Below are 144,179 nucleotides of genomic sequence, written 5' to 3' on the forward strand. Positions count from 1 at the left end.
ACTTCACATGACTCATAAAACACACGCATGCCTAATCCTACTAATCTCTAACTAATATAAATTTAGATATTTACATAAAATTCCATTTTGTAGTAACATTAACATGGGGGAAAGTTAGATTTTTTTCAAACAGTCAAAATAGTAGGATTAGGCATGCGTGTGTTTTATGAGTCATGTGGAGTTTCTTTGAAGTGAAGAAAAGTTATAAAAGGAAGTGATGTATTTTAGTGGATTGTCTGATGAAGTTTAAAATTATTTAAATGAAAGCGCTTACATATACATTTGGTTATTTTTGTTTTTAAAGTTTGTGTGTTCGAAGTACGTTTAGTTGTAATAAATTTTCCACTTGATTCGAGTTGGTGGCTTTTTGCTTTTATTGCTTTACCAGTTTGTTTGTTTTGGAAAAGAAATGTCGTCAGTTTGTAGTATTCCAGAGATTTCTCCTTTCTCCACAAACAGTGATATCTGGATTGTTATATATAAGCAATGGAGGTGTAGGGAGTGCAACCCGGCTGGACTCCTTTATAAACATCTTTCTTTAGAGATTTTTTAAATCTCAGATGCAGTTTGCATTTGAGGGCATCACACTTTTGTGACCTCATTTATCTGAGTCAGAAAATAGTCAAACCCTGGGATTCAGAAACATCTTGAATGACCGAAGATTGCTCTAAGAAATTCTGATCAAAGTACAATGGTGCTCAATGGTCATTATCAATTAAGAAGGCGAAAACTCATACCTTTGATTATAGCTAACTAGTATATCTACTTGTGCTAAGACCAGCACCTGTAATGAAAATGGACAATCCCCAGCTGCATCTAGGATTCAAGCAAGAAAAATGGATGAGCACAGATGAGGCACTTGTCAGGCACTAGTCCATGTGCAAAGATGCAAGAAGAACTGAAAAGTGACATTCTTCTTTAAAAAGGCCAATGCAATGATTACATTTGATTTTTACTGTAAAGCATTATGAAAATGTGAGCATAGTGCCTCAGGAAAAACGAGAGCAAGCACAGGATAATTTACTAGGGAAACATGGAATGTAAGAATGGGTGTGGGGATAAGGATGGAGTATACAACATTTTTCGACAAGTGATGATGTTCTTTTTTATAGGAACAAAAACTGGAAGTGGATTAAAGGGGAGGTGGAGATTTTATGATGAAAGTGGGAGGGTTAGTAGCAGGGGCAAATGTACAAACATATGACAAAGACTGAAAGGGAGTGTAGTAACATACTAAGCTTTGAGGGCAGTGGAATCAAAGACATGCAAGCCAAGAGATGACACTGGCAATGGGGAGGACTGGACAATGAGCAGAGGAGGGCACTGAGGGCAAGCAAAGGGTACAGTCTTCCATATCTCACTGCCTGTGTGATACCCGGGTAAAGTAAAAAAACACCCTGCCTACCTTCTCCACTCGACACTCCCTGAGGTTTGGTGGGCAGGGGCAGGCAGTGATGTGATAATACCAGATACAAAATGAGCATTCCAGTGTGGCCAATGAGTTCCTCTAGACACTGGACTAGCTTCTTCGCACCACTTCCACCATTCCTGCATATCACAGAATCAGTACCTCTAGCAGTGTCACCAGAGGGATAGGTGGTGCTCCGAGGCATAAATCACCATAAGGGGAAGGAAGAGTAGCCATCTGATATCACTTACTGAGGCACCCACAAAGGCAGCCCTGAATAAAAGTTGGGGAGACTCATTGGGGGGACTGTAGATCTAAGCCATACCTCTGGCACTGCCATAGCTGCTGCTGTACAAAACTACAAAATAAATGAATTGAAATAAAATAATATAAGAAACATAAAATCATTTTAAAAGAAAGGATACTGTCAATGGTGGAGGGTAGAAAAATAAATTTGCATATCATCATCACAAATAATCTATGAAGCATATAATGGATGACATCATATACATATATTACTATTGGTGTATAAAGCCAAAGTCTTACTATCTGCAAATGGTTACAATATAAAATGCTGCTATCGTACAGTATTCTATCTTAACAGGGTAGGCACAACTGGCCATGATGAACAGGGTGGACACAGCTGGTGACTGATTAGTGCAGTTGTGCCTTAGAGTCTGGTGGGTTGCAGTACTCATCTACCTATAAAGTGCTAGGAAATAATGCTAAATCTGAGGCCACCTGTCTTTCTATACCTATCCAATTGTGTAACAATTGTAGAAATGTCAGAATGTAGGAATCAAATGGCAAAGGCTACCCAGACAATCATAATCACTATATTCTTCCTACTCTGAATAGCATCCAAACTGCACTTCAAATACTTGTGCATCTAAGCATATCTACACTTACCAATGCAGAATGATAGACATGCATGCATGCTGATGACCGATACTTAATGCAGTAAAACAAATTCTTAACATAATTTTAATTATAGAAAGAAAATACATAATACATACCCCTACTTTTAAAAAACCTTTACATCCTCTATCAGAAGATGATTCTACTGTATGACCTCCAGAGCTGTAAAATAAAATATACCATTCTGTAGCATGCTTGCAACTCATACTGTTCAATTCAGGACAGCTATAGATGTCTCTCTAGACTGGACAGATTCTTGCAATATAGCCAAGCTACACTCTTTGAGCTCTGTTTCTCACCAGCTAAGAAGCTTCAGATGGCACTGCTGCCTGCACAGCTAGACAGAGTCTGGTATGCCAGTGGTATCGGACACTTTAAGTCTGTACCAGGCATCTACTTTATGCTGGGACGCCTCGTAATAAACCCAAGCAGGTGCTCCTTGTGATTATAATGCAGCATGTAGAGTACACAGACACACACACACACACACACACACACACACACACACACACACACACACACACACACACACACATAGAGCAATGTAAGAGTGTCTACAATGTAGCAAAGAAATGTTGGCATATTACACTGGCATAAAGTTATCACAAATGGTAATAAATGTGCATACTATGAATATAATGCCTAAGTATGAGATAGGATTTCCTTTTTAAAACCTCTATCAACTGCAGAAGTAATGAATATTGAAAGACATGGTTACTTGGTCATTAACCTGACCAGTCATGCACATTGTGCTCCACAGGTTCTCATGTAAGTGTACAAGAATGACACAGCATCTGAGAACAAATAGCCCCTTGACCATAACATAAAGAAAAGGCAGTTCAATAACATTCATGAGATAATGCCTCATTAGCATAACTACCATGATCAGAGGCTCAAATCTATGTCATGTAAGCCCTAGCTGGATGAAACCCTTCTCATCCTCTTGAAGATTAAAAAAGGTCAACTGAACGTGTTGAATTCCAAACTGCATTAACTGCATTTATCTAACAAACTGCATTTCTTCTTTGTGAGATAAGTTTGAACTTTCTGTCCTTGCTGTTAGCTGCTCTGTTTCTAGCAGGTACTGATGTGTAAAACTGCTTAGCTAATGTCATTTGGGAAAGTGTATGGTAACATCTGTAAACTACATCTGTACTCAAGTGCATTCATATGTGTGTCATTTAAAAGGGGGTCACCTTGGGTCAAATCGCTGGAAGCGAGTGAACAATTTAGCATTAAAGTTCCACATCACAGAGTTTGTGACTAAGTTGTGATCTCAAGGCTTACCTATAGGTTGTCAGTGTCTTTTTGAATGAATGGCTTTAACTTGAAAGTGTATGTTCACAGTAAGTTTCACCCCAATTTATTGAGAAAGACAATCCCCGGGATTCATGAAGCTCGGCGCAAGGCCGGCATAAGGCTTGCGCCATCTGTGCAGCGTATATATGGAGTAGTCCCGCCATATGCATATTAATGAAGGCACGCAGCCGCCACAGCCACGTGCATAGGAAACGTACACGAGTGCATGGGGCATAACGAAGTTGGGCATGGAGGCGTGTCAATGTTGGCTGTCGATGAGCAACCTAAACTGCTGAATATTATATTCCGCCTGCAATAGTAATCACACCTATCAGTGTCCGTGGATACTGAAACGTATGCAAAGCATGCAAGATAGTCCCTACGAACAGAAAATGAAGAATCAAACACAAATGCACGGTAGGGAATAACGGGTCCCTACCCTGAACAAATGACATGAAAACCGTGTGCCCATAGTCCAACGTAGTGTTGATAGCTTTACCATGTGGAAGTGAAACGTATCATATGTTAGCGCGCCGCCAGTAGGTATGTCCAGCCAAATGGAGAGGGTCACCAGCTGACCCATAATGTGATGGAAGGAACATAGCTGTGCAGATGTGTCCATAACAAAATACACGAAGAGAAATGTAGATATATGTAGTGACCGTATGTCCGAATCATATCCCACAAGGCATGTAATAATCACATACAAAAGGTATGTCCGTATTTCACATACCAAATGTGACAGGAAATATCATATGCATGTAAACGAAACAGAAGGAGCATATAAACAGCTATAACAATACGGACACATGTAGGCCGAAAGGAACAGTATGATCCGTACTGTCGACTAAGATTACCACCTGTCCCACTTTGCGAGCGACATTCCCTCTGTGGGCAGATGTGTCCTGACACAAACATGTAAAAATGGCAAATGTCCAGAGAATATAGGACATAATTATTCCATAGACTATCTGCCAAACTGACCGTGGGTATGTGTCAGCCTGTAAAATATGTTGTGTTCACCGCAAATGTCACATTGTGGCCAATTGAAAAGGTGGAAACATAACCGTCGACTGTGAGGAGGCATTGTCCACAACAGTCGGACATGTGTAAGGAATAGCTTGGACATAGAAAAAGGTGCCATCCTACCAATGAGTACAACAGGCTGACAAAATCCAAAAGTCAGCTGTATAATCTGAATGTGTATGTGACACAGTCGAATGGGTAGCACCCGGATATACCAACCAAGTAGTGAAAGTGAAGTATGGGTGTGTACCTATGTGCGTGAGGTATAGCATGTGGAAAGCAAACATGGCAGGATAGTCCACACAACCATAAAGGTACCCGACACATGTAGGGTAGTCAATGTGTAACTCTGGCCGTGTCATGGGCCAACAAACAAAGTAGTGCTCTATGGGGTGTGATGAATTCGCGTGTGAGGGGTGGGTGGTTAATGGTAAAATCCTCAAAGGCGATACTGTGTCATATGCAGAAAAGGTGAACCAGAGGTATATGAGGGGGCAGTGGGTGAAGTGGAAAGAAACACAACCACATGTAGAAACAGCTGCAAGACAAGCAGACAGGCCATAGTGTAGAACACAATCCCACAAACATATGAATATGGAAATGTGCGAGACAAATGTATAGATATGTCACCATCACATACCCACAGATGGGTCCTGATGGAACTGGTCATAACAAATGCAACACACCTGGATGCATAATGGCCTACCCAGCATACCCTCCACACCACACAACCTGCCTCCATACCAGAATGTCCACTAAATCCAGCCGTACTTGGTCCACTGGTATGTTGCAGACACAGCTACACACAGTGACCCCTACGCATATGTAGTAGGTATTGTCACACTAGGCAGTGTCAGGATTGCAAACCATGTATCCCCTGCATGTAAAACTCCCTGCACGTTTTTGTAAAGCCACAAATATCTTCATTATCTGACTTGTTTTGGTCTTGTCCAATTTTTGGGATATCCCTCATGGGATAACCAACCTGTGTAAATAGTAGAATGGGTATGACGACATGATGTCCAATCCTGTAGATATCTGGACACAAGACAGAATGTGCAGTGGAGGTCCATGACACTGTCCAGCCCTAAGTGGGCATGCATAACCTACTACCCAGGATAAAACACTTTCGCGTGACGCACGTGTCCAGACACGAATAGGAGGGAAAATATAATGCACACATTTGCATAGTGGCAAATGGCATGAGGGTGAGGAAGACACTGACGTAAACAGGTCAACCCTGATCAAGTGTGAGGGACACTGACTGTGTGCAGGCATGACCGACCATACCTGTCAACCTGTGTGAGCAAGATATCTGGACAGAGCCGTGAATACAAGTGAGACAAAGGTCCAAAAACAGGGACAATCTGTAAAGATAGCTCTTAGAAACATAGACATATGATAGAATAACAGTTTGCACATTGGCATTAATGTCCGGAGTATGATGTCTGAAACCCAACTGTCTGTCAGCACGTTCCGACTGCAATCTTTAATGCTGAGCTACTGCTGTGCCAGAACACAACAGCGTAGTACAGTGGTCTGTACCATAGCACTCAGCTGTCCAGATATTCGCAGAATGACTAGGGTTACCACCAGTCCCACTTTGCGAGTAACAGTCCCTCTGTAGGCAGTTGTGTCCAGTGAAAAAAATCAAGACATAGCAAATGTCCTGAGATTTTAGGACAAAGTTATTTCCTAAGTTTCTTTAATAGTTGCATAAAACAGTTATTTTATATATGAAACTTCTATATGTTATGTGAAGTAGCATAAGCAATTCAAATGTTACTAGAATAAGCTATTATTTGTGCAAAAAAGGTTAAGTTCTGTACTATGCATGGCTGTAGGTATGTTTTGTCCTGGAAAATCTGACATTTCTACAGAACATGTCCCACTTTGGGCATTTGAAAAGGTGGCAACCCTAAGAATGACCAGAGGTTTGCCTCATATTGTTGTTGTGTGCCTCCAACAATCTGCACCAGTGTAGTAAATAGCTGAGGATTAACGTCATTAAATAATGAGAAATATCCTGAGTTTAAGACTCCACATCCTTCAGAAAAGTCATGCTAATGCAAAACCTAGTATTCTATCAACATTCTAAGCTTGTAAGAGCAATCGTTAAAATGTGTCCCTAATTGTCCCCCCATCATGTAGATTTGGTGCAGTTTTGGTGCTCTAAGAGGTTGAGAGGTATGGTCCGTACATATTTACAGTAACAACCCTTCACATTTGGGTAATGTACAACTGCATACCTGTAGTCACTTCATGTCCAAAATAATAATCCCCGTATGACTGTATACAGGTAATAGTTAAATGTGAAGGGGAACACCGCTCACCGTGGAGTATGGACTGTAACAACCCCACCCATAATATGTATTACCAACAGAATAAGCTGCTGACAGGTGCCCAAACACCTGTGTCTATAAACACAGGTAAAACTTCATAATATGGAGAAACTCTCTGTCCATATGCTTCATCTGACATTTGAACTCGGCCAGGGAAGTTCCATTCACCAGGTGAACAAGCCTAAACCCAAATCACTACATGAACACCCTAACAATCAAAGACCTGTATGTGCCTGGACTATATGCCTTGGTGTTCTGCATACCCTTGGAGTGATTAACAATGCAGCTGGGGTCCACAGCAGTAGGCAAGAGGGAATGTGTAATATGTAGTACCGCGTTTTTCGCAGCAGGAGAATGGATGCCTGTGTTGTAGGTGAAGCGGTGAGGCATATGTTGATGTAGCTATGTACTATGGGTATGCATATCAATGAGGGAGAACACCAATAGAATAGTGGTTCCGGCATTCGGCCAATGTGAATGCAGTCCCGGTTGACCTACGACCACTGCACATATAACTTGAAAGTGTAATGAATGCGTTCATGCTGTGCACACATTTAAATTTGTAAAGGTGAACATGTGTTTCGCAGCAGTCCGTAAACCGGAATACAGATATGTAACTTTTACGGTCAGAATTATGAAAGTTCACGTAAGCACAAATATCTATGAAGCATATGTAACCCACAATAAGGATATGCAAGTGCGCCTGCGCGTGTGTAATCCGCTCACAGCATAGCAAATGAATGCTGTTTTCTCCACGTTCTATGTACATGGCTCAAACCTGTTAACCCCGTAAAGTACAAAACCGGACAAAGCCATGAAAACAACTGGTACAAATATGGACAATCCCTAGATATTGCCCTAACAAACATAGAAAGTGAATAGAATAACAGGTGTGTCACTAGCATGGATTCTCTGAAGGGTATGAAGTCGTAACCTGAAATGTTTGTCATTATTTACCAACATCAGTCTTTAATGATATGCCACTAAATTTCCAGATAGACACAAGGTTATGAAAAACAGACAAAAGATAAGAGGCAAACAGCTGTACATGCTGCAAAAATTTGTACAGTTGAAAGGTATGATATGAATATATATATATATGCACATATATCCACAGACATAAACCAAAGCAAATTATGAAATGAGGAATGTACAGACATATGTATATATGTATATATATATATATATATATATATATATATATATATATATATATATATATATATATACACACACACACACACACACACACACACACACACACACACACACGATACATGAATAGATATATACACAACAAACATATATCCCTGTACATATAACACATGTACATAAATAGGTCACAATATAGCTATTATGGATAGACAGACAGACATGCATGAAAGGAGAATACACCGCTGCTTTTCAAACCATTGCCCGGAAAGTACCAGTGTGACAGGGCCTGCAAGTTCTACACGTTAAACATGAATATAGGTGTCCTATGCAGGACCCCAAAAATTGATACCGTAAGAAGTGCGAACCGTCATTGATGCAAAAGATGTCACAACTGCAACTACGATATAGCTGTACATGCAACAATAGCAGGTGCAAGGGTAATAACACATGGGTCGATAGAATGTATGACGTACGACCTGATATCCGGAGAGTGGGGAGTGCTCAGAAGTGTCCTCACACTTTATTATCGCTCACATTAAACATGTCTAATGGGTACTGTGGAGGGGTGTCAGGTATGGGAATTATGGGTATGCAGAAATGGGCCTAGGTGTTGGATGGCACAGATATATTAGGTACGCCCCATGGGAGTGATCAATATACCTCTGTGGGAATAGCACACGCCTATATTCTCCAAACAGGTGCAACCCATCTACTGGATATTGTGTAAACCATTGGAGGAAGACATAGGGACCTATATCAGTGTCATGTAGGTGATTATCATGGATGGACATGCGTACGACCAAGATGGTAACCATACCTGCCAAACTGTCAGAATAAGACAGCTGGACTAAGGCATAGTACATGAAATACAAATAGGGACTATATTAAATATACCCCAGACAAAGTCAGAACATTGATAGAATAATGGTGTAGTCAGGAATATAAATGCTATGAGAGTTAGTAATCATGAAATAGAAATGTCAGTCATTATTACCTAACCGCACAGTCCGTCATGCCTTGCCAGCAATCTACCAGAAAGGCACATTATTATGACAAATGTAACAGAATCATAGGTCAAACCTCGGGACGTTTACCCATAATGTGTACAGGTGAAAGGTATGAAGATAACCCATCCTAAATAAATGTACAGAACTACTGATACTAGGTGGACAGGTGAGAAGAAAGACGTCAGGACAAATGACAAAACATGTACAAGTCAAAAGCATGTGTTTCCACAAATGTGAATGACAACGTATGCCCTGTGAAAGTCAATGTGGAAGGTTAATAGACTCAAAAGACATATGTCCCTCAGGGTGTCATGCAGTGTCACCGATACAGTGTCCAGTCCCCCATACTCGTACGTGAGTTCTGCCACTGACGGAAAGCGCAAATACACATAAGGTACATAATAGAATAATTAGTGTGGATAAGCACCTGTTGGCCTGTGTGAGGAATATAACCCTCTGGGTGGGTGTGTCCTGCAATAGGAATGTAATGCATCTGGCCTGTGATGGCACTATATATTGTGTGTATTGGTGTAAGAAAATTGATATCCTGTATCAGAAACATACCTCGCAATTGTACAGAGTCTCGCAGAATGTGCAGATGTATGCCTCATATGTTTGGTGTGTTCTTCTTACAACCTGTACCTGTCTGGTAAATACCTGAGAACTGACGTCAATAAATAATGACAAACATTTGAGTTTAAGACCCCTAATCCCTCAGAAAAGTCATACTAATGCAAAACCTATTATACTGTCAACTATCTACGTTTGTAAGAGCAATATTTAAAATCTTCCCCTATTTGTCCCCCCATCATGTTAGGCTTTATACAGGCTTTATACAGATGTTTTGCTCTAGGAGGTAGAGAGGTATGATCAGAAACAGATACATGTCTGAGGAAACAGCATTACCGACCGCAAGATAACTCAGAAGGTACGAAAAGCACTGCAGTAGGAAGTTCAGTATTGGCCGCAGGTATGTGCTGACATGTCAAATGACACAGCAGTCTACATGAAGTACCTATAGGGCTGTCACCTTTACCAATGATGACAGTGGGACATACCAATAGCCATGCATACACCACAAATAGACATAGCACAAAGCAAAGCCTAGGCCATGATACATGAAGCCTCCGGCGTGTATGGATTGAGTGAGAGTACAGCAAGGAAAGATGACTGCCAGGCTATTCAGCAAACACCCATAAGGGTGTGCAAGACCACCCGTAACACGGACATTGCACGGACAATGTTAGGATTTGCAACATACCCCATTTGTATGTGAAAGCTATGCAAATGATGTAAATATGCGATACATGAAACAGTAAGCTGTCCGTGCAAGAGCAGAGTTATGTGCAGAAATGTACCTGGATGTTAGGCGACTAACGTTCTGCACATTGCTAAACGGAGCAATGACAGCTGCAAATACAGTATGAATACAGTTGAAGAAGCATGCCAATGTCTAAGTCCAAGGCCAGTGACAGCTTTGTCCATTGGATATCAATAAAACAGCAGTTGTCCTCCCCCGATCTCTGGTGTGGAAGCGTAGCGCAGCACCACGAGAATGCGCTGAGCTTCAAAACAAGTCAAATATGTATAGTATACATACAAAATGTAGGTTTAGTTAGATGTTAGTACACCATGCAGATGAATGGCAAGCTGGAGACAACATGGCTACTGCGTACTGGTTATTATGTGTGGAAGCGCTCTGTCAGAGATGTAACGAAGCATTTGTAGGCAATGTGATGCAAGTGAGGTAGAGGATAGTGAATCACAACATGTCATGCCATATGGGCCAAGCCACTGCAGTGTAGTGTAGGTTAAGAGGACTATTAGAGTAGAAGATAGGTGACAACGTGAGTGTGTATGTATAAAACACTGTAACCTCACCGGAGCAGTGTCACATGTTTGCTGTCAGTACTCAGTGGAAGAGGCGTGTTATGAGCTATCCTAGGGGACATCAGGAGACTGATGGTGTACACCATAGATACCACCGATGTGACCTGCAAACCTGCCCACAGTGTGTCTGCGCCCGTGTGCACCAGTAAGCCCGAGTAGGCATGTGTGCATGCGTGTTAGCCCGTGTGCACGTGTGGAGTGTGGAAGAACGAGTAAGCTAGTGTACGAATGGTGAAGCCCATGTAATGTCGTTTATGCATTTGTAAGCATGTATACATGTGCACTACACACATCACACATGTACTGCACACTCAGGCACACATGCTGCCAATACTACATACATCAGTGAAATGGCACATGGATGGAGAATACATCATCAGAATTAAAAGTGCTGTAAACTATGCTACAGTGATGATCATAGCTGCAAAGCATCATGCCTGCTGATATACACCTGGAAGTAACACACTGTGTGTTAACAGCACGCTAACATCAATACAGTGGAATAAAGCCACCGTGTGCATCAGCACCAGGTTATTCTGATCCTGCATCAATGTTACACATCACAGGTGGTGGCACAGGTGACATCATATGCACAGGGTGTGGTGTTACATTTCCAGAGCTGTCATTGAGCCATCCAAGGTATACGTAGGTGTGTGTGTGTGTGAGGGACAATGGTTATTGCATGGCCCAATGGTGATGCAATGGGTTTGTGTATGTGATAGCCGTAGCTGTTTGTGGTAAGTGTGTGTGTCTGCATATATACAGGTACAGCATGTGTCAGCCATATACAGGAGGTTGTGGGACAGTCACAGACCATACCTGCCAGGCTGTAGAGATCACCATTACTGGCCATGGACACCCCTCCATGCATCCAACACAACCCAGTCCTGCACCTGTCAATGTATACACATACAGTCCTGGGATCTGTACCACAACCTGTGGATAAACGTGAGTCTGTAATGTTAACCTGAGTTGCATAGAATTGTCAGTTACTACATATGGATATGAGCCATACTCACACTCCAATGTAATAACCACTGTTGACTGTTGCCGAGATGTGCATACAACCATTCAAAGGTGCTGTACTAACATTGTTTCCAATGCCCGTGTAATACCCAGCAACACAATAACCGGTCACAAGTATAACCCATGATCACTACAGCACACAGTATGTATACTATCACAGAGCCATAGCAGATGTACATACATCCAAGGTACTCAGGTACAGATAATGCAGCACATTCAAGAGTGATAATCCCAACATACATATCTATATACAATATATATATATATATATATATATATATATATATATATATATATATATATATGTAGATAGATACATACACACACACACACACACACACACACACACACACACACACACACACACACACACACACAACACACGTGGCAGGGTTGGGAGCAGAACACAAATGTAACCACTTTACCACATGACAGCATTACGCAGTTACAGAATGTGCTACCGTGACTAGTTGGTCACAGGATTCACACAGGCATGCATCTAGCCTGCAGACAGCAGCATCAAAGGCAAAGACGCCGCACGGATGTTATGGAGAGTGAATACTGTAAAAGCAATGTACTGTTGTCATGCAGCTGGAAACACACACACACACACACACACACACACACACACACACACACTTGGCAGGACTGGGAGTTGAACATACACCTAACTACCCTATCCCACTACAGCATGATGCATTTACAGAATGCGCTACCGAGATTACTAAACACAGCAGTCCCAGAGGCAGACATCTAAGTGCGTGTCATCATCCGCAAAGGCAAAGACGTCGGTAGGAAATTTCTGTGGTGTGAGGCATCTAAAAGCAAGACTGTGTCCCCAGGCGGACGGGAACATGCACGCAAACACACACACACACACACACACACACACACACACACACACACACACACACACACGCACTCGGCAGGGCTGGGAGTCGAACATACACCTAACTACCCTATCACACTACAGCATGATGCATTTACAGAATGCGCTACCAAGATTACTAAACACAGTAGTCCTAGAGGCAGACACCTAGGTGCATGTCATCATCTGCAAAGGCAAAGACGTCGGTAGGAAACTTCTGTGGTGTGAGGCGTCTAAAAGCAAGACTGAGTCCTCAGGCGGACGGGACCATGCGCGCTAACACACACACACACACACACACACACACACACACACACACACACACACACACACACACACACACACACACATACACACACACACACTTGGCAGGGCTGGGAGTCGAACATACACCAAACTACTCTATCACACTACAGCATGACGCATTTACAGAATGCGCTACTGAGATTACTAAACACAGCAGTCCCAGAGGCAGACATCTAGCTGAGTGTCATCATCCGCAAGGGCAAAGACATCGGTAGGAAATTTCTGTGGTGTGAGGTGTCTAAAAGCAAGACTGAGTCCCCAGGCGGATGGGAGCATGCGCGCAAACACACACACACACACACACACACACACACACACACACACACACACACACACACACACTTGGCAGGGCTGGGAGTCGAACATCACCTAACTATCCTGTCACACTACAGCATGACGCATTTACAGAACACGCTACCAAGATTATAAACACAGCAGTCCCAGAGGCAGACATCTAGGTGCATGTCATCTGCAAAGGTAAAGACGTCAGTAGGAAATTTCTGTAGTGTGAGGCATCTAAAAGCAAGACCGAGTCCCCAGGAGGAGGGGAGCATGCACGCAAACACACACACACACACTTGGCAGGGCTGTGAGTCGAACATACACCTAACTACCCTATCACACTACAGCATGACGCATTTACAGAACGCGCTACCAAGATTACTAAACACAGCCGTCCCAGAGGCATACTTCTAGGCGCGTGTCATCATCTGCATTGACAAGGACGCTAACAGGGATTGTATAGAGAGTGATCAGTCTGAAAGCATACAGACATATTACTGTCCCACGGTAGACATAGACAAACATATGGCAGTGGTGTGATCGGGGCAATGTAATATTTATGGAGCACCAAAACAACAAGACATAGATACGGGATGCACCACAGACAGTACACCCTTCAAGATAGTCGACCAGTGTGTACTCGGTAGGCATCCATTGTGACATAGAAAATGGACATCTGTTGCCTGGATGACCACCATGGCTATTGAGGATGTCAATGGCCATGCCCATGCACAGAGGGACATCACCGACACAAGGTGTCACTGGGCATGGCCACACACTTAGTAATACAGATCCGTACGGACTGTACTGTGTGTCGATCTACACAATGGCGTACTGGGCATGCTCACACACTTAGCAGTTGCAAAGGGCCGTCTTGCATGCAGATGGAGTCTCAACATGCAAGGGCTCAGTTTGGGCTGCCATGTGTGTCCATCTACACAACAGCGTACTGGGCATGCTCACACACTTAGCAGTTGCAAAGGGCCATCTTGCATGCAGACGGAGTCTCAACACGCAAGGGCTCAGTTTGGACTGTCATGTGTGTCCATCTACACAACAGTGTACTGGGCATGCTCACACACTTAGCAGTTACAAAGGGCCGTCTTGCATGCAGACGGAGTCTCAACATGCAAGGGCTCAGTTTGGACTGTCATGTGTGTCCATCTACACAACAGCGTACTGGGCATGCTCACACACTAAGCAGGTACAAAGGGACATCTTGCATGCAGATGGAGTCTAAACATGGAAGGGCACAGTAAGGTATAACTGTCCCCATGCACAGGGTGGGCCGTCCTGCATGCAGACGGAGTCTAAACACGGAAGGGCACAGTAAGGTATAACTGTCCCCACGCACAGGGCGGGCCATCCTGCACGCAGACAGAGTCTAAACACGGAAGGGCACAGTAAGGTATAACTGTCCCCCACGCACAGGGCGGGCCGTCCTGCATGCAGATGGAGTCTAAACACGGAAGGGCACAGTAAGGTATGACTGTCCCCACACACAGAGCGGTCACACACATGCAGTGACCAGTACACACTCAGCTGCCATCACAGCTGTCACAGGTGCAGATCACAAATGTACACACTGCAGTCTACACTGTAGCCCTTGAGACATCACCATGTCATTGCTGCAGCAATACACAGCCATACATTACCACAACACCGTGTGACACATGACCAGTGGACTGTACAGAGGTCTACAGCAACTATGCAGAGTACACATGTACTGACAGGGTTCCATCAGGTGTTATGCATTGCAATTATACCACTATACATGACCAGGTCAGCTCAAGACATACCAGGGGCCCTGGGTCTTAAAGAGCTGTGACAGATGAGTGTTGCCGTACACCAACGAACACACATGTTTGGATATTTCAAACATGTGATTGTAGTGGGTGTGTGCATGGACCACACACACAACACATATGTACATAGCTAAGCCTTTGCTGTCCCCCATGCAGAACAGTGGCCTAAGCAATCTTACGCATGCAAATGGAAGGTGGGTCCATGTCTGTTGAATGCTCACAGTACAGGAGGTAGCAATGTTGACGGAGGACACATTCCCCTGTAGTAGTCGCCCATGACACCCGTGATATCATACCACAGTCCATGTGTTATGTATGTTAACACACATGTCCACCAATAGCAATGCATACAAACATGGCTACAGGAGACACATGGAGGACCAACGCACAAGTACAATCTGTACTGTGCATGCAGCAACCATGCATGTACAGTGGCCGATGTCCGTAATAGAGCTGTGCCTAACTACAACATGCAGTCACAATGCAGCTCCATCATTGACACCTGTATATGGTGACATGCAGACAGTACGGTTGGTTGTACATCACGTATGGAGGGGATGTGTGTACATAAAGTGGTGATCCACCTGTGTAGATGTATGTGTGCCGGGGATGGTTCACAGGTGTGTCACACGCCATCCTACCATGCCATGTGCAAACAGTACGCTATGTCACTGTTACTTGACGGTGATGACATAACGCATACACAACGGTCAGGTGTTACCAACTGTATGTCACATGACACCTGTATCACTGACATCCTCCTATGTGCATATAGCCACACAATTGCCAGACATAGCATTGGTACACATACTGCGGACATTACCACCTCAAGTCTATCAAACGGCTCATCATATGGCAGGTGTATCATTCCCAGCACTGCCATGTGTGTCCGCTTGTGTGACCACACATGCCACATATGGTGGGGACTACGTCCCAGTTGTAACACATCCCTGTACACCGTTGTAGAGATCTGTACATACTGCAGTGTGGAAAGCATGACGTCGGCAGGTGTGGTGCATCACACACATCGGCTATCCGTACACACATATCTGGTCACCACAGTGTGTGTGTGTATGTATGTATGGCTGTCTGGTGCTTGGTGTGAGGGTGTATGCTGTCATACTGTGGAAACAGGATCACTAACCCCTAATGGTGATGCAGTCTACTACCCTGTTGATGCCATCAGTCCCAGCCATACTGGATACCTGTGCATGTCCCTTCTCTGTGCCACGTCATGTAGGTGCAAAGTACTGCAAGGGTGATGACCACATAGGCTAGGGTCCACCCCTCAACACTATGGGGTGTGCGTTATAGTGCTGTAGACCCCGTGAATGTGGCCATGTTCTTGTACTGTGACAGGGTATTACTGCTACACAGTGTGGCCTCATGCTATCAGGTGGCTTCTAACGTCATCATTGGCCAGACCGCTGTGTACAACCCCTGCACCATTTCAACATACCTGTAATGTTTCTCGGTATGTATGTCACATCTCTGTTTGCTGTAGCCTGTTCAACTGAGCACATGCTTCAGGTGTAGTATATGTGCGGACATCTGTGTCATGTTTGGACATCTGTGTCATGTTTGACTTTCCAACAGTCAGGTTGAGGGAACGTTTAGCATGCTGATATTGCCATACGTGCCTGTGAGTACTCCACAGTTACACATGGGGGACTGCAAACACTGCTACCTGTAGGCACATGCCAGTACACCATAGGAGGGGACCAGGGCATCATTACTAACATGCTGTTACTGTTGTAACTGAGACACATACTGTGAACATATCACAATGCATGCTGCACCTGGACTACATGGTATGACTGGTGCATGTCGACAGTACACCACTGATGTCACATACACATCTCTCAGTATTCACACATGTCCAATGCAACATACACATCCCTCAATATGCATACACAAGTAATGTTAGATACACCTCTCACATCTTTTAGTATTCACACATGACCAATACAACATATACATCCCTCAATATGCATACACAAGTAATGTTAGATACACCTCTCACTATTCTGTTCACCCTGTGCATCAGACCATTTGAGCATATCCCTGCCCTCAGTATTCACACACAACCAATGCAACATACACATCCCTCAATATGCATACACAAGTAATGTTAGATACACCTCTCACTATTCTGTTCACCCTGTGCATCAGACCATTTGAGCATATCCCTGCACCAATGGTGTGGATGACAGGGATGCAGAACATGCTTCATCATATTCACAGGGTGATACTGTTTGCCAGGGGTATAGGCTGCACCAATGGATGGCATCATGTGTGCGGGTGAGGGCCGGTGATTTGAATGGACATGTCTGTTCCATAGGCATGTGGGTGTTGTGGAGCCCTACAGTTGTGTTTGCTGTGTGCGTGTATGTGTGCACACAGTTCTGTCATTTGTGAGGCCTACACAAGGGTATTATGGACAGCTCCAGATTGTACAGACCAGGTTGTACAGCTCACTGTGACCGTACAAGGCCATGTGTCCTGTGCCTGCCAGGGGTTGCACGGGCACTACCAGGCAGAGGTACAGAATGGCTACTGTCCGACAACCGTGTCCCCACCGGGAATGTTCAGGGCCAAGTCCACGTGGCCTGCTGTGACCTGGTGTGGACAGCGCGGCACCAGCTGCACTGCTACTGCTACCGGCACTATGGGAGCGGCCATGTGAGGTGGCACACTCACGTTGACCTGCACTAGGTGGTGTAGCTGGCCTACGTCCATGTGTCCTATGCCTCACCCCTACCCGATGTTCCAGCACAGACAGCTCACACTCGCGGATTGCCATGCCAAGGTCGAGGATTCTGACCATGTCACCCAATCGCCTGTCCTGAATATCAGCAAGCTGCTGTTGAGCACCTGCCAATGCCTGGATGTTGTTGTTTAGGGTACTGGTAGCAGCCCTCTGCAGCCTCTGCCCTTCTCTGTTCTGCAGTTCGGCACGTGCCTGTGCCGCCATTACAGTCTGGAACATGCGTCTGGTGATCGCAGCTGCTGCACTATGTCCTGCAGGTGCATGTCTGCCAGAGGTCCTCCTACAAGCAGCACCAGCCACATGCCTGTGTGGCACATCTGCAGTCAGTATACTGCCACCATGGTATGGAGACACATCTTCTGTAGCCACCACATGTTCCTGTTCAATGCTAACAAACACTGACTGTCCTTCCTCTATGGCCACTGTAGATGCGGTATGTGTTGGCAGTTGAAATGTGCATAGGGAAGAGGGGGACATAGCTGGGATGGCAACCGCTGGCACAGATTCCACCTGTGACATCCCTGCCTGTACCTCGTGCATATGTTCATCACTGCTAGCATCTGTGGAGACACTATCAGATGGACCGCAGGAGGGTAACGCATCTACATCAAATGTGAATGCAAAGAAAGACTCTAAATTACAATAGACACACACACACACACACACACACACACACACACTGACACACACACACACACACACACACACACACACACACACACACACACACACACACACACACACACACACACACACACACACACACACACACACTGACACACACACACACACACACACTGACATGACAGTACACATGGCTGACGTGACCTTGACATGTAATCTGCTGACGTGTGCATTAACATGCATGCATGCCTGACACAATGGTGTCCTGATACATGTACAGCGTCGTACTGGGTATCACATTGCGGTGTTGTCCGTATGCCCTACAGATAGAATGCATGTTGAGCAAATGTGCATGGGCATGGTAGGGGGCTGTGAGCCATCTACATTGCTGTACAGTGTGATGTACAGACACTGTGCCATTGCATGGCATCATGAGGTGTTTATATTGCTAAACAGTGCATGTTATGTACGCATTGCATATCCAGAACTGCATGCATACCCATGACATACCTGTGGATTGTGACCTACGATGCTGAGGTGTATACACACCCAACCATGCTGTGTCATGTGACAGGTCACTGGAGGACATACAGATGACACCCCTGCATGATGACTACAGAGTGTTAGCTGCCTGGCAACCATGTCCATGCATAGCGGACCTGTCACGTCACCATTTCACACATGACATTGATGTACCACGCACACAAGGTGCACAGCTAACAGTGATGTCCTACGGTGGGAGGGGAAAAGTACAGTATCTGTGGCCTGGTGTCACTGTCAGTGGAATCTGTGAAGGTGACTACCGTCATGCTATGACACAAACATCATGTTCAACACATATTATAAGGTACACGTCACTGACACCTCCACTAGCTGTGCACAGGCATTTAGGATGTGCAGCGTACCACATCACCTGTACAATCAGTCCAGTACGGCTGTAATTGGACCATGTGTGGACAAAGTGGGACAGGGTGTATCCACATTCCATCTTCTGTGTGGCTACTTGTCTCTGGCCATCCCCCATGGCCATGTGTGCACATATGTTGGTCATGTATGTGATGGCCATCTATCACACATGTCTGTTTTGTCCCATATGACATGCACCCATAGATGTTGGATATCTCACCATCCACAGGGCTATGCAGACAACAGGTGTATGTGTGGTATGTGGGGTATGGGTTATGGGAAATTGTGACAACATTGCAACCAAAATGCTACGTGTCTCAGACATGTTGGATGGAACATCACAATGTGTGAGACCATTGCAGGGGCATATAACACAATGGTGACGCCTGTGGTCTGCCCATATCACTGCTCACTGTGCGGTACTGGTTTGTGTACCACATGTTTTGTTCCACTGTATAGTACATATGCCTCCATTGTAGAACACCTCCACCATTGTATGCACAGCTGGACACACATGTAGCAATGACAAATACTGTAGTTTCATGTCTGTGTATCATTTCAGTTGTATATATTGCACATGGGTGGCCTGTGTGGATGATGGGTGATGCGACCTGTATATCCATGTATTAACTGGCCACATGGCGAATAGATCTATGCTTTGACATGCCTGATACCGATGACAGTCTCACCTGCAACGGACTCTTGTCTGTGCGGCACGCCAGAGGTACCTGTATAGGGTGACACAGCAGTATGAACATTATTCATGACTGTATGACAGCCATAGGGTGCACAGTGCAAGTTAACACATTCACCTGTACAATAGCATATAGTCAGCACATGTGTGCATACCATACCTCTCAACCTCTTACAACAATAAATGTGGACAAAGCCTACTATGATGGGGGACATATAGGGACAACTGTGACATATTGCTCTTACTAACTTAGAAATTTGCTAGACTAATAGGTTTGCATGCACATGGGTTTTACACAGAATGTGCAGTCGTAAACACAAATGTATGTCATCATTTAATGACTCCATTCCTCAGCTATTTGCCAGAAAGGGACAGATATTAAGGGGAACACACCGGCAATATGAGGCAGATATCTAGACATCCTGCAAATACCTGTACAGTTTAGAGGTATGGTGCATACACAAGGTAGCATAAAGCATGTGTGTCCACATACCTTGCATATGTTGTTACATTACATGATGTACACTGACACATGCACGTATGTGGGATATACTGGCCATATGTTCAGTACTGACTTACCAGGCAACTCCAGGCTCATTGGTTGGGAGACACCCACCTCCATGATGGCAGCTAGTGTTTGTGGGGGCTGTTCTGAGGGTGTTCCCAGACTGGCCAGTAGCTCCTTTGTGTGTGTGAGTAGAGGCTGGGTTGGTGGCCCACCACCTGTTCCACCTTTTTCCCTGGCAATTACAGTGGCATGCTGTTTTGCATGACGTATCAGGCCCGTGCAGTGTCTGCGCACCTGCTGGTAAGTGCGGTTGTGGCCGCCCACTTCGTTGACCCTCCTGCAAAGATCCTGCCACAGGTCATCCCGCTGCTGTGTATGCTGTGGCACATGGCTAAATAACACCTCATAGTTCTCATGGAGGTACGGGATTACGACATCATCCTCCTGTTAGCTGTACGCTGTTAGGCATGTACGCGGCATTATCTGTAAGACATGATGAAGGTGACAGGTCACATTTACAGACATGTACAGTGATATTGCTGCACATACATTTCTAGTACATCTGCACAGTTATATTTGCAAATCAACATGACACTAACATGACTGGCATGTATGTGTCCAACACATGTAATACCCAGTATGCACTGGATATCATCCCCATATATGTGTGTCACCTCATTAGTGTTCCTACTGCATGTGACGTCTGTCTCCATGTGGGCATGTCTGTTTGCCTGCACTGGTGTTCTTACCTATCTACTCATGCCTGATGTAGCCACGGTAATGCTGTTGACCTTGATGCTGTGGATATGTCACATATCAACACAGACACAGCCTTACTGGACTTGGGCAGTGACAATGCACCAAGTATGCATGGAAACCTGTACATGCATCTGTTTTGCCATAGACATCTACAATGCACAGCTGTTCAACATTCTGCCATGGATCGACTGTGTTGCACATGTGATAGACATGGGACAATGGCTAGTCGGACGTCATTCGCAGGTAAGGTTATCGGCTACAGCATGTACGGGCTGGATTTCCTAGCTGTATCTGACACCCATTATGCCACCGTGAGGGGCATCAGTGACACATTACTGATCCAGACAGATGATACTACATCTACCATATGGCCATCACACCATGTATGACAGGGATGATATGTGCAGCTATGTAGACAGGGCTGCATGGTATGGCGGGAGTACGTCACAGGTATGGCACATGGATGTGTCCAGTATGTGGCCATCCTAGTCGTAGGACGGTGGTTGTCCATGATGTATGTCTTTCAGATAAGGCTATGGACATGTAGCATGTCTAACAGCATAGTGTGGCATATGTCTGTATGCAAGGTGGATAGCATGCTGCATACTGGAGGTGAGTATTGTGGAGGCTGGTATCCATGCATGGGCCCTACCCCTGGAGGGTGATGTGTATTACAATATTGGTCACACAGGTGCTGTGTATGCCTGTCCAATGATCTCTGTGCTCATGGATACCACCCTGTCATGTCATGGGTACCTTGGATGACTACCTAAAGGGCCAGGGAGACGTCTCCAGCTCAGGGAGGTATGCTACACTACACCATCCAAAACACAGTGTCCATACTGTTGACCGCAGCCTAGGTGTTTCTTAATGGGTACAGGGGTATTCCCCTAGTGGTGTCACTGCTGATATCATCCACCAGAATGTGCACATATGTCACACACATCACACACACACAGCCCATTCTGTATGTTGTTTGCAACACTGTGACAACTATTGCCCATAGGTCATGGCCATTCACATCCTCACATACACAGATGGCTGACATTTGTCTGTGTGGTATGGGCTACAATGCAGGTGGGGTACAACACATTAACCCTGGTTTACTGTAGCTGACACCGTGTGATATGCACATGTCACTGTAGCACCTTTAGTAGTTGTGAGTCTGTCAACAGGCCACTAGTAGAACACTCCTGTGACATACAAAGGCATCTGTAGCCAAACATCCGTACTGTCTTGTACATCTGTACTGCTAACATCTACATTAATAATGGTTCATGGACTTGCAGACCATACCTGGCAGTGTTCTGATGTGGTGACACCAGTCATGACTGTTGTCAACACTTGTGGGTTGATATTATCCAACACCCTATCTGTAATGTATTGGCATGCTCGGCACTTGTTCAGAGCTTTTTGGCACGTTATGAGCTACTGCTTAGTTTAGCACCCATTTCACACCAGTCCTCACAGGTACACTGTCTGTCCATACATTTCCAGCTTGATAACTGTACAACAGCTGTCGTACACACATCACTCACATACCTCGTGAGACATGGTGGTTTATACAGCGTGTCCACCTGGCATGTACCACTTATATACAGGCATGTCCAACTGGCACGTACCAGTGCTATTGCCTGTCACTATGATGATTATGTTATACATGTGGCAATAGAGCTACTCCCATGTACACAGTCAATGCACACCTCCCAACATACAACAGTACAGCCTGTGGGGGATGCACATATGCAGCCCTGCTGGGGGTTATACTGTCACCAACCCTGACTGCACCTGATAGTCATGTGGGGATGTGCAACATTGGCAACGCACCCCACACATCACATAGTCCCACATGATCCCCACCACAGGCCACACATACGGAGACACCTTGTACAGTACCCCTCCATACCCTGTGTGGGCACCAACGACAGCCCACATCGCCAAACACAACCACACCAACCTATAGCCCACAGACACGTGTGCCCATCACATACAGCCAATAGGGTGTCATAACATACACAACACACCTGTCTTAGGTGACTGTCGGCAGTCACACTGCTGTTCCACTCAGCAGGCTACACAAGGCGATAGTCACTTACATTCTGCTGTCAAGTAACTGGTTCTGCAACATAACCTATGCACACATGACATAAGTCAGCAGGTACGATGTGACTCATCTTCCATGTTTGTGTGACTGAAGTTGTATCTCAGGGCACAGACTACATGTGCAGGTACATGCAATAGCCCACCAGTGTTGTAGCCCTGATGGTGTGGTCCAAGCCCTGGGAAGCATTTTGCGGTCATCCGGACCTGTTACCACTGTACTACGAATGACTGTGTCACTCCCAACAGTTGTCCATGCTTCTGCTGTCATTCCACAGGCATCTAGTATATGTCCACTTTGACAGACCCGGTCAAACAACATGATGCTGTGGCACAGTTGACCTGCACCTGTCAGCCCTGGGAGTACGGATCACATGTTGGACTCTTGCTGCTTTTATACTGCCTGTCTTGCACAGTGTCCAATAGCAGTCACCACCAGAACGGGAACTGGCTAGTGAAGCAGGTGGTCATGTCACACAATGCTTGACATCATCCTCTGTGATGCACGCAGGCAAGGCACACCTGATACTGCACCACTTCAATATCTCTGCAGTGACTAGGACCTGCCTCTTCGCTCTGCAGAGCACACCTTCAATGACTGGTTATAGACAGACCGTACCTCTCAGGCATGTACCTGGACTGGCACACACACGGCTGAGGTGTTCCCATATTCCATTATGTTGTACACACATCCTGGCTGGTTATTTAGCACAATGCATCACAGGTGCTCCACGTGCATATAACTGTATCCGGAATTACTGCTGCTACTAATGTGAGACTGATAGTAACCCACACTTAACTGTGATAGCCGCACATGTACTGACACATTAGGTTACACTGCGCATGAGTCATAACCTCTGCTCGGCTGGTTCAACCCATACACCACCTCCAAGACCAACAGTATCCTTGACATGGACACTGCCAACATGTGACTGCTGTTCCACACCTGGGGTTATCCTCTCATTAGTGGAATCTGGACATCTGCTACCCATCCTTCTTAGCCACATACTGGCACCACAAACTTCACGGCATACACAGTAGATGAGTACTACAACACCAACTACAGATGTCGTATGACAGCGGTAGTTATTGTTGTGACACACGTGCAGGTGGACAATGCACATTCAAATGCTGAGACATACCCCAGTGCACTTCATTAGCACGTACACGACAATATGGTTCATGCTATTCCACACAGCGCCATAATGGTACACACCAGATTACAGACGACACTCTGGGGGTGCGGTCCCACGGACATACTTTACAACAACAGGTGGGGGCTGTAACACAGTGGTGTACATTCCCATGGGTGGGGTGACTCACTGGTCAGCCTCAGTAGGGCCACAGGATCCCTCATCACATACTCCATAACTAGCTACATAGACATTACTGTGACACATTCCGAGATGTACCACAAGGCATTATGGTGGTATGTCAGTAGTCATATGCAATACTCACATCTGCTCACACATACAACTGTCACTCTGGAACATGACAGTAACAGGTGATGTTGGCAACATGCTGTCTGATGGCTTCAATGCTAACATTACACCCTCTCACTCCCTGCAGGGCCACATTCCTTGCAGGAACATTGCGGTGTACCTGCAGTCACGCCTACACAGTACTGACCTGCACTCTATATGTCCTAGGACACAGACCCCTTGTCACCCTATAATATCCCAGGCTGTGATGTCCACAGACCTCTGAACAGCATGTCTCCCCACTGGGACACCATATTCAGTAATAGCCTTGTACCAGACATTGTGGCCCCTGACTGGCACACAGAAACAGTAACACTCCACACAGGCGGTGCCACAATGCATGACTGGGACTATTGCCCTAGACACCTCACTGGATTGTTATGCATGGCTATAGGGCACATCATCATGGATATCATTCGCTGAGTCTTTGTTGTGCTCCAGTCCTTTGATGCCAGCTGGGTTGGTCTTGCTGGGGCCACAGCATGCCTCCTTCACCTGTTGAACACCTTTCATACAGTCGCCAGAGTAGTTGATGACGACACGGGGATCCACACGGCCTGCATTGTCCTCTCGCTGCCATTCAGCACCGTTCTCCATTCTGGTATTCACAACATACACATCCATCTGCACATCACAACATATGTCTCCGGATGTTACGCAAAGTGGCTAATGGACAGGACACACACACTGAGGGTGGCATACCATATCACATACTGCATTCCAGTTACACTTGGCATACCACAGTCCTCAGTCATGGGGCCCTCATGTTCGGTATATGCTTCCCTGAGGTACAGGCTACCACTGAGGGGACTTCCCTGCCTAGCTTTACAGACCACTGCATACCCAGCGCCATTGTTGCTCCACCAGCTGATACAGACCCCATCCATACGGGTGTCACTGTGACGGATACCGATATGAACATCATGGCCTCTACCTGCATGAGACTTGGTATGAACATTACCTTTGCAGTACACCATCCACCCACTGGTTATCACATAGGTGTTAGTCCCCTACATACATGTCGCATTGTACATGTTTGTAAGACACATGTATGTCGCACACACTCCTGTGATTACCGCATTGCCACTGTGGCGTGGATATCCTTCTATGTGTCCACACATGTCTGTACTGGGTGTATAGCTGGTACATAGGCACCAATTGTACCTCTGAACACCGGACTTATACACACATCCATGGGTACAACACCCCGCTTAGGGTGTACCTTACACAACAGCTTTACATAACTCAACATTAAAACGCCATGACGTTTATTGAGCTACGACTGTTAAAGTTTGTGGCTTATGTACATTCACCACGTCTGTACACATTTGCGGACTACATACTCAGGGGTGACCTCTGCTGCAAAGACAGGGCCCATGTCTGCAAATATGTTTATGGATATACTCCGCATACACGACATACACAGTAGCCACTATGAGCACGATGCTCATGGATATGTGCACACACGTGACAGTGTGTGGCATGTGCTTGGGGGTTGCATTCCCAGACAGGACACTCACCATGCTTTGGGACATGATTCCTATGTACATCACGCATGGACAGTCAGTAGCAGTGTTCATGTGATACCTCGCTTGGTGGATGGTGGACACATGTACGCCAGGGATCACTGCAGTAGCTGTACTGTGCAGAGATGCAGGTTACACATGGCTCTTCTGTTCACAGGACACTACTCTAGAGAGATGCCACTGGTGTGCACACTGTAGTTATTGTTACACATAGACTTGCCAGACTGCATGGTACCCCACTATGAACCTGTGGAGCTATTACTTGTCCTTTGTGCATGGTTACTGGTATAGCCCTTCCAGTTAGATTGGCTGTCATGCTATTACAATTTCCCGTGACTACAGGCCATATGTATACTGTTATTGTACACGCCAATCATGTTCATGTTTGTCTGTCACATCTCTTCTGCTATTCTAGTATGGGAGTAATGTTTGCGTCCTTTGCAAATGCACAGAGTGGATTACATATTATTCATTTCATCATAACTGTTTATACATATATTAATTACATACTACTCACATCACTATATGATACCTTTGCTATGCACCATATGCCTGTTCTCCTGTGTACCATATCTGACATATCAATCTACTGTACTATACATTACACATGTTTTACATGGTATCCCATAATTCAAAGCATACTTGCACAGAGGGTCCACCTTAGACGTGATTGATGTTATATGCCCATACACATGCGTACTGTTACAGTATATCTACATATACTATCCCTTGCTATGGCACGTACTTATTGGACATACCCTGCCACTGATGGTGGGTCGTATGACATTGTTCTGTTTAAAGCCATCATGTTGCATCCCTTGTGGTGTCTGTGCTGTTTACCGTGTGGCCCACTGCTGGATGCACATCTTCTACAAGCATTAGTACGATCAGCAAGACATCACTACATAAATACCATTCCCCACTTTATGCATGGTGGACACTTTTAATTACTGCAAACCAGGCTATGCATACACTGACATAACGTAATACAGAACATACTATACATATAGTTAGTGTTGTACATACCTTGATATTGTTCTGGTGTTTCATCTCTATCTCGCTCTTCTGTATCACTCTTTCAACTGTTTTATGGTATGAGCATACAGTTTGCATATCTGGCAAGTCATCCTTATATACGTCTATACCTGCAACATGTGGTTTACTGCCACCAATTGGTGGTCTGGTGTGACTAATTACGTGCATTTCAGTTGTGCAGCTACTCCATTCACCAATTACATGGCAACAGCGGGGTATAACTGAATTCTCCACTTGGGCGTTGGCCAGTTGCCCTGCCTTCGGGGAGACGGCCTGTATTGTGTTTTGTTGTGTGTAATTGCAACTGCTATGTGTAGAGCCAAGTCTATTTTGGAGTCATGTCCCCCGTGGATTGTGTGTGATGACTTGAGTGTGTGGTTCTACCTGTGACTGTACCTATCATCCCACCCGTCTGATAAAGGACTATTGCAAACAATTGTAACATTGCCATTTGTTCCGTTATACGACGGATAAAATTTTGCATGGCGCCTTTAAATGTGTCTCTCACAAGGTATGTAAACGGTTCAGCAGATGTAATTGACTAGATATTTGGGCTGTGGTTATGGTCTGTATTGCTATTGTTTCCAGTGTGGGGGATGTAGGCGGGTGTACGTAGCATATACGGTTCTGTGGGGCTTGCATTTCTACGTAGTCCATATATATGTGTGTGTGGGCCCCTTCCCTAATTACAGTGCTATCACTTAATAGACTTCTGTTACGGGAATTTACTTTGGGCTGTTGTTAATTGGTTTCTATATGGTATGTAGAAGAAGTTGATACTTCCATACCTCCAGATGCACGGCGATATGTGCAGGGATATTTGTAAATGACCGCTATCCCGTGTATGTCTGTCCCAGACATTTGCAGTCATTGCAGTGGTGTTGGTGTCAGACACTCTGTCACATGGCTTGCCACTTTTTCATATGGCCATAGTTGGACACTTGCGGGTCACACAGTGGTGTTTACAGGCTGACATATGGCCATGATCAGTACACAGGATAGCACATACTTTTATCCTCATTACATACCAATTGTTCTTGGTCCTTCACTACTTATCGGTTTGCATGTAACATTTCCGTTTCTTACATAAAGGCATGAGTATTTCCTGCAACTATTGCATATTATTTGGGACATACTAATGTCCTAAACTCTCGGACAGTTGCCCTTTGTAATGTTCATGTCAGGACACACCTGCCCAGGGGGGGCTGTCCCTCCCAATGTGGGACAGGTGTTTACCGCATGCCTACGGCTAGCTATACCCGCACCTACCGTAATCATCTACCTCCGAGTTGCCACCTACAGACACACGATGTGGACACACACACACACACCTTAGTCACACAGGAACACACATGGCACCCTCAACACACACATACACAGGCTACATCACTCACAACCACAGTTGTACACGGTACCTATGTGGACCGCACCGCCTCCAGCGGTGACTACACGTCCTTACTATCATCATATTGCTTGCAGTTCTACTGTTCCAGTACTGTGTTCTTTCTGTCTTTCAGCCTCCTGGTTACGCGTGTTGGTGTGTGACACGTTCCATAGTTGGCGGTATCCTGTTTATTTGTACCTCAAAGGTGTTTTGAATGTCGTCGACCTATCTATATATTTGCAGATGTCAGTGACCCCTTGTATATCGACATATAACACACTATAGCCCTTTCTATCTGTATTATATATGTGTATATATATATATATATATATATATATATATATATATATATATATATATATATATATGCATATCTCGGACAGGGGTGGTGACAGACATGCTACGCCTTTCATTGTGTGTTTGTCAGTGTATACTCTGTTTCCTGGACTCTGCACGTTTGTGTCTGTACCTGTCACATTACACACCTGCCATAGGTTAAGATTACCTCCCATCCCACTTTGCGTGGGACAGTTCCTCTTTGTGCAGTTGTGTCCTGTGAAATATTTGTGAACATAGCAAATGTCCTGCAACTTTGGGACAAACATATTCCCTATAGTTTATGTCATAGTTGTATAACACACTTATTCTGTATCTAACCCACCTACATGTTACAGGACACAGAACACGTACCTGCGACAATTACTAGAATAAGCTTTTTATCTATGCAAAACACTGACGTTCTGGTTTTCCTACTGGCTGGGTGTATGTGTCATCCTGCAGACATCTGGCGTATGTCCCACATTGGTCATTTGAACTGTGGCAACCCTACCGTATGTACATCTTGCCTAGCAATAGTGTTGGGTGATTGTATACATGAATGCCTGTTCCACTCCTGGCAGTGGTCATTTTAACCTTCAGAGCAGGTGCTATTTGTTCAGGGGTGACTAATGCTGGTGTCACCTGTTCTGTACATCATTGATCATGATCTGCGCAGTGGTCGGTGGCGCATAGCCCTGTTTCGCGCATATCCGTATAATCGTATTTAAACATCGCTTACCAGCTGTGGGCAACGCTTATTCCTACTAACGTGTGCTACACATATTCTGATGACCTGCATCTGGAATGCATTACCCGTGCCGTCGGGATTACGTTACATCCCTTGCGGGACATGGGACCGGGAACATGCACGACAGTCACTGCATGTACCACTTGGACATCTGGGGGTTGTACACGAATTATGTCATTTTGTATGTACAATGCACTACAGCAGTTACTCCACACTACACTCACATGGATAATTCTGTTAGTTTACAAATTGATGGGCCCAGTTAATGGTATGTCCATGTGATGTTTACTGGCTGTACTCTGGCACTGGGTATGTATATCACAATTAGCTACACCCAATAATTTGCTACACCTTCATACGACCGTGGATGCAGCATGCCGGGGTGGCAAATGCCTGTCATAGGTACATCCCCTGCCTTGACACAACATCCACAATTACATTTTGTGGAGCCCCTCAGTAACGCAGTGGGTAATCCGTGATGGCTGTGTGTAGGACATTGCTTACACACATGTGATCCCGTGATTGCCTCTGCTCCAGTAAGCGACAGTTGCTTACTCAATGTTGTGGTGACGGGAGTCACTGTTTGCCCCATTTGGTGTTTTGCCTCTGACAATCGGGCATGTACCTACCGATGTACCTGAGAACCTATACACACAGCACCGACAGATGCTGATAGGCGCATTTACTGTTCAGGTGTTGACATTTCCGTGTTTCAATGGCTGTTGCGTGTACAATGTTTGAGGGCTGCCTATGTAGGATTCCACAGTGGGCCACCTATACATCACAATTTACAGGTAGCCGTGTTTGTGTGCCATCCATGTTACTGTGTATGCAGGGGGGGAGGGGTGTCAGTCCGTGCGAGCCTACACTGTCAAGGTATGTGCTATACGTTCCCTCTTTGCCAAGGCGTAGGCATATTGGGCACACCTCCGTCTGCCTACTGGGGCTGGCACAGTGTGTCCGTGGTCTGGATCCCTCTGTGCCTGTGTTGGCCTTGGCAATTGCGGTGGGCTGTGAGGCCCTCCCCCATTTAGACCCTGCTGCAGCTGTTTCTGCAGGATCATATTATGTAGCATGGCACATACTATGAAGATGTGGGCACACGTGCCTGGAGAGTACTGCAAGGCTCCACCAGATGTGTCCAAGCACCGGAACCGTGATTTCAGCATCCCGAACACACGATCTATGATGATTCTGGTTTGCGCCTGTGCCTCATTATGGTGTTCTTGCATTGGTGTGTGTGCATTTCTGATGGGGGTCATCATCCACAGCTCCAGTGCATAGCCAGCATCCCCCACAAGGTGACCTTGTGGGATGTCCCCCCTGACAAATACCTGGTACAGCTGTGAGGCATGCCAGATATGGGAGTCATGGTAGCTTCCAGGGCTGCCAGCACACACGTCCAAGATAATGCCCTGGGCATTGCACACAACCTGGAAGTTGATGGAGTGGAATCCCTTGCGGTTTATGCAGTGCCTACCATACTCACCGGGTGGTGACTTGATTTGTATGTGCGTGCAGTCTATCACACCCAGTACCTCCGGGTAGTTTGCCACACTGTGGAAGTGACGCATATTGCTGGCCAACTCCCCCTGAGTTCGGGGGAAGTATATATGCTCATTGGCATGTGGTAACATGGCATCCAGGAACTGGTGTAGTACCCTGGATGCAGATGCCTGTGAGATCCCCATTATATCTCCAGTTGGTTTTTGAAAGGTACCTGTGGCTAGTATTCGCAAGCTTACACATACCTTCGTGTCCACTGGGATGGGTTCCCCTCTGTTGTTTCTGGTTCTCAGGCGTGGCTGGCACAGCTCTACTATTTGCTCTAAGATGTCTCTGTCCACCCTGTAATGCTCTACTATCTCTAGTACATGTAGCTCCTGGTAGGTTACCCTTGGTCTGAAAATTCTTCTCCTCCTCCGAGGCCTACAGTGGTTGTCGGCATCATCCTCTACAACACCGTCGGTCTGTAACACATGCTGATGAATCACAGCTATGGCAGCTCCCAACATGTACATTTTAAAAGTTCCCCATCTGTTTACACCTATGGTGCAGTGTTTGGGAATACATAGGTGTGTGTTGGGTGCTTTCACACTTTATACTGTTTTGCTGTGAACATTGATGATGTCATAGGGTGTGTATGTACGATCGTGGCTACAGGGTATCTTCTGTGTTTTATTAACGGAACCACTATTATGCTGCCTTTGGTGTTGCATTACATTTGGATGCCGTGAATTACCTCCTGCCCTTCCTTTTACATTTGTGCACGTTACACCTACCATTTGCTGGCATGCATCCAGCTGCCTGCTTTCATTTGTACTTTCCTAGACCTGGCTTATCTTGCGTAATGTGTGCTATTGCCGATCTACTGTGGGTTTGCTTTGCTCTGCTATGACAGTTCTCCTATATTTGCATTCCAGGTCCTCCCCTCCTTTCTTTGCTATCCTATGCCTCCCCTATCCTGTTTTGCAGGTTTCTGCATGCAGGCTTGTCTACTGCCGTCGATTGGTCACCGTGAGTTGATTGGTGTTAATTGCTCATTAGTACGCCAATTACCCTGCTTCGGCATTTCCTTCTCTTCTTCCCCTGACCTTCCTGTTTGTGCTATTGTTCGTGGTGCATGCATCTGCTTACCGGGTTTCGGGCACAATTTCATCCCTGTACACATGCGCTTTTGGGCACCATGTGTGCTCTCAGCTAAATGGTTCTATACCTTCCTCCCCACCCCTGTCCTGCAGCTTTGCTTAGCAACGGCCAGGCCAGATTTGCATTGCTCCAATGTGCTTACTGATACAGTGGCACACCCCTCTGCTGATGTCATGTATCACCTCTGATACACTCCTCGGTGTTATAGCGCTGCGCCGTCAGGTACATCCTTAATCCGGCTGGAAGTTTGCAATTCAGTATTACCTGCCTCATTTGCATGGCATTGACTACTAATTCATAGTTACAGCGCCAAACACTGTCGCAGGCCCCTGGCAACCCTTGCGCCTTGCTTGTGGTGTGCCATGCCTACCATTGCATATTATGGTGCAATCCTAATTTGTCTTTCATTGCAATTTTATGACATTTGTATACATTTCCTTTGTATTCCTGTTTGCACACACATGCCCTGCGGTTGTACTGTGCGTTACTGTGGACATGACATTAAATGTTGTTTTTTAGGTGTTGTACATCCTTTCTTGTGCCATTGGCTGTGTATTTTGCCATTGGCATATGTTAACTTTGTAATACATGAGTCTGATCCGCTTCCATAACTCTGATGTTCTGTTTGGGAAAATGTAAACCATGTTTTTTGGTTTACATTTCCATGGGCTTGCACCACTTCATGAATTGCTGTATGCCTTCATTAGCATGGCGCGACACTGCGCATGGGGTGATTTGCATACCTATGCTGAGGGCTGCGTAGATCTGGCGTACGCTGGTAGTGCACGTGGAGTTGGTTCATACCTGAATCGCTCGGCGGACATATTTGGCATTGTCCCGCATACGCTACGCCTGCGCCCGGCGCAGGCTTCATGAATCCGGGGGAATGTGTTATTTTACCTCTTTCTCCACTACGATGTGAAATTGGAGTTTATATATATATGTGTGTTTGTCTCTGTCATACCTCTCAACCTCTTAGAGCAAGAAATCTGGGCAAAGCTATTAATAAAAGTGGGATAAAAGCCCAAAAATTGTAGCAATTTTAAATATTGCAGTGATAATCTTAGAAAGTTGATAGAATAACACATTTTGCATTTGCGTGAATTTTCTGAAGGGTATGAAATCTGAAATTCAAATGTCTGTCATTATTTTCTAACTTCAATCGTTAATGATTTGCCACTAATTTGCCAGAAAAACATAATTTTATAAAAAAATGGACCAAAAATATGAAGCACAAATCTGGACATTCTGTGAAAATCTGTATAGTTTTGAGAGGGGTGTGTGTGTGTGTGTGTGTGTGTGTGTGTGTGTGTGTGTGTGTGTGTGTGTGTGCGTGTGTGTGTGTGTGTGTGTGTGCGTGTCTATTTATCAATAGAAACAACAAAAAAAAAAAAAACTAGTGATGAGTGAGGCTGGACTCCTCCACATTAGTGCTACATGGGAGCTTGCCTCCCTGCAAAAAAAGTTTTTCCTTTTTTTTTTACTGTTTTAGGATCACCAACTGCACAGAATCATAGAGCCATGGAATGGAGGCAACCAGGCTTGTGGCCATTTAAATTTTGTCAGTTTCTTTCTCTAGACCTTCCCTCCATTTTCAAGGAACAACAGAACAGTCATATAAGGGGTGAATTGGTGGGTACTCAACCAGTTGTCTAACTCCTTCATGAAGGAAAACAAAGTGTGTTGCATTGTTCAAGTTGGAGATGAAGTTTGTTCCAGAAAACGAGTAAGTGTTGTGGGAGAAATCTGTGTCTCCAATCAGATTTGTTTATTTGCCAAAGCAGGTTTATATCCCCATTTCTAGTGTTTGTGGGATTCTTTCTTATCTGGAGGTATAAGAGGTCTTGGCCTACTGGATCACTAATGGAATGCAAGTCAGACCTAAGATCCATCCTAAATAGTCTATAGGGCATTGCATATTGGGGCAGTGCTTCCAGCCCCTCCTGATAGCTCTTGTCTTTTACGCTTTTCATCTGTTTCATTAGGAACCTCTTAGGTCTTGCCAGATGCGTAATGTACATAGTAAGATTCACACCAAAAGGGGTATGTATTGTATTCAATAATAGGTCTGATCAATGTCGAATATAGTTGGCAAGATCTTCCTTGGAGTTAGATGAAATATCTTTTGCAATTTGCTGTGGCAGGTTAAAAAACAAAACAAACAAAAAAAACTTCTAACCACTGTTGCAATGTGATGGTCAAAGGCAAGATAATTATACACTTATGTTGTAGGGATTCTCACCATACTTTTATTTTGGTAAGGTTTCTCAAGGTTTAATTTGAAGTGGCATGTTATCTATGCTGCAAGATGGACAAAGGGATTTTTTACCAGTTGTGATGCAATTTGCTATACCCTTAACAATGCAGGGGTCAGTTTGGTGATCATTCAATTTGTTTGTTAGGTTAACATGCATTATGCTTTCAAAAGTCATAGCAAGTTTGAGGTATAATATATGGACAGCCTGTCCACTGTCCACTGCTTGTGCTACTCTGACCATTAGAGAAGAGGTCTAAAGCAATGAGCTGTTAATGAACTGTTTCTTGTGACTAGGATACAAGTTTTGATTTCTTACACTTCCATTGAATCAGTGGAAGACACTTCACAAAACTTATAAGTGTTGTATATAGCCACATTCCTTAGCAGATGTATACATAAACTGTGGAAGAAATGATGTTAAGACTTAGATATATGCAATCTGACAGCTTGTCACTAGCCCAAGTTACTAATTCTTATGTAATTTACACACAAAGTGCATAATATCACAGCTTTGGGCAGTCATACCCATGTAGGACACAAAACACAGAATATATGATTGTGTAGCCAAAATGCTCAGCTGTCTAGTTGAGGTATCTGCATTGTGCCTTCAGGCTGCCTATCCTTATTTGTGTTATAATCCTTTCATTGTTCATTTTCTCACTTCCACTGCATACCTAGAGTAGCTGTCTATACATAGAACTTTATGCAGTCAAAGGCATACCATATGAAATGTAATTATTTATTTATTTATTGACATTTGATTTCTGGGAAAGTATGACTGTGTAAGTGCACAGTTACAACAGAACCCTGGATCATAAGGCATAGTCAATCATCATACAGGTGACTGGCACAGGAGTTTTCCTGGATGCCATTGCCTGCTGTTGTCAACTACATGCTGAACATACCTCAGGTAATGACCAACTTTTAAGTTATGGGGGTAGGGGTGTGCAATGTACATAAGCTACATGAACTTTGTCAATTGTTTTACAGGTATGTTTATTATAGACCACGCACACACATACAAACATGCACACGCACACAAACACACACATACATAAATATCATGCATGTATATAAAGAGAGAGAGAGAGACAGATTATGGGTACTTTTTTCAACACTCAAGACAGTAGCATATGAAATACATTGCTATGTTTATCCTCACATACGTTGCTCTTTCTGCACACAACATTACACCTGAAAATGAAAGTCATGAAAATTCAAGTTCTTTGAGGCAGAGAATGAGATCTTATTGCCAGTCCTGTCACCAATTTTGATATATTATTGGTCATAGTATGTCTGAACCACTGTATAGAGACTGTGCCTGCCAGGATGCAATTAATTATATACATGCTGTTGGTGGCCATGGCAGAGACAACATTCAGATCCAGTTCTGAGTCAACAACATGATACATGCTGCCAAAGATCATGATCAATTTTAGTGTTATGGAGAGTATGATATGTTATGTACAGCAGGGCAACACTGTGCTTCTGAGAGTGACAATGCACAACACCTTGACTACTGACAGCAAGTACAGCTTGCTCCATATACAAAACAGCATACTCCATATACAATACAGCCTCCTCCATATACATGTGCATATAACATTCTGCCTGTTCCATATACAATAGAGCCTTTCCATATAAAGTGCAACCTGTTTCATATACAATGCAGATTGTTGCATTTGTCATTGGTTAAACTACCCATACATCATTCTACAGTTTGCATCCTCTAACTTCAAGATTTTACTGCATTCAATTGCTCTGTTGGCAGTGCATGCTGTCACATTCCTAAAGAAAAATATATCCTCACGTTCTTTTTCTCAGTTATCTTCTCTATGTTTACCTGTATATTTGCATATTTCTTTGGCAAGCATTATGTCTACTTTGCACCTCCACATTGTGTTATAATGTATGGGCAGGATTCATGAAGGCTTGCACGGAGTCTAAGAGTAGGGTAAGACTCCATGCAGCCCTCGCGATCCAGGAACAGCCCTAAATTCCGTGTAAGAGACCAGCTAAAACGTCTCTTACATGGAGTGGGCGTGGATATGCTAATCACCTCACTTGCAGCCGAAAGGCATGCAAATGAGGTAGATTAGCGATCCAGGAAGCCCAAAGCAGCCCGTGTAAGAGCCGTATTAGCTGCAGAAATGTACTCAGTTGACAACTGAGTACGTTTCTGCAAAAACACAATGGAGCCATGTCAGCTCCAAATAAAGGGTGCATATGTGTCAGGCAGCATGCCAATGGCCAAATATGTGGCCATTGGCAAGGTACCCTGATGCAAATACAAGAAATACTTTTTTTTTTTCCGGCGGTCGCCGATGTTTAAACGCAGCGCAGCCCCGCGCAAACGGGCTATGCTGTATAAAATATAAAAATGAAGGTTATAAACCCACAAATGTGGGTTTTATGCAATACATGGATTTACAATGCAGGGACCAGCAGACCAAAAACAACATGGCCACCGTTTAGTGGTTGCTAAGGGGGGAAGCTGAGTCTAAGACATGTAACTAAGCATTAGTAGGCAATCTGATGTAAATGAGAGTTAGGATACTGAATTCCACTGTCACATAGCAAATGAGCACATTCTGAGTAATGTAAGAGATACATACGGGGGAGGAATAGAGTAGGAGATAGGTGACATCACAGGGGGGAATGGCAGAAAGAAATGCAGTTCATTGGAGGTCAGTGTTACATGACAGATGTCAGACACATATCATGGAAAGAGGAGTGCCACAAGATAAGCATGGGAAAGTCAAGAAATGGAAGGTGTACACTGTTGCTTACACCAAAGTTTCTTGCTGGGTGTGCATGCGCACGTGTGCGCGCCATGAGGCGTGAGTAGGGCAGTGTGTGCGCGTGTAAGGCAGACTGAGCATGTGGGAGCCTGTTGGCAGACTTGTAAGACTGTTTGCGCTGGTGTGCGCACGTTTTAACCCGAATAAGATGATTCTAAACTGTGTAAGTCTGTGTGCGCGAGTGTAAGCCACTGTGAGCGTGTTTCTGCTGGTATGCACGTTGCTCCCCCCTAGGGAAACAGAAAGGAAAAAGGAAGCAAAAGAATTAGTAGAAAGCTAGCAGGGAATACTGCTGGAGCTAACAGGTGAAAACAGTTAGAAGCAGGCAATTACACAGGCAGAATAGTAGCTCAGCCAAGCACTTAAAACTCTGCAAACAGCAGTGCAGGATGTTTCTCTCAAGAGACACTGCAAGACAGGAGTAAGCTATTAGAAGTGAAAACTGAAAAAGCTGAACTCAGAGCAGAAATGCTAGGGGCTGCCATAGCTGTCATAAGGAGACATTGGCTACTTGCTGAGGGTGGTGACAATGCAAATGGTGCCAGACAACCCACAGTGAGGAGACGGAGAAAAGTGTACAGGTCCAGGGTCACCTACCACGGGTTACATAAGCTGGAGATAGTAGAGAACTATAGAGTGGACAGAGACCTCCTGCAGCAAATTGTCGAGCTGTGCAGGCCACGCCTCACACACAGAACCAACAGAGGGGAACCCATCCCAGTGGAAACCAAGGTATGTGTTGGCCTAAGAATACTAGCAACAGATACCTTCCAGAGACCAACTGGTGATATGATGGGGATATCACAGGCATCAGCCTACTGGGTACTGCACCAGTTCCTGGATGCCATGGCAGCATATGTCAGTGATCATGTATATTTCCACAATGCCCGTGAGGTATTGGCCAGCAATATGCGTCTATTCCAGCAAATAGCGGAATACCCTGAGGTAGTGGGTGCAATAGACTGCACGCACATATGCATCAAAGCACCAGCCGGTGAGCGGGGTAGGGCCTACATTAACCGCAAGGGCTTCCCCTCCATCAACTGCCAGGTCATGTGTGATGCCCAGGGCATAATAATGAATGTGTGTGCTGGCTGCCCTGGGAGCTACCATGATTCCCATATCTGGCATTTGACGCAGCTGTACCAGACATTTGCCAATGGGGACATCCCACATGGACACCTAGTAGGGGATGCATGTTATGCACTGGAGCCGAGGCTGATGACACCCATCAGAAACGCACACACACCTGAACAGGAATGCTATAATGAGGCACACGCACAAACACGTAATGTAATAGAGCGTGTGTTTGGGCTGCTCAAGTCACGGTTCCGGTGTCTGGACACATCTGTTGGAGCCTTGCAGTACTCACCAACTACATGTACCAAAATTGTCATGGTATGTGCTATGCTACATAATATGATCTTGTGAAAACAGCTGCAGCAGGACCAGCATAGGGCTGGGCCACACAGCCCCCCCACCATTGCCAAGGCCATCACAGACAGAGCGTGACTCGGAGGAGGAACAACCTGAGCCTGCCCCAGTAGGCAGAAGGAGGCGTGCCCAGTATGCCCTGGCCTTGGCAAAGAGGCAACACATAGCACATACACTGGCTCAGTAGGAACCCTGGGAATGATACCCCTCTCTGACTCACTCATATAATAACAGGGATGCCTAAAATGACATAACCTGCTCTCAAACATGTACAGGGAGTGTAGTATGTGCATCCGACAGAGGCAGCCCTGCAGCACCACCTGAGACATGAATGCCATGTGTTAAGCAATGTAACACCATGTAGTATATGCACACTTGATGACCCTGACTAACATCCTACCCTCACCAAGCATGATGCCACAATATGACGATGAGATGATCAATTGCAATAATTGGCTGAAGTATTGCAGTTAGTCAAAGGGGATCCAATGTGTGTCAGCCTGGGATGACATGCTGAGCATGACATGATGCTCCACCTGCTAGGGGTGGTGTGCACCTATCAGTCCAGGCCTTATGGATACTGGCAAAGGCTGTTGTTACCCACAGCGTGCCCTGAATAGGTAAGGCTCAAAACACAAACCCACCTCCATAGGTATCACAAGGGATAAGAACCTAGATGTAATGCTACCCAATGCCAGAAGTCTAAACAGCAAGATGTATGCAGTCTAAACTCCCCCAGTATGGAGAATGTTGATATCTGTCCTGTAACAGAAAACTGGGTCAAGGCTCACAACAGCACCCTAACACTACCAAGTTACACCTCATACTGTGCTGTACAGCCTCAAAACATGGAACAAGCTACAAAAGGAGGGTGACTAGCAATAATTGTCAAGGATAACCACACCCCCATGTTGGTACCACAACAAGAAGCAGCATGGACTAGCCATGGTCAAGTAACAGTGGCTAAAACTGCCTCCCAGTTTATAGCCTGCTACAGACTACCTTCCTAACACCAGAAACTGCACCTGGCCTATGTTGGAATGCATGAATATATCAAGCCTTCCAAACCACATTATATTGGGTGACTGAAAATACCCAGACATAGACTGGGAGGATTATACTAGCTCCAACACTGTAGGACAAAAGTTCCTAGAATCCATAAACCAAAATGCCCAGGAACAACGTACCACTCCCACAAGAGGGGTAAGCATACTGGATGTGATAATCAGCAACATGGGTACTGGATGGCAAGATGAGAAGTGTATCCCTCACTGGTAAGACCAGACCATAGAGTAATCACCCTGGATATACACATCCTGACCACGGTACCTGGCCAGAATACTACAGTGAAAAACATGTGTAAAGCAAAAGTTGCACTCCTCCAAACTGATGTGGAATCCATTAAAGGCCCTGTGCAGGTGCAAAATATGGGCCACACCTCAGAACCAGTTATACAGGCATTCCATGAACACTGCCAGGAATGCTTGGATTATGCAATCCCAAATAAAACCAAGACACAATGCCATACACGCAGGCATCTGGCATGGTGGACTCCAGCCATTACCAAACCATGCAAGAGAATGAGGAAGCTACTACATGATAGATCAAACATAAAAAGGGAAGTAATCACTGATCAGTAGTATGGCAATAAAATATGTCCACACATACAATCCACTAAGGCCAGCTACAACAAGTTGAATCTGTGAATCTTGAGGCAATGTTACACCTGCCCCAAGTACACAGACAACCCTCAACTCCCCCCAAGAAATACAAATATATGTGAGAGATGCAACCATTTATCCAAACCGGAGGCTGAGCTCCCTTAACTCAGTACTGTCAAAACTAGTCAGGAGGAGAAGGTAACCACACACACCACAAACCCAGTCCCACATAGACCTATCACAACTGCAAACCAAAGACATAAACACAGAAAAACATTCCTGGAGGCCCTAATTATAAACACACCACACCAACAGAGGCCTCCAAAGCAGACACCCAAGCAACCACAACCTCCAAACATAGCACATGCAACACATAGTACACAAAGCTGGTGTGCCAAACAGTCAGAGGCCAGAAGGAGAAACAACATGCCTGATACAGTTGTAATAGGTGACTCCATAGTCAGACACACTGCTGTCCCACTCACCAGACTGAACAAGGGAAAGGGTACAGTAAGCTGCCTGTAGGCTGCTACAATATGCCACATAATACAAGTACGCAGGTCACCCCAAAGCAAGTAGAAATATGATGCAGTCATTGTCCATGCTGGTGTGAATGACCTGAGATGTACCTCCCCGGACTACATGAAAAGAGACATAGATGAGCTCTCCGATTATGTAGTCCAGGCCGGTATGACACTGGCCGTTTGCAGCATCCTACCCTCACCAAGAATGATGCCACAGTACAAACACAGAATGATCAGCTTTAACAAGTGGCACAATTACTGGTGTCATTCCAAGGGGATCCAGTATCTGTCTGCTTGGGATGTCATGCTTGACAAGCCATGCTGCTGTTCCAGGGATGGCTTGCACCTGTTACCCCTGGGCGTCTGGATATTGGATAAGGCTTTTGCCACCTCCGTAGAGCCTTTCGTAGGCAAGGCTGAAAAGACTAACCCACCACCCTAGAAAACATAAGTGGAAAGAAACATAAGGGTAATGCTGACCAATGCCAGACTTGTAAACCTCAATATGCATGCTCCTGAGACCCTCCCCAGTATGGAGAACATTGATGTCTGTGCAGTGACAGAAACCTGCAGCAAGCCTCCTGACAGCACACCAGCACTACCAGGTTATACCTCATATCATGCGTTATGGCCCCAAAACCTGGACCAGAACATAAAAGGAGGGGGAGTATCCATATTCAGCACAGACACCCATACTTCCAGGTAACTGACAATGCACGAAGCATCGGAGACCACCCATGTGCAACTAACCATAGGCAAAACTGCTGTACAGTCGTTAGCATGCTACAGACCACACTCTCACACACAGGAACCTCACCCTGCCATCCTGAAGACACTGGACAGTATGAATGTCTCACCAAATACCAAACAAGTACTCACAAATTACCACATAGGTAGTAATCCAATATGTATGGAAGCAGTAATCAGGGACCTAGGGACACAAGTGGACAGTAACCTGTCATGTGACACTCACATTGCCAACGTGGCTAGGAAGACTGTCTATACTGGACACCGTATCATAAAAGGATTCATATCTACGTCAACAGAGGTCATTGTGCCCCTATACTGTTCTCTTATCAGACCCATAATCTAGTACAATGCCTCATTTGGAATGTACCTTACCCGACACCTGCAGCAGTTAGAAAGACCTCAATGGTACCTCACCAAGAGGCTAAAGGGTCTCAAATATATGTCATATGCTGCCTGGCTGTAGACACCCCAGCTGAATGCAGTCACATACTGCCTACACAGAGGCATTGTATGCCTGTTGTACAAGGCCATGTCCAACACAGGAGTAATGGACATGCTCCACCCCAGAAAACCCAAAGCCATCGGAGCTGTGAGAGTGAGAGATGTCAACCACAACACATAATGAAATAGGATGTGCTGGAGGGACAGATACATAACCCAGAGGCTCCCTACACCCTGGAATAGAATCCCACTCCATGTTAGGCAGAGCCCCTCACTGACACTCTTCAACAGGAATCTTGCCAAGTGGATGGATGATCATAGATGTACACTAGGAGTCTTCACTGTGTCACGTCCAGACAGAGGCACAGTAAAGTAAATCATAAACGGCCATAATATTCACATAGCAAGGGGTGGCGAAAGCCACACACACTCTGGCTAGGCTTATAAATGCCCTATGGTGGATAGCCTAGTATGAACCTATGAACCTATGAAGATACAAATTGTACGGGACACTAAGGATAATCACAAGGCTTTCTTAACTGATGGTAGGAACCTTGTTGGGAATTCACAGATATGCTCTGAATCACTCAAATATTACAAATAACATATCAAACACACACACATATTGCCAACATCCAACCTGACAGGTGCAGTGCAAACCCCCCCCCCCCCACAAAATGCAAAATATCTATCCCAGCAGACTGCTGGCCCCCTGACATTGCAGATGCTGAGGTACCAGCCAGCATCTACAAAGCAAAATACACAGTAGGAATGGTATAAGATGGTGTCCTGGGCTGAGTCCAACATGGACTTCAGGAATAATGGAATGCCAAATCACACTACTGCTCAATGTCAGCCTTACCACAGGATATGTACCCAAAGAGCAGTGTACAACAACAGTGGTCCTTCTCAACAAAGGTGTTTCCTGAATGGATACTGCAAACTACCACCCCAGAATCCTGACAAGCTTGGTCTGCACAGCTATGGAAAGGATCAGCATGTACCGCAGACATAAAGATATTGGGGACCTACTGACACCGGACCCTACCCAGTGTGGCTTTCTTAAGTACAGATCCTGCCCCTTACACATGTTTGACTCATTTGAAACAGTCATTAAGGTCATTGATGAGGGCAATGTGGTCCACACAACGTAGCTGGACCTTGCAAAGGCTTCCATACAATACCCCACGTGTTCATTATAGATAAGCTCACCAGCTTAAATATAAACCCCTAAATCAGTAGAGGGGTTGCAAACCAGACCAAGGACAGAATTGACATGGTCAGACATGCTGCAGCCATGTCAGACTACAAACCAGATATAACCAGCATCCCAAAAGGCTTGGTCCTGGGACCTCCCTTGTTTGGTATATATGTCCCATAGGTACAGGCCAACATGGAAGGACTGTGTCTGAACAAGTTTGCAGAGGACTACAAACTGGCCACCATATCTGACCCTCCAGCTGACACAAGCATCCCACAAAAGGGCACATAGAAACAGACAACTGGTGCCATAGCCATGTTAGCAAGCTAATTGCAGAAAAGTGTATAGTCAACCCCTGTGGATATACAGTAAGTGCCCACCAATTACCACATAGGTGTTAACCCATTAAGTACTTAACATGTAATGAGAGACCTGGGGACACAAGTTGATATATATCCTGCATTGGACAAGCATGTGGCTGTAGTGTTTACAGAAACTTATCATATACCCACCTAATCATGAAGGTTGTCAGATCTAGATAAGGGGAGGTCATTGTGGCTCTGCAGTCATCCTTCATCAGTGTTACAATTGACTACAATAGCCCCTGTGGGATGTACCTCAGCAGACACCTCCATCAACTGTAAAGTCCCCAAAAGTACTTCACCAGGAGTATCAAAGAGCTTGAACAGATGCCATGTGTTGCCTGATTAAACAAACAGCAGCTCCACACACTGCCATACTGCCCACCCAGAGGCAAGCTGTGCCTGATGTATAAAGCCATGTCCAAGCTGGAATCAATGAACATGCTGCACCTTGTACAATCTGAATGGCAGTGAGCTATGCACATGAGAGACCTGAACCCCAGCACTGACATACATAGGACAAGCTGTACTGAATGATCCATAACACAGAAACCACCCCCACTCTTGAGTAAACTCCCAGTACAGGTTAGCAAGAGAGTCACTCATCGACTCTCCTCAAGAGGAATCTTGATGAGTGGATGGGAGATGGTAGGTTTACCCTGGGTATCACTGTTATGTCACGGGTAGATGGAGGCACAGTATATGAACCATGACATATGTCATGGAAAACTCCACTTACAATGTGTGTTGAAGGACAAACACACTCTCCGACTAGCATTAGAAATGGCCTAGGGCACATCGCTAGTGTTTGCCAATGTACACCTATGTTGTGGAATACACTACCAATGTTGGACAAGCCTGGTTTAAGTAGTTCATATCTGAACATATTGCAACATGGTCAGATGTGCACAACTGGCCCCTAACCAGGCTGTTGTGCTCACTATGGAAATGTAAAGCAGTGATAGGACTAAAGCCCAGGATACTGTCCACCACAGTCAAAGTACTGAACCAGTACACTATACGGTACTACAGTGTTAGGTCAGTATGAAAGGATGTTGACAACTGTATGCAAAGTATCCCATGCAAACCCTGCAGGCACAGTATAATCCCTGTTGTGGTCAGACACAAAGCAGTTGGACAGTAACTACACAACATGACACACAACACACAACCATAAACGTGAGATATTGTTGAAGTTCACACTCATCCACAAATGTGGTGGGCTGCAGAGTTCAACATATGGAAAGCTCACACTGGGCATGCTCGCACACTTTGATAAATGAGACATATGTCAGACAACATGCCATGGAAAGCCTGAACTGGGCATGCTCACACACTTAAGCCAAATCTCAGTTTAGCAGTTGGCCACACATATCTGGTATTTGTACGTGTTATTCCAGGAACCAACCACATTACAGCAATCTGCCCAGTGCACACAGTTAAATGACTACATAGACATAAGTGATATAGTGGATCCCTCTCATATTCAAACATCTTCCACAGATACACAAGTTGTTCATAGAAACAGGGAATGCTATGGCAATAAAGACCTGCAAACAGTCTATCAGCAACATATATTGTGCATCTGATAATTAAACATATGGGTGTAGAGGTCAACACTAGGCTGTTTGCCCTAGGGAATGACAGCTTAGCCAGAGTGTGCTTGGCGTCTGCCTCCCCAGTACAGTAGGTTACTGTGCCACTGTAAAGTAGGTCACATAAGGCACCGTGTGAGGCTAGTGTGCTGTGCCTCCGTCAAGCAGGGACACAGTGGAGATCCCAGGGGTTGAATTTGCTAAGCCACATCCATGTCGTTGGTGTGTGCTGGAAGAGGGTTGGTGAGGACCTCTAACAGTAAGTGGGCATCAATAACAGACTGAGGAGAGCCTTATCTGCATTGTCTGGACAATTTCACTGTCAACACTTTGTCGTGATGATTATGAGGGATTGAAGTGTCGTGCCAGTACTGTGCAGAGATGCCCTCCCTCTGTGGGCTACTGCTCTGCAATATATTAGCTCATTCTGTTGGACAGCTCATATATGGCTGGTGTACACCTGACAGGTGTCCTGTTGTGGAGGAGTCATGGGTATATTTGGGATAGCATGATCAATGCAAACCTTCCACATGCTCATAGAATGCAATTGTCAAGGATTATGCAGAGTGGCCTGCATACTCCCCCAGCATGGGTCCTTTGAAGTCTTCCACCCCAGTCTTCACAAGTGTAAAGTCTGCTTTTGATAAATACACTTTGTTTGCAGTGACAACCTTGCCTGGGGGTGGGGATGGGATATGGATGTCCAGGGAAAGGTGGGTATGGTCAGATATCAACAATGGTGGTTTACCTCTGGTGTGGAACAGTGAGTACCCATGTTGCAGATGGTCAGGTGCAATATGTATTCCCCCTTGTGGCTGTGGTGAGTGGTTCTGCCATAGCACATGGACTCACAAATTGTAGTGTCTGTAGGGTAATGTTGTAGAGGCCTGAGTAATTCCCACACACAATATACCTGTACCTGACGTTAACAACTGGAATGGTGTATGTGAACACCTGCATATCTTGGCACTGTTCCCAGGGAAGCAAAGTGTGTGTCCTGGATGTGGGAGGGGTGGTCCAAACTGGTTGTGTTGTGTGTTACAGGTCCTGTGGTCACGAAGCATGGTATAGAACATAACCTGCCAGTGATGATGTGCACATCTGACCCTGAAGTAGGTGGCTGCAAATGCATACATATGCTATCCCCCACCTGACAGGTAGTACTAGATGTACATACCTCTGTAGAAATAATGATGTCAGCACCCTATAAATACTGCAGGTGCAGAACAGATGCCCAGTAATTCAGATAATGCGTTCTGCTAATGTGTCTCCCTCAAGTGTCATAATATAGTTAGGTAGGGATTTGAATCCTGCAAATGCTCAGTGTGTGTGTGTGTGTGTGTGTGTGTGTGTGTGTGTGTGTGGGTGAGTGGGGTTGGTGTGTGTGCAATTCTGTGTGAGGGAAATGTCCCTTTTGGCAACTGGGAAAACACACTACAGGATGCACATTCCTCTTTCTAAACACTGATGATGTCAGCACCCTATAAGTACAGCAGGAGAAGGGAAACCTCCCATTAATGCGAATAGCGTGCTCTGCTAATGCGTCCGTCTCGAGTGTCATAACATACTTAGGTAGGGGTTTGAATCCTGCAAATGCTCAGTGTATGTGGAGAGGGGTTAGTGCATGTGCAATTCTGTATGAAAGAAATGTCTCCTTTTGGCAACTAGGAGAACACACTACAGGATGCACATTCCTCTTTCTAAACAGTGATGATGTCAGCACCCTATAAGTAAGGCAGGAGAAGGGAAACCTCCCAGTAATGCGAATAGTGTGCTCTGCTAATGTGTCCGTCTTGAGTATTATAACATAGTTAGGTAGGGGTTTGAATCCTACAAATGGCAAGTGTGTGTGTTTGGGTGAGGGGGGTTAGTGTGTGTGCCATTCTGTTTGAGAGAAATGTCCCTATTGGCAACTAGGAGAACACACTACAGAATGCACATTCCCCTTTCTAAACACTGATGATGTCAGCACCCTATAAGTACAGCAGGAGAAGGGAAACCTCCCAGTAATGCGAATAGCATGCTCTGTTAATGCATCCATCTTGTGTTTCATAACATAGTTAGGTAGTGGTTTGAAGCCTGCAAGTGTGTGTGGGGGAGTGGAAGTAGGATATGTGAGAGAACTGACCCTTTTGCCAACCAGTACAACACACCAGCTGTTGCAGATTCCAATCTCTACACAGAGATGATGTCAGCACCCTACAAGTACAGCAGAAGAGGGCAAATCTCCCAGTAATGCAAATAGCATGCTCTGCTACTGCGTCTCTCACTACTGTCATAGCACAGTTAGTTATGGCTTTGAATTCCACACATACCACGTGTGTTTTTGTCACACAGAATGCCCATGTGTGTGGGTTGTTGTTCACAATAATGCATGACATTGATTAAACCAGTAATGGCAATGGACACAGATGATGTATGTGTGTGCCAAATACACATATGTACCTGTGACCTTCAATAGTTCCCATGTCTGACGCCTGCCACATGTGAATACATGGTATTTGTACTGGATAACATTATGACTGTGGTCTTCTGTGCGGGTACTGCATGTGGTATGTGTATATACAGTGTGAGATGTATATGGTATCATACTAGCAGCGAGGGATACACATCTGGTCTGGGGAATATAGTCTACATGTTGTTGATGAACAGGTGCTGCATGTTCTCACCTGTTGTGGGAGTGGTAACAAGTTGTTCCATAGCAATGCAGTGACTACATGCTAGGAACCTTTCAGCTAGGGTGTTGTAGCTACAATAATTCATTAGCATTCAGTAATACATCAGCATTCCTGGTGACGGTATGATGCCAACCAATGTCAGGGTCATACCAGCCTGTGCCACATGCTCACAGAGACCTTCCATGTTCCCTATCATGTAGTCCAGAGAGGTACATCACAGGTCAGCCATAGTGGCATGGACTTCCATGCCTCTGACTGACCTGTATGCTTGTGTTATGTGGTGGACCATAGTGCCCCACGGGCATATCACTGTGACCTTCACCTTGTCCAGCCTGGTGAGCGGGACTTCACTATACTGGACAATAAAGGTACCTAACACAACTGTAGCAGGTGTGTTGTCTAGCTGTATAGGCTGTGACTGTTTGGCACACAGGATTTGTGTGCTATGTGTTGCACGTGCTGTGTTCCGGCTTAACGTATGCCTGTGTGCCAGCTGCAGGGGTGTCTGCTGCTCAGGCAGGATGCTATTCTGAGGCTCCACGAATGGCCCAGTGTGTTCACATGTTTGGATTGCTGTCAGTGTAGGTCTACATCAGACTGGTATTGTAGTCACTGTAGTATTTCATGCCACCTGACAGGTTATGCCAGTACTGGGTTCAGAGTGCTTAGTCCCCAGTTTGGCTATGTGGTTACATCTCATACATGTGTTGTACGTCCATGTGTAGGGGAGAGGGTTGACTGTGTACATGTGGCAGCTGTGACATTGCCACATGACCTACATATTCCACAACTGTACCATAGAGGTGACTGACAAGTGACCTTTGCACATGCTACATAAGTATTGTCATTGCCATGGTGATTAACAGCACATAGTGCCAATGGGGAACAAGGTACAGAAGGTGAGTATGTGAGGGTGTAGTGCCTGTGATTAGTTAGCACTGGCAAATATGACTGCTCACGTGGACAAATGCCAGGTAAGTCATATGCAATGTGTCACAGGCAACGTACATGTGAACAGGACAAACAGTGACGTTCTGTCAAGTGAGACATGGACATACATATAGTAAGTTATGCAGATGTCACTAGGAGTCCACAGAAGCTCTGTAACTCTGCATTGCAGGTGGGAGCAGTGTTCCAGGGTAACTGCAAGCAAACATGCATGCAAACAAAGCTACAGTAAGCAGGGCTGCATGTAGTCCATTGTACAACAAACAAGCTGTACCACTTCCAGTAGGTAACAGTGCAAATATGCAGGCACTATACACATGTACATGGAAATACACAGGTCAGATGGCTAGGGTCCAGTCTCAGCGCACACAAGTGTACAGACCATGTACCGTCAGGATGTACAATAACTGGATGGAAACCCAGGTGCTCATACCTGCAGTAATACACATGTCAAATAACAGACACTGAGCCTTCACTCAGTGGTTCCATACTTAGTAGGATGTATGCTACCTGTCCTGCCACCACAGTATCCCTGACATTTATGGGGACTCTCCCTCCTGTGAAAGTTAGTTTTGTGTATTGGGGATGTCTAGCATGGTATGAGATGTGAGCTTGCAGTGCTAGGGAGCTCCTGTGTGTCCTGTACCAGTCGTGTAGTACTGCACACATATCAACATCCTCAAACATCCGCATTGCAGAGTCTAGTGTGGGCAACATGCCACTTGCAGTTTACATGTCCATCATTGCGTATCTATACTTTCATTACCTTATCCCCTGTGCTACCTATGTATGTAGCCTTCTGTTGACATCCTTACCACCAGTATGCCAACATGTGCAGATGATACACTATAGTACTTACTATGGGTGTAGACAACAGTACAAGACAATCATACCCTTACTGCATCAGGCATGCTGGGATATACCCACAATTATATCAGCACACAGTACTGTTAACAACATGATACTATTACTACACGTCTATGTAGTCACCCTGTGCAAGATGCAACATGTTAACCTGTACCTGCACTGATGTTACAGATTGCAGGAGGTGGCACAGTTTCATCATATGCACAGGGTGTGAACTTGGTATGCCTGAGTCTGCCACTGATACCACCAATTGACATGTATGTGTATGTGTGCTGGTGAAGGACAGCAGTACAAGGTGGGGCAATGTTGATGCAGTGTGTGCGTGTATGCGGTAGCCCTAAGTGTTGTCAATTCGCATGTGTGTATGGATGCCCACAGTTCCACCTCATGGCTGCCATATAGTGGTGTTTGTGGACAGCCACAGACTGTACCTGCCAGGTCATACAGATCAGTGTCTCTGGCCACGGACACGGTACCTGTGCCTTGCAGGGGTGCTACGGACCGTATCTGGTACCAATCCAGACTGGGTACTGTCATCAGAAGCAGGTGTTCATTGACTGGACACAGATCCCTGTTGGGCCTGTCCAGAGCCACGTGCACGTGGTCTCCTGGGGCGGTCTGATGACACCACAGACCCAGCATTGCTGGGGCTGCTGCTGGCACTATGGGGGCGGCCGCAGCCTGTTGTCATCCACGACGACTGCCAGCTACTGCTGTTGCTGGCATACGCCCACATCGATGCCTCAACTGTCCACCATCGCCCTGGCTCATGGACCTGTATTTGTGGAACCGATCTAATATGTCCCCACAACGTCTGCCTATGACATCGGTGAAATTACGGATGGCAGCCACAATATCACGCATACTGTCAGTCATGGCTGTGCGACATGCTGTCAGCTCCCTCAGACCCTGTCTGGTGTACCGTTCCATACGTGACTGTGCCTGCATGACAGCCCGAAACATAGCTGAGGTTGTAAGACCTCTGTGGGCACGTCTGGCAGGGGCAGTATGCCCACAGATGCTCCCATGAGAACCCCTGGACATCTGTCTGTGTGGTACCATCTCAGGGCCATGCCCATGGCTGCTGTGTGGGGAAGCATGTGCCACAGATACCACATTACCCTGCTCAATGCCCACTGTATCCTGTCCATCACCTAGGGACATTGGTGACAAAGGGTGTATTGGCAGCATAACTGTGCGCATTGATGGGGTTGACAGCTGTGTACTGTCAATTGGCTGACCAATGACGGACCCTGGCATACCTCCCTGTGCCATTACACAGATGTCATCATTATCAGTACCCATGGCACCTGATTCAGGTTCCCTGCTGCATGACACCAGAGCAGCACCAGAACCTGTGGGAGGGAAACAGGAAACACAGTTTACAATGTATACACAATGTTACCAGTGATGCACACATGCACAGGTGCACACATGCACACATGCACACATGCACAGGTGCACACATGCACACATGCACAGGTGCACACATGCACACATGCACAGGTGCACACGTGCACAGGTGCACACATGCACATATGCACACAGTTGCACACTTGCACACTACTCGGTATGCAAGATATCAACACACAGACACAGACACACCTGCATGCATACACAGAGCACTACTCAGTGAGCTTGATATTACTATTACTATCAAGACTATTAAAGGTATTGTTAATACACACTCACCAGCATGGATAGGCTGCATTGCTGTTACACCGGAGGGACCTGCAGAAGTGAGGAAATTAATGTCAGTGGGCACAACTGTTCACAGGTCAGCTGCTGATATTGAGAATATCACTCATGCACATTAAATACTATGATGACAGCTACAAACCAAGGACACACCTCACACATGCATTAACTACCAGTGTACACAACAGTCAACTATACATATGGCATATTACCTGCACGCTCGTAGTTTTGCTGCTGTGTGGCTCCAGCCTCCATCATAATGCAGGTCTGCTGCTGTTGTTGTTGTTGGCGGGCTGGAGCCACAACACTTATGAGTAGTCCCTCCAGTCTGGTGAGTGGGGGATGTGTAGCCATCCCACCACCTGTGCCAACCTGTTGCCTGTGGATATCCGACGCACTCTGACGGACATTTCTGATTAAATCACTGCAGTGATGTCGTACCTGCTCATATGTCCTATTATGCGCACCTATGTCATTTACCCGATGGACCAGGTCTTGCCACAGTGCAGCCCTCTCCTGCTGATTCTGGCTGGTGCAGGAAAAGAGTATTGCATAATCCCGCACCAGGCTCTGGTGTATCTCATCATCCTCAGCTGCAGAGTACACCGGATTGCGCTGGTGAGCCATGGTCCTGAAAAAGGAAATAACATGATATCAGCAAAATATGTCAGCAGAATTTGGCACACATACTACACATGCTACTCGACTGTTGTGATACAACATATCTCACATATATAGCATCTGTCTGTCTACTGGTGGATACACATGTAAATGGCCAGGTATCAGTGCTCAGCCAACAACTGTGCAACAGTACCTGGCACACTCCATACGACATACTGCCAAACCCCAGCAGTCAGAACACTGATTCAGGTCCAAAGCACCTCCTCACTCTGGGGGTTTGTATCGAGGTACTGTATGGGGTACATCATCAACTACTGTGAGCTGACCACAAACTAATTGCCCTGGATATACATATCCCACCTCCACCACCAGCACAAACGACTACAGTGAATAACATTTCAAATGCAAACTTTACACTTCATAACACTGACATGGTATTCTTTAAGCCCACTGGGCCAGTGGAAGACACAACCCACAATGCTGATCCCTTCACAAATTATTTCTGCAGACATCTCCGAGAATGCATGGATCATGCAATCCCATATAAGACTATGACACTCTCCACAAAGGGTAAGCATCCTGTCTGGTGGACCCCAGCCATAGACAGATTGTATAACAAAAGATGGAAGCTACTGCAAGACAGAGCATAATTCCATAAAGGGAAGGAATGTCTGATCAGCACTAGTAAGGAGCTATTTTCTCTCATACAAACATCCATGGGCAACTTTGAGAGGGAAATCAACGGGGACACTACAGATAACCACAAGGCCTTCTTCAGTTATGTTAGCAACCTGGTCAAAAACCCTCCAATATGCTCATAGTTAGTACACAACAACATATAATTCACTGAACCCACAGATACTGGCAACAATGTGGCAGACAGGTTCAGTGCAAGTTTCCCCCCCTCCCTCTCCCCCAAACTAAGACATACTTATCCCAGCTGACTGTAACCTCCCTGTCATCACAGATGTCCAGGTGAGAGCCGCCCTCAGAAAAGCAGTAAACACAACATGAATGGGACCTGATGGTATCCCCAGTTGCATGCTACATGACCTCCAAGAGGAGCTAAACACACATATAGAAGTGCTATGTAACACTAGCCTGACTACAGGATATGTACCTGTACACTGGCGCACAGCAGCAGTGGTTCCACTCCACGAAGGAGGCACCTCTACATACCAATACAATACAACACAATACAATACATTACAATACAATACAATACAATATGCTATTGCCCCTGGGACTACAGCAGCATACTGTTCTGCTACCCTGACCATTGTGACACATGTGATGTGATGGTACCTGCTCCTGTCAAACAGTTACACAGGGTGACTCATATGGCATATTACCTATCTGACTAACATTCAGCAGGGGTATGTGTGACATGTACTCATGTGGAGTCTTTCTTCTTAATGCTGTGTGGTTTATTGCAGGGTATGTCTTATCTGTGGGTAGGAATCTGTACCTCCGTCATGTGCTCTCTACTGCAGTGTCACGGATGGCACACAGCAGTCATTTAGGTTGTGGATGGTGTGAGGTATTACCATGGTTGTTGGACATCTGTCATGGGTGTGACTTAAGTATGTAAATCCAGGAGTGGTAACCTCTATGTGGGTAGTATGTGTGTACTCTGTGGTGTTGTCAGTCACTGTGCATTGGTAATGTGTTTGAGTGCATTGTCACAGTGTTGTACATGTCACTGTGTCTGTCTCCATATCTGTAGCTGTCATGTGAGGTACATACCGTGGCAGCCATTGTGTGGTGTGGAGGGGTACACTGACCTACATGTCCATAGCTGACACACCATGTCTGCTGACACATACCATGTGCAGGTATTCCAGGAATAGTGTGCCACTGTGAATATCATTGGGGGGACTATTGCACACATTTATGACCCTGCTCACCCCTGACACATGCAGTGGTGGGCAGCCAATCACATATCTGGTGGTTACTGGTGTAGGTGAATTGAAATGGGGTATGGTACTCCAGTTTGGACACTCCATGCCTTTGTCACCAGGCACCTGTTGCAATACATCTGTACACATGTGCCTCACTCAGAATCTCTCTCTCTCTCTCTATATATATATATATATATATATATATATATATATATATATCTATCTATATATATATATATATATATATATATATATATATATATATATATGTATACACATATGTATATCGATGTACATATATTGCTATAGATATGGAGAGAGGGTGTGTGTGTGACAGAGAGGGGGTGAGAGTGACAGAGGGGGTGGGACAGGGGGAGTGTGAGATCGTCATATACAGTCATATCTGTAGATAGTCAGATCTGTCTGTCTATGTATATGTATCTACATATATCTATATCTGTATGTGTGTATTACATATATATATTTGTACATATTCTATCTATTTACATCTGTCTATGTATTCCTACATCCCTATCTATGTATGTATACATATATGCATAGTATATATATATATATACATACATACATATATTGACATATATACGTATCCATATGATAGATAGGTATATCAACATGTTTCTTTACAAAACTGTATACATACACTAACATACTGCTAAACATACATAACTGTGAAACCTACTTTGTACATTGCACTACAACCTACATTCAACCTACATTGATATGTGCACATAGATGCCCTCACATACATATGTATGTACAGCCTTCACTGATAGTTGCTGTATGTCCCCTGCCCTATGCACATCTTCATATACATATGGATACAGACCAATGACACATATGGAGGGTTCACAGTATGTAGACTTTTAAATAATTACTTTACATTACCTGTGTTTGTCACAGCTGCTTGCGTTGCCGTCTGATTTGGTGTCCTGCTGCTCCAGTTGCCAGTTGTCAGCTTTGGAGTGGTTGTTGCTGAGTGGTTTTGTTTGTGTATGTTTTTTTTTTCTCTCACTCTCTCTCTCTCTCTCTCTTTCTGTCTCTCCCTACCTCCACAGGGTGCAATGAAAGTATTGCATGTGTGGACTGGGAGTACAGCATGCTTTTGTAGGTATCTGCATATGTCCATGTGATGGCCTCTGCACCAATTGTTAGCCAGCATTTGCTAATTGCATGCAGCCAGTTGTGTACTGATTGCAGTTCTCACTGTGATTCCAGGACAGTGCTATAAAAAGGTATGTGAGATAGGTGTAGCCCTTTCAGAGTTTAAGGGCAGGGACCATGCTGGTATGCTGTAGACACTGTTCTGTGAGTGTAAAGGTTAGTATCCCTCTTATATTTCTGGCTGTGTTGTAGATTAACATTTCTCCATTCATTTCTCCAGTTTCCTGTACTAAGTGTGTATGTACACTGACACCTAAGACTACTACTACTGTTAATGTGGGGGTGTGTGTGCTTTCCTGTGGGACATGTGGTGTAACTGGTATATAGCAGTGGCTCTTGCACTTTGTTGCTATGGCTTCAATATTTGCCCTTTACATTCACTACTTGTATGCCTGCTAGGTGTCTTGACTGTAGTGTGTTGCTGTGGCTTTCCTAATTTCCATGTGCATTCACACCTTGGAATGCTTGCTATATCTGCTAGGGTGTTACTGCATGCAGTGTGGTCTGGCCATGGTGTGGGCCTTGACATCTATTAGGGTATTTGAGTATGCTGCTGAGCAGGCCCCAGAGACTCTCAGGTGCATCTTTTATCTGCCTCATGGAATGGTACATATCAGTGGGGTACACCCATTAAATTGCCTGGTATTCTGCAGTTGTGACTGTGGGATAGCATGAGCATATGTATTACTACACTATTTCTGCCGTGCAAGTGGTGCATACTTTCAGTACTTCATAGTTACCATTGCATGTGTTGTAACACCTTTCTGACTACTGTTTGTACATTTCACAGGGAGTCTGTGGGGCATCCCTGTAACTCAGTCACTGTTGCTATGTCTAGGCTCTTAACTATTCAAATATGGTCTGTGTCAGACCTCTCAAATGTACAGATATTTGCAGGTTGTCCACATTTTTGCCTCATATTTTGGTCCATATCTCATAAACAGCTTTTTCTGGCAAATCACTCTGGGCTCAAGTCAGACTATAGTGACAAACATTTCAGTTTCAGACTTCATGCCCTTCCAAACATCCACCATAATGCAAAACCTGTTACTCTCTCAACTGTCTAAGTTTGTTGGAGCAATATTTGGAATGTGTCCCTGTTTTTGGGCCTTTGCTCCACATTTTTTATTACTTAGTCTGGATGTGTTGCTGTAAGAGGTTGTGGGGTATGAGCAGTGATTATCCTGCTGTGAGTATGTGTGTGGCTTGCAAGGTGCTACAGTGACATTATTACCTACTAGCTACCAACTAGCATGGCTGTTTCTGTTCACACACTACTATTCCAGTAATCCACTACATTTGACAGTAAATATACATGACATGCTATGTGTACTATACATCCTATATTCCCTTTACATTCATTCCTACTATTACATGATATATTTATTGTAGCACAATGCTCTTATATAACAGTCATGGCTTAGTGGTAAGTTATGCAGACTACTGTTTCCAAGGTCCTGGGTTCGGGATTGACAGTGGGATTTTATTTTGCTTTTGAGCAGACTATAGGCCTTGTCATTCAGAGTGACTAAGGCACTTTTAAGCAGTTATAACCGGGTTAGCGCTGGTTTGTGCGGAGCTCACGCATGCGCACTGGCGTTTAGCTCCGCGCACACAAGCGCACACCCGTGATAATTTCTTTGAAAGAAATGAAAATGGGGAGACAGGAAAGTGGTGAAAAAGGGGTCACAAAGAGGGTAAGACAGTAGGGAAACAAGCTTGGGTTTTGCAGGAGGGATGTAGGTAAGGCCCATAGCTGCCCATTTCTTCATTAGCAACAGCTGTGCATATGTTTGTAATTTGGTGTGACATTTGAAACCTTCCACCCCTGAGAGAGGTGTAAGGACAACAATAATACTTGTCGAACAGCCAATTGTAATTGACAGTTTCCATGTCCAGCAGACATGTGTGCGAAATGGGCAGCTATGTATGGGGCGTAATTTTTTGTGGGTACAGAGTGCCCTTTTTTTATTTTTTTTTCAGGTGAGAGTGGTATGTCAGGTACGGGAAGTCGATATAGCTGGGGAGGTAGGTTGGGTAGGTTAACAGACAAGACAAACAAGACTCATACATGGGTGATGTATGACACATGTGGGGGGGTTACACAATTGACGGGGATGGATGTTTGGATATCTAGAGCCCATGAGCCCACAGATGGCAATAGTGGAACTGATATCCCCACCCATGGGCAGTTGCCACTGTGCCTTCACGGCCCAGGACGAGGCTGTGCTGGGGGCTGTGTAGGCTGGGCAGCAGGCACGCCTGTTAGTTGTGCCACCTGTGCCTCAAGCTCGCGTAGGGGCCCAAGAACAGCTTCCCGGATCTCCCTACGCACCACAGTCCGGACATTACGGAGGGTGAGTGGATGTTCTCCTCCGGCCACACTTGCAGAGGGGGGGACAAGCCCCATCCCCTGCAGCGCTTCCACCCGCAGGTGGCACAGGGCCACCGGAGGAGGGTCCGGCCTGGGCACTACTGCCAGGTGCACTCGCCAGCTGAGGTGGGAGAGGTGGGTCCACTGGAACCTGCCTTCCTTGTCATCCTATGTTTTGCATTATGTCATGACAGTTTGGGTTAGTAACGTACAATACCATTCACAATTAGTTGTAACAGCATGCATTAGTATTCCCATTAACCAAACACCCAGATATTCAAACCATTGAACAGCAAGCATAACACATGCATATTTTGAACAGCAATACACAGTCCAACAACATGCAAGGTTGATTGATGGCAACAGGCCATCAGGTTTGGATGTATGAACAGGGCAGATGCATCAACGTACATGCAAATATGTATGAACCAACAGGACAAATGTCCAGGGGTGTTAATTGTGATTGCACATACCAATTTCACGTGTAATGGATTATATGTGGTTATAGGGTAGGGTGAAGAAAATTTAATTAACAACGTCAAATACCAATACATATGCTGTACATTTCTAATAGCTGCAGATGTATACACACTACAGTTTTACCTACAGTTTCCTATGTGTAAACTACTTCAAGTTGGTGATAGGAATGTTACTGCTACATCAATATACATTTTCATTTTTATTCATACACATTCATATCTGGCTCTGTTCAGCTACATCATCCTGCTACATTTGCTTTATATAGCTATAAACAACTGTGGATGTTTGGTATTTCAGACAACCATACTATCTGCATATTGCAGACTGAGAGCAACATATCCAGATTTTGGGATACACATTTTCAACACATTTTGCAGTTTGGTTCTGCTTGTCAAATTCATTTCATTCTGTACTGACTGCAGTATACTTTATTCAGGAGTTATTACTACTTTATTGGTGGATTCATAACTCTTTCTCACACTCTCTCACTTGTTTTATTTTTATAATTCAGGATGGTACTTAATTCTAGGCTTTATTGACATGTTTTACCTGTAGTTATTACAATCCTTTCCAACAGTCTCACTTCTGTCATGTTTCTGTATTTCAACAGGGATATATTTCACACATGTGTTTTACTCAGCTTCTGCAGCTGTACTTTTCAGCCTGCTGCAGGTTATGTACTATTATATTACAGGTGGGACATCTTTATTTCAAACTTTATTTCAGAATTTTTCATTTTTCTGTTTGGATTACAGACTGCATCACACCTTTGTAATCAAGCAATACTTGCAAACCCTCTTACACTGTTACTTGCACATTTTATTACTTAGTGACTACACTGCACTCTTTTGCTAACTGTCATACTTTCATATTTATTTACAGTTACAGGGAGAGGATTACTGACCTGCCTGGTGGCGCAACCGCACCAGCCTATCACCATAGGCTCTACGGTTCGCAGAACGGACACCTGCAGCTTTAATATAAATAAAGTAATATTGGAATACACATCTCCATAATATCAGCTAGGTTAATTTCTTACATAAATAATTAGATGTAACTTACTCAGTAGTGGGGCGTTGGGCATTTGCCGGGCCTCCTGGATCCAACAGTTCAGTTGGTCCTGCTTGCGTCTCTTCAGGTCCGCATGGCGGTGACGGACCTGCTCACCAGTCCTTGGTATCCCTGTGGCACTGGTGAGATCATGAGCCAACTGGTCCCATGCCTCAGCCCTATATGCTCCCCACAGGACCTGGCCCTGCATGAGTTGGGCCTCATGATTGTGGACAAGGAGCCAAACCATATATTTGGACTCCTCAATGCCCCACCTCTGTGCTCGAAAGCAACTACACTCACCTACACCTGACATTCTGGCTGCAAGTTGGTTCCACAATCGGTTATGCTGTGTATTCCCACCTATGGGGCTTATATATGCCGTTTTTTCCCCCACTTATCTGTGATTAGCCATTTTGGAATTCTTTCAGCTTCACAAAACCTGCTTTGTCATGCTCTTCTTTCTATTCATTCCTATATATTTGCTATTACTGCATTTCTAAGCGCAACTGTCATGGCTTAGTGGTTCAGTACCTTGACTATGGTGCATGGTATCCTGGGTTCAAACCTGGCCACTGCTTTTTATATTTTATGACTGTCTACACAGGCTAGGAGGTGTGTCTGTGTAAAGGCAGTTTTGTTACAGCTTGCTCAATGTTCCAGTCGGTTAGCTTGTTGGCACATTGCTCAGCTCCACGCAAATGGGTTACACTGGTTTACACATCGTTTGGCTGTCAGCACGCATATTATGCTCAGCTCAGCTACGGGCATTCATTTTACACCTATTAAACCACTGCTCACCTACGGGCACTCATTTTACACCTGTTAAACCACTGCTCACCTACGAGCAGATGCACTGAACTTGTTAAACTGTAGCTCAGCTATAGGCACATCTGACATTTTTTATTATTTTGTTATGTCACATTTCTTCAAAATAAATGGCCCATTTCATTACATTTTACATAAAATATAATTTTATATGGGTACATATATGTCAGGGACTTGTTTCGTGCTTAATTCACTCAAAATAAAAATTGATGTTGGGGGGGCTCGAACCATGACTGCCTGCTCTTCATCCGACGTCTCTACTGCTACGCTATTGCTTCTTGGCTTACTTTGCATATGTAGTTCTTATATGCTTTTCCACTGATTGCTAACTGTGGCTAAGCGCCGGGCACGCCCGCGCAAACGAGCGCACTCACGGGCAAACATCTTTACAATTTAAAAAAAAATATATAACATGTTCATTTATATATTTTATGTTTATAGTCTGTGGGGGCATGTGTTGTGTTGTGTTTGTTCACATTTACACGGACTCTGTCATGGGGGTTTACTTTTGGGACTTTTACTCTTCTGGGGGCATGTCCGTTTGCAGGGCTCGGCCTATGGACACGCCCCCTACTGTCTTCCACAACCGTCTAAGCCTTAGGTGTGATTCAGCATGCTCTCATGCATATGCATGACATGCTGATGTCACACTGTTTCACTGCAACCTCCGTGTAAGCCTTGTAACTCTTACACGGAGGCTTCGTGAATCCTGCCCTATGTCTTTCAACTCCAGATTTAGTTCTTCTTTTATGTTGTTCAGTTTCTTGAAGACAGTATTTTTAATTCTAATCCACCCTTAATGGGCCTATATACATTTATCATTCTTTTAATCTTGCAACCACTTTCCCATCCAGTATTACCAGTCTATTATCCCCAAAAATTCCTTATTTCTTTCCACATCACCTGCAATCATTTCATAAATAAAATGCCTACTCATTTCTTTTACACTCTCCTCAAGTGAACTATTCCTACAGCTATATACTACAGGCCATAGTGTGTTTTCTTCTCTGTCTTTGATTTTAAATTTCTGAAGAAATTCCTTTCTTACCCATACAAATCCATCAGGTTAATTTCATTTTTATCCATGATACATTTGTATATTCCTTTCACATTCCAGGACACTGTGCTTTATATCCTTTCCCAGGGGATCCGCTCTTTCTTTTCTGCCATGTCATCTGATTTTCATTTCTTGTAAATTCTCCCTCATCCCTGAGCTTGACAATAAAACTGATTGGGCAAGTTCTGGTGCTGATACCCAATTATCTCTGGTTGACGTTTTCCTACAATAACAGGAAACCCTTCCTCTCTTGTATACTCTTCTTCTCTTCTAGATGAAAATCTCTGCTTGTATCCGATTTCCCTTATTTTAGTTCCACACTTATGATAGCCATTTCACATATATATTTTCATTTGTCTTCTTCATTCTCATGAAGCTGCCTGATGTATACTCCCATATTATCACATATCACCCTTTATTCTTAAATGTCCTTGTCTTCTTTTCCTCTCTATCCTATTCTTTTTCCTTTCATCCCTATATATCTTCCTCCCCAGTGTTCTGTGTATTTATTTCCCATTGAGACATCATTTCTTCCCCCTTTCAATTCCTTATGGGTTGCATACAATGAATGTTTCACTTTCCTTTTGCAAGTAATATCTTTTTGTGTAATATCATTAAATAAAACCTTAAAGAAAAAACAAAATTTGCAACATTCATAAATTACAGAACCATCTCTATATAGCTTTCCATTTTATAGATGTAGCAGCATTAAAGTTATAAACTAGGTTTCTTAGAATTTGATATTATTTGATATCCTGCATTCACCACTAAGTGCCTGTTTTGTTCATAATTATTTATTACAAATACAATATGTGTTTATCTGACACTACCTTATTTGCTAAGTATCTGAAGTCCTCTTGTTCTTATTGGCACATATATATATAGGTTATATTTTGGTTTACTTATATTTACCTGTGCAGGATTAATCCATCTATTATTGTAATAATGTTTTTTTTTCTCTTCCTTTGTATCTGTAAAATCAATAAAATTGCGTTTTGAAAAAAAAAAGATATATACATTTTAAATTATGCTAATTGTTTTTGACATAAAATAATATATTATATATGCCAGTGAAATGAGACAATATTAGCATTCTGGTTTATGTTTTGTCATACAGTGGAATTCAATATATTGTGATGTGAAGACCTGGGCTATAGTCTGATGATAAATGATGAGCATTTCTTTATTTTTTTTGATTGAGTTGAGAATGCATCATGGAAAGTGTTGTGCTCATTGTATTGAAGGCTTGGCTCCCTGCAAAAACATTATGTTGAGGTGCCCGTGAGTAATTAAGTTATATTAAGTTGACAGCTGCACAAGTCTGAAGTCTTTGCCATTGAGGAGGGAGATATTTTTCTCACACCTTTATTCTGCTTTACTCCTGAAGACTTCACTGTTTTCTACACCAGACAGCTATCTACTTTGACCAGCACTTGCAAATTGACAAGATATAATTAATTAAGTGCTTTCAAATTAGAAGGATAATTCATATGATTGTCAATGTTGGTGACAGCCCTACCTCATGTGCAAAAATAGGGAAAAGGGATTGTGGATGGATACCTGATGCCATTATGTAGTGATTGCTTCATTATTATTCATTTTTATTCTTCACTAACTCCTTGTATACTTTACCTCCTAACCTGCATCATTGTTCTATTCTGTTCTTCACATGTAATCTGCTGTTCTATGTACACATTTGTCCAAATGTATTGACCTTGTCACATAACAGCGTAGATGCGGTTATTCCCTAGAATCATTATCCCGTATTTTCTGTTGCATGGTTGGTCTTCCCTCAAAGCTTGCTTTCCTTTTCCTGTGGTCTCTGTAGTCAGATCAGTGTTATGGCTCATTCCTTTGTATCTTCTCTTGAGTCCTTACATGCTTCATCTTCATTCCACTCTTGTCTTCTTTCTTTAAATGTTCCTCCAACAGTAATAATTTTATATTGTTCATTCTCCTCTAAGGTCTATCTCATTTTACATCCCCTCAATGAATATTAATGATCACCAATATATTGTCTATGTTGTCATAATTACACTCCTTTCTTCTCCTTTAAGGTAATTACTTTACAGTCTGTCTTATCTTCTGCCCTTATAGTTTGGTATTTCTAGTCTGCACTTTTACTTAACTTGCCTTTTGATTGCATGGCTTCACATTTTACTCATATTTCCCTCCATATCATCTTGCCGTCACCTCTCCAACCTTTAGTCTTCCTATTTCATTTGACCACTGTTCTTTATTATTTTTTCCTCATTTGAGCTTAACACTAGCCCCACAGTGTTTATATCTTTCTTCCTTTATATCTTCCCAGCTTAAAACCAAAACCATTCCATTTCCATAAATCATTATCTGCTTCTATCCTTTCTTGGCTGCTCCATATCATTTATCCTTGGTGTCTTCTTCCAGTCCTTTTTTTCATTATTATTATTTTTTTCCTACTACTGTGTCTTTTTCTTTACCCAATATTTGTTCTCAGATGTGTGAACTATCATATCCTATATTTCTCTTTCTTTTAGTCATAACTATCACATTTTCTCCTCAAGTTTTCGCTCTTTTCCTTTCCTTTTTAGGTTCTCAAACTGACCTCCATTTCAGTCAGTTTTGTCTAAGCCTTCCTTTAGCTGTCTTATGACTTCCCTCCTTACTTAACTCATTTAATTTTATCTTATTCTTTCTTTCTTTTCTATCTGACCTCTTTCCTCGGTCTAACTTTTGTGCACCTACTCTCTTTAAGTGCCCACATTCCTATATCATATATAAATATTTTTAAGGTGTCTTGGACAATCTACTGCCATATTGCTATTTGTCCCTACAGTACCTGTTTCCTTAACCATAGTGCTTTCTTTTTGTACCTCTTAAATACTGTCTGTATCCCTTTTCCTGCTTATTTGGTTCTGGATTGTTAGCTCTTCTTTGTTTGCTTTGTTTCTTTTTGTCCATTTTCCTTCAAGATTTTAAGTGGGAAAGTTATATGGCTGATCAAGCACCTATGACATGCAAAGGTAACTGTCATGCCTTGCAACTGAGAGAACCTTTTAAATGCACAACACAAAAATTCAAAATGGAGTGGATGCAATATGCATGGCATTCATGTTTGCTCTTGTGTTTGTAAAAGAATGAATCTGTCTTATTCTGCCATACATGCTTTATTGTAATATATATTTGAACACGGAATGTCCATAACAGTGATGTTCATAACATCCATCCTAAAACATTAAAATGTCACAATATCAAGTGCTAGAACACAGTGTTAGTGTGAGTTTGCACAAGATCATGGTATAGCTGGGATTGGGGTTTTGCTCATTCTCAGCTGTAGAGCAGTGTCAAAGTTGGTATATATAAATAGCAGGGGAAATGGTGGCGTAGTCCCCCACATGGAAAGTGCAGGGGTCTGACCCACTGCAAAAAGTTGCTTTTTCGATGTTATCAGGTTTGATGGTCTAGCATGTTGATTTGTGCTATTTCAGTTTTTTAGGATTGATGTTAATGAACATAGATGTTATGGACATTCAGTATTCTAAGACAGATCTCTTTATTGTCTATTGAAAAAAAGGGGTTGAAGCATATAAAATAAATATGAGGCAATTAATGTATTCAGCAGTGAGCATATTAACTACTACAAATGTCTAAACAAATTGCACTAAGATTTACAAAAATGTCACTACATGGTAAATCAGGTATATAATGAAAGAAGTATACTAGAATGCATGCAGTTAGGTGTTCAAACCATACATGGGCTTCAGTAGCTCTTTCCTGATAACTGGTGATTGTTAACAACCTGCTATTAGAATATAACTCTGATAAAAAATCATGGTATACATTAATCACTATCATGCTTTCTAAGTATGTCTGGCTGTCTGTCGTTCTTTCTCTGTGATATTAAAGGTCACTTTCTTCTATCTACATGCACAATCTGCTGTTTACATTTGTAAGTGTAGAAGAAGCATAGCACATGACTGGCTTTCCTATGGACTGGTTCAATTTGCCCATTCACTTTCTACTAATCACTCTGCAGTTTCCCTTCCTCTGATATATATATATATATATATATATATATATATATATATATATATATATATATATATTTATATATATATATAAAATGCTATTTTGTTTATTCTTGTTCCTCCATATATCTTTCCAGCCTGGTATTCCTATTAACATTATCGTTACTCTGTTATATAATTTCTCCAGCATGTGAATTTTCATGGTCAGCACATTTACTTCTTCCTCCAGTCCTTTCATTTTCTTATGAAAGGATAGCAATCCTATCTCTGAGCTTTTTAATATTTGAGCAAGAAAAAGGTGCTACTCCACACTGTCAAAGCTTTTATTAAAGCGTCAAATCTTTCAGATAAAAATATCCTTCTTCAGTGTCTTTACATATAACAAACATAAAAACAGCATTTTTAAATACAATCCAATTATATCACATGACACAGCACACCTATCAGTAACATCAATTAAAAGAAACACTAATTAGTCTTCGTTCCTTAAGAAAACAGTCCACCATATAAAGGGGAATCTATATAAAATAGCACATAAAGATGTGTATAGTTGAAAGTAACATGTCATTCTTTCATTTAATTATACTACAATAAATGAAACAATATATAATCAATATAAAATTATTTTACTTTTTGTTGTTTAAACTTCAAAATTGGTTTTAATGTAACTTGTTTGTTAAGACCTGGATATTTATCAGCTTCTAAGCGAATTATCCATTCATATTCTTTCATGTCTATATTATTAACTAGATCTCCACGTCTAATACTTGAATATACCACATGTATAACTCTAAAGCTAAACTGATGTGTATCATCAGTTAGACTGATATGATGGGCTAGAGAATTGGTGAGTATCTTTCTACAAATGTTGGACTTATGCTCTATTATCCTATCCTTTAACCTTCTCACTGACTTCCCAACATAAAAACCTGGACATTTGTTACACGTAGCAAGATATATAACAGATGATGCATTACATGTAGCAGTACAATGGAGGGTAAACCTCCTATCATTAACAGGGTGTATACATTCGACTGATTGACTGATGTTTGCACAGCAAAAACAATTGTGACAAGGGAAAGCTCCTTTCCTTTTAAATACAGGAAGAGATTTATTATTCAAAGAAAAATCTTTATAACAAAGCAACTTTTTTTAGATTACTACAATTTCTATAAGTAAAAGAGAGCCTATCTGGAAGCCATTTTTCATGGCCAGGTATGGCCTTTAAGATATTCCAATTCTTCCTAACAATTTGTTCAACTGCCTCACTGGCCCTATTATAAGTCATAAGATATCATAGAGGCTGTACTGGTGTTAGGTTTATAGTACCAGAATTACTACTCCCCTGGTTAAAAAAATAGGGTTTCACACTTGAGTCCCTTAACTGTAATGCTTCATTCTTAGCTAATTATATCTCATCTGTGTTGTAACTCCTTTCCAGAAAACTAGTAGTCATTTCTTGCATCTTCATCTCACAGGCATCTAACCTAGTGTTGAGTCTGCTCACTCGCAAGTATTGACTCTTAAGAACACTCTTAAAGGTTCTTTTGGCATGCATACTCCTCTTATGTAAATACTTATTAACCTGCACATCCTTTTTATATACACGTTCCTAAATCAGTTCCTACTAATCGTAGTCTTACATCTAGAAAGTCTATAACATTTTCAGATGATATTTCAAACTTCAAAAATTCAACAGTATTGTTCAGATAATCAAAGAAGTTGTGTAAGTCCATAGTACTACCATGCCAAACCATAAAAATATCATCCACAAAACATTTGTAGAATGACATATTAGATACATATGGATTAGCCTCACTATAGATACTATTCTCCTCCCACTGTCCGAGGGTTACATTCACATAAGTGTTAGCTACAGCAGTGCCCATGGCCGTTCCAGAGACCCAGTGGTATATCTTCTTATTAAAGATGAAAAGATTACTTTCCAGAACCAAATCTAAAAGTTCACAGATGGGCTCTATATATCTAGCAGGAAAAGGCCCATGTTCATGCAAAGTCTCCCGTATACAATCAATCCCATAAACATTAGGGATTACAGTAAAGAGAGACTTTACATCCAAAGTTACCAAAATGAAATGGTCATGAGCACTGCTGTTGTACCTCTTATAGCAATACCTGTCCTGAGCTTCTAAAAAAGTGGCAGGAACTGAATATAAAACTAAGCCTAGACTATAGTATATGAGTCTCATGAGTGACTTCTTTCTAACAAAGGAGAATGAACTATGTACAGAGATAAATACATTAGAAAAGCAGTTGGTTGACTCAATAAGTTTTAATGAAAATCTATCCTTACATGATGCTATGATGCAGAGACTGGATATATTCAATAAGCAACTGGAGTCTACTAAAAGAAAGAATCTCTAACATGATATCAGTGATTTCAGTAATAGCTGATTTTTTTTCCTGGCTGAAATGTTCATTTAATGGAAAAAATTATGTACATACTTCTTCTAAAAAAGTTTCCCGGGGGTCAATGTATGCGCTTGATGCTTTTGAGCCACAGACCAATCATCCGCCAGTGGAGGGTGGGGCTTCATCCTCTGATGACCAATTGGAGACCAACAGAGATGGTATGGAGCCACATACGACATCATTGCAGTCCAAGGAGATTCAGGCGTTCAGTCAGAGAGAAAGAGCGTGCACATTCTAAAATGCCAAACTTCTCTTTTTTGGAGTTGAACCAGGGAATTTTTTTTTTTTTTATTTATTTTATTTTACATTTGTTGACCGGGCTAGTCTAACTGGATATATGCCCATTTTCAGTAGATGCCCAGGGAGATAAGCTCCGAGGAAGTAAAAATATAATCACATTATCCAAAGATTAATTTGTATGTTAAACATTGCAAGAAAAAAAAAACAGGGAATAATCACAGTGGTTGTTTGTTCATAGAATAGTGCTAAATATAAAAATACACTTAATACAATGCAAATGTAGTTGCAAAACAACAAATTTAGTTGCAATACAACATATAAAAAGATAGCAGCTGAGTTAGATAATATGTTAGTAAACAGGTTGACATAGAGAAGGAAAACAAAATGTAGGAGCTGTGATAATCAATATAAGAGTTAATAACTAGTCTGCTTAAAGAAATTAAGAGGATGTAAGTAAAAAAAAAATCTAGAAAGATCAAGGTCAGTTGTTAAGAAAAGGAGCAAGAATATTGAAAAGACGAGAGTAGGTAGATTCAAATAAGAAAGGTGATAGATCAGTCAGATTTGGTACAGAGGCACAGCCAGTGTGTTTTGAGAAAAAGTTTCAGTTCGTTTTTAAAGAGTGATACAGAGAGAACTGAGGAAAGTTCGCTAGGAAGAAGGTTCCAGGATTTTCCAACAGCATTAGAGAAAAGTGAGTCTCCAGCCCTGTTGTTTGACTTACAAATATTTACTAGAAGTCTATGTGATGAACGTAAGGTCTTTAGATTGTTGTAGGGGATAATGAGGGTAAATAGTACAGGGGTATTGGTAGGATGTTAAAGGGTTTTGTGGGCAATGGTAAGTTGGTGGAATTTAAGCTGATTTTGTAATTCAAGCCATCCTAGTTGCTTTAGATTAGTACAGTGGTGGGTTCTAAAAGGTTTACCTGTAGCAAATCTGGCTATGCTATTGTAGGCATTTTCCATTTTATTAAGGTTGTTTTTAGAGAGATTAGTGTATATGGGTGAGGCATAGAGGAGAGTAGAAATTAGGTGAGTGTGAGCAATAGTTATTCTAGCTGCAGGAAAGAGAAAGGGTTTGATCCTGTAGAGAGAGCCCAGTTTTCTATTAACAGATTTTAAGGTATTATTAATATGGGTGTCAAAGTTAAGGTTATCTATGGTGATGCCAAGTAGTTTGGTAGTTGGGTCTGGGGATATAGGAGTACTGTTATTGGATGTTACTCCACAAGAGGGGATCCACCTTGGATCCCGGAAACTACCGTCCCATCATTCTGACAAGCCTTATCTGCAAGGCCATGGAGCGTATTATAATGGAACTTATAAACAAAGACATTGGCAACCTTCAAACACTGGACCCCACCAAGTTTGGGTTTGTGAATGGCCAATCTTGTCTCCTGAACCTGATTGACTTCTTCGAATCAGTCTCCAGAGCGATGGACAAGGGTAAGGTGGTCCACACAGCCTATCTAGGCCTTGGCAAGGCATTTGACACCATCCCCCACTCTGGAATCATAGATAAACTTACTAAGCTGGGCATTAAACCCTACATCACCCAATGGGTTGCTAACTGGCTTACTGATAGAACCCACACTGCAAAAGTAGCCGACTCCAAATCCAGCTCCAGACAAATGACAAGTGGAGTACCTCTGGGTTCAGTCCTGGGACCGCTCTTGTTTGGCATCTACTTCTCTGAAGTACAGGCCAACACTAAGGGACTCTGGCTAACAAAGTTCACAGGTGACTGCAAACTGGAAGCCATTACTGAATCCCCAAATAATGTGGATACTCTACAAAAGGGCCTTATAAAAACAGATGCTTGGTGCCAGAGCCATGGGCTCAAGCTCAATGCCAAGAAATGTATAGTTATCCCCTTTAGGAAAAACATGTATCCATGAATTACCATATAGGTGACAGTACACTAAACACCGAAAGTGTGATAAGAGACTTAGGGACACAGGTGGACAGTGGTCTCACATTTGATAACCACATCGCCACAACAGTCAGGAAATCCTTCTATGTGGCACACCTCATCACTAAGGGCTTTTCATCCAGTAAAAAGGAGGTCATTGTCCCACTGTACTCATCCCTCATTAGACCCATTATAGAATACAACGCCCCATTTGGTATGTACCTCTCAAGACATCTGCAACAACTAGAAAGGCCGCAGAAATACCTCACTAAAAGAATCACAGGCCTAAAGCAGATGCCCTGTGCTGACTGCCTTAAAAAACTCCAGCTATACTCTGTCACATATCGTCTACTCGGAGGCAATCTCTGCTTAACATACCAGGCCATGTCAAACCCAGAGCTGCTGGACATGCTACACTTAAAGAAATCCCAATCCTTCAGAGCCACATGCTCCAGGGATCTAAACCTTGTCATCACAATAAACAAATCATGCTGGAGGGATAGGTTCCTGACCCAGAGACTCCCCAGACTCTGGAATAGATTGCCCATACATGTCAAGCAGAGTGCCTCTTTGGCCCTCTTCAAAAGGAACCTTGACGATTGGATGGAAGAAAGGAAATTCACCCTGGGGATCACGTCAGTCACCCTGCTAGACAGGGGTCCAGGGAAGTAAATAGTGTGGGAAGAAATAACCAGGGAATTGTTATGGCTAGGCTTGTATAAGCCATAGGGCTGATAGCCTGCTACCAACCTATGAACCTATGAAGTCTATTGGGGGGACTTACAAGTAGTAGTGAAAAAAAGGAGTTTAGTTTTTTTGGGGTTTAGAAGGAGACAGTGTCGTGTAAACCATAGTTCAACTGCATTAAAGACCTTTTGGGTAAGAGAGTGAAGTTCAGATATTGATGTGGCTGAGCATATAAGTGTCGAATCATCTGCATATCGTATGCATGTAGCTTGGGGGATTGCTAGGTGAAGGTCGTTGATAAATATAGAAAATAGGAGAGGTCCTAATATGGACCCTTGGGGGACCCCTATGTTGATGGGTAGATGGGTAGATAGAATATTGTGCCATAGCAGGGCTTGTTGTCTGCTATCCAGATAGGATTGGAACCATTTTGTAGCTAATGCATCTAGTGACTGAGATTTGAGAATTTTTATAAGTAACTGGTGATTTACCATATCAAACGCCTTAGGCAGATCTATAAACAGTGCAGAGGAAAGCATATTAAGGTTTTGTTTTTTGTTGATACAGTGAGTGAAAGAAAGAAGGGCAGTAGTAGTGCTGTGTGAAGGTCCATTGGAAAGTAAGTTATTATGGATTAGGTGGACTAGCAATTGTTTATGGATGCATTTTTCCATGATCTTTGCTAGGGGAGACAGTAGGGCAATGGGACGGTAAGTGCAGAGTTCAGTGGAGTTACCACCTTTATGTAGGGGGATAATATGGGAGACCTTCCATATGCTAGGGATGTGTCCTTCAGTGATTGTTCTATTGATAAGAATGGAAATGGGGTAGGCAATAGATTTGGCTGCCTTTTGTAGGTATTCAGTGGGTATTTGGTCAGCGGAAGGAGTGCATGGTTTAAGTTTTTGGATTAGGGCAAGAATATATGTAGTTGGGACTGGTTGGAAGAGAAATGGAGGGGGTAGGTTAGTGATATAGTTGGATATAGGTAAGTCCTGAGTGGATAGCTGACTGGCAAGGTTTTGAATGACCTCAGTGTAATAGGTATTAAAGGTATTAGCAGTCTGTTTAGGATTCTCTTGGTCTGTGCCTTGTCGGTTTGGTGTGATGAATTGACCTGGGTGTAGTAATTGATTAATACTTGCCCAGAACTTTTGTAGTTGATTATGGTGGGTCTGTTGGAATTGTAAATAGTAGTTTCTTTTGTCAGACTGCACTGCTGTTTTAGTTTTGTTTCATAGTTGTCTGAAGTTTTGTTGATCGACTGGGTTTTTAGTTGATCTTGATTTGTTCTAGTATTGATTTCTGAGCTTGATTTTTTGCCTGGTTTCTTTTGAAAGCCATGGGGCAGATTTAGTTCTTATTCTTATAGAGTGAGTTGGGGCATGGTGGTCTAGAATGGATAACCTACCCCATCTCCATCCTAATCAACCGCACCATAACGGAATCTACTATCCCCTCAATTTGGAAAATCTCCCACGTCATCCCTCTCCACAAAGGTGGGACATCTACTGATCTATCCAACTACAGGCCAATAGCCATATTGTCACCACTTGCTAAAATCATGGAAAAATGTATACACAAACAACTTGTACACTACCTAACCCAAAGCAAGCTTCTAACTACCTCACAACATGGCTTCAGGCCCAAACACAGCACTACTACCGCCCTCCTGTCCTTCACCGACATGATAAACCACAACAAGAACAACAAAAACATGTCATCCGCTCTCTTTCTGGACCTATCAAAGGCCTTTGATATGGTCAACCATCAACTACTTCACAACACTCTAAAAACATTCGAACTAGACAACACAACACTTAAGTGGTTTCGTGCCTATCTCTCCGATAGAAATCAAGCCGTACTATGGCAAAACAAACTCTCGCCCCTATTACCTAACTCCACAGGGGTTGCCCAGGGCTCCATCCTGGGACCCTTACTCTTTTCTATTTTTTTAAATGACCTCCACACAGTCATCCCCGAGACCTCCTGCATACAATACGCGGACGACTCAACACTAATAAACTCAGACAGGTCACCAACTAAGCTATTATCCAAAACCCAAGACTGTCTGACTGCAGTTGAAGACTGGTTGTTAGGTCGCCATTTGATCCTTAACCCTAAAAAAACCAAACTATTACTCTTCCATCCTACCCATAAACCTTCCTCTATACTCTTTTCTGTTCAATCCAAAAGTGGCACTACTATATCCCCAGACTCAAACTCCAAATTACTAGGTGTTACTATAGACAACAAACTCAGATTCGACCTTCACATTAACCAAACTATTAAAACAGTTAACAAAAAACTGGGGTCTCTTTATAGAATAAGATCCTTTCTAACTCCCAAGGCAAGAGAGGCCACAGCCCGGTCTCATCTCCTCTCCTCACTCCTTTATGCCTCCCCCATACTCACCAACCTGTACAAATCAGACCTAAATAAGCTCTCAAGTTGCTATAATCACATTGCTAGATTTGTTACTGGCATGCCTTACAAAACCCATCACTGTATCAACCTGCACAACCTTGGCTGGGTGGAACTACCTAACCTACTCCAACAGACCCAACTAACAGTAGCTTTTAAAATTCTCACTCAACCTGACTCCATTCCTGCACTGCGTAATTTAATCACCCCATACCTAAACCTAACTAGTCTGCGCTCAGCAAATAGGCTACTTGCTCAAACAGTCAAATCCTGTAATTTTGGAGGTGACTCGCTGTTTGCAAATTCCATTGGTAAAATATGGAATTCCCTTCCGCCTCAACTCACCACAATCACCTCTTTATCCAAATTCAAGAAAAATCTATCCCTTCACTTTAAAAACCAGTGGCTCTGTCAATGTTCCAAACCAGACTAAACCCATTACCCTCCGAAACCCTACTTCTCCACAGGTATTCCTCAAGGCTCTTCCCTGCATCTAGCATTACTCTGACATTTTTTCCTTCTAAATCTTAATTGTTAACAATTACATATCTCTTTGTACCTACGTATTAGTCTTCAGAAAGAAGTAGTATATTCTCTGTTCATATATCTCTTTGTACCTATGTATTAATTATCAAAATAAGTAGTATTTTCTCTGTTCATATGAATGTAAATTACTGTCTATGTGGAGCTTTTCTCCCCGGGCCTCCGCTGAAAATGGACATGTATCCAGTCGGATATTCCCGGTCAACAAATGTAAAATAAATAAATAAATAAATAAATAAATAAATAAATAAATAAATAAGATGTTAGACTTAAAGTAATTGACAGGTTCCTCCAGTGGAAGGTATTTTAAGGGAGACCAGTTGCATGTTCTGAGTTCCCTTTGGAACAGGTCGGGGTTAAAGTTTTTCTTGGTTCTAATTGTTCTAGATATGGTTGGGTTGGGTAGATTGGTTTTATGCCTGATGATGTAGGTTAGTGAGTGGTCACTTACATCATCTGGGAGGGTACCAGATTCATATGTCTGGAGATGACTATTTATGAGAATCCAATCTAAGGTACTTTCTTTCTTATTAGGCTTGTTTATCATGGTAGGGGAGGTAATGGTTTGTGAAAAACCAAAAAGGTTTATATGGCTTGTAGGGTGGCAACTGCTCAAACACTTCCAATCAATGTTACAATCACCTAGGATTATGGTTTCTTGAGGCAGATTTTGAGATAGCCAACAGAGGAAATTATCTATTGTGGCAATGTTATTACCAGGAGGAAGATAGGTACAGATAATATAAATGGATTTGAATTTGTTAAGTTGAAGCTTGGTAATAAGAATTTCAGCATTGGGGACTTGAGGTGGTATATAGTTGAAGGTAGTAATCTGTAGGCCGGATTTAAAAATGATAGCTACACCGCCACCCTTTTTGGTTGTATGGTCAAGTCGCAAAATATTGTAACCTGGTGGGATGACTTCATTGTCTTTAGGTGAAGGTTTTAACCAAGTTTCTGTTAAACAAAGAATGTCAAAGGAGTAGACTTCTAGGAGAGCATGGAGTTGTGCAACTTTGTTATTAAGGCTACGTATGTTGAGGTGAGCTAATAAAAGTGAGTTCAGTGGTTTAGTAAAGGAATGGATAGGATGGGTGTCGGGGTTGTGGAGTTGAGTGGTAGTAGTAGTTATAGGGCCTGGGTTTGGATGAATGTCACCATCTTTCAAAAAGAGGCGTAGTGTTTGAAGTCTAGATTTGGGAACTTATATAGAGTTAGAGACTTTCTGGGCTTGGGAGAGTCATATCTAATATGGGTAATCCTATGGAATTTTTCTGGTAGATAGCTAGGTATGGATGTTATGTTAACATGGTTAGTGAGAATAGGTAGAGAAGGAGAAGTAGATAGTGTGTTGGGGTGGAGAATGTGTGGATATATTGGGTGTTCATAGGAGGTTAGCAGGTAAGCTAAAGTTAGGGGTGGTAGAAGTGTAAGTATGAGTAACCTCTGTAAGAGGGTTGAGGAGGGTAGCATATGCATCTGGCAGGGTAAGTTGTTAGGTTCTAGTTATAGGTTTGGAAGTAAGTTAAGTGTGGAAGGAAATAGGTATTGGGTGTGGTAGGAGAAATTTGAATTGGTAAGTGAAAGTAGAGAAATTGGTGTTAATTAACAATGGGAGGGGCTATGATTAGTGTAAGAGGGAAAGGGTGTGGTTAGATGGCATAAGAGTAGGATCCCTGGGAGTGGGTGTGAATTGGGGGTGGGGTAGGGAAGCGGAGTGAGCCCGCAGGGCGAACGGAGAGAGTAGAGACAAGTAAAGGAGAATTTAGAGAATAAACTATCAGCAATGCTGATAGCTGAAGGTAAGTAAGTGAGTCAGGAGTGGGAAAGATCAGAGGTATATCAGGAGTCCATGAGATTAAAAAAAGAACAGGTGAGAGTATACAGTTGAAGTAAAGGGTGAGTTAGAAAATAGGAGCAGGTCTAAGACCTAAGGGGTATTAGTGTAATTACAGAGGAAAATACAGGAGGATAAAACAGGAGATAAGGGTTGGGATGAGGGTGTCACCTAGTGGGCAGATCTAGTATTGCAGGTAAGTATGTAGGGAGCTAGCTGGTTTAGAGCCAGGGACGGAGTGATAGCAAGTAAAAGAGGGGTTCATAAGAAGTAGAGGAGGTTAGTTGTATACAGGGTAGATAGGAGGTGGGAGTAAAGGCTGCTGACTGTTCAGCCTCATAGCTTACTTTATAACCCCTGAAGCAAGTAGTAGAAAGTAGTCAGTTTTACAATCAGGACTTACTCAACCACATACTTTCTTGCTTCCTTGAGAGAGGTTGCAGGGCAAAAAAAGGTTGTTTCGATGAGACCGCTGAATTGGATAGGGTCTTTTGTCACCAGGAAGGTAGGCTCTTAGCGACTATCAGGAACAGCACAGTGGAAAGCAGTGTACTTTGGGGAGAAAGAGAAGATAAATGTAGAGGGGAGAAAAGGGTTAGCACATATCAAGCAGTAATTGCAATTAACAAATAATTAGCTTGCATAAAGACACAATTAATAAGAATTCAGTTACCGGAGAAGCTGGTTACTCAACAACGCAACGCTTCAAGACAACGTTCAAAATCCAGAGGGAGGGTGAGGAATGGTCCTATGATGAGAAGCAGGACCCTCTAGCAATAAAAAGTAATGGTAAGGAAGTGTCTTATTTTATTAACAAACTAGTGGAGTCAAAGACTTTGGCGAGATATCTCCCGGCTTGTAACTCACCAAATAACTGCTTTTGGACAGAGAACTGTGCTGCCAATTCTACATCTGTCTCTGATTCTACTTTGAACAATTTAAGAAAATATTGTACTGAGACTTGCAAGAGAACTAATGAATTAATTAATAATGTAGCACAAGTAGGTAATATTTCTTCTGATGCAACATCCATTTGTTTATTTGAAAATTATTTAATTTTAAAATGTGGCTTTAAAGAGCCTGTATGTTTCAAGCCAAATGTTTGTATTATTGTAGACTCGGATATGGGGGTATTAGCAAGCTCTTCTACTGGAACAGAGAGTGAAAATGTTTCTACAAAATTGGGGAGCAATACTATTGGTTTGAACCAACGTATTATAGAGAATACTGGCATCATTGGGTATTTCTCATAAGATACTTGTGTAGATCTAGCAGGGAAATGCACTCACACTTTGCTTGATTGTAATTACACTTCTGGCCATACGGAAGAGTGTGTTAGGGCGATGGAAGGTCGGCTAACTAGGAAGTGCAATTCCAATGACTATAAAGGGATTAATATGTTGCACACTAGTGTAAATAATATGAGTAAACACATTAATGACTCAGGAGGTTATGCCTATACCTCAGGTTGTTTAAGAAGGCATAATATTGTGACGGAAAGTCGGTTGACTATTGAGCGGCCTGATGGTGTTCAGAAATGACATATTGTTGAACCTAATGAACTACAAAATTGTTTAAATGACAATACTCTGGCTTTGGACTATACTTCTAGTGTAGGTATAAACCCTGATATAACTGAATGATGTAGGACCAGTACAAGGTCCTTCTGTTAGAAAAACACCTAAAGATGTCTGTATGGTTATAGAAACCAATGGGGGCAATTCTAGTGCTCATACTGAACCAACGAAGATTATTACCTATCCTGGATGTTGCAAATTGAATGCTGATAATATGCATGCATTTACAGGACATTCAAGAGAACCTATGTTTGTAGGGATGTCTAATAATGATTATAATTCATCCAGTTTGAATATGGATGTCAATATTCCTAATACATCTATTGAATATTTGGGACATGTTAATAGCTTTATGCAAACTATAGATTCACCTCCTGTTATACAAGATAACCAAGTGGAGCTGACCTCTTATGAAGGTACTCTATTGGAGAGACCTGGAGTTTCTATACATGTAGACCAATCTGCTACTACACTCGATAGAACTGGTTCTACTTTTTTAGAAATGAACATGGGCCTAATGAATGGTTCCCCGGATATGGGGCCTCTCATTAATACTACAATTACTGGTACCAATGTTTCTAATGGGCCCAGTAAACAATCAGATTATATTGATATGGGTCCTAGTATTTCAGATATTGTTGCAGATGGCTGATGATATTGAACTATAATGATGTAGACAGTATGAACATATTGGATGATATTGAGAATGTAGATACCTTAAATGGGGTTGATGAAAAACAAGATCAAGCACAATGTGCTAGTTGTTCTGATAGAATAATGAGTATTCACACTGCAGTAGTTCTTGGCGAAGAAAGATCTGGGGACTTTTTAAATCACCTCTTGGTTGTTAACCTCTCTAAATATAAACCTACTGAAGAAGAGATGTCTCTTCTTTCACATGGGATTAAATTTGTTCCTATGGGAACAGATGATCTGATTAATACAATTACAGATTTAAACTTATTTTCTAGGGGTCTCAACCTGAAGAACATCTATAAGGATAGTACTAATTCTATGGGGAATCACTTACAAAGGAGTAGTACTTTTATTCCTGTTAGTGACCCTGTTATTAGTGTATTTAATGATAAGTGTGAGAAATCAATTTGTGACCTTTATGATAAAAAAATGTATAACTTAACTATTTAAGAGTCTGAAGCATTAAAATCTTTACAGAATAATGATCAGTTTATTATTAAAGAGGCTGATAAGGGAGGTGCCATTGTACTAATGGACATTGAACAGTATCTGCAATTTATGGCTGAGCTCCTGTTGGCTAGGCCAACTTTTAAACCTATCAATAGTAAAGAAGTAGATGCTATGATAAGTAAAATTAGTATGTGTATATACGATCTACAAGTGATGAATGACATCGATTTTGACACCTTCCATTTCCTAAGTGTACCATGACCAAACATTCCTATACTTTATGGACTCCCTAAGATACATAAGTGTCTGGAGAACCCCCCCCATGAGACCAATAGTATCTGGGAGGGGATGGATGACGGAATCCATATCTGTGTACTTACAAGATGTATTGAAAGATTACCTGAAGTATGTACCAAGCTATATAAAGGATACCAGTGATTTGTTTAACCCAGTTGCATGGCTGGTATGACAGTAGTGCTCATGACCATTTCATTGTGATAACTTTGGATGTCAAGTCTCTCTTTACTGTAATCCCTAATGTTTATGGGATTGATTGTATACGGGAGACTTTGCATGAATATGGGCCTTTTCCTGCTAGATATATAGAGCCCATCTGTGAACTTTTAGATTTGGTTCTGGAAAGTAATCTTTTCATCTTTAATAAGAAGATATACCACTGGGTCTCTGGAATGGCCATGGGCACAGCTGTAGCTAACACTTATGTGAATGTAACCCTCGGACGGTGGGAGGAGAATAGTATCTATAGTGAGGCTAATCCATATGTAGCTAATATGTCATTCTACAAATGTTTTGTGGATGATATTTTTATGGTTTGGCATGATAGTACTATGGGCTTATAGAAATTCTTTGATTATCTGAACAATACTGTTGAATTTTTGAAGTTTGAAATGACATCATCTGAAAATGTTATAGACTTTCTAGATGTAAGACTATGATTAGTAGGAACTGATTTAGGAACGTGTATATAAAAAGGATGTGCAGGTTAATAAGTATTTACATAAGAGGAGTATGCATGCCAAAAGAACCTTTAAGAGTGTTCTTAAGAGTCAATACTTGCGAGTGAGCAGATTCAACACTAAGATACCTGTGAGCTGCAGATGCAAGAAATGACTACTAGTTTTCTGGAAAGGGGTTACAGCACAGATGAGATAGAATTAGCTAAGAATGAAGCATCACAGTTAAGGGACTCAAGTGTGAAACCCTATTTTTCTAACCGGGGGAGTAGTAATTCTGGTAATATAAACCTAACACCAGTACAGCCTCTACGATATACATAGTAAGGCAGTTGAACAATCTTTTAGGAAGAACTGGAATATCTTAAAGGCCATACCTGGCCATGAAAAATGGCTGCCAGATAGGCCTCCTTTACTTATAGAAATTGTAGTAATCTAGAAAATTTGTGTTCTTATAAAGATTTTTCTTTGAATAATAAATATTTTCCTGTATTTAATAGGAAAGGAACTTTCCCTTGTCACAATTGTTCCTGCTGTGCAAACATCAATCAATCAGTCGAATTTATACACCCTGTTAATGGTAGGAGGTTTACCCTCTGTTGTATTGCTACATGCAACACATCATCTGTTATATGTCTTGCTACGTGTAACAAATGTCCAGGTTTGTATGTTGGGAAGTCAGTGAAAAGGTTAAAGGATAGGATAATAGAGCAGAAGTCCGAAATTCATAGAAAGTTACTCACCAATTTTCTAGTCCATCATAACAGTCTAACTGATGATACACATCAGTTTAGCTTTAGAGTTATACATGTGGTATATTCAAGTATCAGACATGGTGATCTAGTTAATAATATAGACATGAAAGAATATGAATGGATAATTTGCTTAGAAGCTGATAAATATCCATGTCTCAACAAACAAGTTACATTAAAACCAATTTTGAAGTTTAAATGACAAAAAGTAAAACAATTTTATATTGATTATATATCATTTCATTTATTGTCATATAATTAAATGAAAGAATGATGTGTTAATTTCAATTATACACATCTTTATGTGCTATTTTATATAGATTCCCCTTTATATGGTGGACTGTTTTCCTAAGGAAAGAAGACTAATTATTGTTTCTTTTAATTGATGTTGCTGATAGGTGTGCTGTGTCATGTGATATAATTGGATTGTATTTAAAAATGCTGTTTTTATGTTTATTATATGTAAAGACACTGAAGAAGGATATTTTTTTCTGAAAGTTTTGATGGTGTGGAGTTGCACTTTTTCTTGCTTTAAGCTATTTTGGTTCATGTTCCTCTACTTTACCACCAGCTCCCCTTCTTTTGTGACTTTTTATTATTTGCCCATCTTTTCCGTATTTTGCCTGAATTTAAATCTGTATCTCTGATTTTCTTCTGAAAGTGCAAAGTGAATTAAGAAATAGGAAGTATAGCTCATTTGCAATGTTTCTTCCATGCTTACAGAAGAAATACCTACTTTACTTTGGAGTCATAGTGATCATGTTATGAACGGTCTCCTGAAATTATTTCATGCCTGTTTCTAACAATGCAAACACCATGGATGTCTGGTCACATTCTCCCTTTACTAGTCATCACCCTTGAAATATCTCTGTAGATAACTTTTTTCCAGGATAGGAACTTCTCAGTTCTACTGTGGATATCTATTATGGGATCCACGGTCAGCCAGTTCTTCTGAACATCAGGGGAAAGATAAGAAATAGTGCAGCCTTAACATTAATTTCCTGCCATATCCAAATCTTTTCCCATCAGAATGCTTGTTAGCTGGGAGATACATGGAAACTGCATGATGCAGAGAGTCATCTAGCTGCTGTTAAGCACCTCTTTATCATGTCCTAAGGCCTTATTCATTTTTTCTTCCTAATGACACAAAAATAAATGGTGACCACTGAAAAGCCAAATGTGTTTTAGTTTGGCAATCCAAATTGCATGGATGTCTATTCACATATTAACAATCATCTGTTTGCCTCTGTCATTTTCTCAGTTATGATAAAAATCCCAGTCCTCCCCTTGATAGAAAAGGTGTGAAAGAAGATTGCAAACAATTTGAACCCTGTCACCTTGCCACAATCATGCTAAGGTCACTGGTCTTGCCAATGATAGCTTTCTCTATTGTTCATCAGACGGGGATATTTACTATGATTTTTGAAGTCTGATACTGTTGTATTGTGGCAAATTAGTGCAAAGGTCTAGCCACTATCTTACAGCATTCCTTCCTTTGGTTTGATTTCTGTCTGGATGGTATTTTCAGTGTGGAGTTTGCATGTCATCACTGTATCCATGTCAGTTAGTATGTGCACTGGTACGCATGTATGTGTGTGTTTATATGTGTGGGTGTGTGCGCATGTATAAGTGTGTTTTTATATGTTTGCCTGTATGTGTGTGTGTGTGTGTGTGTGTGTGTGTGTGTGTGTGTATGTGTATGTATGTTGTGTTTGTGTATGTGTGTGTTTGTGTGTGTGTGTGTATGTGCGCTTGTGTGTGTGTATGTCTGTGTGTGCGTGCTTGTATATATCTGTGCATCTGCATGTGTGTGTTTATATATGTGCGAGTCCATATATGTGTGTGTTTATATATGTGTGTGTGTCTGTGTTATGTATGTATGTCTTCATATATGTGTGTTTATGTGTATATGTGTGTGCGCATTTATATGTCGGTGTATATGCATGCACATGCATGTGTGTGTGTGTGTGTATGCGCATGTGTGTGTGTGTGTGTGTGTGTGTGTGTGTGTGTGTGTGTGTGTGTGTGTGTGTGTGTGTGTGTGTGTGTGTGTGTGTGTGTGAGAGACTGTGTGTGTGTGTGTGTGTGTGTGTGTGTGTGTGTGTGTGTGTGTGTGTGTGTATGTGTGTGACTGTGTGTGTCCGTGTGTGCGTGTGTGTGCATGTGGGTGTGGGTGTGTTTGTGTGTGTGCATTCCTGTGCATGTCTGTGTGTTTGTGTGTGTGTGTGTGTGTGTGTGTGTGTGTGTGTGTGTGTGTGTGTGTGTGTGTGTGTGTGTGTGTGTGTGTGTGTGTGTGTGTGTGTGTGTGTGTGTGTGTGTGTGCACGCGCATGTGTGCATGCACATTGGTATACATGTGTGTAGGTGTGTGAGTGTGTACATGTATACATATGTTTGTGTGCATCTGGGTGCATGTGGGAGTGTGTATGTGTGTTTATACATGTGAGTGTGTTTATGGGTAGGGTGTGTATGTATGCCTGCATGCGTGTGTGCCTGAGTGTGTATGTGCTTGTTTATGTCTGTGTGTGCATGTGTGTCTGTATATGCAGGTGTTTGTATATAAGAATGTAGACTCAAGCATGCATGTGTCTTGGGTTGCACAAGGTTCTCATTTGGGTTTGGTTCATGCATTATTATTTTTCTGTAATGAATACTGTCTGGGTATTATGACACTGAATTGGACAGAGTGAGCACGAAATAAATACATACAGACATAAAAACAAAAATAAGTCTATGCATTTACTATTGTATTCATCTTTAAATCCAATAGTTCTCCTATGATGTCTGCACTGTATTCCACAGTATCCATCTCTTATCTGACTGGAAATAAGGGATGTCATTTACAGAAAAAGAATTATATTGCAGCATTATCAAAATCTTGTTCATCAACACTCAAACAGGGATTCACAATAAATGTCCTTACCTGCGGATAAGTACGCCAAAACTGGTTAAAGGAGATAAATACTTCTGAGGTAGTTTGAAAACAAAAAAATCTGTTTTGGTGATTTCTTTGGTAAGTAAAAGTTAGGAAGAAGAACATTTTATTTCTGTGGCAAACAGAACTCCATTTATAAAGTTGAATAAACTATACCAGACCTCATGGATGATAAACAGACTCAAAGAAAAGGTATGTAACCATGGCATGACATGTTTCATTTTTGTTTTAAAAAGTTATGGGTTGATTTGGGCCTTTCTTAACAACTAAATATCAGAATAAAACTATAGTTCAAGTATTATTTGCTGCAAAGAAGAAGCATTTTATAAACATACATTGTTTACATTGTGGTACTGAATATTGTCTACTGATGTTGCAACTTGCAAATCCATTTCTAAAGAAGACTTTGTGGCCTATTTAAGTCTTAAGCGGTAAAAAGCATGGAAAACAAGAATAATTAATTTGAAATGTGTTTACAAAAGCTGCTAATTAGCTGGCTCAGCATATATATTTGGTCTCAATAAGTCCAAAAACATGTATGATTAATTAAGTTCCTACTGAACATTTTCTTCTCTTCAATTTTTTATTTTTCCCCTCTGGCAGTTCTGTCAGAATTTCCATAGTTAACTATTTGAAAGGCAATAAATTAAATGCATCTCAAGTCACAGATGATGAACAGGTCATTCATTAAACTTTGGCCAGTAAGAATCAGAGATAAGATTAAACTAGATATATTCAATACACGACTTGATTATTTACAACATTACAGCTTAATGCACATTGTCCCCAGATAAAGTGTAAGGCTGCATTAACCACATCATTTAATATTACAGGCTCCTGCAAGGCATATAGCTTGTAATAGGTATTGCATTTGATTATTTATCTGATTTTATGAAAATTTTAATATCAGTTTCATGATTTCATAATTCCATTTTCTTTGTTTTCTCAATTTATATCAAAGTCATATTCCAAAATAAAAGATATGCGAGATTATCAGCAATCATTAGAATACTGCCTGATACTAATCAGGGTGTGTTTGGATGCTATGTGGTGATCCCTAACCGGGAAAAAACGAAAGAAGAAGAAGAAGAATAAAAAATCATGGATAATATAATATAATATACTATAATATAATATAATATGATATAATATAATATAATATAACATAATATAATATAATATAATATAATATAATATAATATAATATAATATGCACTTAGCTCAGCAATGTCTGCCCCTTCATGATTAAAAGCTGTCCCAGAGAGTTAAAAAAGGAAAACAGACTTCAACATAAATAATTCCTTTTGGAACTGATAAACATGTTATTTCTAGTTATTGGCATTCATAAAATATTGAAATATGTGTGCCCTTAATAGGAAATTGTTGGCAAGAATAGTGTGTAAGGGCTACTGTTCTTAAATCAGTCTGATTGTGACTGCCATCATGAGAGTAAAATATATAGCTGTTACTATTTAGACAGAGAAGTAATTATATTTCAGTCTGTGTTTTTAACTTCCCAGTGGCATCCAACACACTGCTGTTCTATCTGCTAATAACTAGGCTTATTAAAGAAGGAATTCTCTTGTTAAGCTTACTAAGGCCCAATAGTTGCCTAATACAAAGTACCATACTCTGTAATGGGGAAAATCATGGTTCTTAATGCAAGGTCTATGAGACAGGAGTTTTGGGACCATTACTTTTCTATATTTCTCACCTGATTCTTGTGGTACTATGGTTTCTTGGAGGTAATAAAACATGCAGATAACACTGCCCTACTCTGCTCTAAAAATACAGGAAAGGGTTAGAAGGAAACCTAAGATGGCTTCCTTTTACTCCTTTGCTAGCTAAGGGGAAGTACTTTTAAAATCAGGAAAACGAAAGCATTTTTTTCTGGTTTAAAGACAGTTCTTGCAAAATGTACATTTTAAATTACCCTAAATATAGGGGTTTATCAAAAAGTTTACAAAGTACGGCTGTCTGATTTCATTTTGCTTTTAGGCCTGAACAGTTACATGTCTTATTGTGCTTTTTGATAAGAGTAGTGGAGGTCTGCTTTATGCTGTCCTTTTGGTTTTACCAATTTTATGTGTATATGAAAAGCAAAATGTAACATATTCTATGATAAAAATGGACTTATATGAATCAGCCAGCTGAAAGACAAGATGGTCTTTCTCAGCAGGTCAATAGTAGATCTATAGGTCCATCAGAAATTGATGGATTCATAAAAGCTCCATGATATGTTAGAGAAATGATCCTAACATCTTACATCTCAGATGGCTTAGTGGTAACTTGTTGTGGCTATGTTGTGCAGGATCCTGGGTTCAAGTCATGCAAATGCTGGTTATTTTGCTGCAAGGCAGAACAGTTCAGCTGTGGAGGAAGGGATAACGGCAATGATTACAACAAGTCCCTATTTTGGGCCTCTTCACCACCATTTACAGTGCTTTGGTCAGATGTTTTGCAGTGAGAGGTTCAGAGTGTGGATCCGATGTCCGAATGCACTATATATATATATATATATATATATATATATATATATATATATATATATATATATATATATATATAACATTGTTTGATTTTTTTTTTTACTTTTTTTATGTTGATTTCTTTAGCGAAAGTGCATAGTCGACAATATGCACTTTTGACAATATGCACTTTTGCTAACGTGTGTTATCAAGAACACAATTCAATGGATTGTGTTTTTGATAAAACAACAGTGACCCAGATATATATATATATATATATATATATATATATATATATATATATATATATATATAAAAATACATTTTCCCTACTGTTGAATGACTGTACTGCATATGTTTGAGAAAACATCACATATATCTACAGCTCAGATGGCTTATTGGTAACTTGCTGTGGCTATGGTGTGCAGGGTACTGGGTTTGAGACTTGCAAGGGCTGATTATTTTTTTTGCTGGTCAGAACAAGAGCTGTTGGATACAAAGTGATTAAGGTACTTTTAAGCAGTTGTAAGCGGGTTTGCGAAGGTTTGCGTGGTGGTAAGCAATGCTAATTTCCTGTTAAATATCCTTACAGACAGCCTTAAAAGTGCTTAATCTGTGTAGGCATTTTTTACCTCCATGCAAACAGGCTTAATCCCGCTTACTACTGCTTAAAAGTGCTTACTCCCTTTTACCCCCACAATAATTTCTTTAAAAGAAAAAAATGGTGATGGGTTTGCGCAGGTTTGCGTGGTGGTAAGCAATGCTAATTTCCGGTTAAATATCCTTGCAGACAGTTAGCCTTAAATGTGCTTAATCTGTGTAGGCATTTCTTACCTCCATGCAAACAGGCTTAGTCCCGCTTACTACTGCTTAAAAGTGCTTACTCCCATTTACCCCCGCAATAATTTCTTTAAAAGAAAAGAAAAAAAGGGTGATAGAAAAGTGGTGAAAAAAGGGGCACATGGAGGGAAAGACAATGCAGAAAGTAGCTAGGGATGTGCAGTGCAGGTTTAGGGAAGGTCCATTGCTGTCCATTTCTTCTACAGCAACAGCTGTGCATATATACTGAATTTGGAGGTATATTTGGACACTCAGGACAGCAGTAATGTGTTGTGAAGCCAATTAGACCAGTTTACATGTTTCCAATGGACACATGCAAAATGGACAGCTATGTATGGGGCAAAATTATTTTTTGGGAACAGATTGTCCTTTTTTTTAAGGTGAGAGTGGGATGTTGGGGAAAGATAGTAGGTATATTTGGGGAGGTAGGTTGGGTAGGAAGACAGACAAGACAGACAAGACAGCATACAGGGGCAGTATATGACACATGTGGGGGGTAAACACCTTGGAAGGGTAGGGGTGTTTGGAAATTGGAAGCCCATGAGCCCCCAAAAGGAAACAGTGGAACTGAGGTTCCCACCTATGGGCAGTCATCACTGCACCTTCATGACCCTGAAGGTGGTTGTGCTGGGGCTGAGTAGGAGGGGCAGGCTGACCCTCTAATTGTGCCACACGGCCCACAATCTGCCATAGCAGATCTCCAAACTCCTTTCTGAGCTTCCTATGCACCAAAATCCAGACATGGCTTTGGGTGACAGCATCCTGTCCATGCCCACTCCCAGGGGGGACAAGCCCCATCCTCTGAGGTAGTTCCACCCAAAGGTGGTACAGGACCAGCAGATGAGGAGGTCCCGGGTTGGGTCCCAGATGTGCTGGGGTCTAGTGCCACAGCCAGATGAGGTGAGAGAGGTGGGCCAGCTGGGACCGGCTTTCCCAAAAGTGCTATGGTATTACAGTTTTAGAACATATGTGAGTAAGTAATAATCAACACCATCCAGGATTAGTTATAATAGCATGCATAGATATTCCCATTAACCCAAAACAACAGATTAATAACATTTGCTTATGCTTCAAATTAAGCAGCCATATCTGAATTTCAGTTTAAATCCTGCCTTTTTCAAAGCTGAAGAAGAAACCTTCACTTTATTTCATTCTAGTCATTAGAGGAATGTTGTTCAATATTGATACAAAAATCAAGGTAGATTTTATTATTTGCTAAACAAGTTTCCTACTTCATATCCTATCAGTACAAGTAATAGTTGTCCTTCTTTTTCCTAACAATAATATACTTACTGCATTTCATCCAATCCCATCAAGTGACTCTGAAACAGGCAGCTTTACATGTTGAACTTGTGGAAGAAAACATTTTTACTTAAATAATGTGTTATGAATGCAGGATAACCTACTGAATCACATTGAAAATGGCAGTCAGAAAATAATAATGAAGTAGAAATAAAATTCACAAGACAGTTGTTGATTAGTCAAATTAAAACAGATATGTTATTTTTTTACAAAGCTTGTTACTAAGACTATAAATGGGATAAGATGGCTGGCATCAGTCTTACTGATAAACTAAAGGAGTCTACTATGTGCTTGTAGCTTGCAACATGATTTTTAGAGCAACTGGCAGTGATCAAGTAAGAGCTCTAACACCTAGTAGCTTGATCTTACTTAACTGTGTAGGCCTCCCAACACTTGACTGTTAAATTGGATAGCCAAACCAAAACCTTAACTTCAACCCTAAAACTCCCACCTAGCTCCTAACCAGAGTCCTCACTTCCTAACCCTTAAAGTCCCGTCTTTAACCCTAAAAGTCCCTAATTATTCCCCAATACTAAACCTCACTTTCACTCCTTAACAATGAAACTCCCTTCCTCCTCCCAAAACCTAAATTCCCTTTCCAGTCACTACCTGAATCCTTAATCTACATTCCCACTTTTACCTGCTCATGACTCTCACCCTTACCTTGTGTAAACGCAATGTATTCAAGTAAGGTGTAACAGCTGTTTACCTAAACTAATATTTGAGTTAGAGCATGAGCAACAGGCTGTGCAATTTACCAGATGCCAGAGTCCCTGGCTTTAAGACAGTGGTGTTTGAGCAGCTGGGACTTAGGTGCTTGCAGTAGAATCATGCAGGAGTGGAAAAAGGATGCCAAAATACTATGTGAATCCTAAACTGTATATTTATCACTGCCAGTAATATCTCAGAATGCATAAAATAGAATGAACCCTTGTATAGTTACACCTAAATCTTGGGTTCTATGTTCTCATCTATGATTTTCATAATATTTTGCATTTTTTTGCAGTGAAATCTATTTCGTCAGCTTATATTAGATATGTAACCAACATAATAACTGTAGATTTGCATTTGTTCAGAACATTGTATGAGAGGAAACATATACTGCATATATTTCATGTTATCATGTTATGAAGACTTAACAAGGAAAGCACATATGTAATACCATGCATAATTAGCAGTGTTTATCTACCCATTGTAAACTTATATGGGCATCCCAATTTGACCTAGAGACAGTTCTGCTAAATGACATAATAATCGAACTATCAATAATATCTGCAGTTTTTAATCTGGCATATCTGAAGGCAAAAATGACATTGATTGCATACATCTGGTTAATATTCTAAGGAATTTAATTAGCACAGTCTATACACAGATATATATATATATATATATATATATATATATATATATATATATATATATATATATATATATATATATATATATATATATATCTATATCTATATATATCTATATATATATATATATATATATATATATATATATATATATATATATATATATATATATATATGGGTACCTATTACTTCACCAACAGGTCAAAAGAGCGACACTCACATGTTCGACTCCACATCATTGACACTTCATAACATCGACGTTTCAGGTAAGCGATCTTCCCCCTCACAGGACCCATGGTAGCACTCGTTTCACTATTAAGAAGGTAAGGACAATGCTATCAGGGTAAATTTTGAATCATGACGTAAATCGTACGTGTTATAACAGAGAAACAAATGCTACCATGGGTCCTGTGAGGGGGAAGATCGCTTACCTGAAACGTCGATGTTATGAAGTGTCGATGATGTGGAGTCGAACATGAGTGTCCTTTGACCTGTCGGTAATAATATATATATATATATATATATATATATATATATATATACTAACAAGGTTTAATAGTTTCAAAGTAACCTTTACCAGTTCAAATCATTGACACAAAGCACTTAGTGACTTGCTGATAAACACTCCGTAAGATCTAAATTATGTTTAATGGTTATGGCATTTAGCATCCATTAGCACATTGAGTACTTCATGTTTAAAGTGATGCATTAGGGGTTGGATAAATAGAAGTTTGGAAACACTTCTAATTAGGGTGATTCTGTAAAGACTTTCATTTTACATGTGATTGGTTTGTGCCTTAATAATAAACAGGAAAGACTCACTTGTATATAGCGTGCATCTATTATAAATGATGCTATAGCTCTGCTAGACAAATAAGTGTTGACTCTAATGTCCACATCTAACTTTATAATATTGCACATTTAAAGGTGACGCATTGTTTAATTTACCCAAGTTTGTCTACATTGCATCTTGGATGATATTGTATCAATGTTCAATGTACTTTTTCTCGCCAAACCTCCAGTGAAAATGGGTTCTGTACCAAGCTGGACCTTTATGACTAATAAATTAGAAAGGAATAAATAAATAATTTATGTTTCTTTCTAGTCAGAGGCACCATCTTCAATAAATAGGTTTACTGCTAAAATGTACCGGTGAGGTTTGTAAATACTGTGTTATGTTGGAAATTTAGTTACAGCAGTGTGATTTTTATGTAACTGGTATGATTGTCTGTTTATTTATTTATATTTGTATACCAGGGCAATGCACTAATCTCAATAGACCATTTGCAGGCACAGCCCAGGTGAATAGGATCACATAGGAAATGAACAAAACATGTTTACAGATACAAGAATAAGCTAAAAACATACACACACAAATACACACCCACTCGCGCACGCACACATACACACACACACACACACAAAAACACACGCACACACACACACTTACAGATGCAAGAATATGCTGCAATATTTAGATCAAAAAGCAGCTAACAATGTCAAAACATGAATAAAAAGTGGAATTAAGCTTAGCAGAACTTTATGGATATAAAAGATGTAGCCATAATGATTAAGATGGCTTATGCTACTTATGTTATAGGGAAAGAAGTGTATATTATTATATAGAAAGGTGTGAAGGCATTAAAAGAGGAAAGCAGGAATAGTTGCAAGAAAAGATACCATGGCAGAAGACAAAGAAAAGGTGAGCGAGGCATGCAGATGGAAGAGTAGTGTAAAGGAGAAGTGTGAGAGAGATCAAAGATAAGAGAGAAGTAGGATGTATGAGTAAGGGAATGACAAGATGAGATACGGAAGGACAAAACAGGGGTAAGGAGGTGCGTGAGAGAACTGCAAGGTTCGTGTAACATGATCTTGGAAATGACAGCAGCACTTTGTTGGGGGAAGAGGTGCTCCTTGAATTGTTGTCTGAAGTCTGAGTCCTTTTGGACATTTTGGTTTGACAGAGGAATGGAGTACTGTAGTGTTGGTGCTAGGATGGAGTATGCATGATCAGTGGCAAGAAAGTTGACTTTTTGGAGTTAGTAGAGTGGGTTGAGATTGAGACATACCCCTGAGATTGTATGTGGGGCTTTGGTGAAAAGTTTATGAGTGTGAGGGGACAATGTCTCAGGAGAAAGGGCTTTGTGAATTTGTGATCCTAGTAGGAAGTTGGCTGTCAAATGTACTGGAAGTCATTTTTATCTCTGGCAAGAGTTAGGCAGTGATGTTCGTTATTGGGAGATTTAGTAATCAATGGGCATATTTTATAGAAGATGGTTTGCAAGGTGGTGACATTTTTCTTTAAGGCTGCAGCTATAGTGGATTGATCATATTCAAGCTGATATAAGAGTATGGCAGCTTTGACTGGCTCGGGCAGAAGAGATGATAGCTTGTTCACCTAGAATAGTAATGTGTTTATCTTTCTGCATGTGTTTTGAATGTGTAGCTGGAAGTTAAGAGAATGGCCTAGTCAAATGCCAATGCATCTGAAGGATGTGATAGCTTTTATGGTGGTTTTGTTAACATCTTTAATATTAAGGCAGCTGGGTACTTTGGCTATTTTTTCAGTTAGATCCAAACAGCATTGCTTTTGTTTTTTTGAGGGACTGAGTATGTTTCAGATTGATTAGACACTTGTTGAGGGTTTATAGATCATCCTGGAGCTGAGTTTGTATAACAGATTGGGATTTGTTTGATCTGTGAATGACTATGTCATCTGCATAAAGAACTAGAGGTATCTGAGGGTGATCAGATGGGAGTTAGTTGATAAATATGGAAAATACCAGAGGGAATGCCTTTCATAATAGGAACTGTTTCAGAGGTAGTGGTGCCTACTTTCACCATAAAAGATGTATTGGTGAAAAAGTCTACAAACCAGGTTTTGCATCATTACCAATGCCTATTTCAGTTAATTGGTCAAATATCAAGTTATAGTTAATTAGATCAAAGGCTATTTGAAGGTAAATAATGATGGCTTCTGTCAGCTTGTCTTTCTCTATGTAAGTTCATAGGTTCATAGGTGTTTACTAGGCTAACAACCATAAAAGCATTTTTAAACCTAGCCAGGCATCTCAAGTCTCTGACAAGTTCTGATACCTATGAGAAGTGTAAACAGGGGCTTGGGAGAGGAAACATTTACAAGTAGAGACCAGGCAGATGAACCATTTACAGGCTGCTTGGGTCCATTAGAGATATAGGTGACAAACCAAGGATAAATGTCCTGTTCCTCATCCAATTATCCAAGTTACATTCGAATTGGGTTATGAAGGAACTTTGCTTCTCATGGATGGGGAGCCTGCTCAAGAGAATGCGTAGTCTCTGGGATATACACTTGTCTCTCCAGCAGGTCCTATTTATATCACAGGCAGGATTTAAGTCATTTAAGTAATTCTGGTGCTGCTTGCTTTACAGATATGCAGGAGGTCCATCAGGTTGGCATCTGCCAATGCCTTGTATACCATGCATAGACCTCCCTTCAACAGCCTGTAGAAGGCAGACTACAGGGATAGGGCCTTGAGGAGGCCTGCATAGGTCATGTTACTTATGCCCTGTATTCTTTTAATGAGGAACTTCTGTGGAGATTCCAGTTGTTAGATATGTCTGATTAAGTGTATACCAAAGGGGTCAAGTACACAATAATAGGTCTGATGAATGCTAAATAAAGCAGGACAATGACTTCTTTGGACCTAGATGCCATACCTTTGTTTATAAGTTGCAAAACATAGAATTATTTACTCGCTACTGTAGACACATGATGGTCAAAGTCTAGATTACCATCTATGTCTGTCCCAAATCCCTGACTGCTGGGTTGGATAGGATGTCATCTGTGAGGTAGCAGACAGCTGTTATGGAGCTGCATCTTGACCATAATCCATGTTGCATCCTGGACAGAAGATGGTATTGATGTAAACAAGCAGTAATTTTGCTATAGGTAATTTTTTCTAGTATTTTCCCTAAAATGGGAAGTACTGAGATAGGATAGAATTGCAAAGAAGTAGTTGACTTGGGTAGTTTTGTAATAGGAGTGACTATTGCTGTTTCCCTTATCTGAGGCATAATCTTATTAGTTAAACAGAGGATGAATGTGTGAGTGAGAGGGTGGGAGATGAAGTCCTTACAAAGGTGAATGAACAAAGGGGCAAGGTTATCTGAACTTGGGGACTACAGTATCTCTTTGCATTTGGTCAAATTGTATTTCAGTCTCTTTGTTTTTTATCTTGTTGAAGTAGAATAAGGAAATGTAAAAAGGCGACTGACTGAGGGGGGTGTTAGGTTTGTGTTTTTGATGTGTGACAGGTTGCTAAACTCATTGAGGAAGTCAGTTGCATGAAAGTTTGGATTGGGTGGTATTAGACTCCCCCCCCCCAATTTTTCTACATACCAAACTCCCTCCTATTCTCTCTTAAACACACACAGCTCTCACAACCTCACCTTCACAACCTCAGATCCCATCTGTCTCCAAACTAAAACACCATCCACTCCATTCCCATACACATATAAAATTACAAGCATACATCCATCCCAACACAGGCCCAAATTTTGTATTACCCACTACTCAGCCAAACCACCTATATTCTCCTATCCATGTTCTCTCATTCCAGTTTTCAGTCAACCCTGCCTACGTTTTCAGATTCTGACCTTCTAACAACTAACTTTAATCTAAGGAGATTTGTAAACAAAATCACATAATTTCATGCTATCCTGGCCACCTACTCTCCAGACATAATAGCCATTACTGAAACCTGGTTGAAACCACACATCAAAGACTCAGAAATCACATACAACAATTATAATGTAGTTAGACAAGACAGACTAATTAAAAGAGGTGGTAGTTTAACAGTCATGTTTAAAGACGCCCTAAAAGTAGAAAAACTAGACTGCACATCACCTAATATATCTAATGCAGGAATTCTCATCACTCTGCTACAAATAAATGGCCATAAATCATTAATTATTATTGCTGCCTATCTGCCCCCAGGAAACAATCTCCACAGCATAGAACTAATCCTCTCCTCATCTTCCTCCTTTTTCAGTCAAGAAACTATAGTCTTAAGAGACTTTAACCTGGACTGGCTCTCCTGCTCATCTGACAGTCCTAATCTTCATCAACCTTTTTAATTTTTCCCAAGTTATAGATTGTTCCACTCACACAGATAAACACAATAAAAAAACAATCACAGCTGGTCTGGATATTAACTAATAAGCAAACCTGAGTCACCAATCTGGCTGTCTATTAGCCTTCATGACCATACCCCTATATTTCTACTAAGAAAAAAACTTAAACCCAAGACCCACAATCCTTTTAAATACATCCGCAGCAAAAAACATTTCTCCCCTGACCTATTTAATCAATTACTTCAAAACTGTGACTGATCACCTTTAAAATACCTACAACTAGACCTCACAGTAGAACTCTTTAACAGTAAATTTCTTGAAATCCTAAATAGCCTTGGCACTACCAGAAAAATACATACCAAAGCAAAACAACTCCCATGGCTGTCTCCTGATATTAAACCACTAATTATACAAAGAGACAAAGTCAGAGGCCTATACTTATCCTCCAAAGACAAAACCATGTTTACCACTTACCAACAACTAAGAAACCAAACTAAGACAAAAATAAACCATGATAAAAAAGCCTACTTACAATCCTCCCAACAAAAGTACCTTCAAAACCCACAAAAATTGTGGCATACAATCAACTACCTCCTCAACCCTGGTAGACTCACCACCCCCTCTCCTTCTACATCAAATACCTCTGAACTCATAGTCACACAGTTCAACTCAAACTCTATTAACTATGTCTCCACTCTTCTAAAAAGCCATCAACACGCACCACTCACAATCCTCTCCCCAGTATTTGGCACAACAGAATCCTTCTCTTTTAAACCTATTCGAACATCCTACATAAAAATTCTTCTAAGCAAACTAAAATCCTGCAGCCTTGCTGCTGACCAGCTACTAAATGAGTTCATAAAAATTGCAGCCCCATCCATTGTCTACCCTATCTCAATTCTAATCAATCACTCCATCTCAGAACAATATGTGCCCCACCTCTGGAAAATAGCTCACATCATTCCCCTCCACAAGCGTGGCCCCTCTACAGAAATCGTAACTACCATCTCATAGAAATCCTCCCTCCCATAGCCAAGATCCTTGAGAAATGTATTCAGCAGCAACTCCTACACCACCTTACATCACATAACCTTCTAGCAGATACCTAGCATGGTTTCTGCCCCAAGCATAGTACTAACACTGTCTTAATAGCATTCACAAACATCATTCACCACCTTATGAACTTGGTCAGCTAGTTTCTGCAATTTTCATCGACATGTCAAAAGCGTTTGACACTATCTTCCACCACCTACTACTTAACAACCCTAACATGGTTCTACAGCTATCTATCAAACTAGCAGCAGGCTACTAGATGGGACCACTCTTTCTCCCCTCTACTGACTGTTAACACTGGTGTACCGCAAGGGTCCATACTGGGCAACTTCTTTTCATCATCTTTACTAATAACCTTATGTCTGCAACTCAATTAGCCTCAACCAAACAGTATGCTGATGACACAGCCCTTATCGTATTAGCCCCCTCCTCCCTAGAACTCCAGGATAAGATGCAAAAGCATTCCTAGGAACTGAAGCATTCATTTCTTGCCACCAACTCATTCTTAACCCTAAAAAGATTAAGTTAATTATATTTGCAAACAAATCTAACAAAAGCAACTCTCAACCCCTCTCTATTCTAGCCACAAATGGCACAAAAATTGAGCCAGCTAACCAAGCCAAACTCCTAGGTATCACCATAGATGACAGACTAAAATTTGATATTCATATGTTCCAAACAATCAAAAAAGTCCATGCTAAACGTTGCACTCTCTCTATGGCTAAAATTTATCTAACTCCACAAGCCAGGCTAGCCACTGCTAGATATCACCTTCTATTCACTCTTTTATACTGTTCACAAAATTTCACCAAATTACGCAAAGCCAACCTCCAAAACCTTGAGTCCTGCTACAAACGAATAACTAGGTTTGCCATCAATCTCCCTCATAAAGCTCATCACTGCATTGATTTAAAACAAGTGAACTGGTTCAAACTCCCAAACCTGTTAACAATAAACTAACTCACTCTCACCCACAAAATTATTCAAAACCCACATGACTGCCCTGCAGTTTCATCCGTGGTCCAACTACATGTCAGCAGCAGATCCCTCAGGTACATCAACAGACCAGTGCTCTAAATTACAGTCTCATAACACCCACGGAGACTTTCTCTATTCAAACAAAATAGCTAAGTACTAGAACTCCCTTCCACTAAACATGCAGAGTACTTCCTCCTATCCTCTTTTTAAAGTAAAACTGAAAGAACACCTTATAAACAACTGGCTATGCCCCTATTGCTCTCCTGGATAAGTTGCTCTCCCGGATAACTTTTGTTGCTCAGCACCACCTCACCTATTCTCGTACATACAGACCACTGCTTTTTCTCTCTTCCTGTATTAATATCTGTCTACCCTTTTCTAAAGACATTTCTCTTGTCCCACTTTTGCATTTCTTTTGTCTACCCTCTTCTACTCACGAAAATTCATTCTCAGAAATGTATCTAGTTACAAGCTATCTACCTTTTCTATTTCTTACTCAGTCTGTGTTTTTTAATTTCCTCTGAGTTACACGTGTAAATTATTAGCTAGTTTTACTTAATGTACATATAGACTATATACACTTTAATGTCAAATACTATAATTGATGTACTGTACTGCTTGAAATTGACTAATATGTATTGATTCATGTTGTTTTAGTCTACTGTCTAAATTGTATTGTATGTGGGGAGCTTTTCTCCTCAGGTCTCCACTGAAGACGGGCTCCCAGCCCATTCGGACATTACCCGGTAAACAATTGTAAAATAAATAAAAAAATAAATAAAATTAGAATGGTTCAGGGGAGTGGAGTTGTGTTGCACTTGTTGACCTGTCAAGAGACTGATTTTTCTTCAGAATCTTTTAGGTATGGATAAAGATGAGATTTGCTTGTATTGTTAGTGGGTATGTTGTGTCTATGGATGGATTGTTTGGCTAGGTTGGATAGTAAGTTATATTTGGATTGGAAATCTATGGAGAGGCTGCATTTACAATTGTGCCATGCTTCATCACATAATCTGAGGAGGTATTTGAGTTCATTAAATACGCAGTCATGTTTATAAAGTGAAAATAGCCTTTGCACTTTTTCTTCTCTTTCGGCTGTTCCCATTAGGGGTCACCACAGCGGATCATCTGTTTCCATTTCTTCCTGTCCTCTGCATATTGCTCTGTCACACCAACCACCTGCATGTCCTCTCTCACCACATCCATAAACCTTATCTTGGGCCTTCCTCTTTTCCTCTTACCTGGCAGCTCCATCCTTAACATCCTTTTCCCAATATACCCAGCACCCCTTCTCAGCACATGTCCAAACCAATGCAATCTCGCCTCTCTGACTTTGTCTCCAAACTGTCCAACCTGAGTTGACCCTCTAATATACTGATTTCTAATCCTGTCCATTTTTGTCACACCCAGTGCAAATCTTAACATCGTTAACTCTGCCACTTCCAGCTCTGACTCCTGCCTTTTTGTCAATGCCACAGTCTCCAACCCATACAACATAGCTGGTCTCACTACCCTCTTGTATACCTTCCCTTTCACTCTTACTGCTACCTGTCTGTCACAAATCACTCCTGACACTCTTCTCCACCCATTCCACCCTACCTATAATCTCTTCTTCACCTCTCTTCCACACTCACCATTACTCTGAACTGTTGATCCCAAGTACATAAACTCATCCATTTTTGCCAACTCTACTCCCTGCATCCTCACCATTCCTCTATCTTCACTCTCATTCACACACACATATTCTATCTTAGTCCTGCTGACCTTAATTCCTCACCTCTCTAGAGCATATCTCCACCTCTCCAGGGTCTCCTCAACCCGGTCCCTACTCTCACTACAGATCACAATGTCATCTGCAAACATCATAGTCCATGGGGCTTCCTGTCTGATCTTGTCTGTCAACCTGTCCATCACCATTGCAAATAAGAAAGGGCTCAGAGCTGATCATTGATGTAATCCCACCTCCACCTTAAACACATCTGTCAATCCCACTGCAGACTTCACCATGGTCAAACTACCTTCATACATATCCTGTACCACTCTTACATACTTCTCTGCCACTCCTGACTTCCTCATACAGTACCACAACTCCACACTAGGCACCCTATTATATGCTTTCTCCAAGTCCACAAAGACACAATGCAACTCCTTCTGACCTTCTCTATATTTCTCCATCAACACTCTCATAGCAAATATTGCATCTGTAGTGCTCCTTCCCAGCATGAAACCATACTGCTGATCACTAATCATCACCTCCCTTCTTAAGCTAGCTTCCACTACTCTTTCTCATAACTTCAAGCTGTGACTGATCAGTTTTATCCTTCTGTAGTTACTACAGCTCTGCACATCACCCTTATTCTTAAAAATCGGTACCAAAACACTTTTTGTCCACTTCTCAGGCATACTCTGACTTTCCAAGATTTTATTAAACAACCTGGTTAAAAACTCCACTGCCATATCTCCTAAGCACCTCCATGCTTCCACTGGTATGTCATCTGGACCAACAGCCTTTCCATTCTTCATCTTCTTCATAGCTGTCTATACTTCCTCCTTGCTAATCTGTTTCACTTCCTGATTCACTAATCCCCACATCATCCAACCTGCTCTCTCTCTCATTCTCTTCATTCATCACCCCCTCAAAGTACTCTTTCCATCTGCTCAACATACTCTCCTCACTGAGTACATTTCCCTCACTATCCTTTATCACCCGTACCTGCTGCACATCTTTCCCAGCTCAGTCCCTCTGTCTAGCCAATCAGTACAGGTCCTTTTCTCCCTCTTTAGTGTCCAACCTTTTATACAACTCACCATATGCCTTATCCTTAGCTATCGCCACCTCTCTCATTGCCATGCACCTCATCTCCTTATACTGCTGTCTATTTTCTTCATCTCTCTGACAATCCCACTTCTTTTTTGCCAACCTCTTTCTCTGTATACTCTCCTGTACTTCCTCATTCCACTACCATGTCTTCTTGTCATCCTTCTTCTGTCCAGATGTCACACCAAGCACCATTCTAGCCATCTCCCTTACTAGCTCTGCTGTAGTTACCCAGCTATTTGGTAACTCTTCACTGCCCCCCAGTGCTTGTTTCAATTCTTCCCTGAACTCCACCTCACAATCACCCTTTTTCGACCTCCACCATTTGATCCTTGGCACTGCTCTCACATTTGTCCTCCTCTTCTTGATCACCAGTGTCATCCTACAGACCACCATTCTATGCTGCTAACTACACTTTCCCCTATCACCACTTTACATGTTCCAATCTTGTTCAGACTGGCCCTCCTGCATAGGATATAATCCACCTTCAAAATAGCCTTTGTACTAAGGGAAATAATTTCAAAGAATAAAAGCAGGCAGAGACAAGGCTCCAGTTTCTTCAGCTGATTTATTACAAGACATACAAGCACTTTCACCACAAGGCTTCTTCAGGTGTATAAAAAGCAACACTCAACACACCCATTCTTATACTAAGCATTAGCTAGTCACATGATTAAAAAGAGAAAACTCTTAAAGGCACAAAGAACAACTGTATTCAGCCCACAATAAAATGCATGGTAAAATATATAAAAACTTAATTGCAAAAACCACATTTCATAAAAGCAATATTACAAAAAAATGCATATTACAAATACATATAAACCACATAAATATAATATATTCTACCTACGTAATGGTCTATTTTTCAGGATGAGTCTCAATGGTACATGGTCATTAAGACCATGTCCTGTGTTAGCTCTTAATCTCACAATCCATTTAGCCTCCAGTTTCTCAGTTTTGAACTCTGGTGTCACCACCCCTCAAGTTCTCATAACATTTGCCTAATACCATAAACGTAAAGGTGTGTTGATCATTCGTGTCTTTTATGTGTTTTGCTAAAGCATTGAACACACTACCCTTCTTAATATGGTATAGGTGTTCCCTGTTCTAGAGGCCCTGTAAGCTTGATTCTGTGCAACATTCCGAAAAATGTATTGAGGGTACATGCTGTCTTTTCTTAGTAAGCTGTTCACATGACATCCCTTCCTAAACATTTTAGTGCTCAGTGCACCATTAAGTTCTTGTATAATAGAGACATCTAGAAAGCTAACTTCAGTATATGAACAGTTCATGGTGAATTTAAGAAAATGTGTTGAAGCATTGATATAATCTACAAACATCATTAGCTGTTCTATAGACCCCCCCCCCCATAAAAGGAAGAGGTCATCTACAAACCTGCGAAAAAATAATATATCATCTATAAAGTCACCCACGACCAAATTATCTTGTTCCCATTTGGACATTACAGCATTCACATAACTGTTAGCACATGATGTTCCCATGGCTACCCCGTTGCATTGCCAGTAGACCTTGTCCCTGAACATGAACACATTATTCTCCAGTACCAGACCTAATAGTAACCGTATTAGGTCCACCATATCGCTATGGCCTCTAGATTGAATGCTAGAGAAATAGATTTTATGGAACAACTAGACAAGATAAACATAGAACTAACATAGAGGGGCTATGACCAGAAAATTTTCAATCAAAGTATCAGGACAGTGAGAAACTCTAGACACAGTAGAGCCAGGCCCTATTTCTCTGAACAGGTAGAGGGTGATATATGCAATGGGGGTCAACAGAAACAAATCTTACAACCACTTAAAATGTGTTTTAGCTATTCTAGAAATATAAGATTCTACACAGACATCATAGGCAAGCATTGGAATATCTTGACATCTGATAAACAAGTTAGCAACCTGATAGGAACACATCCACAGTTTACTTTCAAAAATAAGAAGTTGCTAAGGCGACGACTTTGCAATCCCAGAGACCAAATCAGGACTGAGGATACACCAGGGACTAAACAGTGCACTAGATGCCAGTTCTGTAAATTTATAAATCAAGATATGGAGTTTCTACATCCAGACACTGGTGTAACTTACATACTAAGAACCAGTGCAAGGTGTGATACTTCACATGTGGTTTACCTTGCTACTTGCAAAGTATGCAGTAAATTCTATGTGGGAAAGACAGATAGACTATTAAGGGATAGGATCAGGGAACACCTATACCATATTAAGAAGGGTAGTGTGTTCGATGCTTTACCAAAACACATTAAAGGCACGAATGATCAACACACCTTTACATTTATGGTATTCGGTAAATGTTATGAGAACTTGAGGGGTGATGACACCAGAGTTCAAACTGAGAACCTGGAGGCTAAATGGATTGTGAGATTAAGAGCTAACACAGGACATGGTCTTAATGACCATGTACCATTGAGACCCATCCTGAAAAATAGACCATTACGTAGGTAGAATCTGTTACATTTATGTGGTTTATGTGTATTTGTAATATGCATTTTTTGTAATATTGCTTTTATGAAGTGTGGTTTTTGCAATGAAGTTTTTATATATTTTACCATGCATTTTATTGTGGGCTGAATACAATTGTTCTTTGTGCCTTTAAGAGTTTTCTCTTTTCAATCATGTGACTAGCTAATGCTTAGTATAAGAATGGGTGTGTTGAGTGTTGCTTTTTATACACCTGAAAAAGTCTTGTGGTGAAAGTGCTTGTGTGTCTTGTAATAAATCAGCTGAAGAAACTGGAGCCTTGCCTCTGCCTGCTTTTATTCTTTGGATTTGTTTTGTGTTTTTGCAGAGGTACTTGGTTACTGCTGGAATTATATTTTGCTTTGCTTATTTAAGGGAAATAATTTGTTTTTCAAGTGGTAAGGTTGTTAGCTGCTTCACTGATGTATTTTATGGCAAGTACGTGAGACCAATCAAGGGTGGCAAGGTGTTTTTTAAGATTAATGATATTCTGAATGGCATTAGGTCTGAACATGATGAGTTTAGGTTTATATTTTAATGTTAGATTATGTACTAAGAAAGTTATGGGACAGTGATCACTTAAGAAGGGTGCATGTATGGTAAGGTTTGATGTCACTATAGGATTATTAGTTACTACAAGATCAAGTAAGGTGTGCCTGTTGAATTGAAGGTTTGGTCTAGTGGAGTCAGAGTTGATTTGAGTAAGACTTAATCTGGTCAGGAGTTCTGACACATCAGTGTTTTTTGGAACTAAGTTATTAAAGCTGAAGTCTCCAAGAATGATTAGATTATAGGTTTGGGGAGCTTTTGCATATATATGCTGGGTGAGGGTATTGACATTTGGTAGTAACATTGGTGGAGTTAGGTATGCACTCACTATAAAAAAAGGGGGTTTGTTTGTTTGTTGGGACTTTTAAAGGGCTACAGTTAGGATACAATTCTGAGTTGCTGTTAGCTTGTTCAGTGATTGTGGCATTAAGGTTGTCACCCCCCAGATTTTTTGTCTGGTCTGTAATCTTGCAGGCATGAACAGTTTGGTTTGAGGTGGTGAAGACTATTGTCACATTTCAGCCACATTTTAGTAATAGCTATAGTGTCAGTATTATGTTGTATGGTAAAGGCATTGATTTGGCGAATTTTGTTCTTGATACTGTGGGCATTAAAGAGGGAGCAGGTAATATGATAATGATTGTTGTTTTGAGTTGAGGCATTATTGTTACGTGGTCCTGGACTGGGCTCAATGTTGCCTCTTAGCAGAAGTATAAAGACAATGGGATTGAATTTGCTTAGTGCTTTTGGAATGTGTAGTTTTGGGTATAACTGGGGTTTTATACCAAAATGACAGATGCTGAGGTACTACAACCCTAACATGTTTGATGTATGTGAGTTGGGTGCTGCCATGGATGTGTTGTCATGTAAATAATGTTTAATGGGGTAGGGATGGGTAGTATGTGTGCAGGTATTGATGGAGTCTGATATATGGAGGCAGTGGCAGCCAGGTAATTGCTATAGCAATAACCCACGCCTGGGTGTGGGTAATGCTAAATTTACCCACGGTTGGCATGGTTTGGTCCCGAGGCGGCCGAGGGACCAAACAAAGCCAACCATGGGTAAATTAGCATTACCACCCAGAAGTGGTTATTGCTATTATACCATGACATTATTTAAGAAAAGAAACTATTACTTTTCTTAAATAATGGCATAGTATAATGCCTGTTTACTGCCCTTCCGCAGATGTCTGGCATCCACGGCAGTTCTGATGTACTGCGCGCCTGCGCGGTACATCAGAGCTGTGGGCAAAAGCAACGGAGAAAGCAAGATCTCCGTTGCTTTTGTGTTCGCTATGTTAAATGAGTTTAACATGGCGAGACAGTTTAAAATAAGCAGCGGACATCTCCGTTGCTTATTTTAAACTGTCTCGCTATGTTAAACTCATTTAACATAAAACATAAAAAGCAACGGAGATCTTGCTTTCTCTGTTGCTTTTTAAACACTGTTTCGCTATGTTAAATGGGTTTAACATAGCGAGACAGCTTTAAAATAAGCAACGGTGATCTCCGTTGCTTATTTTAAAGCTGTCTTGCTATGTTAAACCCATTTAACATAGCGAACAATCTTAAAATCGAGTTATACTAATGGAAAAAAGTCTGGGCGACCGGACCTTTTTCCATTAGTATAACTCGATTTACAATGGGCACGCTGGCCAATCAGCGTGCACGTTTTGGGGGGATCATGGTATAATATGGGTTTTTGTGTGAGGATTAGAAAAAACCCTAATATTTCAAACAGAGCATGTAAATATATGTGCAATAAACAAATTCAAAAACACAGGGAAGTATAATTTTAAATGCAGTTGTTAAGGAGATATATTTTCTATAAAGGAGAAACATACATGCAAATGTCATATAGCTTAACCTGGGCAATAAATTATAATGCAATGTGAATATCTTTATTTATGCACATATTTATTTACTTTTACTGTTGAGGAAATATTTGCATTATCTATCTATTATGGATGGCACAGTGGTGCAGCAGTAGCATTGTCACCTCACAGCAAGAGGTTCTCCAGTTTGATGCTCCATTGGAGTGCCTTCTGTGTGGAGTCTGCATGTACTCCCTGCATTTGTGTGGGTTTTCTCCGGATGCTACATGCATCTGGAGGTTTTTCTCCCTGGGCCTCCACTGAAAATTGGCTTCATTCCAAGTTGGACTTTCCCGGTAAACTAATGTAAAATAATTATCTATCTATACACATTAACTAGATGAGTGAATTGGTTCTTCTTGGACCATTTTCAGCTGTGACCTCATGAACTGGGCAAACAAAGGCAAGGGCAAGGGCAATATGTACATAACAAGGTATGTACTGTATACATATGGACAGTTTTATGCAGGAAATTAATTGTCATGTATTTAAGAAGTGGGACTAGACTAAAATATCAAGAGAAAGCCCATGCAAAAAAGAGAAGGGGATGTAAAACTCTACAGGGACAGTAAGAAGAAGTTGCATTGTTCCCTGCACCCATCCAGTATGTAGAAAAGAGTTTTCCACTAGACTACCATGGTACTTAAGAATCTTACAATAATGCCTTATCACTCAGTAGTATCATGTTGAAAGTCTTATCCATACATACTTTAGAAATAGCATATCACCTTTATCTGCTAGGTGTGGAATCTGAATGCACTGGGCTACAAAGCATGAACACTGGAGGGACAGCTAGCCTAGCTCCATCCTGATGGCTGCTTAGAATCAGGACATCTGAGAAAGAATGTCAGTAAAGAAGGAAAAATTTATTTAAAAAAAAAAAGAAGGAAGAAAAATGCAAAGATGGGTGTTTGGGAAGCAGCTGAATGTATAGACTGTTAAATATAATGCAACTATATAATACAACTGTTTAAGGGATATATGATAAGTATTTTCTGGAAAAAAAAATGTCTACTTAGTCGAACAATATGTCAGCTTATGACATGTACCCACAGGCATGTAAACACATATGTAAATGTAGTATTGCACTACGAAAATATAGTATTTATTATAACTTGTTTATACATTTCATTATGTAAGTTATAGTCTGCTTTGTTTATGAATTGCATTATGTTTGTAACTGTAAATGTTGCTGCTGTGACCAGTTCATTTACCTGATTATAAAAATAGATAAATGCAACTGAGAAAAACAGTTTTGGAGAAACAAAAGTGAGGATTTTTTAAGACAACTTTGAAAAATATTGAAAGTCATAGCAGGAGTGTTTGAGGGTATTACATAATGAAAACACATAGTAGTGGATCAATAGGAAATAACAGAAGGGTTGCAAAAAGAAGCAAAGACCAGGCATACAAACACAGCAAGTTGGCAGAATCTAGTAACATATCTTCAGACATTTCAAGTGCTGGAAATAGAAGTCAAGAAACCACAATACCAAGTACCACACAGATAGTACCAGAACGTGCCCTGAAAGATTACTTAAAAATGTTTGCCAGCTACTGCTCTTCCTAAACAGAAATGACTGAATAAACTGGACACTCAGGCTTTTAAGGAATCAGGTTGAAATGGAAATATTAAAGCAATCCTATGCAAATCACATGCCTATTGTAACAAGGAATGGCTCCTTATATTATTTGATGGGCAGAAATTGAGTTGAGGAAATGCAAATAAAGCTGGAAGACTTCATGGCTAACTTAAAGAAAAGAGGGAGGTATATGAAGGTGTTAATGAAGTCATAAGAATACACAAACTGAATTCCTCTCTGATAAGTTTCTTTTGTATTGGAGATGGAAGAGTGTTTTATTAAGCTAATCACTAGTGTAGCAGGCCTTTGTTCACTGAGAACTGGACCAAACATATAAAGGACATATGCTACGGTGAGAATGAAACTGGAGTGACAGTCTATGCAGGTAACTGATAAGTCAGATCTAGTCACAAACATATTCCCTTGAAACCAAAAGAAACTAAGAAAAAGTGGTTTGATAAACAGCTGACGACAGAGTATTAAAACTGTTCAGGTCAGGATCAAAAGCAAAAAAAAAAAAAAAAAACAAAAACAAGAAAAAAATGGAATTGAAAGGAGGAGACAGCATAAGTGGCCCAGAGGCCAGAGTTAAGACCTAGACAATAAAAACAGTGATAGAAGAAATCCAACAGCTAAACAAAGCAGTAGTAGAAGAGTGAATAAAGTTAGGAAAAGCATAGAGGAAGGGAATATGGGCAGAAATAACTGTAGACAGTGGAGCAGGACTGTACAAAGAGGATGTGGCACAAGATGGGATAAAGCAGCAAACAGCTGTCTAGATGAAAGGAACTGCTGAATATCAAAAGACAATAATAGAGAAACACTGAAAATGGAGGCAACAGGAGACTACCATGGGCATCACCATCATGACAGTATCATGGGCAGAGTCATCAGGAGAGATCCACAAGCACACCCATCAGGAGAGTACTACAGCCACAGCATTAGGAGAGTATCACCAGTATAGCCATCAGGCCAGTGCACAGGACATAGCCATCAGGAGAGCACCATGTATTTTGGGAATCACTACGGAATACCAAAATTCCATACTCCTGAGACTCTGAATCCCAAGGAGCAGAATCTCGAGATTGCGGAATCTTGAAACTTGCAAAAAAAAAAAAAAGCAAAACATGTATGAAGGGGGGTAAGCCCCCCCTGCACCCCCATACCCCCTGCAACTTAAATATACCAACTCAAGATCGTACTACAGTGGAGTGAATGGCAAAGTTCCTGTTCTGCACTGTACCGCAATCCCCATTCACTATGTTCGAGAATACGCAGTCTCAGGATTCTGGTCCTCAGAATTCAGAATTTCAGGGTTGTGGAATTTCAGTATTCCATAGTGATCCCATTTATTGATATAAAGAGAGTATTGCAGCCACAGCTATCAGGGGAGTACACAGTATATAGCCATCAGGAAAGTACTTGGGGCATAGCCATTGGGAGTACTGTGTCTATCGATATAAGGAAAGTATCACACCTAAGCCATCATGAGAGTACCACAGGCATAGGGATCAGGAGAGTATTACAGCCATAGCCATTGCAAGAGTACATGGACATAGACATCAGGAGAGGACCACAGGCACAGATACCAGAAGATTTCCAAAGGTACAGCCATCAGGAGAGTCTCACGAGTGTAGCCATCATCACAAATCATGGACAAAAAAGTGCCTTATATAACAGAACTGGGATAAATGACCATAGTGATCTAGGCAAAAATGGACAAGGAATCGTTTTTTTAAGCCTTCCCTAGATGGCTAAGGAAATGGAGAATGTCATTGCTTTCTGTACAAAACAGAGGTGATTAAAGGGAAAGTTTACTTTGCAATGCATACATTAAAATATGAAGGTACCTGTGTACTGTTAAGCTGCACTAAACTAATCAGTGCAGCAGTTTAAAAACTGACAATATTTTTTTCTTTAATACAATGATTCTTTTTCTGCTTTGGAGGCAAGAAAAACAGTTTGGTAGATAATATGCTCTGTATGACATCACAAATGGAGAGAAAAGACCTTGGGATGGTTCTGAAACAATGCACAATAATGGTAAGTTCCTCATAGCTAGATTAGATGTGTGACTGCATTTCAGGTGAAATTCACAGTAAACTCTGAAAAAAGTGAAAATAAATTTAGCAAGAAAGGCTTGTCAAGACAATATACTAGAAAACAAAGTTATCTAAGGAGTGGAACAAGAAGTTAATGATGTAACAGGAGGAAGTGATACTATTGGAGGGCTGGAAGGAAAGAGAGAGAGAGAGTGTAAGAAATGAGCTAACTGACCATCTGCCCAAAATAAAATGCATCATATATTCAGCAAAAGAAAAAGTGCCCTTGTACCAAACTTTGAAACTCATATTCTTGATATTTATATAATTTCTGTTTAACTCATATACAATATAATTTGTGCAATTTATATCATTTGTATAAAATTTGATGAATTAATAATAAAAAAGAAGTGATCGGTAACTCAGACATGCTATCATGGTGAGTATTAAGGTATTCTTTTAAAAGACTTTCAAGTTTACCATGCTTAATCAATTTCAATGTTTATTTAGCCTCACTAATATAATAAATATTGTAGAAGCACCCAAGAGCATATACTACCTGGTCAGAATCATTGGAAAATCTTTCAGCACTTCTACAGGCACTCTTATCCGCAGCATTTGAAAGATGACTGCACATTGTCCTCAACTTATCCTTTTACAATTTTCTCTTTTCCCACTCTTCCTTCTGTACATTCTTCCTTAACCATGAACCATTATATGTACCCTTTCTTTTCTCTTATATCATATTCATACATTATAGCTTTACTATTTTAATACTGTATCTGTTCTTATTTTTCCATTATTGGACTTATCACATCTGGTTATGCATACATATTTTATTGTAGCTTTCATCTCCTACCTTTTGTGTAGCTACAACTTGTAATTAACCTTGCTGTACTTTATGTATACTAAAAACATTTTTTCACAACTGCATTATATTTCTTCCAGCTCCACAGACCTTGTTGCCATTTATCTACTGTAACCGTTCCACATTCTTCTTGCATTTCTCCCACAACTGCTATGGAAACATACCCGACCCAGTGAGGTTAACCTAGGCAACATGTATTAAATAACAAATAATGCATCTGTTCTGACATATTTGTGTCCTCACCTATCAAAATATGCCTTACCAAGCTTCTTTTAAAAATGTCTTATTTTCACTAGATAGTTCTATGCATCACCCCATAAGGGAAATTTAATGAAGGGTCAGATTTTCAAAGAGTCGCTCTGAGTGTAAATCTGCCATGATTCTGATAAACTCTTTCCCTCAGTGTAAATGACCTGTTTCAGTGTAAGTCCTATCTATACATAGGCTTATACCAGTCAGATTCCAAAAGACCTGCTCTCTGCCTGTTCTCAGTGGAAGTGAGCCCAAGATGTTCAGGATGGTGGCTTGTGCTATGCACCAGAGGTTTTTCCATATAGTTAGAACTTTTTATTTGCACTATCATATGACATTATTTGCATATACTCTGTTTTATTGTGTGCAACATGCCTGATAAAACTAAATCTATTGATTTCCAAATAATCTGGAAACTTCTGAAGTTGTTAGGTACCTCCTTTATGCAAAAATATCAAATCATCTGTGAGCAAAAATGACTTATATACATGCTTAAAAAGCTTGTTGCTATTAATATTTTTGTTTCTGTAGTATAGCTTGTATAACTGCGTGCAAAAGAGGCACACATAGCTGCAGCAATAAGTTGGTGACAAATCAGATTATTAAACACAACAATTAATATTATTATTATTATTCAAACAAAACTGAGTTCTGCAATGTATGCCTTCATGGGAAACTCCTGAAGAAACATTGACATAGATACCAAACTATCTTTATGTTTAATATTTGTATTGAGGTTCCAGACATAAAGAGCTGTCAAATAGATATCACTTTGCCACTCTACATCTCCAAGCTTCAACAAGATATCAGAAAAATCCTAGAATTTATAAACTCAAATGCTATGGAACAACTTGTTACCACTCCCACAAGAGGGGAAAACATACTGGACCTGATCATCACCAACATGGGGGCTCTATGCTCCAGACCAGAAGTGTATCCCTCACTGGTAAGATCAGATCATAAACTAATCTCACTAGATATTCACATCCCGACCCCCACCCCCTGCCCAGATAACCACAGTGAAAAACTTCTCTAAAGCAAATTTCACACTCCTTAAAACCAAGGTGGAATCCTTCAAGGCCCCTGGGCCTGTGGAAAATACGGCCCAGACCGCAGAATCCTTTATAAACGCATTCTATGAACACCTTCAGGAATGCATGGATCATGCAATCCCAAATAAAACCAAGACCCAATCCTCCACAGGCAGGCGTCCTGTCTGGTGGACCCCAGCCATAAACAAACTATACAATAGAAGGAGGAAGCTACTACATGATAGAGCAAAATCCCAAAAAGGGAAGGCATTTCAGATCAGTATTAGCAAAACACTATGGGCACTCATAAAATCGTCTAAGGCCAGCTTCAAGAGAAAAATTGCACAGGACACTAAGGATAATCACAAGGCTTTCTTTAGTTATGTTAGGAACCTGGGTGGGAATTCCCAGATATGCTCAGAATTAGTCCAAAATGGCAAAAAATACACCGAACCCACAGACATTGCCAACATCCTAGCTGACAGGTTCAGCACACCCCCCCCACCCCACCAAAAGGGCAAATATCTATCTCAGCAGAGTGCTGCCCCCTGACATCTCAGATGCTCAGGTAAGAACCGCCTGCTCCAAAGCAAAAAACACAGCATCAATGGGTCCAGATGGTGTCCCGTGCTGCATCCTACATGTACTCCAAGAAGAGCTAAACTCAAACATAAACCTACTGTTCAATCTCAGCCTTACTAAAGGATATGTACCCAAAGAGTGGCATACAGCAACAGTGGTCCCTCTCCACAAAGGTGGTGCCTCAATGGATCCTGGAAACTATCGCCCCATAAGCCTGACTAGCTTGGTCTGCAAAGCAATGGAAAGGATCATCATAGACCTCATAAATAAAGATATTGGGGACCTACAGACACTGGATCCTACCCAGTTCGGCTTTGTTAAGGGCAGATCCTGCCTCTTAAACCTGGTTGATTTCTTTGAAACAGTGACCAAGGCCATTGACGAGGGGAAGGTGGTCCACACAGCCTGCCTGGACCTCGCAAAAGCCTTCGATACAATACCCCACTTGGGCATTATAGATAAGCTCACCAGCTTAAATATAAAACCTTGTGTCACTAGATGGGTTTCAAACTGGCTCAAGGACAGAACCCACATGGTTAGAATTGCTGGAGCCATGTCAGACTCCAAACCAGTTACAAGTGGCGTCCCACAAGGTTCAGTTCTGGGACCTCTCTTGTTCGGTATATATTTCTCTGTGGCACAGGCCAACAGGGAAGGACTGTGGCTGACCAAGTTCGCAGATGACTGCAAACTAGGCACCATAATCGACTCTCCAGCCGGCACAAACATCCTACAAAAGGGCCTCATAGAAACAGACAACTGGTGCCAGAGCCATGGCCTCAAGTTAAATGCCAAAAAGTGTATAGTCATCCCCTTTGGCAAAAACAAAGTGCCCACAAATTACCACATATGTGGTAATCCATTAAGTACAGAAGAACTAATTAGGGACCTGGGGACTCAAGTTAATAGCAATCTCTCGTTTGGAAACCACGTGGCCAAAGTGGTTAGAAAAACATTTTATATATCCCACCTAATCATGAAGGGATTCACATCTAGATCAGGAGAGGTCATCGTGCCTCTTTACTCATCCCTCATCAGGCCCATAATTGAGTACAATGCCCCTTTTAGGATGTACCTTACCAGACACCTGCAGCAACTGGAAAGACCCCAAAAGTACCTCACCAAGAGGATCAAAGGGCTCAAACAAATGCCATATGCTGCCCGGTTAAAGAAACTCCAGCTCTACTCAGTGTCATACCGCCTGCTCAGAGGCGATCTGTGCCTGACGTATAAAGCCATGTCCAACCCGGAATTAATGGACATGCTGCACCTCTGAAAATCCAAATCCCATTGAGCTACGCACTCGAGAGACTTGAACCTCAGCACTGAAATAAATAGGACATGCTGGAGGAACAGATTCATAACCCAGAGGCTCCCTTCACTCTGGAATAAAATCCCAGTCCAGGTTAGGCAGAGTCCCTCATTGACTCTCTTCAAGAGGAATCTTGATGAGTGGATGGGAGATCGTATGTTTACCCCGGGTATCACTTCTGTGTCACTGTTAGACAGAGGCACAGTATGCAAACCTCAAAAAAGGGCATAGCAAAGTTCATTTAAAATGGGTGGCGAAAGCCAAACACACTCTGGCTAGGCTTATAAATTCCCTAGGGCAGATAGCCTACTATGAACCTATGAACCTATGAACCTATGAAAAATCTCTATCATGACATGACAATAAAATTACTTGATTCATCAAATATTTATGAATTATACAAATGATATTCTGAAAAGGCTGCCACAATCTGGCACTAAACTGCAGCACAGGAGATTAGAAATATTTTTGTGAATTTTAAAAATGATGTAGAAATAAAACATTTCCCAAAACAATTTTTATTTATATCTTTCTCTAAGAGCAACTGCAAATGACACTTGTTATTGTCTATTTTTAAAATTTAAAGTGTATTATTCATACACTTGGTTATCTGCCACTATAAAAGCATTAGTATCATGTAAATGTCATTCTCACAGATAAAATAGTCTTGCAATTTAAAGAGACAAAATGTTCCCATTATTAGCTTGGCAAGTCACAGCCTTTCTTATTTAATAACAGCTTCAAAACATCCCAGCCATATTTTGCCAGTATATATTGTTTATTTTTACTTATTTTATATTTCAAAAATAACATTTACATATCATAAAGGATATGGATGAAAATATCTTAGTGCTTCCATTATTAGAAGCAGGTATAAATGTACTCAGGTTTGACATTATCTAAATCTAAAGACATATAAACATTACCAAGATTATCATCATGAATTAAAAACTGCTTATCCTCATCTAAGCACACATCACTATTGCACAAATCATTCCTATTGCAGACATAAAAATCATAAGCATTCTTAATGTCTAAATATCTACTAGTTGTTAACATGTGGCGCAGAGTGAATGTGTATTTTCATTTATTAAAGTCAAATCATTGTTACGGAGAAAAAGAAATGTAGGCTACGATTAAGATCCTACATTTCAATTTCATTGTGTTTAAAACCAGATATCTAATTTAGATGATGTTAACACTAAAATTTAAGAAATATTTTTTTCTTCTATTTGCACATTTAAAGAAAACGTTATTAATGCAGAATTAGCAAATGAAATAAGATGAATGTGTGTTAGTTGTCCAGTAACAACTGAAATACATATGAAAAAAATCTTTATTTGTTCCAGACAATATTCCTGTGATTATGATTTCAAATGTATCAATAAGCATAACTGGTATTTTACAAATTATTTTTAATAGACTGGCTGAAATTCATTTTGCCTTTGCATGACTGAACAGTTAAAACATCTTAAACAGGTACAAAGGTAATTTACAAAATGAAAAACTGGTATATAACATTTGACTTATTATGAAAAATGTAAATAAAATGCAACTTTAAACACTACACTACAGATATTATTATGGAAAATTAATTCTGGCAAATGATTTACAAAGTGAAACATTTCAATTTGCTTCACATATTGATATTTATGTGTGCAATAAGACTTACCAAAATAATAATGCAACACTATGTATCAATCATAACAGATGCATTTAAGAAAATAATTTATCAATCAAAGTATACTAGTTATTTTTATAGATTTCTTATTTACATTTGTTTTTTAAATAGATTGGTGCTTAAAACAAACAAACAAAACTACATATTTGGGTGGATAAGAAAGTATGCAATCCTAATTTCAGGGAGTCAGTATTCTTAGAAAGCTTATGGAATGGAACTCTGTAGTCATGAAATTATAAACTTATATCCAAAGTACTGTTGTCACCCTGAAGTTTATACGCATTGATATCAGAAGCCTACATATTGTCAATAATATCAGAAAATATACCTTTTTTGAGCATATTTTCAGATCCTCATTCATTTATTCAGTCATTTTCTTTTGTCAACCTATATAGAGCACTGAACCATATGGATTATTTTCAGGCTAAGCCAGGGAGGATGCAACAAATTCAGTTTGATAAACAACAACTGGATTATAAGCAAAGCCATTGTCAAAAACAGAAGAATTAGTAGAGTGAATGGATTAGGCATGATGACATTAACTGACACCTTGCACAGCTGCTTGGTAAAAGAAATGACATAGAGGTAAACATTTTAACAAATGTAGAAATAGCTGAGCAAAAGTATCAGAAGAGATTCTGAGATGGGCAACCACAAGAAAAGCAAGGATACAGGTGAACCTGAATGCCCAGAGAAGGAGACATATGTGGGTTGTGAAATCAGGCAACACAAGTATCCTAGCCAGAGGGCAGAAGATGGATGAGAAATTCAGGAATCATGGAGGGAAAAAAGGCAAGTAATTGATGTCATAAGGAATGGGGGTGGGGGAGGGAGAGAGAAAATTATATGTTCAAGGAAAGAATGGAAAGGAGTACATGTGATCCAGTGGACGAATGCAGACAAGCAGAGAGCAGCAAGATTGACAGCAGAACATGCCAAGCACAGAAAGTTCCCAAGAATGGAGATACCTTGTTTATTACAGGGTGTACATTGGAAAGAAAGATGAAAGGGGAAGAGAAGAGGGTGACTGAAGTATTGATTTTAAGGTATTAACAGTAAAAGTCCAGACCTGATGAAGAGAGAGAAGGCAGAACTGACTTTTAGTAGGGAATATATCTAAACAGGCATACTGCACAAGACAAATTTGAAAAAAAATACAAGAGGAGAGAGGCCAGATAGCACAGCGGTTAAGGTATTTGCCTCCCATGCACAAGATACAATGTTCAAACTTGACATCCGGTCAATGCATTATCTCCAGCCTTTTTCCCAGAGATTCCGTATACTCTGGAATAGACTGCCCATACATGTCAAACAGAGTGCCTCTTTTGCCCTCTTCAAAAGGAACCTTGACAACTGGGTGGGAGATAGGAAGTTCACCCCACAGAGCACATCAGTCACCGTGCTAGACAGGGGACCAGGGAAGTAAATGTCCTTGGTAGAAATAGCCAGGGAACTGTTATGGTTAGGCTTGTATAGGCTCTAGGGCCGATACCCTAGTACCAACCTATGAACCTATGAAAATGTGATGTGAACGATAACCCAGTAAGTGAAAGAAATGGGGGCGGATCTAGTACATAGGAACTTCTTGCCAACAAATATGAAGAAATCGTGGACATTTGAGATAGGAATAAGTTGATCTGGTAGGTGGAGAAAAATGGAGACAGGCAACATGTCTGCCTCTAATGAGGAAAGAGAAGTGTTTTTCAGGTATTTACTTATATATGGAGATGTAGAAACAGCAAAGCCATGTGATTCCCACTTATTTGAATTGAACAGGACCAGAGTAGACAATTAGATTGGTTCTTAATGAGACTGGTTAATAAATGCTGCCTAAAGAAAGTGAAACATAAGAAAATAATGCTACCTAACACATTTCAGTGGTGCTGAAACATATAAGAATTGTGAGAGAGAAAAAGGAGGTGAGTTGAAAGAAAATGTATCATAGCAGAATGTAAGGAACTGCTAAAGAAAAAAGATGAGGACAGACCTAGGGAAAAACATAGAGGGTCAAAAAGTTGATTGGATAAGAACAACAAAAGAGGGTAAAAGTGTCAATAAGGCAGCATATCACTTGATCTCTATTTTTTTTCTGGCCATCCATCAAAACAACATCATTGTATTTTTATTCAAAGCCAGTAATTGTCTATAATATGAACAACCATTGTATCCTTTTTATTTAAACAATGCACATTTGCTTATTCATCTCCCTGTCTCATTCTTGCACTGGTACAGCAATATGCACTCTAAGATCAAGTGACCAATGTCTAACAAATGCCAAAACCTATTCACACAATTTTCTCCATTGGTTTTTAATATGAATTATGCACACCAAATTGATTTTGTATGAATTTTAGGTACAATGATTTTTTTTGATGTATTAAAACTATTTAACTTTGTATATTTCTTTAACTTCTTCTGCTTAAGTGGATTGTGACTGGTGACTGATCATTTGGTAACTTATTTGAATATTTAATGGAGTTTCAAACTTGTAACCAATGGTTCTGAAGAAGTCCCAAGGTTTGGGATGAAAGCCCTACACCATAATTATGTTTTTGTTTTTTAATATAAGTGATTTTTGAACTAAGTCTGGAGTTTGTGGCATTATTTACAAAGTTTCTAAGACATGGTTGAGTGCTGGTAAACCTGCAACTTCCTTACTAGTCTGCACAGTTTTGAAGTCACCAGTTAGCATTGCTAAGCTGACCTAGTTACTACAGAATGTTCTACAAGTGCGTTTGACACTGTCACTACTATTTAAGCCACCCAAGGTTTACTACATGAGCCTCATTTTGTTGTTTGGTGTTTTTTGGCTGCACAGTCATATGCTGGTTCACTGTTCTTTTTGCTTGCTTTTTCCAGCGTGGCACTGCATTTGGGGAGTTCTTGTTTTTTTGCTACTTGAATTCTATTCACCCACAGACATTACAGTTGGAACATGTTCTGCACCCACTGAGGACACTGCACTGCTTCTCTCTCTACACAGAGAGACTCCAGCTTCAACATTTCTTCAGAGGGTGTCTTAACTCATCTCATTTCACTTGTAACACAAGTCATTCAGTTCAATTCAAATTTAGAAAAGCTTGCCTGTTCAACTTCTAGGGCAAGAAACAACTGTTTGGTCATGCCCATATCTGATGATGTCATCAGAAGGGACACAGTTTTTATCAGGACCTCAGGAGAAGCCAGGGGAGTGCAGGAAGGGATTCCACATGGAGAAAATGCTTTTACAACTTCACAGAACATTTTTATAGACAAAAATGACTTGTTCTAACAAACGTTTAAAAATAATTTGTTTTGGACTACAATGAGCAAATACAACCACACCAGAGATTTAAAACTATGTTGAATGATTTTGAAGACAAAATGGAAAAGGTGGATAGGTTAGAAGTAGAAAATGTATATTTAATGGAATGTTTAAGAGTTAGAAAGTGTCCCTAAGGGGCTTAGCATGTACAAATTTCTTAACGGCTTAGTGTTGAACAATGGAGAACTAAATGAATTAACTGAAATGTTTGACAGACATACACAAGAATTCATTCAAGTAATAGTTAAGTTCAACAACACTAGAAATAACTTCTCCCAACTAATACAATCTCTAGCCATTCTAAATAAAGATGGTACCTCTGGTACCATCATTGACTGGATCTCAACAACTCACCCAAACCTTATCAACAAAGCCGGAACATTACCTGATCCTCTCAGCGATCACCTGCCAGCCTTTGCTGACTGTCTCCCATCTCCACTACATAAACAACACCATTACATCCAAACCCACAACCTCTCCTCTTTCAACCCTCTAACTTTCTACAAATGCTTAAAGCATACTGACTGGTCCCCTCTAAAAACCCTTCCTCTAGATGATCTCATTTCCTACTTTAACCACTCATTCCTAACCCTTTTCAATCAGCAAGCCCCCCACCCTCCCCCAAACCAAACACATGCAAACCAATCCCTGCCCATGGTTATCAAAAGATACTAAACTAGCCTTGCACCAAAGGGACAAAAAATGGAAACAATATAAAAAAACATAAAAAGCCTAACACCCTCCTAGAGTATAAGCAACTATGAAACTCCACAAGAAAACAATAATTAAAGACCACAAAGTCCACTACTCCAAACTCCATTCCTTGCACTCAACAAATCCCCAAAAATTCTGTGACTTCATCTCATCCATGGTGCATTCTGGCAACAAAGAAAACCCCTGCCCAGACTCCAGCCTCTCCAACCTTGAAACAGCCAGTCAGTTCAACTCATTCTTCATAGACTGCATAGCTAAACTATCAGCCTCCTTCCCACCCCCCTCCTCCACCACCATCCCCTCCTGCCCCAACCACCACCTCCAATCAACCTTCCTCCACATCCTTCTGCCTCAAGCCCATCTCCACAAGCACTATAAAAAGTCTTCTCCTCAAACTCAAACCGTATTGCAATTCCACCAACAACCTTCCACCCACCTTCCTCAAACATTCTGCAGACAGCGTTGCCTATCCCATCTCTATTCTTATAAAAAGATCCATACATGAATCATATGTCCATTCTATCTGGCACCATGTTTACATTATCCCCCTCGACAAAGGTGGCAAAAATACTGATACCACCAACTTCAGGCCTATTGCCATCCTTTCCCCTCCTTCTAAAATACTAGAGAAAACAATACAAGCACAACTCATGGCACACCTAACACCAAAGAATCTCCTCTCCCCTACCTAACATGGTTTCCGCCCTGGCCACAGCACAATGACTGCCCTTCTTTCCTTTCTTGAAACCATAAACCTTGAACGCGACTTAGGTAAGTTTGTATCCACACTATTCCTAGATCTGTCAAAGGCTTTTGACACCATCTTACACACCCTACTTATATCCCAACTCTCCACCCTATACCTCTCTCCCACCACCATCACCTGGTTTTCCAGCTACTTGTCCAACTGCCAACAAGCTGTCCAATGGAAAACATCAACCTCCCCCTTCCTTCTCACACCCACAGGTGTCCCACAAGGTTCTGTTCTTGGCCCTCTTCTCTTCAACCTATTTATTAACAACTTTCACCAGTCCATCCCAGACTCATCCATCATCCAATATGCAGACTCAACAATCATCGGCTCAGCCTTCTCCCTCTCTGAGCTCCTATTAAGTCCACAACTAGCCTTTTCCAAAACAGAAACCTGGATGCAGTCTAACCATCTGGCAAATGCAAATAAAACCAAATTAATGTTTTTTTTTTCCCTACCAAAAACTCCATTGGCAAATCCACATTCACCATACAGAGCCAAAACAACACTCTCCTTGAAATCATTCCCAACACCAAGCTTCTTGGCATCATTATTGATGAAGAACTAAAACATGACACCCACATCCGATCCAAAATCAAGAAAACCCACCAAATGTTAGGTCTCCTCTACAGGCACAACCACCTTCTAAGCCCCTCTACCCATCAAACTCTTGCATCCACCTTCCTACTCCCCTCCCTTATGTATGGTGCCCATCTTTTCACCAATCTCCATCTTGGCCTTTGGTCCAAACTTGAATCCTGCTACCATAAGATCTCCAAATTTGCAACCAATTAAAAAAAACTCATCCCACCACTGCCACTCCCTCCTCACCCTCATCTGGCTTGAACTACCCAACTACCTCAGTTGCCTACAACTCACCATTGCCCACAAGCTCATCTTTAAACCCGCCGACTGCCCAGCTCTTGCTACTTCCTTAAAACCTTACATTCCCAACCGCTCACTCGAATCTGAAAACCAAAATCTCCTTCAGGTCAACAAACCTGCACAGCCACCTGGCCATTTACTGCTGTCCCATTCCTTAGCTAAACAGTGGAACTCTCTCCCCACACACCTACGTAACCTACCTAACCATACAAATTTCAAATCTCAGCTACTCTATCATCTTTATTCCAAATGGTAATGGTCTTGCCACACTCCAACTTAACCCCCCCCCCTCATTCCACCTTGCACTGACTCATCCAACTATCTCTACTATTACTTCATCCCACCCAAAACAAAAAAAATCCCTCCCCTACAAAAAACTAATTTTCTCTCTAATATCTATTGTACTATACTCATTATACTATTATTATACTAATTATACTATTACCCTCTCCATGCATAATATTTTCCTAACCTACTAATGGCTAGTAGCTATATATTTTGAAATGTTCATAGGTTCATAGGTTCATAGGTTCATACTAGGCTATCTGCCCTAGGGCATTTATAAGCCTAGCCAGAGTGTGTTTGGCTTTCGCCACCCATTTTAAATTAATTTTGCTATGCCCTTTTTTGAGGTTAGTATACTGTGCCTCTATCTAACAGTGACATAGAAGTGATACCCGGGGTAAACCTACGATCTCCCATTCACTCATCAAGATTCCTCTTGAAGAGAGTCAATGAGGGACTCTGCCTAACCTGGACTGGGATTTTATTCCAGAGTGAAGGGATCCTCTGGGTTATAAATCTGTCCCTCCAGCATGTCCTATTTATTTCAGTGCTGAGGTTCAAGTCTCGCTAGCACGTAGCTCGATGGGATTTGGATTTTCTGAGGTGCAGCATGTCCATTAATTCTGGGTTGGACATGGCTTTATACGTCAGGCACAGATCGCCTCTGAGCAGGCGGTATGCCACTGAGTAGAGCTGGAGTTTCTTTAACCGGGCAGCATAAGGCATCTGTTTGAGCCCTTGGATCCTCTTGGTGAGGTACTTTTGGGGCCTTTCCAGTTGCTGAAGGTGTCTGGTAAGGTACATCCCAAAAGGGGCATTGTACTCAATTATGGGCCTGATGAGGGATGAGTAAAGAGGCATGATGACCTCCCCTGATCTAGATGTGAATCCCTTCATGATTAGGTGGGCTATATAAAATGTTTTTCTAACCACTTTGGCCATGTGGTTGTCAAATGAGAGATTGCTATCAACTTGGGTCCCCAGGTCCCTAATTACTTCTTCTGTACTTAATGGATTACCACCTATGTGATAATTTGTGGGCACTTTGTTTTTGCCAAAGGGGATGACTATACACTTTTTGGCATTTAGCTTGCGGCCATGGCTCTGGCACCAGTTGTCTGTTTCTATGAGGCCCTTTTGGAGGATGCTTGTGTCAGCTGGAGAGTCGATTATGGTGCCCAGTCTGCAGTCATCTGAGAACTTGGTCAGCCACAGTCCTATACTGTTTGCCTGTACCTCCGAGAAATATATACCGAACAAGAGAGGTCCCAGGACTGAGCCTTGTGGGATGCCACTTGTATCTGGTTTGGAGTCTGACATGGCTCCAGCAATTCTAACCATGTGGGTTCTGTCCTTGAGCCAGTTTGCAACCCATCTAATGACATAGGGGTTTATATTTAAGCTGGTGAGCTTATCTATAATGCCCGAATGGGGTACTGTATCGAAGGCTTTTGCGAGGTCCAGGTAGGCTGTGTGGACCACCTTCCCCTCGTCAATGGCCTTGGTGACTGTTTCAAAGAAATTGACCAGGTTTAAGAGGCAGGATCTGCCCTTAACAAAGCCGAACTGGGTAGGATCCAGTGTCTGTAGGTCCCCAATATCTTTATTTATGAGGTCCATGATGATCCTTTCCATAGCTTTGCAGACCAAGCTAGTCAGGCTTATGGGGCGATAGTTTCCAGGATCCATTGAGGCACCACCTTTGTGGAGAGGGACCACTGTTGCTGTATGCCACTCTTTGGGTACATATCCTGTAGTAAGGCTGAGATTGAACAATAGTTTTATGTTTGGGTTTAGCTCTTCTTGGAGTTCATGTAGGATGCAGCCCGGAACACCATCTGGTCCTATTGATGCTGTGTTTTTTGCTTTTGAGAGAGCAGCTCTTACCTGAGCATCTGAGATGTCAGGGGGGCAGCACTCTGCTGGGATAGATATTTGTCCTTTTGTTGGGGAGGGGTGGGAGTTTGCGCTGAACCTGTCAGCTAGGATGTTGGCAATGTCTGTGGGTTCAATGTATTTTTTGTCATTTTGGACTAATTCTGACCATATCTGGGAATTCCCACCCAGGTTCCTAACATAACTAAAGAAAGCCTTGTGATTATCCTTAGTGTCCTGTGCAATTTTTCTCTCGAAGCTGGCCTTAGATGATTTTATGAGTGCCCGTAGTTTTTTGCTAATACTGATCAGAGATGCCTTCCCTTTTTGGGATTTTGCTCTGTCATGTAGTAGCCTCCTCCTTCTATTGTATAGTTTGTTTATGGCTAGGATCCACCAGACAGGACGTCTGCCTTTGGAGGATTGGGTCTTGGTTTTATTTGGGATTGCATGATCCATGCATTCCTGAAGGTGTTCATAGAATGCGTTTATAAAGGATTCTGCAGTCTGGGCCATATTTTCCACAGGCTCGGGGGCTTTGAAGGATTACACCTCGGTTTTGAGGAGTGTGAAATTTGCTTTAGAGAAGTTTTTCACTGTGGATTTCTGGGCAGGGGGTGTGGTCAGGATGTGTATATCCAGTGAGATTAGGTTATGGTCTGATCTTACCAGTGAGGGATACACTTCTGGTCTGGAGCATAGAATCCCCATGTTTGTGATGATCAGGTCCAGTATGTTTTCCCCTCTTGTGGGAGTGGTAACAAGTTGTTCTATACCATTTGAGTTTATAAATTCTAGGAACCTTTGGGCTAGGGTGTTGGATCTAGAGTAATGCTCCCAGTCTATGTTTGGGTAGTTGAAGTCACCCAATATAATGGTGTTTGGAGAGACCTTCATATTTTCCAGTGTTCTCAGGAAGGCTGAGTGGGGTTTCTGGGTTTGGGAGGGTGGTCTGTAGCAGGCTATAAACTGGATGGCAGTTTTACCCGCTGTTAGTTGCACATGGATAGTCTCTGATGCTTCGTGCTGTGCCACCAACCTGGAGGTGTGGGTATCTTTGACGAATATTGATACTCCCCCTCCTTTTCTGGTTCGGTCCAAGTTTTGGGGCCAAAAAGCATGGTATGAGGTATAACCTGGTAGTGCTGGTGTGCTCTCGGGAGCCTTGAACCAGGTTTCTGTTACTGCACAGATATCGATGTTCTCCATGCTAAGGAGAGTTTTGAGTGCATGCATCTTGAGGTTTAGACTTCTGGTGTTGAGTAGCATTACTCTTAGTTTCTTATCCCTTGTGATACCTTTGGAGGTGGGTTTGTCTTTTGAGCCTTGCCTAAAAAAGGCACTATGGGGGAAGCAAGAGCAATTGAGTTTATAACAAATTTATTCATTTATGTAAATGTTGTCATTTCTGTATTGAATTATGTCGTTTCATTTTTGTAAAATTGTAACAAGCCAGTTGCAAATATAATGGAGCTTATCTGTAAATGTTTAATCAGCTGTATGAACTATGACCTTTTGTAACATGTAAAATGCAACTTGCAATTATTATCGATCTTTTCTCCCTGGGCCTCCACTGAAAATGGGCCCTTCTTGGCCAAGTGGACTTCCCCGGTCATCAAACTTAAATAAAATAAAATAAATAAATAAAAATAAAAATATTAATCAATTGTTTGATGAATTGAGTAACTTGAACTTGGACTTATAACACTGACAAACACAACAGTATTTTTTTCGAAGGTAGAACACAATGCTAGACATAATTTAAATAGGAAACATAAGAAACTGGACAGATACAAGGTAGAATAACTACAAGGGAAGGCACAGCTCTCATCCTTCCATCTATAAAATAAGGAATACTGCCTGTCATAATGTGGAACAAATGGGCAAAATGTGGAACACTTACTAATGGCTTACTAACTACTTAAACTAGGAAGCTGAAAGGATGGTTAAAATGTGATGTTATTTACTTATAGAAGAGTTATTTTAATGAAACAGTATCACTCAGTTCTATTTACCACTGATACAAGTTAAAAAAATGCTAGCATTAAATGTGCAACAAACCCTTTCAATGTGGAACTTCGAGGAACACAAACTTTTTAAAACTGCAAATGAGGAAAGTTTCTTGAAATGAGGTACACTTGAGAGGTATGAGTGAAGGAATACCCAACTCCCAGAGCTAACTTTAACAGTTATTCTTCTACAACTACACATGGTTTAGATAGACCTAGCTTGGCTAGCAACACTATAAAGTTATTTCTGAAAACACTGCACAACTGAATGCACCCAAACAAAAGAACTTTTTAACAACTTTACTGACTCTAATGGTAAAACATATGACAACAATTTATCCCCACCGAGAAGATCTGAAAGGACAGAATACCACTGTAGACAGGGATATTTTTTAGAATGTCCCCAGAGTCTGACGGGACAGTGAGGGACAGAGAAACAGAGGGAAGGGGAGGAATTGAAAAAAAAACAATTAAATAGAGTTTAACCATCTAGTACTATCGAAACTTCGCATTACAGTGAAGGCATTTCTATTACACACTGTGGTGATGTTTTCACCTACCAGGGTTTTAGTATTTACAACTACACAGGCCTTAGCATTGACAAAAACTTTTTTCACTTTTCAAAAAAGGTTTTAAATTTGTGCCATCCTTTAAGACTGATTTAGCTGACACACTAGTAGAGCTGAAACTCTACAAAAGGAAGCTCGGCTTCCAGGTTATGTTTAAGAACCAAAGGACTGGCTTTGGAAGCAGAAATAAAACTTAAGAGGAAAAGTACATTCAACCCACCTCTCCACCCTACTGTTGCTATTTCTGAAAAAAAATTGCAGCACTGAAATACATAAACTAGTTAAAAATCATAACAATAGGTACTACAATCTAACTAAGGAAGAAAGACTGCTTAAGAACACACTTAGAAACAACTAGTTGCTGAGATTTCTGAAGCCAGGCAAAGGTGGGGGCTTGGCCATAGTTTAGAGAACATATTACTTTAGTAGCTTATGCAATTTATTATACGACAATGATAGATACAAAATTACATATAAAAATGAAATAGACATTGCCTACAAAAAAAATGAATACTTGTTAGAGGATTCTTTGATGCAGGGGGCCAGTAATGAGGAACTTTATGAGTTTCTCATTAATAAACATCCAGTTATTCCATGGCCTTTGTATTACCTAAAACATGCAAAGATGTGATGGATCCCCTTATCGACTTATAGTGGCTGCACATAATTCGATCACATATCCATTATGGGTATTTGTTGATCACATTTTGAAAAATTCCATGCACTCAGTTAAACATATTCTAAGACACTCGTGGGATTTCATTACTAAAGTTAAGCTTGAGTATTTTCAATAAAATGTTAGTTTTTTTATGATAGATGAGATTGATCTTTTCAACTCAATATGCCACAAGGAAGGTCAGAAATATTTTCATACAGCTATTCTGGAACTAACCAATCTGGACATTAAAATGATAAACTTTATTATGAAAGTTATGAATACCATACTTCATAATAATTTTATTACCTTTGAAGGGGAGTTTTATCAGACAACTAAAAGGAGTAGCCATGGGTGCAAGTTGCACTCCTATGTATGCTAACCTCACTATGTATACCTGGAAATGTACTTTTGTCTCCAAATCTGAGTACAATAACAAATGGTTTATTTACCATTTTTGGGATAACATATTTATTCTCTGGAAAGACCAAGGGACATTTAGTGAAGACTTTTGTACTTATATTAACAACACAACAACTTTTCTCAAATACCCCCACTCACACTCTGACCACAAAATTAATTATTTTGATGTCACACTTTACAAAGATTTGGACAAGGAATGTTTTGGATCCCCAATTTTCAGGAAACCAACATTCTCAAATAGCTATTTTGAATACAACAGTTACCACCCATGGCACACTAAAAGAAACATTTTCCTCTGGCAACTGGTCAGAGTTGTTAGGATGTGATCAGATTTGGTGAACTTCAAAGTGGAGCTAAACAGGCTGACCTGCGTGCTTACAAAAGGAGGTTACCCTTAAGATCTTTTAAGAAAGTTAGTCAATGAAATTATCATTGGCTGGTGGAACAAATACAAACCCTTGTTAGGGTTAGATTAGACTGATGGCCCTATTTCCTCCACAAATTCTTCCAAAAACAGTAGCTACATCAATTCTATGGTATTACCTTATGGGTCACATTCAAAGGAAATTAACAAAATGAAAGGTCATGCTGCTAAACGCTAGGAGTCTAAACATGAAACTGCACTCATTGCAAGCATTCTTAACCCTGAAAGATGCTGACATTTCTGCAGTCACAGAAACTTGGTTCAAAGCTGTGGAGACCACCCCAGCCTTACCTGGTTACTCATCCTGTCATACATTCAGACCCCAAACTGTGGGTAGCAAAGCCAAAGGAGGTGGAGTTTCAATATATATTAAGACACACACACCTCCAAGATGGTCAAACAGTATGACCCACAGGAGACACTCAGGGTGTAGTTAACCATTGACAAGACCCCTATTCAAATCATACCTAGCTACAGTCCCTCAAATTTGACTCAAGACACCCACTCCACCTATCTGGATATCTTTGAATCTATCAAGATTCACCCCTTTACTCTGATCCTGGGTGGCTTTAACTACCCAACAATAGATTGGAAAAACTACTCATGCCAGAACACAAATGCCCAAAGATGCCTCGATTTTATCAATGCAAATGCCTTGGAACAGCTAGTCCATACCCCCTCAAGAGGTGATAATATCTTGGATTTAGCATTAACCAACATGAGTAACTACTGCAGCACCCCTACAGTACCATCCTCCCTAGTAAGATCTGACCATAACGTGGTCACTTTCGAAGTCACCATCTCACCTGACCCCTCCTCTAGCTAGGCTCAAACAAAAAAACTTCTCCAAAGCTGATTACAACCTCCTGAGGCATGGTATAAACAGCTTCACAGACCCCACCCCCTCTGTAGGAACTGGCACCAATGTCCAAATCTAAACCAAAGTACTATACAAGCATTTATATAGATGCAGGGAATCAGGAATACCTGACAAGACAAAATCATCCTCCCCAAGGAAAGAATTGCTGTCCAGGACCAAGAATGAGCAGGTGCCCAATTGGAAGCAATCTCTCCTTAGCCTGAACAAGCAAATAAGAGCACTAGTGAAATCATCTAAACCCAACTTCGAGTCCACATTGGCCACATCTACTAGAGACAATCATAAGGCCTTCTTTGCATATGTCCTCAATCTCAAAGGAAGCAACCAGATCTGTACAGAACTGGTGATCAAGGACATCACATACACAAATGCTGTAGATATAGCCTACCTACTGGCTGACAGATTTAGCAAAAACTTCACACCTCTATCCCCGCAACAGTAAATCAGGGCATCCCCAGTACCTGACCCTCTCCCCTTATCTCTAGGGAACAGGTCATCACTGCCCTCTCAAAGGCAAAAAATACAGCCTCCATGAGACCTAATAACATCCCAGGCTGCATCCTACATGAACTCAGGCATGAACTTGCAGCACCATTAGGCACTCTATTCAACCAAAGCCTGTGTACTGGCTGTATCCCAGCTGAGTGGAGGACAGCCATTGTTATCCCTTTACACAAATGTGTAGTGTCCACCAATCTGGGAAAGTTATCGACCCATCAGCCTGATCTGCAAGGCTATGTAACAGATTATCATGGATCTCATTAACAGGGACATTGGTAATCTCCAGACACTCGACCCTACACAGTTTGGTTTTGTCAAGGGGAGGTCATGCCTGTTAAATCTGGCCAACTTCTTTGAGACAGTCACCAAAGCCATGGATGTGAGGAAGATGGTGCACACTGCCTACCCTGGCCTGGCCAAAGCCTTCGACATTATTCCCCACTCAGCCATAATAGATAAACTCTCTCAACTAGGCATCAATCCATATGTTACCAGATGGGTTGCAAACTGGCTCACTGACAGAACCCACCTAATCAAAATAGGGGAAGCCACCTCAAGCAGTAGATCTGTAACAAGCAGCGTACCCCAGCGATTAGTCTTGGGGCCTCTGTTATTCAGGATATTCTTCTATGAGGTGCAGGCCAAAACAATTGGGCAATGGCTGACCATGTTTGCAGATGAGTGCAAACTGGGCACAGGCATCAATTCCCCAAGTGACGTGGAAGTCCTCCAAGGGGGTCTCACCCAAACAAATGACTGGTGCCAGAAACACAGCCTCAAGCTGAATGCCAAAAAATGCACCATCAACTCCTTTGGGGAGAGTGATGTCTTCACATATTATCACATTAATAACACTGTCTTAAGCACACAATCAGTTGTGAGAGATTTGGGCTCTCAGGTTGATAACAAACTGACTTTTGACCACCATGTTGCTTCCATTGTATGGAAAGCTTTCTACAAGGCCCATCTCATAAGTAAGGGTATCTTATCCTGAGACAAGGAGGTCATAACATCCCTGTATTATTCCCTTATAAGGCCTCACAAAACACATATGGCAGCTGGAGAGATGACAGAGGTTCCCCACCAGGAAAATCCAGGGTCTCAAACATCTACCCTACACAGATAGGCTAAAATCTCTGTCCCTCTGTTCAGTTTTATACGGACTCCTCAGAGGTGACTTCTATCTGGCATACAAAGCGATCTCAGATCCCACCTTGATGGGACTGCTGCATATCCGCAATCAAGCTCCACTCATGTAACCCACACGTGTGACCTCAACCTGGTCTGTGGCATCAATAGGACTTGTTGGTGGGACAGATTTGTGTTCCAGAGACATCCCCATCTATGGAATAGACTCCATCTCCATGTCAAGCAGAGTAGCTCATTATCCCTTTAAAAGCGCAACCTGGATAACTGGATGGGAAACAGAAAATACACCCCTGGGATTCCACCTGTGTCCCTGCTGGACAGGGGCTTTGAGTGCTGACTTGTCTAAACATGGACTAAACTCTTGGCTAGGCTTATGAGGTCCTCAGGGCCAATAGCCTAGTAACTACCTATGAGCCTATAAGATACTAGCCAAAAAACTGGTGTATTTTTAAAGGTAACTTGGATATGTTGTCATTTTTAGGTAATGTACCTAAATTTGTCTTTAAACAAGCAAGAACTTGAAAAACTTAATAGAAAACACTAAAAAGGACCATTTGAAGTGTAAAGTAACTGGTACAAACAGATGCAGTGCATGTGATCAGTGTTTTTACATTTTAAACAAGAACAAAGTTGAGCTAGGGTCCCCTTTCTACTGAAATATTTTTAGGTGTCAGAAACTGTATATTTAAGGGAGTGATTTATCTCACTATCTGTGATAGTTGTGGGAATTTCTTTATAGGTAAAACTGAAGAAAGTTAAGAAAAACAGTTGATGAACATTTGTATGCTATCAATAAGAGAAATGTCAACAGTGCACTGTTCAAGCATACTTTATTATGCCTTACCTACACTAGGATTTCAGTTTAGTATCTTTGAGACGGTTCCTTTTTCTCCCAGGGGTGGTGCATGGGAAACAGAACTAAAGAGGAGAACGCTAACATGGCAACCATGACTTAATGCTGCAACAATCTCTGGTTTAAATGAATGCACATCTATTACCCCATTCCAAAAATCAGAGCAGCTAAACTATAATACTAGTTTGCTCTATATACTTCATAGCCTTTTACAAAGCACACATTTAAGCCTATTTCCACACTTTTTATTTTAGCACTTTTTAAACTTTTTAACCTTGCAATAAGTTTTTATATAAACATTTTTTATGTATTCACATACTTTTCTCCATAGGTTTTTTTAAATACATTATTTGCACCAAGTTATTTTTGTATGAATTTTAGGTACAATTTTTTGGATGTATTAAAACTATTTAACTTTGTATATTCCTTTTAACTTCTGCTGCTTACTTGATTTTGACTGATGATTGATCATCTGGTAACTTATTTGAATATTTAATGGAGTTTCTAACTTGTAAGCAATGGTTCTGAAGAAGTCCCAAGGTTTGGGGTGAAAGCGCTAAACTGTAATTATGTTTTTGTTGTTAATATAAGTGATTTTTGAACTAAGACTGGAGTTTGTGGCATTATTTACAAAGTTTCTGGGACACTGCTAAGTGTTGGTAAACCTGCAACTACCTTACTAGTCTGCACAGTTTTGAAGTCACCAGTTAGCATTGCTAAGCTGACCTAGTTACTAAAGAAAGTTCTACAAGCGCTTTTAAGACTGTCACTGCTTTTTAAGACACCCAAGTGTTACTACATCAGCCACGTTTTGTTGTTTAAAGGCCCAAGCCCCCATTACCTACCATAGGGGCTCCATCTTCTCAAATGCAATGGCTAAAACTGGAAGAGGTAGCCATATGCTATTAGATCCAGCATCTCTCCCACCATCTTCAAGAAAACAATAAAACCATTTTTTCTTAACACCAGCTGAAAATCTGAATGCACTGTTTCAGGGATACAGTATTGTTTGTTGTGCTAATGGCTATTTTCATAACCCAGTCTTCATATTTACACTCAAGCAGCTATTATTCTGAATTGAAAAGCATGCCCCAAACCCTTGTGTAGAGTATGTTAATGAAGGAAATGCAAGCCTTCATGGTGGACCAATTTCTAGTCCAGATTCAAAATAACCAACTTATGCCCTGACAATTGCAAAATAAGCGTAAATTGTCAGCCTCCACCTCACAAGGGTAATTTGTCCTACCTGCAGCCTCCCCCTGATAACAATCTTATTAACTCACTCTTAATTAATCACATTATAACCTATTACAAGCTGTTTCTAAAATATTATGCCATGGTACACCAGTATACTATACAAACAACTAAACATCTCAGTGTCCAAAGTGACTAGCTATGACATATGTTTCTTTTCAGTGTTTGAATTTAGAGTGTACATTTATCCTCCCTCCTCATACATTATCACTTGTGCAGGATTTATATATATATATATATATATATATATATATATATATATATATATATATATATATATATATATATATATACACATATACACACACATTTTTGCTCATCTTTATGCTGGCCATGTTCCCCATATACCCTACTGATCCTTCCCTATTGTACCTGGGAGTGGCAGCCTCACCCATGATTTGAGTTTAACAGTATTGTTCCTTTGTCAGTTCCTTGGTAATCCACCACAACTGAACTCCCCCTATTCCTAAAAAGTGAGACTCAGTGAGAATAATCCCAACCTGAAAACTGCATCTTGTGATCCATGCTAAAGCAGTACGTTACAGTCTGTTTACTCTCTCTCCCTTCCCAAACCATCTATTGTGTGATGCCCACTCTATTTCCTTCTCTTCCCAGCTGATATTTCTGGTCATTTTGCACTACTTCTTGTGTACTGCGAGTATCCATAGATTCTATGTATTCCTTCTTGTCCACTGAGCTGAGTCAATAACCACACTGTAATGCCCTTGTGACCCAGTACAACTGACAACATTAAAGATGCTGCAGTATGTTCACATAATCATAATCATATCAGCAAGCAGCCATTTAAACAAGTTGGCATGGCCAGGCTTGTTCCAGCTAACCTTTACAGTACCAGATGCTTGACTTTAGCTTCCTCAGACCTAGTGGTATAACCCTTCACTTCTTCCTTTCCAACTCAATACCTCTTGATATGGTCATTGGTTAAACTGAGAACAACTGTAGGTGAGTCAAGGCCACTGAGCACCAACAGGGGGACAGCGGAGGAGAAGCCACAAGGCAGTTGCTAACTTAGCATGCCACCATGCCATTCCCTCCTTGACAGTCTCAAACCTATGACACCCAAGCTTTTTAAAGGGGTGAGAGGGTTAATTCAAATTGGCCATAGCATTGTCTAAACTAAACAAGTCAAAGCTTAATTTATTTAAATGAACTTACATGTCAAGATCTTTGTGGTGGATAATCTGAAATCTTATCTCGTGAGCCACCCATGTAACGCTATTGTTAATGAAGCACCTAGATATCTCAAGTGCTCTGTAACTCCTAGCTCCTTCTCAATGGATTCTTAGCACAATCAATGACCAAAACAAAACCATACTTGTATATAGCATGTGCAGTCTGTGCATATCAGATATAATTCTGGCTAGGAGAATATGCTTAGGAATCCAGATTAAGTCATTTCCCACAAGGTGGATAACTCAAACCTTGGGCAATCTTTCTTTGGCTATAATCTCACACCAGATCTCCCAAAATTGAAACCATAGCAGACATGAGAAAAAATGGATGAATTAACCTACCTCGCTAGGCAGACCAAAGCTTGGATTGTGGCTCCCTTCATAAAGGAATGTCGCAACATCCAGATAACCTCTTTCCCTGCAACAGAAACTAAGGGTTAGTGCCTAATGTATAGTAAGTAGATGTCAGATTTTTGTATGACCTTAACAGAATGCCCCTTCATGGCCACATTTTTAAGCGTGGCCTATTCTAAATGAGTGGGATGAATACTCTTGAGAATGTATACCTTGCCCCTCAATGGCCTTCCATAGGAAGAGGCTGAATTCTGCCAATCTAATTGGCCTGCCACCCTCCCAAGTAAAAACCGGGCCTGATCTACCATCCCTGGGAGTGATCCTGTGGAGCAATCTGAACCAATGAACTAGCAAATGGCCAACCACCTCAGCTTATCCAGCCTATACTTGCTGCCCTTTACCCACTTTGCCTATCTGGGATTTCCTAACCTATATCAAAATAAAATCCTTGTGAATAATGTGATCCTCCCAAGAAAGGGAGTTTAAAAATTTACTGTCACGAAAGGCACTCATGTATAATGAGGTGGACAAAGAAGACAGTCAAGCAAATGTGCAAAAATCTGTGTTAAACAATCCCCAAGCAATGATGATAAGGAGGTATTTTCCTATTGGTTTCCTGGGATCATGAGAAGCCTCACAAATACTCTCCCAGCCCTTGATCAACCTATCAGTCAGCCAGTGATGGAATATCTCCTGAAGGCCCAAAAAGCATTCACAGCATCCTAAAGCCACTAAATGAACCCATGGGGTATTTGGAAAATCTCCTACTGAAGTGAAGGACCGATACCAATCCCCAAATTCTGTGGCAAGGAGCTAAGGACCAATAGAAACTCATGAAAGTCTGAAGTGATGATGACTACACCTTCCTGGCGTTATTGGCCCATTCCTTGGCAGCAACAATGTTGCTACTTCTCTCCAATTAACAAAATTTCCATTAGAATTACAGTGCCTTTCGGTTTTGCATATTTCAAAACCTGGTGAACTGAAAACGAGAAATACTGTCAGGTATAGGATTGCACCTACTAGTCACATGCATGCTACAGAAACACATATTAGTTTCCAAACTCAATAAAACTAAAAGCCGAATTACATAGTGTACTCAATTGGACTTGGAGGACCATTTCTTGAGTGCATGGACAACCACAGCATTGTCTGAATGAAATACTACTCTATTGATGCATAATTTTCCTTTCCATACTAACATAGCAACCCAGATAGGGAAGATCTCCAGGAAAGTAATATCTTGCCTCTTTTCTTCTGACTAAGACTCTAGTCATTTTTCAATAAACCAACTGCCCTTGGAAGAATCCTCCCATGCTGAACCCTTCTGCCACATGCATAAAAAGATTAAGGTCACTAGATGAAACTCAAGGAGACAGCCAAAATGACACTTCACTGAATTGGTTGAGGAACATGAACCGGAGCCTGAGATCTTCCCAGACCCTTCTGGTCAGATAAACCTTGTAATGCTTGGGTTTCTTTCCTTTCAGCAAATCATAAATGGACCAGATACATGTCCTGCCTGGTGAGACTGCCCTGCAGGCAAAAATTTAATAGACTGTAAAGCTCCATGATTTTCCCTGTGTGAGCATTATTGACCCCCAGAAATTTCCAAAGCTAGTGCCTAACCTGCTGCAATTTATTTGGTAGAAGTTTAAAAAACTATTAATAGTATAAACTGCTAATACCTAAAAGGTCAAGACCTAACTCAGCCCTTCTGACCTATCATTGGCCAAAAGTACTCCTAAAATACTGCAGAGCTCATTGAAAACCAGCATACCATGAACTGCTCCATCATATCCTTCACATACTATCAAAAAATCATCCAGGTAGTGAATTGCTGATTGATGAAGTGACCTCCATTGTCAACACCAATGCAAAGCTGTGCTGAACAGTTGAAAAATAGCAAAACTCACCAAGCACCCCATGGGTGAGACAGTGTCAAAAATGAATTTTCTTCAAAGTAAAATCCCAAATAAGGCCAATCCTTCTGTCTAATGGGAAGAAGCCAAAATGCTGACTGAATGTCCAACTTACAAGGTTGGAATAGCCCAAGATGACCTCTGCCACCTGGTCCAGGGAAGATTAACAGAATTTGGCCTGGTCTTTATCAATTAAATCATTGACCGAGGCACCTGCAGGAACTGAGAGGTGATGAATCAGCCTGAATTCACCTTCCTGTTTATGAGGAATGAGGCATATGGAAGAAATTTTAAAAGCAGACCAGGGAGGGGTGGAAAAGGGGATAATAACTTATTCTGCTGCTCATTCTTTCTTGATTAACGTAACTGCACACTCTTCATGCCCCTTAATGGATTAAAGGTTTCTAAGTAACTTGGAATCTAAAGACACCAATTAACCAAACTTAAAATCTTTCCTGGAACCTTTAAGAAGAGCTATGGCTGCTTATTGGTCAGGATAGTCAGACAACAACTGGGAAAGGTTATCTAGTTGGATTGGAGAGTGGGAGTGATGTAGAATGGCTAAAACCCCTTGCAGTGGCTGCTTTGTGGGCATGAAAAAACTGTTTGCTTCTGGAAGAGTTATCCCGTACTCCATTAAAGTCCTCCTTCTAGGTGCGGTGAGGGAATGCTAGGGCTACCCTGATCTATAATCCCCTAACACCTGGACACAGGGTGACCTTTCCCACAGCCAGAACACAAGAGAGTGAACGTGCAAGCTGGCCAAAGGCTCTTCCCATGGTTAAAAGCCCAGCAGAACTTTGCTTTCCCATTATTTCTGTCAATACCATCCACCTCTGCGGTGGCCAGTTTACTCAGCATGGCACTCAACCAAATGTCAACATGTCTTAATTCCCACCTATGGGACTTGTCTATGGCTTTTAATTTCCTAAACTGCTGATAATAATTTGCCCAGCCTGAGCCCCCTTTGATGTGGTGCATTTTCCTGATGGCCAAAAAGTATGTTAACAAAGATAGGGCCTGGCTTTGATCCTTTTCTATAATGACTCCCATGAACACCAGGAAATCTAGCACCCAAGTGCCCCGTTTTTTTACCACTGCTCTGGGCCTCTGGCTAAAGCCTTTTCTCAATGGCTGCCAGAGCTGCCAAGTCCTTGTTAGAAAAATTTTCAGCATCAATAATGCATCTTATTCTCTTGTTATCTACTTGGAGAATCTTCCCCTTTGAGAATCTTTTCCTCAACTCTGGCAGAGATGTGTGCCATGATGTGGGACCTAGGTGAGGTGGAAACTGAAAGGTTCAATGTGGTCATGAGGGACAAGAACTGAGTAACACAATTATCCAGATCAGGTGGGACATCACCCTTAAAAGTACTAAAAGTTAGACACTCTCTGTAGGTTGGGTGAGAGTGGAAGTGCATCATGCCTTAAACTGAACCCTTCTGTCCCCCCAGGAGAGAAAATTGAGGTGGTGCTAAAATTTGTTTCTAAGGCTATCTCAAATAATCTAACTCTCCCACGTCTGACAATGAATTGATAAAATCTTCCAAGTATTCCTGAAAAGACTGGTCTCTGCCCCTCAACCCTGGCTCTGGTGCCTCCCTGAGTCATTACCTTCCATTTCTGATGGGGATCCTGCTAGTGTTTGAGGATTTATCTTTGGGCATAACGTATCTATAAAGAAAATGCTGGACTCATCACTTTTTGTTTTAACATATAGAATTGCACCCACCCCAACACCAAATGACCAGTTAGGAAATTGACCGCTACAAAGGCTGCACCAAAACAGGAAAAGCCCAGCAGATTGAATAATCTTAAATACTGGTAGATATTAACCTACTATAAAATTCACAGCAAGAGTTTTTCCTGTTCGATTCTCGGCTGGAGTGCCTTCTGTGTGGAGTCTGCATGTTCTTCCCACGGTCGAGTGGCCTCTGAAAGACATGTGTGAATGGGCGTGCCTTTGCTGAAGGTTGGGCATCGGGCTGGCAACTCAGCACCATAAAAAGTGACTGCCAATCATTAGCGGACCGGAGTTCCGCTGTGGCGACCCCTAACCGGGAAAAGCCAAAAAGAAAGAGAAGAGACTAACCTACTATAAAATGTATTAGTAGTTCCATGTTTGTTTCAGGTTTCTGGACTATTTCCAGTCATGACAAAAGCACACAGAAGGATACAAAAGTTTACATTTTAATAATACAGCTGCTGATTGTCGAAAAGATTACAATATGGCTTTATAAACATTACTAGACAGACAGTAGTACACAGTACATAACTACTTTTTTACAAATGGGGCTTAAACTGTATTGTAATCATTCATCATTATGATATAAATTGTAATCATACATTAAACATATGATAGATGTTGCCCTGAATTTTATAGTATCAGTGTATTAAGAGTGTAACTCTATTATCAAATGGAGTGCAAAATGGGTGACTCATATCTGTGAGTTGGCTGCTGGATATATATGACAACCTGGTGCTGTGTGTCAGCAATCAGTAATGGATAATTAGCCAAGACTGCATTTTTAAAATCATTTGAAGGAAACATAAATTACCTTATTGCTATATATAAGCCAAAGTAATATGTAACAATGCTGCAGATGTATGTAGTACAATGTTCCTTCATATTGTATCAAACTTTTATCTGTTTTAATAAGTTGTAAGTAATGAATGAAGGGTTAAATGAGAAGTTGTAATATTCAATGGAAGGTGACCTAGCACTTCCTTCCTTGTTTCTTTTTTCTTATCATGTTTAGCAAACATTGCTTTAAATAGTATGTTTTCACAGTTTCATTTTAGAGTGATGGGTTTGACCTGGTATGGGAATATTGTGGAAAATGTTCTTAATCTCTTGTTTATTCTTCTTTTCAGGGTTATGCAAGTGTATTATGCATTCTAACATTCTATTAAATGATCATAGTCTATTTACTGTGTAGTTTAATATATCAATGTACTCAAAGGGTAGGAAACTACGTTACTGATTCGGCCATTCTGAAATTCCCATGCAACATTCTTTGATAGTATGGTAATATATATCTATACATATACATGCATATATATATATATATACATATATACATATATATATATATATATATATGTATATATATATATATATATATATATATATGTATATATATATATATATATATATATATATATACATATATATATATATATATATATATATATATGGGTCTACTACTAATTACCGCGATTCCCCGACGGAAAACTCCCGGCCAGATGACCGACATCACACAAACCCGACACAAAACACGAACACCATTACACGAACACCATTACACCGACACGGGCGTAAACAACACGCGACACTACATAGCATACACACTAGCCCTGACCCAAACCCTAACTAAGGTCCGACACTATCGCACACTTCACCTACCTGCACCTAACCCTAACTCACTTAACCCACCCTAGCCCAAGCTCCGACACTAGACTTCACCTACCTGCACCTAACCCTAACTCTTAACCCACCCCTAGCCCAAGCTCCGACACTAGCACACATCACGTGCCTGCACCCTAACCCTAACTCACTTAACCCGTCCTAAACTACAGTCCCTCACTAGCACACACTTACCTTACCCGAACCATACCTCCGACGAACACACACTCACCTTTCCCACAGCCTAACCCGACATCCCACAATCTCGAGCACTTACCGCTCCTAACTCCGTCACCATCGCACACTTACGTCGGCACACTTACCTGTCGGTCATCTGGAACCTTGAGTTTTCCGTGGAACATTCTTTGATAGTATGGTAATATATATCTATACATATACATGTATATATATATATATATATATATATATATATATATATATATACATATATATATATATATATATATATATATATATATACACACACACACACACACACACACACACACACACACACACACACACACACACACACACACACACACATATTCTTTTTCACAATTGCAGTGTGATGTTGTTTAGTCAACCACAGAATGACAAAAATGAAAGAAAGAATGAAGAAAAGAAATAAACTGTAGCCCATATGTATGCATCTTTCTCATTTCCTATGATTTAGGCTTGGCACTGATTTTTACCCTGAGATTTAGCTTTGCTCTTCTTAGACTTATTGCTTTCTTCTTTAACACAAAACTTTTTGAATGCCTATACATTATTAAATAACTGAAACATGCCATTACCAAGAATCCTTGTCACTAACCCTATGGATTTTACAATAAGAATACATTCTTGCCAAAAATTGAGAACTGATTCCAATTGTGAGTACATTAACAGGATTTTCAAAAGCCATGGCTATGGCTTTAAAACTTCAGAGGTTAGGAGGTATGCCCACTTGAGCTGTTTGAACAAAATTCCTTTGGATTTTGTTTTTCTGGTTTCAGGTCAGAACACTGACTTTTTCCAGGCCACCAAATGCTGCTTATTTATTTATATTTTCATCATGTCTTTGAGGAATTGAAGTAATAGTTTGAGATATAAACTGACGTTCTATGAGTAAACATTATCCATGCGTGGGAAATAATTGTGGAAATTATTCCTCTCGTCTTAGTTTTGAAGAGTCTGTCATACATTACAAACCACATGCATTTTAATTTACTGGTATTTAATATAATATTGCACCTGGCCCTGTGGAACAGTGGTATGGAATCCTTACTGCAGCCTATAGATTGATTAGTGATCCATGCACTGAAGGAGCCAGGCTGGAATGGAGAGGAGTGAAGGGGGTGGCCCACTCAACTGTCATCTGGGAGGGATATACCCAATTAGGGTTATAGGAAGTCAGTATAATTTCCTTCATGGGGACAGTAAAAACTGTGGTTTATACTTCCCATGGAGGAGAGGAGCTGGCCAATTATAGACAATACCCTTTATGAAAGACAGAAGATGGCCTCCATGGTCAGACCACTTCACAATCTCCATGGCACTTTGCTATGTTTATGCTGTGATGTTAGAACTCAAAGAATAAATAAACAAATAAATGAATAAGCAAATAAATAATATAGTGGTCTGTGTTATTAAACTCTATTCCTGATTATGGAGAAAGTATATGCCTATTGTGAGGGGGCTATTGACTGGCAGCAAGTAGGGGAAGCAATTGGCAAAACAAGTCATATTTTGGCTTTGGAGTTAAACCAGCATGCCTATTCAGGTTTGGTTTACTCTGTTTTGGTAACTATGCTGATTTTCAGTATTTCCACCATTAACTGTCAGTTGCATCTTCTTCTCTTTCGGCTGTTCCTGTTAGGGGTCGCCACAGTGGATTATCTGTTTCCATTTCTTCCTGTCCTCTGCATATTGCTCAGTCACACCACCCACCTGCATGTCCTCTCTCGCCACACCCATAAACCATAACTTAGGCCTTCCTCTTTTCCTGTTACCTGGCAGCTCCATCCTTAGCATCCTTTTCCCAATATATCCATCATCTGTCCTCAGTACATGTCCAAACCAACACAATCTCACCTCTCTGACTTTGTCTCCAAACCGTCCAACCTGAGCTGACCCTCTAATATACTGATTCCTAATCCTGTCCATCCTTGTCACACCCAGTGCAAATCTTAACATCTTTAACTCTGCCAGTTCCAGCTCTGACTCCTGCCTTTTTGTCAATGACACCGTCTCCAACCCATACAACATAGCTGGTCTCACTACCTTCTTGTAGACCTTCCCTTTCACTCTTACTGGTACCCGTCTGTCACAAATCACTCCTGACACTCTTCTCCACCCATTCCATCCTGCCTGTACTCTATTCTTTACTGCTCTTCCTCTCTCATCATTACTCTGAACTGTTGATCCCAAGTACATAAACTCATCCACCTTTGCCAACTCTACTCCCTGCTTCCTCACCATTCCTCTATCCTCCCTCTCATTCACACACACATATTCCGTCTTAGTCCTGCTGACCTTCATTCCTCTCCTCTCTAGAGCATATCTCCACCTCTTCAGGGTCTCCTCAACCTGATCCCTACTCTCACTACAGATCACACACAATGTCATCTGCAAACATCATAGTCCATGGGGCCTCCAGTCTGATCTCGTCTGACAACCTGTCCATCACCATTCCAAATAAGAAAGGGCTCAGAGCTGATCCTTGATGTAATCCCACCTCCTCCTTAATACCACAACTCCTTTCTAGACACCCTACCATATGTTTTCTCCAAGTCCACAAAGACACAATGCAACTCCTTCTGACATTTCTTATATTTCTCCATCAACAGTCTCAGAGCACACATTGCATCTGTAGTGCTCTTTCCCAGCATGAAACCATACTGCTGTTCGCTAATCATCACCTCCCTTCTTAACCTAGCTTTCACTACTCTTTCCCATAACTTCAAGCTGTGACTGATTAGTTTTATCCCTAAGTAGTTACTACAACTATGCACATCACCCTTATTCTTAAAAATAGGCACCAAAACACTTTTTCTCCACTACTCAGGCATCATCTGACTTTCCAAGATTTCATTAAACAATCTGGTTAAGAACTCCACTGCCATTCCTCCTAAGCACCTCCATGCTTCCACTGGTATGTCATCTGGACCAACAGCCTTTCTATTCTTCATCCTCTTCATAGCTGTCTGTACGTCCTCCTTGCTAATCTGTTTCATTTCCTGATTCACTATCCTCACATCATCCAACCTTCTCTCTCTCTCATTCTCTTCATTCATCAGCCCCTCAAAATACTCTTTCCATCTGCTCAACAAACTCTCCTCACTTGTGAGTATGTTTCCCTCACTATCCTTTATCACCCTTATCAACTGTCAGTTGCATAAAGTAATATATTTTACATTTGGTTTCAATGAATGTAGGACATTGATAAATATGAATATCAGGCTAACAGATACTTTTTTATTATTATTATTTTAGATCAAATTTAATTGTTTTAGACAACTCTAGCTTGAAACCCTATTTAGCCCATTGGCTATGCTTTCTGTTTTCTGATGAAAAGATTGAGTCATTTTCTTTGTCACTAGGTTAAGATCACGATGTCTTGTGTCAGTCATCATCCTTTTATCTAATTATGATTACTAGATAAAAAAGATATCTACTTTGTATTGTTCTTATTAGCTGTCAGTTCCCTATTCATCAGCCACATCTGCAAGTTATTAAATTATAATTGTATGAAGAGACACCAGAATCCACATTTTGACCGAAAGAAAAAATTGTTAAAGCAAATGCTGATAGCACATTTTAAAAAAAAAATGAAATGTATTCTCATCTGAGTTCAAAATAGCCACTGTTCTGTGAGCACTGCTATCACCTAGCTCTCTGATATACCCTGGATTAATACAAACCCAGAAGGCAATGCAGAACTAATAATACAGAAATAACTGGAGATATTTACTGCTAATTTCATCCAGCAAACAAAAGAGGAAGAAATAGTGACAGATTCAGCTCAGAAACAGCAGGATTAACTAAGATTTCTGAATAACAGCTTAATCCATGTGCTACTAAGGCCCTGCATCTGACTACAAGATTGGTAAAACACTATACAGCACGATGTCAAAAGAGGAAAGTAATATGGAAATAACAACAACTAAGACCAAATTCTCAGTACTAGCCTCACCTGAGAAAGACACAACTTCAAAAAGACAAAAGACAACTAAACAAACTGACAACTCTAAAACTACAAATAAATCCAAGACAGACCAGCAAGCTAATCTGGAAGACAAAAACTGCCTTATTACCTATCCAGCAAGCAATAAAGGACTTATCATTACAATTTCAAACCTTAGGTGACTCATTCAGCCAAATAATATCCAGAATGGAAAAATCCGAGTCCAAAATAATAGAAAATGAAATAAAAATAGACTCTATTTCTTAAAGAACTGATGCCCATGACAAAGAAATACAAAACTTACAAGCAAAAATAACAGACCTAGAAGCAGGATCTTGAAGGAACAATTTCATCATCAGAGGAATACCTGAAACTGTACCTCATAACAATCTAATACCAACAATCAAGCAAATAATAAATTCCCTGCTAGAGGAACCTGAAGAAATGCAGCAAATAACAATAGAGAGAGCCCACAGAGCCCTGAGGGAAATCTAAACACCACTGAAACCAAGACCTGTCTATATTAAAATATTAAACTACCAAGATGTAAATAAAATCATACTGGCAGCAAAGAAAAAAGGCACACTCACCTGGAATAATAATAAAATCTCCTTTGCTCAAGACCTCAAAATACAAATAAGACAAGCAAGACAACTACTATCTCCATACTGCAGGCTCCTAATAGAAAAAAAAAATCAAATTCCAGATGAAATATCCAAATCATTTAATCTTCTACATCAACGAGGTTAAATATAAGGTCACTAATCCCAAAGATGCAAAAGAGACATTCCTGGCAGTTTTCAAGCAAATTCCACCTTCAGAAATGAAATAAATCCACAAAAATCCATAATCCAAAAATCCAAAATAAATCCACCAGAGCTTTGGCCGGCTAAGATCTAGTTGTATTCAACTGGATGTATACGAGAATTTAAGTACCTTTTATCTGCACTTTTTCCAAATAATACAGCATTTTAATTTATTTATTTGTGTTGCATTGAATATTAACTGAACTGGAAGTTTTGACTCTGTTTTTTCAGTTAGTGCTTGTTAAATTTCATTGCCTGTTAAAATTCCTGCATAGACAGTAATTGCAGTCAGGGGTAGTCTCATTCATTGATATTCTGTTACTGCCTATTTAAGTGGTACATTTTGGAATATTTTCTGCTTAAAACCTGAGCCTTGGCTGGCTAAGATCTAGCTGTATTCAGCTGGATGTATAAGAGAATTTAAGTACCTTTTATCTACTCTTTTTTCAAATAATATAGCATTTTAATTGATTTATTTGTGTTGAATTGAATATTAACTGAACCGGAAGTTTTGATTCTGTTTTTTCAGTTAGTTTTCCACCCACCCTCCCTGGTTTTGTTTTGATGTTAATCTTGGTGGATTTGAAACTGCCCGCACCTCTTGTAAATTTGTGTTTGGATACTCCTTCTGGGCCCATCTCATTTGCTCACTCAGCTGAGTGCAGTGAGATTATATTCTGATTTCAGGCACTCCTACTGTGTACAAAGAGAGCATCTGGGAAAGAAAAAAAAATTAAGCTTGTTTCCTGCCTTTCCTGTAAGTGGTCTAGGCTGTTAGTAGGCTTCTGAGCCCCCAAGCCTTTCTGTGTTGGAGGGAAGCATTCTAGCTTAATTTTGATTCTTAAAACTAGCCAGTTTTCTAGTTTCAGCACTCAAATCTGTTTCTTTGAACTCAGCACTTGTTCAGAACTCATTGGAAGCACTAAATAAGCTGCAAATTACTACAGCACTCAACTTTCCTCACTTGTCTAGAGGAAAGCAGTTTTTAGTACTTAATAAATAAGCACCTATCCAGGCATGTCTAAGGGTCAGCTCCCAGTGATTTCTCCTGTCGACCTGATGAATCTGGGCATTACGGGGCAATTCAGCAATTGCCTCATGTACACAGACAACCCTCTTCTCATACCACCCAACACTACAACCTGTGAGAGATACACTTATATAGCCAAACTGGAAGCAAAGCTCTCTTCACCCAAGACTGGACTAGACAGTCAAGAGGAGAAGGTAAACACTTGCACCACACCACTCTCATCACATAGTCCCTCAAAACATACACCACCAAAACACACACATAGAAACACAAAACACACACCTACATTTGTGGAGGCTCTTAATAAAAACCTACCCAAGCATCAGGGACCTCCAAAGTAGAAACACAAACAAACTCCACCTCCCAACCCAACCCAATGACACATAGCCCACAAACTCAGTGTGCCACTCAACCATAGCCCATAAGGCATAACAACATACCCAACACTCTAGTCATAGGTGACACTATAGTCAGGCACACTGATGTTCCACTCACCAGACTAAACAAGGAGAAAGTTACTGTCAGGTGCCAGGATCTGCCACATAACACATGCACTCAGGTCACTCCACAACAAGTACAAATATGACACTGTCATTGTCCATGTTGGTGTGAATGACCTGAGACGTACCTCCCTGGACTATATGAAAAGAGACATGGAGGAGCTCTATGATCTTGTAGCCCAGGCAGGTATGACCCTATCCCTGAGTAGCATCCTGCCATCACCCAGAATGATACCACAGTACAAGGACATAATGATTGACTTCAACAATTGGCTAAGCTTCTGGTGTCATTCTAAGGGGATCCAGTATTTGTCTGCCTGGGACGACATGATCGACAAACCATGATGCTTTGCCAGAGATGGCCTGCACCTGTCACCCTTGGGATTCTGGATACTGGCTAAGGTTCTTGTCACCCCTATAGTGCCTTTTTAGGCAAGGTTCAAATGACAAATTCACCACGTAACAGGTACAAGCAAGCAAAATCTGAGGGTAATGCTACTCAATGCTAGAAGTCTAAACCTCAAAATGCACTCAGTCAAGGCACTACTTAAAATGGAGAACATCGACATCTGTGCAGTGACAGAGACCTGGTTCAAAGCTCCAGATAGCACACTTGTGTTACCAGGCTATAATTCATACCGCACCTTTTGGCCACCTAACCCGAAACAAAGCACTAAAGGTGGAGGTGTGTCCATATTCATTAAAGATATCCACACCTCCAGGCTAGTTGCACAGCATAATGCATCCGAGATTATCCAAGTGCAACTAACTCTGGGCAAGACCGCAATCCAAATTGTAGCTTCCTACAGATCCCCCACCATGCCCCAAGATTCCCACTCTTCATTTCTTGCAACACTGGAAAGTATTAGGGTACAACCCAATACTCTAATAATGGGCAATTTCAACTACCCCACTATTAACTGGGAAAACTACTCATGTCCCAAGTCTTTTGCTCAACGTTTTCTGGAATTCATGCATTCCAAAGCCTTGGATCAACTTATTTACACCCCTACCAGGGGCAGCAATATCCTAGACCTGTTCATTACCAACATGGGCA

Source organism: Protopterus annectens, chromosome 10.part0, assembly GCF_019279795.1.
Source record: "Protopterus annectens isolate FY-2018-M chromosome 10.part0, PAN1.0, whole genome shotgun sequence".
NCBI lineage: Eukaryota > Metazoa > Chordata > Ceratodontiformes > Protopteridae > Protopterus > Protopterus annectens.